General features: G+C 32.9%; 7 protein-coding genes and 1 long non-coding RNA gene across 8 annotated transcripts; 2 read left to right on the forward strand and 6 right to left on the reverse strand.

The window, feature by feature from the left end:
- Window positions 1–34,551: 34,551 nt before the first annotated feature.
- PDE191 (Mitochondrial transcription termination factor family protein) lies at window positions 34,552–36,416 on the forward strand. The gene is made up of 2 exons (XM_039031630.2): window positions 34,552–34,796; window positions 34,994–36,416. The coding sequence occupies exon 2, from the start codon at window positions 34,999–35,001 to the stop codon at window positions 35,983–35,985; it is 987 nt and encodes a 328-aa protein (XP_038887558.1). The 5' UTR covers window positions 34,552–34,796; window positions 34,994–34,998; the 3' UTR covers window positions 35,986–36,416.
- A 449-nt stretch (window positions 36,417–36,865) lies between these two features.
- On the reverse strand, window positions 36,866–39,633 carry LOC120077674 (putative L-type lectin-domain containing receptor kinase S.5). Its single transcript, XM_039031629.2, has 2 exons — window positions 38,289–39,633; window positions 36,866–38,044 (listed from the first exon to the last, which is right to left on the reverse strand). Exons 1-2 carry the CDS (start codon window positions 39,589–39,591, stop codon window positions 37,275–37,277), a joined length of 2,073 nt encoding a protein of 690 aa, XP_038887557.1. The 5' UTR covers window positions 39,592–39,633; the 3' UTR covers window positions 36,866–37,274.
- On the forward strand, window positions 39,053–40,242 carry LOC120077676 (uncharacterized). The gene is made up of 4 exons (XR_016529766.1): window positions 39,053–39,193; window positions 39,300–39,544; window positions 39,619–39,727; window positions 39,836–40,242. It is a non-coding gene; the product is annotated as an uncharacterized LOC120077676 (long non-coding RNA).
- Window positions 40,243–47,748: 7,506 nt separating this feature from the next.
- Window positions 47,749–49,301, reverse strand: LOC120078277 (protein VACUOLELESS GAMETOPHYTES-like). Its single transcript, XM_039032501.2, has 2 exons — window positions 48,965–49,301; window positions 47,749–48,436 (listed from the first exon to the last, which is right to left on the reverse strand). The coding sequence occupies exons 1-2, from the start codon at window positions 49,207–49,209 to the stop codon at window positions 47,962–47,964; spliced, it is 720 nt and encodes a 239-aa protein (XP_038888429.1). The 5' UTR covers window positions 49,210–49,301; the 3' UTR covers window positions 47,749–47,961.
- A 2,945-nt stretch (window positions 49,302–52,246) lies between these two features.
- Window positions 52,247–57,382, reverse strand: FRS5 (FAR1-related sequence 5). The gene is made up of 3 exons (XM_039031863.2): window positions 54,522–57,382; window positions 52,750–53,253; window positions 52,247–52,623 (listed from the first exon to the last, which is right to left on the reverse strand). The coding sequence occupies exons 1-2, from the start codon at window positions 56,718–56,720 to the stop codon at window positions 53,080–53,082; spliced, it is 2,373 nt and encodes a 790-aa protein (XP_038887791.1). The 5' UTR covers window positions 56,721–57,382; the 3' UTR covers window positions 52,247–52,623; window positions 52,750–53,079.
- A 4,041-nt stretch (window positions 57,383–61,423) lies between these two features.
- CSLD4 (cellulose synthase like D4) lies at window positions 61,424–66,780 on the reverse strand. The gene is made up of 6 exons (XM_039032648.2): window positions 66,312–66,780; window positions 65,536–65,922; window positions 64,141–64,945; window positions 62,852–63,597; window positions 62,172–62,680; window positions 61,424–61,884 (listed from the first exon to the last, which is right to left on the reverse strand). Exons 1-6 carry the CDS (start codon window positions 66,770–66,772, stop codon window positions 61,424–61,426), a joined length of 3,369 nt encoding a protein of 1,122 aa, XP_038888576.2. The 5' UTR covers window positions 66,773–66,780.
- A 1,794-nt stretch (window positions 66,781–68,574) lies between these two features.
- LOC120078596 (AT-hook motif nuclear-localized protein 25-like) lies at window positions 68,575–70,936 on the reverse strand. The gene is made up of 2 exons (XM_090314252.1): window positions 70,093–70,936; window positions 68,575–69,031 (listed from the first exon to the last, which is right to left on the reverse strand). The coding sequence occupies exons 1-2, from the start codon at window positions 70,793–70,795 to the stop codon at window positions 69,018–69,020; spliced, it is 717 nt and encodes a 238-aa protein (XP_090170378.1). The 5' UTR covers window positions 70,796–70,936; the 3' UTR covers window positions 68,575–69,017.
- A 17,704-nt stretch (window positions 70,937–88,640) lies between these two features.
- Window positions 88,641–93,765, reverse strand: LOC120078703 (3-hydroxy-3-methylglutaryl-coenzyme A reductase 1-like). The gene is made up of 3 exons (XM_039032999.2): window positions 92,214–93,765; window positions 91,796–92,142; window positions 88,641–89,374 (listed from the first exon to the last, which is right to left on the reverse strand). Exons 1-3 carry the CDS (start codon window positions 93,598–93,600, stop codon window positions 89,129–89,131), a joined length of 1,980 nt encoding a protein of 659 aa, XP_038888927.2. The 5' UTR covers window positions 93,601–93,765; the 3' UTR covers window positions 88,641–89,128.
- Between the last annotated feature and the right edge of the window lie 50,414 nt (window positions 93,766–144,179).

Genomic DNA, 144,179 nt, shown 5'->3' on the forward strand with positions numbered 1-144,179 from the left:
ATTAATTACCCCTTCTATTTCTGTTTCATGCATAAAGACTTGCCACCGCATAACACAACCCTTTGTATAATCTTCACAGTTAGTCTCAAACTCAGTATCATGTATCAGTATCTTGTATCTTGTATCATAATAGCTTAGGTTTACTTTTATCGCATTTTATTTTATTATCGCAACTTTACTTTACTACACGATTTTACTTTACCGCAAATTTAATTTCCTGTACAAACACACACTTTTATTAATTGAAAACCCCCAGTCGCATATATCACAAATGTAACGCATTAACTAAGCAATCCCTGTGTTCGACCTCGAATCACACCGAGAAACATGCGTTGGAATTATACTTGGTTTCAATGTAAGGAAACTTGTGACAACACATAGCATACTACAAGCATTTCATTACTAACGCATACATCTAGAAGTAGTATCGCATAAAGTGTGCATGAGCAACAACACAACGTAAGATTACCTTTTGTGTTACAAGTTTATGGCAACATGGACTTGTATCCTGCATCATCCATGCGTTGTGTGACATAAGATCAATTTTGTGTTGTCAAGTTTATGGTGCCGTTGCCGAGAATTGGTAATGGTTAGTGTTGAGTACGTTTGTAGTATGTGTAGGACAGATCTCTTTGTACTGGCTGTTTATCATGGAGAGCAGTCTGATGGCTTATGAGTACTGGAGTGATCCAGAAATTCTAAGCTAACCTAGAGATCAGGTGTATTTTTCGCGCAAGAGCACATCAGAACCAGATTAAGCACCAGAACTTTAAGACCTATGGTTGTGGAGAATGCAAGGTTTGAGAAATGTGCAACACATTCTCCATACCTGGTGTGATTCCTGAAGGAAGTAGATCATATATCTCCCTGCATACATTTCGGGATGAGACCAGGAGGAGAGCAATGTCCCTGAAGACATTGGGCAGGCAAGCTGGATCGCCTCGGAGGTGTGGATTGCGTTCATTAAAGAAAATTATCTTCCGATTCATATCTCAATTCTATGTTTACATGCTTTCTTAATTCCCGTCTTTATTGCTTTTTAAACTTTTTCATTTATTGCTTCATTTAAATTGCTTTTATGGCTTTATGAATTTATTCTTCATTTAATTTCCTTGTATTTATTTTTGTAGTATCTTTAATTTCGTTAACTTTTCTGTCATAAATGTGTTATTCTTAAACCTGGTGAATGATTGGGTAATAAGAAGAGAATTAATACTGCAAGGTCCTTGTGACTTACGTTGATGAAAAAAATAATAATAATAAAACAATCAACACTCGGTATGCATTGCGATAATGGATGCATCTTGTGCCAACAAGATACACTTTGCGTTCATTCAACCCAAATGCATTGCGTTGAGGGGTGTGTTGTGCTCATATGTGTTCTTTGCCCGTCCTTAGCAAAAATGCACTATGTTGAGGTAGTGTTGCGCTGGTAGAAATACCGTGCAACTGTCCTCCAGAAATGTGTTGAGTTAAGGGGTGTGTTGCGAGGATACATGCGTTGTTGCCCTTCCTCTACAAAGATGCATTTGCATTGATGAATTCATTGCGTTAATTCTTTACCTTGCGCCCATTCGAATAAAACTCCAAAGAAAATTCTCTTTGCAAGCTGAGAAGTTTAATCGCTTCAGCTTCCAAGGACATGATGAATTTGCAGTTGAAAGGACGTACGACTCTGCAATTTCATAAATGTGAGGAGTGCTAGCGGCAGGCTTTTTGAGTAGCTCGAGGACTGCCACCACAGAATCCGTGTTGGGCCTGTCAAGGCCCAACCTATAAAAGCGGGTCTCTTCATCTTAGGTTGTTTACTTGCTTCATTTTTCAAAAAGAAACCCTAAATCGACTCTACATACCAAACCTTTCTTCCTTCCCAGAACCTTAACGATTTCCAGTTTTCTTTCACTCAAGCATCCATGGTAGACCAGACTTCCCAGCCATCTTCTTCACCTTCATCACCTTAGACAATCTAGCTTACCATGCGAGAGGTTTCATTCCTTGTAGCCAGTCGCCGTCTCGCTGCTCAACCACAGACTGTTCCTCAAGTCACCGGAAGACTCAAGCGAAACCCCTTAGCAGCCAGGTCACTTCATTTCAAGAGGGGGCAGAGTTTTGAAAGCACCCCACTCCCAACACCAACACTCTCCTCTGAAAGTGAGAAGAAGAGACAAGATGATAAGGAGGTTTTTGGGAGCATTCTCAGCAACCTGAAGAAAGAAGGAGGATTGCCCGAGGCTAGGGTTGTGAACCAACCACTGCCTACGGAGGAGGTGACGGGGGAGGAGTCAAGGAGAAGTGCTCTGCTCATCATGAATCCTAAGGAAACTACGCAAGCAGAATCCTATGAAGGACCTATCAGAGTCACTTTGGAGGAAGCGGCAACGGAGAAGTAGCTTGAAGAGGCTGAAGAAAAGAAGAAGCAGAAGAAGAGCAAAGAAAAGAAGGCTGGAGAAGATGAGCCACCCCATCTAAGCAAAGTAGAAAAGAAGATCAAAGAGGAGGATGAAGAAGATGAGGAAGCTAGGCTGAAGAAGAAACAAGAAAAGAGTGAGAAGAAAGAATGCAGACGGGAGGAAAGGCGCCTAAAGAAGGAAGAAGAGAGGAGAAAGAGGGTTGCGAGCCCATAGTTGGACGGGGAATCCACCTTCATAAGGGAGGACAAGGGGGAATCAACGCAACTTAGAAAACTAGCGCAACCTGAAACAACGCAAACGGTTGCAACTGAAGAAGGAGAAGAAAGAGATGTTACCTCCTTGATGCGGCGACGCAAGGAGAATGCGCCGCAAGGGTCAACCGTTGACCCTCAAATTTTGATTGACGCATTAGAAGAGCAGAAGAGGAGGAGAAAAGAGGAGGAAGAGAAGCAGGAGAAAATGATGCTAGCAAAACTCATCATCACAGAAGGTAGTCGAAAGAGTAGATTACAAGATGAGGAGGTGCGCCGCAATAATGAAATATCGAGAATCAAGGAAATAAGAAGGCTCGAAGTGGAACAGCGCCTTTTGCTGGCCTCTGAGCAGTTTGAAAAAGAGTTTAAAACACAAGAGAGAGAAGAGGCAGAAGAAGAAAATAAAAAGAAGGCAGAAAAAGAGGAAAAGAAGAAGGAAGAGAAGGAGAAGAAGCGCCAAGCAAACGTGCAGCGCTTAAGAAAGAAAAAAGGAAAAGAACTTGCAGAATGGGAAAAAGAGGAACAACGCAAGGAGCGAGAAAGAAAACAAAGGCAGCAATCCCGCCTTGCGTTGACCAAGAAAAAGGGCAAAGCAGTCGTAAAAAGCAGTAAGCCCGTGTTGGCAAAGGTGCGTCCATCAAGAAAGAAGGAGAACGATGACTTGCTGATGGAGATGGGATTTTTCCCTACGCCAACGCCACTACCACCTTATTACGAGCATGATCATAGAACATGGATGGGGCACATTTTTCCAATGCCCAACCATTGTCATTCCAGAGGTAGTGCGCGACTTCGACCACAGACGGCTACATGGCACCAAAGATGTGGTGACCATAAAAGGGCAAATGGTGTCTTTCAGTGCAAGGGACATCAATGAACTGTACTAGATGAAGGACAACCCAGATGCACCGGGCAAAAAAATCATTGATGATCCCACTAAAGAGCAGATGAAAGATGCGCTGGAAACATTAACGCAACCGAGCACTAAGTGGACGGTTTCTTTAAAAGGCATCAGGACCCTGACGTCCAAGACACTACTCCCTGAGGCAAGGCTTTGGGTCTATTTGGTCAAACGGTGGCTGATCCTAAATTCCCATGACAAAAAAATTTCAAGGGATCGAGTCATGGCCGCATACTGCATTACACGCGGCATTCCAATCGATGTAGGCTAGTTGATTGCAAGACAAATTCAAGGTTTTATGGGGCACATTAGAGGTCAGTATTTCTTTCCGTAGACTGTCTCAAGTTTATGCTTATCAATGGGTGTAGGCATTGAGAAAGAACCCATGCCTGAAGTTCATGGCCTCATAAACATCAAGAATTTTGAGGTTGCTCCTCAAAGATTCCCCACACTGCTCCGAACTCCCACTGAAGAGGCCCATCATTATTTGAATGCGTCGCAAGAGCCCAAGCCTAAGAAACAACGCAGAGATGACAAGGGAAAGGAGAAAATCCAAGACTCAACAACACAAGAATTAGAACCCTTGGATCCTTTACCCTTAATAATTCGCCCTCCAAGCCCTCTCACACAACCTTCTTCTTCCCTTCCTAAACACTTTACCAATCTTCTCCTTCCCCCAATTTCTCCAACCGCATATTTAGTAGCCCCATCATCACCTTCATCATCATCACTGCAACTTCCCCTCCCATGATTTGGGTGAAGGCACTTCTGCCCAACCCCAAAACATCGATGGCGAGGCATCGTAGGCACAACCCACCATTGCTTCCTTAGCTGCTGAGTTAGTAGATATGCAGTCCCTTCTTGCCAAACAACAACAACTCTTCTCCCAACAGCAAGAAATCTTTTCCCAACAACAAGCCTTCTTCGGCTTGAAAATTGATGTGGTAATCGAGCGAGTCGACGATTTACAACGCAGTGCTACCATGATAAGGCAGGTGTTGATCAATATTCAGCACAACACTTATACGATTCACCTACACCAAAGACAGCTAGCAGAGTGCAACAATGAGTACTTCAATTTTTTGACAGCATATCTTTATGGACCCATGGTACATACGCATCTCAGGCAGCATCTGATTTTTGAAGAAACTTCTCAAGTACCACATCTGAACCCTCCTCCAGAACCTCCTTCTCCTCAATAATTTTTACAATTTAATTTTTATTGCGGCCATTCTGTTATCTTTATTTCCTTCATTGTTTAGTTAAATTATTTGATTCTTTGTATAGGCAAAAAGTTTTGTATTGCGTTAATTGTAATTTCTTATATACTTAGTTAATTTTCAATATAACTAAGTAACAATTCTTTCAAGTATGCGATAGCCTCTTCTTTATCATCCTTTGTCAACTTTGCGATATTCTTAATCTTTCATTTTGCGTTATTCATTGTGCTGCCATGATGTATAATATGCATACACTTAGTAACATTTCCCATACTTTGTATTTTCTAACTAACATTTAGTTAATTCGTAGCTTTATCACTGCTTTACCTTTTATCCTTCAAAATTTTGTTCAAACTTTCTTTTTGAAATTTTATCTAAGTGTTTGTCTATTCTGTCCAAACAATTTAATGAGGACCTTACGCATCTCTAAATATAGGGGTGAGGAAGGTCTAAGCAGATGAGATCAAGAGTATGTGGTCATTAAGAAAAATGCGTTTCATCTTCAATATATATATATATATATATATATATACACATATAAACTCCAATATCAGTGCAAGGGAAAACCTAAAAAACATTCCCAACCTGATAAGAGTTAAGTTGTGAAAGGAGCCTAATCGTAGTTGGATGTTCGCATGACACCCGTGGGAGCAAGTCAAAATGAAGGTGGGTTTCCAAGAACAATGCAATATGAAAAGAGAAAAATAAAAGAAACAAGAGACAACTCCTCTGAAATTCATGAGTTAAAATTGAGATTGGCACACAATCGTAGTTGGATGCTCGCATGACACCCGTGGGAACAAGCCAAAACGAAGGGTGTAACCATGACCAACAGTCTCTAATAAATGACGTAAAGTTTGACCACCGCATCTGGACACATCAAGTTGTTTTGACAAGAAGAGGTAAACATTCTTTTTAAAACTAGAAAAGCATTTTTGAGTAGAAATTTGTTGTATAGAAGACTAAAGTAGGGCTTTGTTATGAATTAGCAAGGATAGAAGGAAATTGTGTTGTCATGTAATGTGCCTAAGTGGAGCATTCGAAGCAACCAATCGACGCAAAATTTGAGATAGGAATTGAGCAATATTGCCTTAGTAGAAATATGCTTGAGGAAAAGCATATATCTAAATTTGGGGGTGCGATAACTTGTAGAAATACAAGTTATTTATACTGCTTTATTTAGATATTACACCCAAAAGAAAGGAAAGTTGCGTCAATTGTATAGAAATTAGCTAAGAAATGCGAGAATTAGAAATTGTCGTCAATACACCCACTGACACCATTGCGATGGTAGAAAAGAATATTTCAAGTCTGTTTTGCAGGAAATCAAGTCACCGCATGCGTTCAAGGCTCAGGATAAAAGAAACAACGCATCTACGTTGCATTGTGCCCATCATTCAGGAATGAATAGACGATCAACGCAATGACAGCGCATACGATAATCGATCCAGAGCTTAACTTCAACCGCATGCGGACAAACGATCGAAGATGCAAAAGAGCAACGCAATTGCGGAGGATCCAGACACGTGTACAGCTAACCGTTGTGCATTTCTGACAGAATTGATCGCGTAACAGAAGGAATATTCACTCCACCATTTCCGGAATTGCCATAACAATAAAGTGGGGTCCACACTGCAGAGAGTCAAAGCTCAGCCTATAAATAACCTCTAAAATTCTATGGAAAATATATTTGATACAGGCATATTTTGATACTTGTATACTAAGAGAGAGACTGGTCTGAAGAGCCTGATCGGAGAAGATCCGAGAAGATTTAAGAGACAAGGCCGAGAGGTGAGTCTCAGGAAAAATCCTTTCAATCCCAGCCGTTGAAGCTCTGTACCAAGGTCACTTCTACCGGACGAGCAAGCCTGAGAGGGAAGCTCTTCTGTACATTCATTCCATTCACCGGCAAGAAAATCCATCGTCCAAATCTGTGTCAAGACGTTGACACTCTTCTGTATTTTTTTTTATCTCTTATCATTAGTTGTTTTCACTTCCTTAATCTCTACCATTCATACCATGTATCAGACGCTAAATATTAGTATTGAATGTCATGATCATTTTCATCTCCATCTTTCTGTCTATTTTCGTTCCTCCATGAGCCGCTTTCTCCATGATGTTTTCTTAATCCCCTGGTAAATAGCATGAATCTTACAAGTAAATTAATCTGGGTTAAGGAAATAAATATGTTTAGCTAAAGCATGCTAGACGTCATCTTCACCTGTGAGAGCAGAAGTGAAGATGCCATTCCTCTTGTCAAGAGAAGGTTGGAAGAAAACTAAAGCGATAAGTACTATTAGAGATGGAAGCAACCTTGCGTTCATTACGTTCATTCTTGTTTCACCATAGAGATGTAGGAACACGGCCGATCATCGAGAGGTGTACGTCAAGGGAAAGCAGAACCATAGTTATGTCTTTAACGCAATTAATGAACTTGCGATGTTTATACTAATTACCCCTTCTATTTCTGTTTCATGCATAAAGGCTTGCCACCGCATAACATGACCCTTTGTATAATCTTCACAGTCAGTCTCAAACTCAGTATCATGTATCAGTGTCCTGTATCTTGTATCATAATAGCTTAGGTTTACATTTATCGCATTTTATTTTATTATCGCAACTTTACTTTACCGCACGATTTTACTTTACCGCAAATTTAATTTCATGTACAAACACACACTTTTATTAATTGAAAAACCCCCTGTCGCATATATCACAAACGTAACGCATTAACTAAGCAATCCCTGTGTTCGACCTCGGATCACACTGAGAAACTTGCGTTGGAATTATACGTGGTCTCAATGTAAGGAAACTTATGTGAACGCATAACATATTACAAGCATTTCATTATTAACGCATACATCTAGAAGTATTATCGCATAAAGTCTGAATAAGTATAACACATCATCCACATTCCATTTCCATCTTTCAAGTTGTCAGTGACCTCCCTACGGAAAGCGGATGTATGCGTCACTACCAAGGTGAACGAAGGAAGTAGTTCATAGTAAGTGGGTGAAGGAAATGTGTCAACATATCTTGCGGTCTCCTCCATTAGTCTGAATGGTGAGATTCCTATGTTGCGCCTGCTGATTAGCTTTAAGTGGCCTTTTGCTAGTCGTTTAAACGACGGCTATTCCCACGGAGGGTTGTAACATAGGATTCGGAACAACCCAGGCTTCAATAACATGAATAGGGTTTTATAGTTCCGTCTTGGGTATTGTTTTCTATTTTCATAGTGATACTCATCCATTCTATGAGATTCGAAAGTGGGGGGTCTACACTTACAGAATTTTTAAGTGTTAATAATGTCTGACCAAAAGCGATACCTAAATGACTCGGAATATGAGTTATTCTAGAGGTAGTATTTAGTCAAGAATGTCTTGATGTAGTATCATTGCAAAAGAATAATATTGGGTAAATTATTAAAATTGCTAAAACTTGATTGGATATTTAATTTCAGAATGAAAAGTTCACCAATACAAGTGTTGGCAACAGATAAATTTATTGGGGATAATTATGTGAATTAGAAATCAAATTTGAACACGATACTTGTGATAGACAATTTACGGTTTGTCTTAACTGAGGATTGTCCTCCCATTCCTAGGTCTAACATAAACCGAAATGTTCGGGATATATATGACAGATGGGTTAAGGTTAATGATATAGTCTATGCTTATATCCTCATCATCTTATTTGATGTGTTGACAAAAGAAGCATGAGGATATGAGTACTGCCAAAGAGATTATGGAATCTCTGTGAGGGATGCCATTAAGTACATTTACAATAATCGCATCAAAGTAAGAACCTATGTTTGTGAACATGTCCTGTACATGATGGTCCACTTTCAAATGGCAGCAGTAAACGGTGTTGTCATACATAAGAGAAGTCAAGTTGGTTTTATTCTACAATCTCTTCTGAAGAGTTTTCTGTAATTCTAAACGCATTAATGAATAAAATTTGACTACTCTACTCAATGAGCTACAAGCTTACCAGATAATGTTGAGAACAAAGAGTCTGATGCCAGAAGTAAATGTTACTACTGTTGAGAAGTGAGGAATGTCCTCCAAGCCTGAATTTGCTTCCTCTTCAAAGAGTAAGAGTATTCTTGTGAAGAAAAGCAAAGGGAAAGGGAAGAAGAAGTCTACTGGATTGAAAGACAATGATAGCACTGCAAAGGAAAATGTTTCCACTACAACAATGAAGGGCATTGGAGGAGACACTGCCCTCAATTTCTTGTCGATAAGAGAGCAGAGAAAAGGTAAACAGACTAACTTGACCCTGGGACCATTTACTCAGCTCATCCAGTGGGAGAAGTTGCTACTTGGTTTTAACTGTTAAACCTTGTAAAGAACAAATTGTATATATTTTTATGTTAAATGAAATGTTATTTTCAAAAATTATGTTTGTTCTAGCTGAAGGATCTCATATCTAAGAGTTTCATGAGTGCGTTTGGATCGCTTTGATCTCACCGTGACCGAAATACATATTATACATTCAATACATATAGTTATGCAAACAAATCTTAATTAATGGCATGCTAAGATAAAGATAAAACAAGGGAAAGAGTGGCATACTAGTTGAAGATGTTCTTCACACTTCGACACTCCAAGCAGCGGAACCCTCCAAGCGATCTACCAATGCCCAGCAGTAGCGTCACCAACAGCAGCACGAACAACTGCATGAACACGAACGTCGTAGGGACAACACCACCACTAAAGAGCCCTGGGTATTGTCGGAGTGAAAACCAAAAGGGTGGTCTTTGGTGAATTTGGTAAAGGAAGGAGAAAACACGAATCGTGTAGGAGATAAGCAAGTGGGAGGGAGAAAGGCGCTATCACCTAACAAAAATGCTTATCGTTTAGGAAGAGCTACACAATTGTGTAGTATTTACTGAACGGTGGTTTAGGAAAAGGTACACAATCGTTTAGTAAAATCGGCACACTATGCTTAGAGAAGCTATCTGATCATGTAGGAAACAACGTGCAATTGTTTATGTATGAGTAAGACAATCGTTTAGGCAGAGAGTGTTATCGTATAGTCTCTCAATTTTCTTAAGCGATCGATTAGAATTCTACCAACACGTGCCTGCGATTTCTTTTTGGGTGATCGAACGACGAACGATTCAAAATGAAAAAAAAATTCATTTTAATTCATCGGTTACAATAATCGATGGATCCCAGTAACCCACGTCCGAACGTGAAATTTGGCTTAATTATCATAAAATTAACCAATTAATTAATTAATAAATATAATCATATTATATTTTTAACCTATAGTATTTTCTCCTCTACTTGATATAAATCATATTTATATCTAATTTCCTCCAAATTAATGTATCTCATACATTTAGCCAATTATATCATATATAATTAATAACCAGTCCAATTATATCATATATAATCAAACTTCCTCTTGTCAATTTGAATATTTCAAATTAACCCAAATACTGGTTCTCGACTTTATCCAAGCTACCTAAGGGACCTAATGGACCTGTGGCTCGAAGTTCCAACAGTCCATGAATAATTGACTATCTTTAGCCACGAGATCCACCATCCATTAACTGTCAGGCATTCCACTAAAGATCAACAACTGAACCTTCTTACCACAGATATATTTCTGTGTCCATCGGATATAACCATTCATGAGTACGATGACCCTTCACACATGCTCGTAAGTACAACTGGGCCAAATTACCGTTATGCCCATGTAGTTACATCTCACTCCTTAAGCACCACTGATTCCTCTAATGAACAATACAACATAGTCCAACTATGTGTGCTCTCGGGCTAAGAGAAGGTGTGTGGCGCCACATCGTTCAAGCCCCGGAATCAGCCCTTAAGGGAGCTATCTATCTACTTACCTTTGCCTCGGGGAAGGAGTGAATTCCATCTTGTGTAGTTGAGTTCCCAGCTCCCAAATCAGACGTATCCCCAAAATGGTAGGTTTGAATTGGCGACTTGGCCACTCACACCCATACAAATCAAAGAACCGCCGTCGATGGCAGGAGTTCCCAACTCACTCAGGATTGAGGTCATGTTACCTATGGTCATCCTAGTGAAGTGAAGTCTCTGTCATGAACAGTGTTATATAATGAGACGTTAACACTTCATGGTCAAGTCTTATACAAACTCTTTGTATAGAATGCCCCCACTCACATGTCCCCAACACGAATGATCAGGATCAGACCATCTGTGACAAGTCATAACACTTCTGACCATTCCACAAAGCGGGTTGCATCCGTAGCGTTACCAGGATAAGGTTTCCCTCCTATATCCATATACTACAGACCATTTTGGTTATCACTCAAGACATAATCCACTTGTATGTCACCACATACATGCTTGAGTCAAATACAGATAACCAGGGATTTTATGTTTATTGGTTTGTGGTAAAGCAAATAAAACAAGTAACTGAGCAAAAATACGAGATGTGAAGTAAATATCATATATTAACCACACAAGCGTTTGTACAAACTATTTACAAACTACAGGACACGAGACTTTAGGGCATCAACCCCAACACTAGCAATCTCTGTTGAGAATCAAATTGTTAAAAGCCATTTGTAGATATTCAGATATCTAAATGGCTAGATCAAAATATAGAAAGTTTAAAGATTTCTAGATCTGACTGTTAACAAAGAGTTGTTGAGACAGGTCAGATGCATCTTGCTTAAAGAGTTGAGGGTACCTCAATGTAGTGGAAGGAAAGTGTGCTTCCTGGCCATTATTGCGATTAAGATGAAATCCCCTTATAGTTTTATCAAAAGCCTATTGTATACTAAAATGTTTACAATAATTCTCTTGGCTAAAGTGTTTGAGAATTACCTAGTAGGACTAAGAATACCAGATAACCTAGGGCAAGTGGGAGAAATATCAGGTATAGAGATACCGAATAGTAAAAGATGGGTACGGGATGCCCTAGTTTATTGTATTTCTTTATAAAACTTAGAAACTCGGTCTTATATATCGAATGTATAAGTTACCACTAGAGTTTTAGTCCAAGTGGGAGTTTGTTGGGTTTTATGTCCTAAAACTCGTGGTATGTAAACAATGGAGCTTTTTCTGAAAATTTAATAAATGTGTTATTGAATAGATCTATTCCTTGAATAGAAATCCAATAAACCTAAAAGTCCCTTGACTATTGGATGAGTATTTGAACTTTATATAGAGACATAAAGGTGGATCAGGTTCGAGTAAATAGTAAAAATGATCTATAGTATATGGATAAGATTTGGTACCTTATTCTGGTAACACTATTGGATACGACTTGCTCTATAGTTGTTACAAGGGGTTGTAAAGTGCTACAAACGAAGTGATCCTAATTCATTCATGTTGGACATGAGGAGTGGGGGTGTCCTCGTGCAAAAAAGTTTGTACAAGATCGGACCACGAAATAAGTCACTCTTACTTTATAACGTTGTTTACTGTTTAAGACTGGTTATTTCAAAGCGATGACCTAGGTAACTTGTCCTTAATTCTGAGCTAACTATGAACTCCTGTTTATTTGAGATTGCCCTTAGATTTGCATAGGTGAGGGTTGGCTCAACAGCGCCAGCTCAATATGATTGCCATTTCAAGGGTAAGACTGGATAGATAGCTAGAAACATAGGGTGCAAAAGGTTAGGGATAGTAGAGAGGTTGTTCCCTTAAATACTGATTCTGAGGCTTGAACAAGGAATCCCGCCCTCTCATTTTGCATGAGAGGGACTCGGTTTTGTGATTGGACCACAAAACAATTATTCGTTAGGGGATCAGTGGGGACTTAAGGAACAAGAGGTAATTTTGGGGGTAAAACAGAGATTTGACCCAACCGTTATTACGAACAACCTATGAAGGGTTAACTTACTAATCATGGTTATATCGAATGGACATAATAACAGTGAGGGGAGTTTAACTATGGGCTTTAGTGGAGTGACCTTTTAGTTAACAAATGGGGGTTAGATCGGTCTAATGAGTTTAATTGATTAATCTCGGATCATTAGAGCCCATAATCTGTAGGTCCATGAGGTCCCCCTACTAGCTCGAAAATGGATTAGCTCTAGAGTAGCGTGATAAGTTAATTTGAAATGTTCAAATTAGAATCAAACAGAAATTGGAGAAAATATATTTAAATATATGAAGATGAATTTGTGTAAAAATTAATTTAATATTAGATATTAAATTAATTAGAATTATTTAAATTGTTTAAATAATTATTTATTAATTTTATTAGAAAAATAATTTTTGAAATTAATTTGTAAAATTAATAAATTTTGATTTTAGAAATAAAATATGATTTTAAAATAAAAATGGATTTTGGAAATTGAAAATTACACAAAACTTGAAAATGGGTTTTTCAAAGTTCATCTTCAAGTAGCTTACAAAGAACCCACCTTCTCCTTTGGTTTACTCCAAGCATGAGCTGCATCTTATGCAACACATCTCTTTGCATGATAGTCTTCAATATATTGAAGAGATTGAAGTGAAGAAAGAGGGGAGAACCAACTGAATTTTTGCTGAAAAATTTGGATGAAGAAGGTGTTCTTCAATGGGTTGGTTCAGTGAGTTTTCTCCATATTCCCTTTGATTCCAGCTTATTTTGAGTCCCACAACTCAATCTAGAGCACCAAGAGGATAGTAGGAAAGATCTTGTGGTGGTCTACACAAGGATTCGGAGGATTTTATAGCTGGAAATAGAGAGTTTGTTGGTTTGGCCAAGGTATATGAAACCCATTATACTTTGTTTTTAGCATGTTTCTTTTCAACCAAAATTAATGAATTAGAATGCTTATGGATCCTGATTTCTTCCGCTGTGTGATGGTGTCCCTTGATGACATGTAGAAATGCATGCCATCTTAGTCCTTTTACTTAGAATTATGAAGGTTGTTAGGCAGAATATGAGACAATCATGTTAGGAATTCACGAGAAAAAGAGTTTGCGTCGATTAGCACGATGAATCTCAGCTAACCCGTTATTTTGCATTAATTATGCGTTCAACATTCTATTCTTGTAACTAATGCAAGAAATGAACGCAAACGTGAAAATCGGACCACCGCATAGACGACCACATGCGGAGAAACACTCCATCGCAAAGGCAAACGCATTGATCAATGCATGGATGTTGCGATAATCAGCCATATGCGTCCATCGCATGGGAGTTGCGCTCGTCAAGCGATTGCAGTCATCATGTAGAGTTGCGGTATTAAGTGAATCCGACCATTGAATGATTGCGGCTACGTGACAATGCATTCTAATGGGATCAACGCAAGGTTGGTGGAATGAACACATCAATGCATCTACCTCGAGAAAATAAAAAAATATGATGTTGACATTTCATCTACCACGCCGTTGGTAGCAGAGGTTCAAAAAAGGACTAACGCGCCAAACGTCAGACTCAGAGTAGTCCAATTAATACTGCCGGTGACCCAAGCTCTATAAATAGAAGTCGATGAGCTGAAATTCAAGTTATCCAGAGATTATCCCTCAAATCGGGGATTTAACCCGCGATCCAGACAAACACGCGAGAAGATGGCTGAGAGTTCTTCACCTCCTTCATCCATTCCGAGTGACGACTAAAGCCTTTGACCAGAGCTAGATCTCGAGAGAGTCAGCTCCTCTGCCCATCCATGGCACCACCGACAGCCTTGACGCACATCCACTGGAAGCAAAGTTTTGCATCCAGCCGGTCATTTCTTTTTCCTTTCTTTTCCTATATTGTATTGTATGAAATTTTGAATTAAGGAATTAATACAATCTATTTTCAATGCATTTCTCTGTTCCTTCGACTCCATCTTTTTGCTTAGCATCTTTACTTTCATTGCAACACTTAGTGAGATTGCTTGAGTATTGCATACTTAGTCATGTGGATTAGGGATATGAAGCATGTAGCAACCTACAGAGAGGTGTGCATTGCATGAGTGTGTGAGTAACCTTATTTGCTTAGTGTAACGTTGTGGCAATGCCTGTCTATAGGCTACGCATTGCTTGTCTATAAATAAAGTCAGCAATAACCAACTGCCCGAGAGGGTAAGTGGTTGGTCGCATTAAGCAATGTATGCTTTGTTCACTAGAGATAGGAATAAGCTTAGGTCAGCCAAGTTCGTGCGATTACCTTACTCTATGAGCGCATCATTCATTATTTAGGCATACTTGAGAGAGTAGTCTAAAACCCAAATCTAAGACTCGAGAGAGTGGATTGGAACGTATAGGCAAGAATGGGGATCTTAGAGATAAGCTTTGTTTGTGTCACACAGCGTATGCACCCTACAGATTGGATTTGCATGCGTCTAGGAAGTAAGATAAGGAGTTATGCGGCAGCCACGCTCATGTGGCAAGAGCTAGTGAGCTGGTTATGGACGTCTAGGCAGGCATAGGCTTCTCGACAATATTGCAGATACACCACATACGTCCTAAAGTTAGGTTCACGTGTGTGTAGCATGATTGCATGGATTGTGTTGACTAAGGTTGTCCTTGCGGTCACTCTTAAGGGTTGCAATGAATTCATCTCCGCATTTTATCTATTTTCCCATACATTTATTTCATGTCAAGTGTAGTCGTATCTCTACCTCTCATGCATATTCTCATTGCGTTGTCTGTTAGATAGAAGTAGGAGTAGGATTAACTTAGCAACATCTCCTCCATTCTTTTATTTATACCGCCGCATGCACATCACCGCAAACATATAGTTACAAGTCCCTGTGTTCGACCTCGGATTACCCGAGAAACTTGTGTTGGAATTATACTTGGTACTAGTGCAAGAAAACTTGTGGCAGGACGCATGGTCATCGCATACATTCATTAACGCAATATCATTCCAACGCATGATCATCGACGCATGACTATCAACGCATATCTTAGGAACATGCATCGTATACCGTGTCCACGGGATTTTGGTTGTCGAGTAAAATTGACTTCCAATTTCCCGTCATCATCCCTCCAACATAAACATCATGAAAAAGGGGAAAGTGAGGTGCAGGTCTTACAACCTACCACCCTTAAAAGAATTTCGTCCTCGATATTCCCTCGAACCTACTTCGGTTAAGGGTTACTCCTTTGTAAGCCTTATATTCTTCCCAAATACCACGATTCCGTTGTGCCACTTTGATACTAACTGTCTTAGCACTCACTTAGTGCCACGATTTCTCCTTAGCACTTTACTAAAAGCATCATTTTGCTTTCTAGTACTTTCTCCCTTCCAACAAGAATCTCATCTTCTATTTTCTTCCTTGTTTACTCTCACAACTCCTTTGGTCAACCCTAGTAACCTTCAGGTTTTCTTGATAAGGTTAACGTTATCTGATGTTTGCTGAACATAATCTAGGTCCGAAAGTTTCTTTCCTCTACTAGCTTCATCCTGGCTTCGGGAGTAGCTAGCTACATGGACTTTTGTAAAGGCCTAATGAAAAGTCTTTTGCAACGTGTTCTTACATCCATTCTGGCTTTGAGAGTAAGTTTTACTCCAATGTCAGCTTCTGTCGTTTAGGCTTCTCATGGTTTCTCTATTAACTTACAAGTCAAACTCTAGATTTCCTCTTGTAGGAAAAGGTGTTTCTAACTGCTTGAACTTCTAGTTCAATCCTAACCCTTACCTTTCCAGCTGACTTCTGGAATTCAAAATCTCTTAGGACATATCAAAGAGTTTTGACCTTTGTCAAATGCGTTGAATCCTTAGTTGGGAGCAAACATCTTCCGCTTTAGTTCCCAACATCAAGCCATAGTCAAGAGAGATCCTTACTTTGACCTCTCGTTGTTGTACTACCTACGTGCATTAGGTAACAACAAGTACCATCATACCTTAGGTACTATAACCTAGATACCTTCTCAAAGTCTTTTAGTATAGGGTTAGTCAAGTTATCATGCCCCAAATAACTTCTCGAAATCCTTCAGTATTGGGCTGCTTAGATACCTTCTCTATGTCCTTCAATATCGAGCTATTTACATCATTATAACTCGGATGCCTTCTCTATGTCCTTCAGCATCGAGCTGCTCAAAATGCCTTCTCTATGTCCTTCAGTATCGAGTTAACCATACATTTAAGCAACACATTCATTAATATGTTGTACTAGAAACATGACACTAAGCTTAGCTCATGTATAACTTTCGTACATAACATTGAAATGCCCTTAGGATACCTTCTCTACCTTCAATCTCCTTCTCATATACCCTTCAGAATACCAACGCTATCCTCTAATATAATAAGTTAACGTTACTAAGGCCTTAACAACACCACTAACGCATGCTTTATAACTTAAGAACAAGTTATCTTAAATCATTTTTAAAATTGTCTTTTGACAATGTTAATGTGTGTTAAACATGGGAACCATACATAAGAATTCCCATTCATTAAACATCATGTGTTGGTCCTACTTCCAACATGACGTTAAGTTGCTTGTAATCACATATCAACCCTATCATAAGATTAATTTTGGTAAAACATAAACACTTTACCAACTTAACATAACCAGAAGTCATGCTCGATGAACTTAGCACACAGTCTCCCCTCGACTATTCAGGAGATCACTTAAGTCGGAATGATCCACACCAACTCTCGATTGTCCCCTTAACCCACCTATAAACTTTATGTAACCGGAGAATACCATTTTCCTCCTTCCATACACGGGATTGGTACTTCCAAAGGTGACATATCGAGTCTAAAATGCTCCCTATTTAATATTCCCAGTAAAAGTACCCTTTGCTCTCCCAATTCTGTTGATAGAATCCTGAACGGTGCCTATGGGACCGTGATACCTAGGATCAAACTCACAGCAAATTCGGTGCTCTTTTTAGGTAGCAAGCTCAATAATCCTTGCTTCTTGCATAACACCAGGATTCAACAATTATAAACATGTTGGTTCTGAATAAGTACTTTACTAGTTACAAAATTCGGAAACTCCTCCGTTCCCTATTGGACCCTTGCACCTCCTTTCATCTGAAAAAAAAAAGGTCATTCCACTGCTCAATACTATTTAACTCTACTAAAACCTCACCCTTGGCTTTAGTGGCATCTAGTTATTTTTCCTGTCTAACAATCATCCTTCGTTCTAATTGAGCTACACAACTAACCATGAACATTCCTTTCTCAGCGGGACTTACCTACCTATACTGAGAGTAGTCACCTCCTTCATGGTAACACATACCTGGACGTTGCGTAATTTAGTTAGCATCGAAAATTTTTCTGGCTATACTAGCCAGTAGCTAGCCAGCATGTTCTTTTGCTATTCTAATAACTGAACTAGCTGTAGGTCTCAATCTCTTCCCGCACAAACTTTACTGGTTTGCAACTCCTTGCCCTTCCATATCTGACCATCCAACAAATGGAAGTCTTACATCCTCATCATTTGATTTGACTGTAAATGCCCGGTGGTTTCCTTTACCTACCCACTGCTACTCTTCCCCAGCCAAACTCATCTTACGTGGATGTTTTCCTCCACTAATTGGGTGAGATCTTTCAAATTAGTTGTACACTAACTAGTGTGTATGTTTCTCTTTGCATATGTTTAAGATGGTTAATTCTAACCATGCTTTAACATCTTCTGAAGTCGTGGTACCTGTAGATGTCATTAATTTAAGGCTTTTACCTCTACATGCCTTATTTCAACTTTGGATCCATCTAACTAGACCAAATACTTGTCACCAATCTCTAGGCGGTTCTATAAGATACTCTGTCCTTTAACTGAGAGTCTGATTTCCCCTTGTGGTGCTCGACTCCCCTTCTAGAGTCGTTCCTAAAGGAACTCTTATCAAAGAGCACCTCTGAGCGGAAGCAAGATCGTTCTAAACTCATTGTGACAAAAATACCGCATTCACAATCAATCATACTAGTTATGCATTTCACAATAAATTACGACATGCTTTCAACTATAAACAACAAAGGAACGAGATACATACTAATTGAAGAACTTTTCTTCACCTTTATATCTCGCTCTCGTCAATCCAGCCAATCTCGCTATTGCTGAGATCGTCAAGCCTATCATCAACCAAATCTCGCTGTCGTCTACCACCAAACAGACTTCTCACAAACAAAGCAACAATGGAGGACACAACCACTCGAAAACCTCATTATTCTCAGAGTGAGAATCCAGGAGGTGTGAGCTTTGTTGGATTTAGTAGAGGGAAGGAGGAAGGAATGATCGTTTACCACGACCAAGCAAGTAGGAGATATCGGAAGTCTATCGTATAGACGACTGCTTGATCGTTTAGTAAAAGGTGCACGATTGTGTAGTAAAAGGGGCTTAATCGTTTAGACGATCGTTTAGTAAACTGCTCGGGCGCGCAATCGCATAGAAAAAGCTAGACGATTGTTTACGTAAGACTATGCGATCATTTAGGAAAAGCGCACGTGTACACGATCATTTAGTAAACTTTAAGCTGTCATGTATGCTCTCGTTTGCTAGGCGATGGGCAGTGTACTAATCGGGGAGCGAATATATGATCACTTTGTAAAATGAAAATCATTTTCATTTTATTCTTCAGTTACAAAAACTAATTGCAACCTCCCACTATCTCATTCGGTTACGGAGAAAAAATTGCCAACAATTATCTCATAAAATTGTTTAATTAAAAAATAAATATAATCATATTATATTTATAACCTATGGTTTAATATCACATCATATGCAACATATGAACGATAGTCCTTTTCTCCTCCACTAGATATAAATCATTTTTATATCATTTTCCTCCAATTAATGTATCTCATACATCATGTCAACTATATCATATATAATTGACCGGTTCAATCATATCGTATATAATCGAACTCCCCCTTGTCAATTTGAACACTTCAAACTGACCCAAAAACTGATTCTCAACTTGAATCTATTGAGCTACCAATGGGACCTTATGGATCTATGGCTCGAAGCTCCAACGGTATGTGAATAGCTGACTAAACTCTTTAGCCACGAGATCCACCATCCGTTAACTACCAAGCATTCCACTAAAGATCAACAACTGCACTCTTCTCACCATAGATATATTTCTGTGTCCATCGGATATAACCAATCAACAGTACGATAACCCTTCACAGATGCTCGTAAGTATAGTCGGGCCAATTTACCATTTTGCCCCTGTAGTTACATATAACTCCTTAAGTACCACTAATCCCTCTAATGAACAATACAACATAGTTCTACTATGTGTGGACACCTCTCGGGCCATGAAAAGGTATGTGGCGCCATATTATTCAAGCCCTGAAATCAGCCCTTAAGGGAGCAATCTATCTACTTACCCCTGCTTCGAGGAAGGAGTGAATTCCATCTTGTGTAGCTGAGTTCCCAGCTCCCAAATCAGACGAATCCCCAAAGTGGTAGGTTTGAGTCGCTATCTGGCCATTCGCACCCATGAAAATCAAAGGACCGCCCTCAAAGGAAAAAGTTTCCAACTCACTCAGAATTGAGGTCATGTTACCTATGGTCATCCTAGTGAAGTGAAGTCTCTGTCATGAACGACGTTATATAACGAGACTATAACACTTCGTGGTTCAGTATTATACAAACTCCTTTGTATAGGATGCCTTCGCTCGCATGTCTCCATATGAATGATCAAGATCAAACCATTTGTAGCAAGTCACAACACTTGTAACTATGCTACAAAGCGGGCCTCATCTGTAGCATTACTAGGATAAGGTTTCCCTCTTATATCCATATACTACAGACCATTTTAGTTATCACTTAAGACATGATCTACCTATATGTCTCCACATACATGCTTAAGTTACAACGACAACTAGGGATCTTAGTTTATTGGTTTGTGGTAAATCAAATAAAACATCCAATGTTCCATAGACAATAGTGAAGAAAATATCATATATTATTACATCACAAGCGTTTTTTTAATGCAGTGTTTACAAACTATAGGACCCAACAAGAGTTTAGGGCATCATCCTAAAAAATCTCTCACTTGCCCTAAAGCGAGTGGGGTGTACAAACAACTAGTACAAAACAATAAACTAAGGCACTAAGGGCCAGTAAAAAAATCTCCCACTAACCCTAGTCCAACTGTGGCCGGTCCCGTAGACCCATGCTCTGAAGGTGACCCAAAAAAAATGTAGCCTTGAGAGCCTTCATAAACAAGTCAGCAATGTTATGCTCCGAAGCGATCTTCGTGACTATCACATCTTCCCAATGCACTATCTTACGTCTGAGATGATACTTCCGCTCTATATGTTTGCCGCACTTGTGACTCCTGGGCTCCCTTCGCCACAACACCACTATTGTCACAATAGAAGGTGATGGGCCTAGACATGTCTGGAACAACTTCCAGATCTGCTGGAACTTCCTGAGCCAAACGGCCTCCTTAGCAGCTTCACAAGCCGCTACTACTCGGCCTACATCGTGGAGTCAGCGATGCACCCATGCTTAGTGCTTCACCACACTACTACTCCTCCGTTAAGAGTAAAAACTGACCTTGAAGTGGATTTTTTAGAATACTTATCAGTCGTAAAGTCAGAATCCGTGTATCCAATAAGGATCAAATCTCTAGTTCCATACACGAGCATGTAGTCGCTCATTCTCTGAAGATACTTGAGAATGATCTTGACTACAGTCCAGTGACCCTGTCCTGGGTTAGACTGATACCTACTGACTATTTCGACATCATAGCAGATGTCTGGTCTAGTACAGAGCATCACATACATCAAACTACCAACGGCAGATGCATATGGGACCTGTCTCATCTACTTAACCTCTTGTGGCGTCTTAGGACACATTTCCTTAGACAATGTAACTCCATGTCTGAAAGGCAGTAGGCCCTTTTTGGAGTTCTGCATCGAGTACTTAAGCCACATCTTGTCAATGTACGATGCCTGAGACAACGCTAACACTTTGTTCTTCCGATCTTGAAAGATCCGTATACCAAGAACAAACTGAATCTCTCCCAAATCTTTCATTTGGAATTGGGTCACTAGCTAGTTCTTAACTGCAATCAGTAGTCCTACATCATTCCCCATGAGTAGGATATCGTCTACATACAACACTAGGAAAACTACTAAACTGTTGATGATTTTCTTGTAGACACAAGGCTCATCAACGTTTTGGTCAAAGTCGTACAATTTGATCGCAGTATCAAACCAAATATTCCAAGATCAAGATGCCTGTTTCAGTCCATAAATGGACCGATTCAATTTGCAAACTTTTTCCTCTTGACCTTGGGCTATGAATCCCTCGGGCTACACCATAAATGGTCTCCTCAAGTTTGTCATTCAGAAAGGTAGTTTTGACGTCCATTTTCCAAATCTCATAATCATAATAAGCGGCAATGGATAGGAGGATGCGGATCGACTTTAACATGGAAACAGGCAAGAAAGTCTCTTCATAGTCGACTCCCTCCACCTGGATATAACCTTTTGCCACAAGTCAAGCCTTGAAGGTTTGTACCTTCCCATCGGCACCTCGTTTTCTCTTGTAGATCCATTTGCAACCTATAGGTCTGACCCCATCAGGATGATCTACAAGATCCCACACTGAGTTGAAGTACATCGACTCCATCTTGAGATCCATGGCTTTGAACCATTCATCTCGGTCAATATCCTCCATTGCCTTCTGATAAGACAACGATTCCTCAACATCGCCATCAGTTAGCATAGAAAGGATTTCAGTGAAACCCAGATAGCAAACAGGTGGGTTCACAACCCTCCCACTGCATCAAGGTTCCCTCAACTCTTGAGATGGAACCGACCTACCAAATGAACTATCATCAACAACTCTTGCTGATGAAGTAGACCCTTCAACAACTCTTGTTGAAGTTTCAGTAGTTTCGTTGAAAAGCTCACGTAACACGATCTTGCAATGTGGACTATGCTCCCTAATATGATCCTCCTCTAAGAAGGTAGCGTTTGTAGATACAAACACTCTATTTTCCGTTGGATCATAAAAGTAACCCCCTCGTGTACCTTTGGGGTAGCCTAAAAAGAGGCACAACCTCGATCGTGGTTCCAATATCTTCAGATTAGCCTCAAGCATATGTGTTGGAAAACCCCATATGCGGAAGTGACGTAAACTAGCTTTACACCCATTCCAAAACTCCAGAGGTGTTCTTGCAACACTCTTGAAAGAAACACAGTTGAGTATATATACTGCAGTCTCCACTACAAAACCCCAAAAAAGGTCTGGTAAGGAAGTATAACTCAGCATCGACCGAACCATGTCCAACAAGGTTCTATTTCTCCTCTCTGCTACACCATTCTACTGAGGTGTATCCGGCGTTGAGAGTTGAGAAATGATTTCATGTTCTATCAAATAGTCTTAGAATCCCGAATCCAAGAACTTTCCACCTCGATTCGATCAAAGTGTCTTAATCCATCTATCCAATGTGTTTTCAACTTCGGCCTTGAACTCTCTGAACTTTTCAAAGGATTCAAATTTTCGTTGCATCAAATAAGCATACCCATACATAGAGTAATCATCAGTAAAGGTGATGAAATACTCATAGCCTCCCCTGGCTCGCACATTCATTGAACCATAGAGGTCAGAATGTACTAACTCTAGAGGCTCTTTGGCTCAAAAACCTTTTCCAGAAAAAGGTCTTTTAGTCATCTTGCCCTCAAGGCAAGATTCGCACACCGATAAAGAATTTTCCTCTAACTCACTTAGAAGTCCGTTCTTCACCAATCTCTCAATTCTATTGAGATTGATGTGACCTAATCGAAGGTGCCAAAGTTGGGAATTTTCTTTTGGAGAAACCTTTTGACTTTTATTTTGAGTCACGACCGTTTTAAACATTTCTATGTTATGGAGGGAACTCGTTGCTAATAGCCTTAGCACATACAAGTTATTTTCTAGATATGTTGAACAGATTTCAACTCCATCTTTATGAATAAACACTTTATTCAATTGAAAATTCAGAGTATATTTACATTGTATCAAACACTTTACAGAAATTAAGTTCCTTTTCAACTCAGGAACTACATAAACATTATCTAAAATTAGAAATTTCTTCTGTAAAGTCAACTGGACTCCTCCCACTGCCACAATTGAGACGAAGTGCCCGGTGCCTACTTACATCGTCATCTCACTAGCCTGCAGCTGTCGCCAGGATCTAATCCCCTAAAAAGAAGAACAAACATGATTAGTGGCCTTAGAGTCAATAATCCAAGCAAATCATCATTCTTCACTAAACAAATTTCCAAAACTAATAAATCATAATTACCTTGTTTTGCCTTAGCCTTGGCCGCCTTCTTCTCCTTTAACCAGCGAGGACAACTCCTCTTCCAGTGCCCATCCTGGTTGCAGTGGAAACACTTTCCCTTGTCAACCAGCGTTGGATGCCTACCCCGCTGGGCAACAGGCGGTAGGTTAGTGATAACTTGTAGAAATATAAGTTATTTATGTTGTTTTATTATATATTATGGCAAAAAGAAAGAAAAGTTGTGTCGATAGTATAAGAATTGGCTAAGAAATATGAAAATTATAAAGTATCATCAACACACCTACTAACCCCATTGTGATGGCGAAATAGAATGTCCAAGTCTTTGTTTTGTAAGAAATAGGTTATCGCATCCGTTAATTACTCGAGGACAAAATGTACAACGCATTTACATCGCATGCGCCAATCGATCAAGAACGAAGAAAGATCAACGCAATGACGGCGCATGCGACGATCGATCATGGATTTTGTAAACTCTGAATTCGAATGATTCTATTTTAGGCATACGCACTACGATATATAATGCATGATACAAGTCATACACTTGATGCGATACTACTTCTAAATGTATGCGTTATTAATGGGATGCTTGTAGTATGCTATGCGTTGTCACAAGTTTCCTTGCGCTGAAACCAAGTATATTCCAACGCAAGTTTCTCAGAGTAATCCGAGGTCAAACACAGGGATTGTTGTCATTACTGTGTTACATTCATGGTACATGCGACCGATTTTTACAATTAATGAAAGATTGGTTTATACATGAATTTAAATTGCGATAAAGTAAAATTGTGCAATAAAATAAAGTTGCGATAATAAGATAAAAGTGCATAAAAGTAAACTGAAGCTATTATGATACAAGATATAGGATACTAATACATGATACTAAGTTTGCGACTGACTGTGAAGATTATACAAAGGATCGTGGTATGCGGTGGCAAGTTTTTATGTATGAAACAGAAATAGAAGGGATAATTAGTACAAACATCGCAAGTTAATAATTGCATTAAAGATATAACTAAGGTTCCGCTTTATCTTGGTGTACACCTCTCAGTGATCGGTCGTATTCCCACATCTCTATGGTGAAAATAGGGATGAACATAATGAATGCAAGGTTGCTTCCATCTCTGGACGTACTTCTCGCTTTAGTTAACGCATTCTTCCAACCTTCTTTCGATAGGAGGAATGGCATCTTCACTTCTGCTCTCACAGGTGAAGATGTCGTCTAGCATGCTTTAACTAAATGTATTTATTTCCTTAGCACAGATTAATTTCCTTGCTTAATTCTTACTAATTACCAGGGGATTAAGAAAACATCATGGAGAAAGCGATTTACGGATGAACGGAAATAGACAGAAAGAGGGAGATAGAAATGATCATGACATTCAATACTAAGATTTAGCATATGATACATGGTGTGAATGATAGAGATTAAGAAGATGGATACAATTGATGATAAAGAGATAGAAACAAATACAGAAGAGTGCCAATGTCTTGAAACAGATCTGGACAGTGGATTTGCTTGCCAGCATATGAAATGGATGAAGAGAAGAGCTTCCCTCTCAGGCTTTCTCGTCTGGTAAAAGTGACCTTGGTACAGAGCTTCAACGACGGGGATTGAAAGAATTTTCCCTGAGACTCACCTCCTAGTCTTGTCTCTTAATTCTTCCCGGATCTACTCTGATCAGACTCTTCAAACCAGTCTCTCTTTCAATATACAAATATCAAAATATGCCCGTATCAAGTATATTTTCTCAGTGGAATGGCCGGAGCTATTTATAGGCTCAGCTTTGACTCTCTATAGTATGAACCCCACTTTATTGTTATGGCAGCTCCTGAAATGGTGGAATGAATATTCCTTCTGTTACGAAATCAATCCCACCAGAAATGCACAACGGTCAGCTGTACATGTGTCAGAATCCTCCGCAATTGTGTTGCTCTTTTGCATTTTCGATCGTTTGCCCGCATGTGGTATTGTTTTTTTTATTACCGCATGCGGTTAAGAATGCGTCGTTCGCTTAGCTCTTGATCGATTGTCGCATGCGCCGTCATTGCATTGATTGTCTATTCACTCCTGAATGATGGACGCAATGCGACGTCGATGCGTTGTTTTTATCTTGAGCCTTGAACGCATGCGGTGACTTGATTTCCTGCAAAACAGATTTGAAATATTCTTTTCTACCATCGAAATGGTGTCAGTGGGTGTATTGACAATAATTTATAATTATCGCATTTCTTAGCCAATTTTCATACAATTGACGTAACTTTCCTTTCTTTTGGCCACAATATCTAAATAAAACAGTAAAAATAACTTGTATTTCTACAAGTTATCAGATTCTAGCAATCAACACATTTTCACCGCATGCGGTAATCAAAACAACTACACCGCATGCGGCGATCGATCGAAGATGTGAAGAGCAACGCATTCGCGGGCGATTATGACAAGTGTACAGCTTTCTATTGTACGATTCTGATAGATTGATCGTGGAGCAGAGCGGACGTTTCCACTACGCCATAGCAGGAATTATCATAATTACATAGTGGGACCAGCAATACAAAGAGCCAAGGTCTTGTCTATAAATAGCTTCCTTGAATTCATTGCAAAGGAGGTTGGTCTGAAGAGACTTTACTTAAGAGAACGATGAGACAAGGCTGAAAAGTGAGTCTCTGAGCAAGGAATTCTTCCAATTCCCGAAGTTGAAGGTCTGTGCAAGAGGTCACTTCTACCAGGAAAGCAAGCCTGAGAGGGAAGCTTTCCTCTCCACTTCATCCATATGCCGGCAAGCAAAATGTCTCCGATCGGGATCTGTGTCAAGACATTGACACTCTTTCCGTATTTGTTTCTATTCTTTCAATTCATCTTCTGTATTTATCTTCTTTAATCTCTCATTCACAAATCATGTATCAAACGCTTATCTTTAGATTTAAATGCTATTATCGTCATCATTATCATCTCTCTGATCCTTTCCATACATTTATCATCCATTTTCTCCATCATGTATTCTTAATCCCCTGGGTAAAGAGGAAGAATTAAGTTAATCTTTGTTAAGGTAATCGGCTAAGTTTAGCTAAAGCATGCTCGACGGCATCTTCACCTGTGAGAGCAGAAGTGAAGATGTTATTCCACCTATCGAGAGAAGGTTGGAAGAATACGTTAACTAAAGCGAGAAGTATTTACAAAGATGGAAACAACCTTGCATTCATTACGTTCATCTCTGTTTCACCATAGACATATGGGAACATGGCCAATCACTAAAAGGTGTACGCCAAAGGAAAGCGGAACCTTAGTTGCATCCTTAACGAGATTGACGAACTTGCGATGTTCTTTCTCTCTACTCATTCTCTTTATGCTTCATTTATAAGACTCACCATCGCACTCATTAGATTCTTTTGTACAACTTCACAGCCAGTCCTCACCCTGTATCATAGTAGTTTAGACATTTATTTTATCAACGCATTTTATTTACAACGCAATTTTACTTTCAACGCAATTTACATTTCCACATAAACCAAATTCTTTATTCTTTATGACAATCGATCGCATTTACCACATTAGTATTGCATCTAAACGACAACAATTCCCGTGTTCGACCTTAGGTCATTCTGAGAAACTTGCATTGGAATTATACTTGGTTCCAGCATAAGGAAACTTGTGACATGCACTACATCATCGCATACTATGAGCATATTATCATCAATGCATACACTTAGAACGTAGTATCGCAAAATATCTTTATCGCAAAGCACTTGAGCGCATAGAGTCTATAAGCACTTGAGCGCATACACTTATTCAAGCACTTCAGCGCATAGAGTCTATAGGCTCGGGCCTTCTCATTCACCCATGTCCAATGCTCATAGGCCTCCCAAACATTTCGAGCGGTGTTAGGAGATGGAATAGGAGGACACACCTCTATAAGGACGAACATGAGATCATCAATGATTAATATGGTTGTGATCATGTGTTTCCAACTAGCATAGTTTTCACCAGTCAGTTTATCAATGCTAAGTAGAGCTAATGTGGCGGTTGCCATAATTACGTTGCTGAAAAATGAACAAACTTAATAAGTATATGCAATACGACATTTTAACACCAATTTTAGTTTTAGCAAAATAGTTTCCAAGTACCCTAAGTGAAGAAGACTTCTATTTCGCAATGATGCCCCAGTGAGGCAGGACAAAAGTTACCGGTGGGGTGATCCGATGCCTCTTCACTAGGATAAGACACTCTCAACCATTAGGCAGAAACAACTCTTGTAACTGCACCTAACAGTCACCATTCGTTCCATCCAAAACTATTAACCCTTAACAATTTCGCGTAAGTGTAACCCCTCGATTTCAGCCCTAAAGTTCCGCCCTAATGCACCCACCGTAGGGAAGAAGCAGATTGGGACAAGAGATTAAAACGACCTTATCCTATACAGAAGATCAGATAAAGAAACGTGCAAAACTGTCATCCTATAGGGGACACTCCCAGGGTGCCTCGAGGCGATGCATAGAAACCTTATCCAACCTAACGAGAGAGACCGTGGGATATGCTGTCGGACGTCCTGCTCCACTTACTATGAATATTCTCTCCATCTACCTTGATATTTACCTACCCAAACACCATCCTTTCGGGGGACACTCCTAGGGTGTCACGAGGTCAAGGATAGATCTCAGGTGTGAACATAAAGGGAGAAACGCGAAGAGATTTAAATGAAGTATTAGATATCTCAAGTACCTCCCACTGAATGTTCTACCTAGGAATTCATTAACTTAGACCATCTGGTTACTGATTTTAATCTAAGTCAGTTTAATTTGCTCAAAAACAACTTTTGTCTTTGAAATTAAACAAGTTCAAGTAGTCACATTAAAATCTTTAATGGAATGTCCTCAAATTTGCATGCATGCATCAAATCTATCTAATTCTCCTTTCCAGGTAGGTTCCCAGGTAGGGGTATTCCGTTTCCGTCACCTTAAATACCCCAGCCTAGACAGAACCCGCCTTAGACAATAGGTCCCTTATAGATAGATTTGCTACACTTTTAACCTTTTATTAGTCAATTTAATCCTATTAAACTGATTAAAAGATTAAAGTTGAGGTTACTAATCTTATTAGAACCGTGATCTTAGGTCTATCTCCCCTAAGTTTTAAAACGCTTTTAAAACCATGATTCAAGCCTAAATTCGCATGCATGTCTTTCTTATAGATTTTAGTTCTAATTTCCTTATAACTCTTATAAAAGAAACAACTAAAACCATACACATTGCCATGCACAACTAGATATTTATAACACTTATAAATTTAACCTATGTGCAATGCTTCATGCAATGTCCATTCATTACTATATATAACTTTTATATACTTGTAACGGACCAAACAAACATGCTTTTATACACCCTTATACTATAACACTTATAATATAAAGATGATGCGTGTCTATGTTTTATGCATGAATAAATATAACTCTTATATTATATGATGCATGAGCATGCACTTATGTAATTTAAATCACGCTTCTCTAAATCATAACATTTACAATAAAGAGATGATGCATGACCAATGCATAACCTAAGGTGGGATGTCAACTATATGGCATACCATATGACACATAATTAAACATACATCCTATGTACATTCACAAAGATTAATGGACCAGGATGAACCGCCTCAAAATCGGAAATAAAATTCTTTCTATTACATTTTCCATCGAGCAAACCGGTTCACAGGTGAATTGGGTCTTGACCGCCCTGGCGAAGCTCCCCATCGTTTAGTAAACTGGCCAGGTATCCACGATCGTTTAGTTACAATCGAGTACCATTTACAATGTGATGAAGCATGAAGCACTCGATCGTTTAGTGCACCAGACATTACACATGCAAGTCTAAAGGATCGTTTAGACAACTACATTGTTATGAAGCACGATCATCTAGACGATCACATAACAAGCACTAAGTAACAAATTTACTCCGTGATCGTGTAGTCTACTAAGCGATGAAGCTCGCTGAGTTACACGATCGTCTAGTGCACGCGCGCCAACATTTTCCCGAGTATTTGATACTCAACGATTGCTTACCCCATCATTTACACGACCCAACCGCTTATTCGCTTACCCCATCGTTTACATGACCCGCGCGCGTCAACGATCGCTTACCCCATTCTCTACATACATGCTTAAGTTACAACAAAAACCAGGGATCTTAGTTTATTGGTTTGTGGTAAAGCAAATAAAACATCCAATGTTCCATAGACAATAGTGAAAAAATATCATATATTATTACATCACAAGCGTTTATTCAATATAATGTTTACAAACTACAGAACCCAACGAGAGTTTAAGGCATCATCCCTAACAGTTCCCTGAACCACTGGATTGCTACCCTTTTCTTTTCTAAAATCTGGATTCCTTTCTAACTCGGAACCTCTAGCGGTAGGGTCAAGATCCCCATCTGCTATCTGCGTGCTCTGCCTGCCACTTCCTATTTACATTCTTTACTTACTTAAGTAGTACACATATTAGGGATTCACACTAAGACTCGGACTTATGCATGAACTCTTTTTGTTCCCAAAATCTTATGCTCTGATACCAACTTGTCAAACCCCCTTCCAGACTACCCTTTAAACCTATAAGGAGGTGTGACCGCAACAGTTACCAATCCTCAATGGTACTTACTGCCTACTAACCTGCTTAACCTGACTTAGAACCTTGAAATGCATATATATAAATATACTCAATCATCAAATTAAGAACAAATGACAATCATTAAGCGAGTTATACATTACTCTTCAACAATACAACTTATACACTTTACATAAGCAGAAAACCCAACAAACTCAACTAGTCCCTACAAGATATAATACATGTGTACTACTTATTACAAAATCCTTACATGGACTTCTAACATTTTGGTCTTGAGTGGCAGAGCAACAACAGAGCCTTCTTCCAGGGAGTGACCGCTACCTGGGAGAAAACATTTAAATAGGGTGAGCTAGAAGCCCAGTGAGTGACTAACCTTTGAACATAAACGACATATACATCAATCATGTTTAACAAGGAGATCATGAAATGAAAAGCGTTGCTGAAATTGAGAAATTAGCCAAGCAAATAATTACATAAAACTCTTCTTACTAGAATTTAACAATAACATAGGTGTCATAAGCCTCAACTCTGGGAGACCCATAGGCCTCAGTTTCCACATTAAATATCTTTACAAGAGAGCGACTCCTCTGGTCTGCATTTGTACATAACCTTACTGAACCTCAACCTAGTTGGGGGAGGGACCCTCTGGCCCAACTACCACTATTACCTTAGTTGAAGTGTGTCACTTATGACCATTACAAACCATTAACTATAACTCATTGAACAACTTCATAACACTTGAAGCATAAAACATGATAACGTTTTGTGGATACATTCTGAACCTTAGTTGAGAACGAGCATTCATCGCTCAATCCCCCAATGTCTGTATCATGCCAAGAGACCCATACTTCGGCCTCGGTTACTAAAATATGGCCTAGGAAACCCACACATCGGCCTCTCACTTATGGCCCAAGAGACCCATACTTCGGCCTCTTCTTCCGAACCTTCTATGTGCACGTGGAGTTATTAAGTATCGTCAACACCTTAGGTACTTTCTAGACACCTTCCATGCTTTCAGTGTCTGACTTACTAAAGACATATCATGCTTAACCTCATATCTTTTATAAACCTTCCAGAATGTATCTTTACACTTAGCATTTGTGGAAACTTAGCTATAGTCCTTAGAATGCATGCTTTAACATAGGATACCTTTTATGCAATAAGGCTACCATGTTACCTCGACATGCAATCAACCAAGCACATACTTGAGGAAGTTGCTAAGCAACCTCATGTAGCTTATTTGCTTGAGACCTATGAACTTATCAACAATTATAATGAATGACATAGTTCATCCCTCTTTATAGTCCTTGCTAATACAGAGCCAACTCAACGCATAGCATTCTTCATTAACAAATTTTACTGAAACTTGAATTCATCTATTGGGATGTGGATCCTTTATCCATCACCTTCCTAGTCATACTGACCCTACGTATATGTAGCAAGGATCCCATCATCAACCGTCTCTAAAATCGGCTACCACTTCGAGGTATTAAGCTAAACATGCATTACTAGGAGTCCTTCACCTAGACCTCCCACTTAGCTTGTCTTATAGACCCAACTTTCCCTAGTAGTATACGTTAACCATTCAAAATCTGTCTAGGACAACATACTTCATAAGCATTAGACATTAATTACTTAAGAACATCATGCCCAAACCATAATTATCCATACTCTATAAGTTATTAATCTACCAAGCATTCGTAAACATCAGTAAGGTAAATAGCTAGGTAAATGTTTAAGGTCGGCTATCAATAAGTGACTTTTCATAAAAGCATGACTTGTTAAATCATTCATAAACGTTTGTAAGCATTAGAGTCACTAACAATCTTTGGGAAATCCCTTTAAGATTGATGAGTTTCTCCTACTAAAGTCAACCTTGTGAACACATCAAATTACTTTATTTACTAGTCACGGTTTCCCTTTTTAGACTCGCTTTCAGAATTAAGCTCACATTTATACAATTCGCTTTCAAATCTTCTTAACTTACCTTTGGGCGTTGGGTACCTAGTCGAATTTAAAAGGGCTTAAACTTCAGCGGGTCGCCTCCTTTCTGACGCCCACACCCAACACTTAGTAGGGTCTTTTGGGTGCCAAGCCCATGTTTAGCAAGTAGTTGCCTGTTCGCCTAACAAATTCCAGATTCAGATTCTAATGTCAATAGCTCAAAATCCATAACTCATTTTAAGAAACTTCCTTCTTCAAATATACTTGGAATCGTGTCAACAATGTTACCTCAAAGTTTCAGCATAAAACTCTTCGTGGTTTGATCTGGAGCTTTAAACCTTCCCCAGTGTCCCTAGACCGTGAAGCTCCCTACTTGTTCAACACTTTCTAAGTTTAGCTTCTAAAATATGTAACTCAAACTCCAGACTTTAACTTGCAAAAGTTCCTTCTACAAACTTATTCATAAGGGTGATAACAATATTACCTTAAATTTTCAGCTTGAAATTTCATGTGGTTTGGTCTAGATCTACGTCTTTTCATCGAGTGCCCAGAATGCCCAAAAAAATGAATCTTCGACTCTTCTTTCCTTCTCTGGCCCTCTTTCCGGTGAGATCTCCCTTCCAAAGGCTCGATTTCAGAAACTAAACTCATAAACTTTCCAATGGTACCAAGTTCGTTCGATTTTCTCGAGCAAATCATCCCAAAACAAGCCCTAGAAATTCTCCTCCCTTTTATACTACCGTTCAGTTCTTTACTTGAAATCTCCTTAAGCCACCTCACCCATTAGTGGAGATTAAGGGTCGAGATTAAGCCATCTGTTCAAGTAACTAAAAGAGAAGTCCAAAACTGAGCGTTTAAATCTGAGCATTTCGAGCAACTCGATTATCACTAGGAAGACTCGATGGAAGAAGGTCCTTACTCGATGAAAGTTTCCCCGGCTCTCTGTCAAATACTTGATGGAAGGACTCAATACTCGATGGGAAACTCGGTGTTGGGAGCTCGCTCCTCACTCAACGCTTAATGCTTGGCAGCCTTTACTCTATGGAAGGACTTGATGCTTGATAGTCTTTACTCGATGCTCGACCTTCTCAATTACTTATACTCGACATTCGGCAGCATTTACTCGATGCTCAAACACCCTTCAGCACAACCAACACTTAACCAGAATTTCTCTTTGTGAGGCTAAATCAGTAAGTAACCGAGAGTTAAGTTCCTATACATAAACATTTTTCCCCTTTCAACTTATCCTTCACCTCAAACACACAAATCTAATCTAACTTAAACATTTAACCCAACATTTTTCTTACTTAAACCATAGACATCATGAAAAAGGGGAAAGTGAGGTGCAGGTCTTACAGTCTCCTTCACTTCAATCCATAAATCCCACTTGAGATAGCAACTTGGAGCTGACATGAAAATGCTTGTTGAGTGCTTGCATGGGAGAAGTGAATAAAACTCCTGAATTTCGAGTTTTAATTATAATGGAGCTAAAGAAAAGTTCTTCTGCACTCATCTTTTTCTTCCTCTCAAACCCAGAAAAATAACTTCACAAATTCACTCAAATTCGAGTTCCACTACTCAAATTCAAGGCTGAGTATAGTAGAAAAGATCTCTTGGTAGTTCACTAACAATTTGGAGTTGAATTAATGAGAAGAGCAGCTTGGATTTGGGAGAATTCATCAAAGGTATAGAAACTTGACACCCACTTTTGATTTTCTGAAATAGCATGTTTTATAACTCAAATTAAATGTAATTAGTGTGCTTATTGATTATGTTTGCTTTCGTTGTATACTTATATATTCTATCATGTAATAATACAATAATAATATTTGTAATGGTAACAATAACAAGTAATAGAACCCACGTAAATTGCAAATACAATTAGATTGAACATTCAATTTTTCCATCAGATTATGTTATTTTATTATAAAATTCGAGATAGATCTTACATTTCATTACGATTATATAATACAAATAAACAATAAATAAATGTAAATAAATAAAACTCTCCTAATTACTATTCATTTATTACATTTACAGTTGGTAAACGCTGGTGTTTAATCTGAATTCAAACCGTCAACTAAACAAGCCTATTGATTTGGTTCACTGTTCACTGTCACTCAACTCTCAACTTATCCATTTCGTACAAAATCAAAACAAAACTGCTTCGTCTTGCCGAGCTCAACGCTGATACTCTCTATGTTCTTCTTCCAAGACCCAGAAATCCTGCTTCTGTAATTTCAATTACCTCATATTTTCCTCACAGCTAGAGCTTTGATCGAGCGCAGAGAACAACAAAGACTTCTTGCTTATCCATCTAATTTGAAGGAGGTGAACCCGATATTTTCTTGTGTTTATAATCGCCATTCTGCACTATATTTCTCTTTTTAATTTGAAGGGTTTCTGAATTTAGAGTTTAATTCCAATTTCCTCTCATAATTTTGCATTACTTATTTGTTCTTGTACGGTCTTTTCTGCAAACACTTGGTGGGTTTACGAAAATTCTGTTTGTATGCTGAATCTTTCAGGGTTTATGGAAGTCAGCGCCAGTCGAAATGGTAATTGTATGCTGTGGTTCTTCAGGGATAAAGGTTTTGATGATAGAAGTATTGATAAGATGTTTAAAAGGTGTAGGCGTTTAAAGGATATGCAGAAGGAAAGAGCTTCTGAAAATTGGGAATATTTGGAAAGAATTGGGATTCAAAGGAGGAAACTCCCTTCTATTGTTTCCAAATGCCCTAAGATTTTAGCTCTTGGTCTTCAAGAGAAACTTGTTCCCATGGTTGAGTGCCTTGCAACACTCAGCACTAAGCCTAATGAAATCGCTTCTGCTATTGCTAAATTTCCTGGCATTCTTTCCTATAGTGTTGAAGAGAAGCTATGCCCACTTTTGGCTTTCTTTCAAGCATTGGGTGTCCCTGAAAAGCACCTTGGAAAGATGATTCTACTCAACCCGAGGCTTATTAGTTACAGCATTGAATCGAAGCTCGTTGAAACTGTAGATTTTTTTGCTGGGTTTGGGCTAATGAAGGAGGGGGTGATTGGAAAAGTTCTTGCAAAAAATCCATTTCTCATGGGTTATAGTGTCGATAAAAGGCTCCGCCCGACTTCAGAGTTTCTGAGATCAATCGGTCTAAATGAGATGGATCTTCAAGCAGTTGCATTGAAATTTCCAGACATTTTGTGTAGGGACGTGGACAAAGTTTTGAGACCCAATTTGGATTATCTAAGGAGATGTGGGTTTAAAGATGGAGAAATAGTGTCTTTGGTGACTGGTTATCCTCCTGTTTTAATCAAGAGCATTCAACATTCTTTAGAACCTCGGATCAGATTCTTAGTCGAAATAATGGGAAGAAAACTTGACGAAGTTGCCGAATATCCCGACTTTTTTAAGCATGGTTTGAAGAAAAGACTCGAGTTGCGGCATAGATTGTTGAAAGAGAAGCAAATGGACTTTACCTTGAGTGAATTGTTGGAATGCAATCAAAAGAAGTTTATGATGAAAATGGGTTTGTTATGAGGCTATATCTGGAGTTTTAAGTCCTCACATCCTGAAAGAATGTTGTCTTCTTTCCATCTTCACAAGTTTTGTTGCCTAATTATTAATTTTCCAGATTTCTAGTTCAAGTGAAGAGAATTTGTCCTGCCGAGCAATTCTCTTTAGGCCTGAAGTATTCTCGTCCACCATTCATACTTCATGTTTTAAGCTCTTAATGGTGTCCCTTGTGTTTTAACAATTCGAATGGAGTGGAGTACAGACAAAGTACCCTCTTATTACTCTTCTTTATTTTGTAGGTAGAGATTTGATCCCCTGTTCCTCTCTTGTATTTTTCTTCTTTGATGTTGAGAATATTTGGTGCCAGAATTTGTACTCTTCTTCGAACCATTATTCTTAGTTACAAAGGAAATTTTGCGGTTTTGCTTCTGGGGGAGCATGTTTTGAAATCAAAACATGTTTATTACTTGGAAACTTGGATTTCCAAGTATGAGTTGTGCTTTTATATGCAGTTTATATCGATATTTACATTTTTTTATAATTCACACCTCTCAGACAAGAAATTTCTTGGATCTATGCTCAGACTGTACTCCACAACCATAGAATAAGGATATGACATTATTCATTAGGATGCTTCATTGTTTTCAAGGCGTGCTGATCTCATCCTGACAAATATTAAGTATTTTTTCTTACCATATCATGTATTGTCATTCCCATTTTCTAACTCTTGCATCATTATTTTGAGGTCTTTTGTCGTTGCTAGATTAAACATTCTGTTTCTAATATAAGAGGAAAAAAACGATTGAACATTATTAAAATAACTGTGTAATTTTCAGGATCATATAGAAGATAGTAGTAACTTAAAACTTGGACTTGAATTTTCTATAATATGTAATCTAGGCAGTTCTTAAATGCTCTTTGATTTATAAATAAAACAAAGACATGTCAATTGTATCTGTGAAGCAAAAATAATGGTACATTGGGTAGGGTTGTCTGGCAGCACGGTGAATAGGATGATTTGATGATGATACTCTGTAGGCAAAGAAGAAAAAGAAAAAAAAAAAATTGAAGTTTCATACATACAAGTGCGTTGTGCATTGGGCATTGGGCATTGTGCAGAAGCAACCTGAAGGGCCTCTCAGGATGATTGGGAGATTGAGCCCAGGTGTACATATTCTATCCCCACATATGTCAAAGTGAGAATCATAACAATAATAAACAAATGATATCTTCTACACCAATTTGATGTTGTGCTACATGGTTTTCAGGTAAGTTGCGGAGACCGAAGCAAAGGACTACCTATGGCGAAAACTTCATGGAAGAGAGTTATTCGTGTTTGACAATGAAGTGAGAATAGAACTGGTAGAAGAACTGCTCGTGGGAGGCCACATGAAGACTGGCTTGAATGGAGGTACTTGAGGCGCAAGCAAAGCTCCATTTAAAATCTGGATTATAGCCTGAGTTTGTGGCCTTTCACTTGCTATCGGATGTGAACATGCCAACCCAAGTAGTAGAAGCCTTCTAGCTTCATCAACCACAATATCATTACCCAGCTGGTTATCGACAGCTCTTTCAATGCGTCCTTCGCGGTGTACCTTCCACACCCAATCAATTAGGCTATACTGATTTTGCTCGTCTTCAACAATAGTTCCTGGTCTCCTGCCACAAACGATCTCAAGCACCACTGCCCCGAAACCATATACATCAGATTCAGGAGTAGCCCTTCCTTCATGGAAGCATTCGGGAGCAACATAACCCATTGTGCCTGCAACTCCACCACACTGCAGGTCTGCATAAGAGTTCCTTTCAGGATCCAAGGCTCTAGCAAGGCCGAAATCCCCTAGACGAGCATTGAAGTCAGAATCAAGCAAGATATTGCTTGATTTGATATCTCGGTGCAATACTTTCTGGTCATACTCATTATGCAGGTAATGCAACGCAGATGCAACTCCTACAAGAATTTTATAGCGATGTCTCCAGTTGAGAACATTCTCGTCATCAACGTCATATAGGTGATTCTCAAGGCTTCCATTAGGCATGAAGTCATATACTAATAAAAGCTTCCCTTTCTCATAGCACCATCCTGGACAAATATGCAATACTTATTTTTAGTACATTGGTCTGGAATCATGCAAATGGAAAACTACACAAATATGTTCTCTGTCAATCTCTCTGAGTTGAGTTTTAAGTGAAACTTCTTAATTACCACAACATGTTTATGATATTTACCAGGCATGGTAGAGTTATGTCTTCATTTATAAATTATATATTCAACTTATTCTCTTTCCCCTTGTTTGTTTGGAAGAACAGTGGAGTGGAAGTTTTACCTTCTAAGCGGACAAGGTTTCTGTGGCGAAGACGGTGAATAATGGTGAGCTCATCCAGAAAATCACTTTTGCTCTTAATGCTGTCCCTGGAGAATTTCTTGACGGCAATTTCAAGCCTGGAAACAGAATTTGAAGATGCGGTAATGTCCCTATCCTTGTCCTGAAGAACCCCTTTGTACACAACCCCAAATCCTCCATTTCCTAGAACCATGCTTTCATGGAAGTTATGCGTCGCTCTTTTTAGTTCCTTGTACTTGAACTCTCTGGGCATTCCAGGCAACCTCTTCAGTGTGCCCTGAACATTTGACTCCACATCCCTGTTCTCTCTCCTCTTCTTCCTATAACCAACAAACATCCAAACCCCAACCAGAATTGTGATTGTTAGTATAGGAATTCCAACCCCTGCAAGGATCTTCAACCATGTTAGATCTTTCTTCTCTGGCAGACGTTCCAAATTGAGTGTCCATTCCAAGACACAGTTCAACTGAATTTCTGGGCTTCCTGTAGAAGCAGAAAATCCAATGTATGATTCTTGTTTCACAAAATCTTTCAGGTTTATCGTTTCATTGAGAAGAGGCTTATCAGGTTTTGGATCTTTGTTTATGGACATGTAAACCTGCAAAAGTTTGGCTTTTCCATCGTAATCAACCCATATACTGTGGTTAGTTCCGGTCTTTGGGGATAAAACTATGCCAGCTTTATCCAGAGAAACAGTCTTCGTCGATTTAATGGAGTTGATGTTCAGACCGATATGGTTGTTGTCGGGGTCAAAATCCTGCTTCTCAGTATCGAATTCGATGGCTACAATTTGGTTTCTGTGGTCGCCGTCGGTGGTTATGTTGGTGAGGCCCATCCACTGCCCCCAGCTCTGTTCAGGTACATCAGTGGTTGGAGCTATAAGAAAAGTAAGTCCCTCGCCAGCATTCCATTCTTCCCTTCTGAAAATATTGATGTAAAAGTATGAGCTGAATGAAGCAACAATGTAATTTTTCTCCTTTTTATCAATATCAGCTAGCCATAATTTGAACGGCTCACGGTACATAATGCGGCCAGATGTATTTTGAAGCCTAACAACCTCGTTCTGCGAGTCAGGAGTTAACTGCAGTGCCCCACCATCGATGGAAGAACTTGGTGTGAAGGTGAATTGTTGGTTGTGCTCCCTTTCATTGAATCCAACATAGGTAAAACGATGGTCACGGATCGGTTGGCTGCTCACAGCTCCAAAGTACACCAAAGAAGCCACAATAACAACCAAGGTACTCAAATCTCTCTTACACACAAACATTTTCCTCATCAAATTCATCTGCAACTAACCGAGAATCCTTAACAGGAAAACCGAAAGATACAGATGAATTCCAGGCTTTGTAGATCGGTAATGGGAATACTGAATCCAGATTCGGCTTGTTCCTTTTTCAACTAATCAAAGAAAAAAGCTAAAGGTAAACCCCGTTTGGTTTAAAGTTTAGAGCTTTTTTTCCATGATTATCGCCTTGATATCACCTGAAAAACACACGCCTTTGGTCTTCTGTAATTCTTGGACGCATTAGTTAAATCTGCAAGAAACCGAGTTTTGGGAAAGTTTGGAAATGGTCGAAGGTCAAAACTCAAAAGGGGTTAGTAGAGAGGAAGAGGAGGAGGAGGAGAAGAAGAATAAGGGTCAAAATGTTCATGCTGAAAATGGAGAAAAAGCCATTGATGAGATATCTATGTTGACAAACACAAGCAGCTTCCTAGAGATAGCAGTGTAAATATTGTCTACGTTTAGAATATAAAACTCTTTAGACTTCCGTTGATGAGTTTAGAGATCTGAAGAGAATTGGGCTATGGAATCTTTTCAACTTGAAATGATTATTGTATATATCCACTAGCTTAAGATTGTTTTTTTTCTTTTCCCTCTTCTTTGACAGGTTGGTTGGTCCCACAGGGGAATGGAATTTGAATAATTGTTTGTTTTTCTGAGCTTTCAGATTATGTGGTCATCATAACTTGTTCAAAATATTGAGATTTCATCAATTTCATTGGTTATTATTAATATTATTTTTTTAAAAAAAATAAATACTATTTTGATTCTAAGTTTTGAGTAAGTTCCTCTTTCAGGAAAGGTTATATTTTTACCTTGAATCTTGGATTTAATTGTCATTTAGTCGTTAAGTTTCAATATTTTACCTTTATCTCTAAAGTTTTCATTAATGCTCACTTCTGATCTTTCATGTCATCTTTCGGTCAATTAGTTTTAAACAGTTATGATAATTTTTTTATTAAAAAAATCAATTTCAACAGCAAGGAAAAATGAGTAAAACCCAAATTAATTTAGTTCTTTTAGATTAATTTTTTAATAAATTATTTCAGATTAATCAATAAACACAAAAGACTAAAAGTGAGTATTTTGTCAAAATAAACTTAGCTTAACTAATAAAGTTTGTATTATCAATTTCAAAGTCAGAGGTTTTATTTCTCACATGCAAAGAAAAAATTTGAGTGCTTAGTGAAAAATTAAGGAAGATCAACGTGAAATTTTTGAACCTAAAAAATCAAATGGAAACTATGAGAAAGGATATTTTTTTTCTTTTTTTTTTTTTTGGGCCATATTCTTAATTTCTATGAATAAAAATGTGATTAGATTGATATAAATCATGGAGGTTTAATTATATAGCATTGATAATGATAGATATTAGATATAATAGTCTAAAGTCTATCTTCTGCCCTTATCCTTTTCAAACTCTCTTGAATATTTGTTCTTTAATTTTTGTAATATTAATTTTAGGCTACCCTTTTAAAATTCAATGTATCAAATTTGAATTCCATATGTAGCCATTCAAAATTTTTGTTAAATGCAATACAAAGAATTAGTGATGAGAGCAAACATAAATTTTTGTGTTAAGTCTAACTAAGATTTGAAACGTTCATGTTGAGAAAAATATTGAGGTATCAATTTTACGAAAATGTTTATGAAAATATTGATAAAATATCGACGTCAAGGAATATTATGAAAAAACAATTATAAAAACAAAATTTTCAAATAAATTACTTAAATTATCGAATAAACCTTCTATGCTTTTTAAACAAGTTAAAATGTTTATCATTTATATTATGTTCACATTAAAAATCATTCTTTTGTTTTGTTTTTGTTTTTTTTTTTTAATGTTTTTCATAGATTTGTTACGATGTAATGAAAATATCGTTTCACTTTCTTTTTATTTAATATTTATCGATTCACTTCTTAAGTCGATATTGACCTTATGAAAATATGAAAATGTTGACCTAAGTCTAATATTATGAATCTAGCCATCAAAGCAATATGTTAAATGTACGATATCAAAATTGAAATTAAAAAAAAACGTTAGAATAGAATTAGTCTTACAAATTTTTGGAGGAGACTAGGAAAAAATCAACATTAGGTTTGGTCATAAAAAATTAAAAAAGAAAATGAACACAAACACGTATTTTGTTTAGAGAAATATTGTATCAAATCAAAGTATTTTTCATGGGTGATGAAAAAGAGTTTTAAATTTCATTCTATCTAGAAAACCCATATTTTCTCCCTTTCTTACTCAAAATGGCAAATTTGATAGATTTCAAAGGTATATTTACATGAAATTTCTAAGAAATAACTTGCTAAGCAATCATAATTTAAAAATAAAAAAAAATAAATAAATAAATAAAAACTAAGAAATCAGAGTTTCTCTTTCTTCCTTAAAATGACCATTTTTTTAGGAAACACAAAATTGCAAATTTGATATATTTCAAAGAAATAATTACATGCAACTCTTATTCATTCAGACATTTTCACAGATATAAAAAATGTTAAACTAGTTTTAGTTAATTATATTTTTTTAAAAAAAATTAAATGGGTTTATTACGATATAAAATTATTATAACTTTTAATATAATAATTATGAGAATGGAGGTTCGAACCATCAATTTTAAAAGAAAAAATGCATGTCAATTATTAACTTATTTATTTGGTGTTATAAAAATTATTGATAAGCACTAGGAAAAAAATTTAATTAGTTTTTAGATAATTCTACAAAGAATATTATTTTTTAAAAAAGAAACTCATTAACAACCAATAAATTGCTTTTTTATTTTTTTTTCTTTTGGTTCACATTGCTTTAAGTTAAAGTCTGGATGATTAAGAAAGTTTCTTTATGATTTTAATTTTTAATTTTTGTGGTACAATTTTACCAACTCAAAAGTGTAGTCTATAATTAGCAATACACAACTAATATGTAAAAGAAATAAAAGAGAACAAAAGAAACTTTTGATTACCTTTTTTCTTTTTTTTTTAGAAGAAATTTTTGATTACTTTGAACATTATTCTCTTCATGTTACTTTATATTTTAATTTGTAATTTAATTACCCTTAATTGTATAATATTTCCTTTTTGCGTCTAATTTTGGAGAATATCATTTTGTTTAATCTTATTTTTATAAAAACTAAAAAAAGTGTTATCTTTCACTTTTGGCTAATGATTTATATTTATTTATGAAAAATAATTAACAAAAAATAATCAAATATACATTAAAAAAAGGACACTTTGATATATATACCTTGATTAAAAAAGAGACACTTGAAAATATACATTGATTAAAAGAGACACTTGTAAATCTATATTGATTAGAAAAAAATAGAGACTTGAAAAGTAGACATTGAAATAGTTAGGAAAGAGAGGTGGAAGGATATGGCTTGACTCACGCTACGAACGATAGCACTTATGATAGCTCAATCAAGTAGACGATAGGTAGCAAACGACAGTGGCAAACCACAAACAAAGTTTTCCTTTATGATTTCTTGTATTTGAAATGTACATAGGTAAGGTATTTATACAATATGGAATCTCTAATTTGGGAAGACTAGAGCACCGGCACTGAGGTTGTCACACCACAGGACTGGAGCCGACGACTTATGTTTGACACCAATCTCAGACAGTAGTTGTTGCACCCAAGGCATGAGCGATCGCTCTATATTCAGACTCTATGCTGGACTGGGCGACAACGGATTGTTTCTTGGAGGACCCGAAGACAAAATTACCTCCAAGGAAGATGCAATATGCAGCAACTGATTTTCGATTGTCTATGTTGGCTGCCCAATCGGCATCGGAGAAGACCGAAACAGAGAGGTCAGACCTATGTTGAATATAGAGGCCAAAGTGTCGACTGACATATCTTCAACCTCTCTTTCCTAACTTGAAATGTTAAGGATATTAAGGATGCCAACACATAAAGTCTTGCCTATCTACTAAAAGAATAGGACTTACCAAAGGAATAGGTTGGTTACAAACAAATCTCTGTTATACCTGTTGAAGCAGTAGAACGCTATGTGTCTCACCTTCCCACAGACTTGACACACATGTTTGTTGTTGTTTCTTCCCTTGCCTCAACCTCTGCCATGGCCACCACCACCTCGTTGTCCTCCCCAGTAGATTGATTGCTGCTATTGGACTTGTTGTTTGCCTCAACCTCTGCCATGGCCACCACCACCTCGTTGTCCTCCCCCAATAGACTGATTGCTGCTATTGGACTTGTTGTTTCGGTTGACATGTCTAGTGTTTGTCATATTCACTGATGCATTACTGACTTAGTTGAAGCTTTTAGTTTGACTGATGTTCTAATCTTAGGAGAAGTTCTGACTTAGTTGAAGCTTTTAGTTTGACTGATGTTCTAATCTTAGGAGAAGTTCTGACTGCGTGGCCACGATGGCATTGTATTCTTCATCAAGTCCTAGGAGTACCTGTGAAACAAGAGCTCTTAGTGGCACAGGACTACCAGCTTGCTCGAGATTGTCAACCTTCATTTTCATAGTTCGAAGGTACTCCTCCATTTGAAATGTACATAGGTGAGGTATTTATACAATATGGAATCCCTAATTTGGGAATGCAAAAATAACTCAACAAATACAAATGGTTAAAGATTTGCTTATAACCAACCTATTCCTTTCCTTTGTTAAGTCCTATTCTTTTGGGAGATAGACAAGACTTTATGTGTTGGCATCCTTAATATCCTTAACATAAATATACTAGATTTCAAACAATTAGAAAATTAATTGGTATTCAATTCCTATGGTGCTTAAGGACCTATTTGAAATGACTAAAAAAAAAGACTAATTTAAAAAAATAATAATTATTTAATTTTTTTTTTTTTATAAAAATGATTTAAAATACACTTTGAAAGTATTTCAAAAACTATTTTGAATAGTGGTTAAATACTTCAAATTTTTTTCAAATTGACTTATTTTTAAAATTAAGCACTTGAAAAAGTTAAATCAGATACAACTTAAGTCTTGGTTTTCAATTATAGAATGAATCAATGTCAAAGTAATAATTGATGTCAAAGAAAGACCATCCAATAGGTTCTTTGACATCATAAATTGCACTTATCAATCAATTCGAGTATAACAAGAAATAAAACATCAAAGTTCGAAAGAATCTCGCAAGATTTGAAGCAAAAAAAATTATATATCGTAACGATTCGGAGATGCTATCGTAGGAGATATAAGATCTTAACCAAAATAAATCTCAAATTAAAGCAAAAAAAAAAAAAAAAAAAGTAACCTCAAATCGGAGCTATGGATGTAAGATCTTGGCGAGAAGTTCTTGGCCGGCAAAATGAGAGAGACTAGGAGAAGGGGTAGTATGAGGGGTATTTTAGTAATTTTATTCTAAGATGAAAATGTACATGGATTCCTATCCATCACTAAAAAATCTCTTCTAAAAATCTAGTTTTGATTGATTTCTCCAATATGATTTATTTTTAAAATCATTTTAAAAAATGTATTTTGTGAAGTTGTCGAACATGATCACAAATTTTTCTAAAATGACCGTTTTTCAAATTTAAACACTTCAAAATGCAATCCTAACACACCCTAAATCAGATACATCTTAAGGGGCTGTTTTTCTTAAGGGGCTGTTTGGGACACTGAGATGATATAGAATGTGAAAAGTTTTGATATCTAAGAATCTGATGTTTCGGGAGTTCTGATCGAGTATAATTGAATATGTGTTCAAGCATTGAGATGATATACAATACACGGAAGGAAAATGATGGTGAGATACAAAACATGTTCCGAAAATGGACCTACAAATAATTAAAATCGGTGAGATAGGATAATGGGTCTCCAAACACTAAAATGATATAGGATGTAGGGATATACCATCTCATGTTGGACCCCCAAATAGTCCCTTAGATTATTGAATGAATTTAGTAGATATTTGTTTGGTGGATTTATTTTGAAATTTGTTTTCGATTTTATAATTTGAATAATACAAATTTCGTAAATAGTATTTTATATATTTATAGTGTATTCAAATTTTATTTTGAAATTATTCTTAAAAAGATAAACCTTTATATAATAATGCAAAATAATTATTAAAAGATTATTTTAAAGAACATCAGGCTATGACATTAGAAATTCAAAACTCTACTTGTGTTGAATTTAAAAGAAAATTATACAAAATTTATAACATAAATTTGGTTAATAAATTAAATCATAACATTTAAGTTTTAACTTTTCTCCATTCTCTTAATTAGTTTCAAAGAAATATTTTATTAGTTTTTTTTTTTTATTAACATGTCAAACTATTTTTTTTTTTTTTAAATAGAGGTGGAAATAAAAGACAAAATTAAATCAATTACATTCATTAGGATATTTTAGTTAATAAGACCATAGGCTTTGTGCATGTGATTATGATGTGGAGTGTATACTTCTTTTCACTTTTTTTTTAAAAAAATGTTAAACTTTATACATGTTGGGGGACATTAGAGATTTTTTTTTTTAAAAAAAAAAAAAAAAATTTCCTTATAAATTATTCAAATCTATATTTTAAAGGGGAATTGATTTTTTTTTTTATTTTTTGAAAAAATAAATAAATGAAGTTAAAGTCATAATATACCTCAAAAAAGGCAAATTGATTTAGTAAGAAAATCAACAACAATGAGACAAACCAACCAACTAGCTAACAGCTCAAAAGATAGAACAAAAATTGCTCATTACCCATGATTGAAAAAACTACAAATTCTTTCATGATATAACATTGAAATAATTAACTATCTGTTTTTTTTTTTTTTTTTAATATTTTCTTCAATTTAAAAAAATTGAAAATTTGAAAAAGAAAAAATATAACTCTTGAGCTATTTTGGTCCTAAAAGGAAAAATCTTTGGTTTAGTTTTAAAGAATGTTATAACTCTCGAGTTAAATGGTCAAAATGAGTCTAAGATGTTGGATTCTCCAAATAAATATATTAAATTAAAAAAAAAATGTCAAGCTAAATGTAAATTTTTCTCCATTACTTTGATTGGTCATGCCTCGTGTGACTTTGAAAGGAACATGACTTACTTAAGAATTCATGCATAAAATTCTTATTCAAGTCAGGTTGAAGTAGTTTACAAAAAAATTTCAAGTCAATACTTTCTTTTTTTAGAAATTGATTAAATAATAATAATAATTTTCATACAAAGAAATAAAATATGTGAATATATTTTCAAAATTTATAGAAAAATTTTATTAAATAATAATTTCAACAATAAATTGGTATTGAGGACTAACTTTAAGATTTCTTGAAAATACATGGATTGAAATTGGATAATTGAAAGTACGGAGACTAAAATTAAACAATTTTTAAAATATAGGGACCAAAATTATATTTTAACTTTTTTTTTTTTAGTTCAACCGTATGTTAAAAGGGTGAAGATTTGAACCTCTCACATTTTAGTGGAGAATATAATGTTTCAACTCTTAACTAGTTAAGTTATACTTAAGTTGGCAATGACCCTGACGAACGTAAGAATCTAACCTCTAATCCCGAGCAACTTCCAATAGCATAAGCCCAAATTCTTCCTCTCAATCTCCCTTTACGAAAAGAAAATATGGTTGAAGTTTATGAATAATCAAAGAGAAAGCTAGGAGAATAGGTTCTACATGCTTTAATTTTTCTATAGTACTTGGTCAAGAGTATAATGAAAGGTAGAAAATTTTTCATGGACATATCGATATTTGCATATTTTCATAGTTTTAATGTTGAGATAAGTGTACGAGTCGACATTTTTATATATAAAATGGTTTCAACAATGACATGTGATGGGTAAATCAACATCCATTATATCTAAAAAAATCGACGGAGTATAACTAAAATATAAACAAAATATCATTCATGACAACCTAGTCTTAATAAAAAGAAAATTAAACTTAGAAAAAATGCCTATTTGTTAATTTATTATTTCTAATGTTTTTTTATATTCAATATTTTTTAAAAAATATCCATTGCATCGACATTTTACCGATATTTCTAGCGATTTTTTTCCTTCATAAAATCAAGCTCCCAACATTTCTTTTCACATCAACATTGAGTATGATCTTATCTTGTCAATTCATATGTGTTTTCATTGCCTATGACTTCATGTGGCTTTCAATATATCATTCCAAATTTGAATACAATAATCTTAAGTTCATCAAAGTACACCAGAGTACAAACAACATCAATTCTCTTCATTGAACAAATAAAAGTTGGGAGAGAGAATTTTTAAGTGAAACACATTTATCAAACAATGCAATCAAAACAAAGAAACAATTCTTTTCACCGACAATATATTATAAACATTACACACAGACCAAGCAAGAACCAAGACAAGAACATAAAATTACACATGATTCTGGTTCTGTTTAATTTTTGCCTCCTTTCTACTTTGATATGAGGCTACCAACAACCGCAGCAATCATGGCTGTCGGGTCCCCAAGCATAGCGGAGACAATGCACCGAACGGCATGACCGGCCATCTGAAAGCCTTGCTCAACCTTTCCTCTTTCCCTTTGATTACTTTGTAGTGTCCCCTTAAGGCTTGGAATACTTGTTTGAACCTCAATGACTTTGTTCTTGTCTACTTTTAGGTACATGGCTTGCCAACTCTCTACTAGCAATTCCTTCACACATGACAAATGAAGGTTATAACTCCTGCATTTAGACTTGTAAGACCATCCCTGTCCCCTGCCTCCGCAGCGGTGGCACGGCCCTGAGAGCTTCATACTAAGGTAAAGGTTGCGTTCGCCATCGTCGAGCACTTGAGGGAGGTTTGCACAACAAGGGTGGAGATCAAAACCGCAACGTTTACAATGGTAAACGAACCCTGAAACGTCATTTCGACAAGCGTCACAGTACCTGATGGATGCACCAGAATATATTTAGGTATCATTGTTGAAATTTCAAATTTAATCACTAAAAAAAAAATTGAAACACTCTATTTTCCGACACAAGAGTCAAAAGATAGTATATTTCCCAACGTTGTGGCACATGGGTCGGGAGTGAGAACCATTCAGAAGGTACCTCAACTCATATAAAACTTCCGACGACATCAATAAGCCATTGGGAGAAGAGACAACTCCTGACGTGTATACAGACACGTCAGGAGTACTAGCACTGTCGAGTACATAGACTAAGCATCGTGGGAGACATTGACTCCTAATGTGTATTCAAGCACATCGGGAGTACTAATACTTCCAACACTGTAATACGTTGGGAGTAACTTTAACTCCCGACGAGGTGTATTTCGACGTCGGGAGATAGTCTCTTGACGGGTCAGTCCCGACGAAATATACGACATTGGAAGTTCAATTCCCGAAGTGTTTTTGGGTCTCTACCGACATTTGTCAACATCGAGAGATAGTCATTTTCTTGTAGTAACAGTACCTAGCGGATGCACCGGGCGGGGAAAAGAAGAATTCGAAAGCACATTTCGGGTAGAAAGGGTGAGTGATTTTGGGAGGTGCCATGGCACAAAGCTTGTGCAAGGTGAAGTCACATTGGAAGCATTGGTAATTGAAGCCAATACCAGCTTCATGGCAACCACCACAGTTGAAAGGGATATCAGTATGATTCAGCTTAAGCTTGTGCCATGGATGAATAGGGTGAAACATCTCTTTTTCAATCTTCATTGTTGTTTGCTACCTCTTGATTTGATTGAAAATGGGGAATGCAAGAGGAAGAAGAAGAAGAGAGAGTTATATAAATGGATGAGGATTAGAAGGGTCAGTTTGATTTGTATTTGAATACCAAAAAGAGGGGTTTTTTTTAAAAAAAAAAAAAATCATTTTATTTGGAACTAATCCTGTAAGTACATACTTTGCTTACAACTTACAAGTACAAGAATAACTTGGTTATGTTAGTGCAATTATGAAGGTGAAGAAAGTAGAGTTCAGAGAAGAAGATAAAATTGGTTAGAATCTGATTCCATGGAAGAAGTGTTGGTTTAGTTAATTACTTTTAAAATGTGATATTGATTTATTCCCTTGACCAAACTCAGAGCATTTTATTTTATTTTTATTATTATTTATGTTAATTGTTGGTAGAAATTTGAAGTGGTTTCTTTGGGCAGAGCAAAACATTAGGGATTTTTTCTTCAAGTTTCTTTGGATTTTATTCTTATCTTAGGAAAACCATGAGTTTGAGTTATCTCTTGTAACTGAAATAAAAAGGGAAAAAGAGAAGCTTCATTTAGAAGAACTTTGGCTCAAACTCTTCACTTCATCAATCCTATCCTATTCCACTACTCTCTCTCTCTCTTTATTCTTTTTTTTAAAAATAAATAAATCTAACCACTAATTGGTTTCCTAGGAATAAAAAGAAAAGAAAAGGAATATTCTCATTTTTCTTGAGAAGAAATGAAGAAACCATCTTCTTTAAGAAAAATTAGAATGGATAATAAACAATGAGGAGAAAAATAACTTGATCTACGAAAGTGTTAACTTCATAAGTCGGTATTTCAACTCCACCAACTTCGAGAAACTCCATCTTCCTCTTTCTCTTTCCCTCCCTCTAACATTTCCTAACTTCTATACTACAAAACTACTTCTTAACTCCAATGTATTAACTTTGTACTTTATAACTCAACTCATCGCTCCAAATGATCCATTTTAAACCTTTAACTTCAAAAAATAAAAATAAAAAAGAAAGAAAGAAAAAAACCTACCAATTTTCGAGTTATACATAGAATTTGTTGCAACATAGAATATCATATTACTATGATAATTTGAACTATATCATTACTAAGGAGGCGTTTGACGCGGATAAAAACATAAAATTAAATTGAGTTGGTAATTATTATTAGGAGAGTTACATTGTTTGTGTTTAGTGTACAAAGTTGAGTTGAATTGGTAATTATTATTTGTGTTTAGACGCAAAGTTAAGTTGAGTTGGGATATCTGGTGTTATTTTTGTCAATGAAATTGATTGTCTTTTTTTTTTTTTTTTTTGCTATGGTTGATTTTAATTTTCAACTATACACATATTTTTGTAACTTTTCTAAGATAAAAACAGAAAAACTTCCAATTCTTTTTCATTCTCAAAACATAAGAAATTCTCTACAAAGTATTCATATACATAACACAAAATTTAGAATTCAATCTTTTAAATACTCAAATAGAAGTGATTATTCTATTCAAAAACCCAACTTCATCTTAATTACCGTACAATTAGATCTAAACGAACAACCATAAAAAGAAAATAAAAAAAGAGAAAGGAAGAGCTAAGAAAGAAAAGGGAAAATAAAACTCATACGAGTCAGACAAAGAAAGAAGAGAAAATAAAAAAGATGAACCAGACGGCGAAAGAATAAAGAAGATGAGAGAAGAGGAATAAATGTGAAGAGAACATGAGGGAGAGAGAAACGGCAAAGTAATTGAGGGAGTTGGGAGAATAATGAAAACGCATAAGAAAACGAGTGAGAGTGATAAAATGGTGGATAATTAAATCCACTGTTTTATTTTTATCAGTGGTCATCGAAGTTGGGCAGACGAATGTGGTAGAGGGAGTATGTCGCCGAAATTGGTTGTGCAAAGATAATCGTTGGAGTTAGTAGCTAGAATTGTCGTCGAAGGTGGTTGGTGGAGCCCAAAGTTCTTTGTCAAAGTTAGACATGCAAATGTGGAAGTCGAGTTTTTTTGTACCATGGTTGTCAGAATTGATTGCCATAGTGTCGTCAGAAGTGGTTGTCAAAACTCAGAGTTGGTCGTCAATGTTGACCACTCGAAGTTGGTCGTCAATGTTGACCACTCGAAGTTGGTCATGGGAGTATATCGCTAAAATGTGGTAGCAATAATCACCAATGGAGATTGATGGGTGAAACTATTGAAAACATGGGAGGAAGAGAGTTGGAGTGAGTTGGTAAAATTACTAACTCAACCCCACCAACATTTAAAATTGATTGTCAAACATTGAGTTGATAAAAAATACAAACTCAATCCAACCCTCCATGATCGTCAAACACCCTCTAATTGATTTGGTAAATCTCATGGTCAAGCTATATTAATAATACTAATTTCCCCGATTCAACAACTCTTTTGCCAATTTTGGGGTTTACGAGGATGTACCAATTCGAAGATTTATTGAAACATCAGATCTTGTCTGATGATTAATGGACATCTGGTCCAATGAAACAAGTGGATACACTGTCCCAAATCAGATCGAAGTCCAACAATAAATAAGACTGCCAAATCCATGAATTTATTAATTTAACCATTTTTTTTAAAAAAAAATAATAAATTATTGATTAAATTACAAATTTGGCCAATATAATTTAAAAAAAATTAAAATTTAATCGATGTAGTTTAATAAAACCTCATAAATAATCCCTATAATTTTGATAAATCCTAAAAAATAATTCCCACTGTAGGAACCATTTATGAGGGTTTTACTAAATCAGAAGGACTAAATTCTCAATCTATTCAAACTACGGGGATCAAATTTATATTTAATCTAAATTATTCGATCATGATAATTATAGCTCAATTAGATAAAACTTATATTATCAACTTCGTGGACAGAAGTTCGATCCCCCAACCCCACATACTAAGAAAAAACGGGAAAAAAAAAAATCTGGCCTCCACCAAGACCTAATTCTTTCTGTTTCTTTTTACTTGGTACTTTGGTTACCTGTGCCAATTTCAGAAATCAGACCCAAGAAAAACAAAAAAGTGAAATGTAAAAGATCAATGAAAATGGTATAAAACTACTAGCTTTGCTACCACTGAGCAGCTGGCCAATTACATCTTTCTAAATAGACTACTACTAATTCATCAACATAGCAAAATTAGCACCAAATCTACAAAGAATTTCCTATACATTCAGTTGAAGGGCATCTGGCATTCCTTATTTCCTAGCCAAATCATGCCTGTAAAGGAGAGGGGGAAGAGGGGGGAGTGAAAAAAATATATATATATATATCAGCATTTTTCACCTCAGAAATTGATGTAGAAAAAGATGCTGATCTGAACATGGATCCTGATCTGAAAAGGTTAGCCATCAATAAAATGAACATTGCCACTATCTTCAAACCCAGTTATTTTCTCTCCCTACAAGATCAAAATAAAGAAAATCCAGAATCAACATCTACTATGAAATGAAGAAAAACTCAAATAAAGTAGGATAAAATCATAACAAGCTAAAGTAAGCAAATCGATGCGGAAAGCAACTATTACGTGTGGTTTTCTTTGAGACTTTGGGGACTCAAATCGGTGAACAAGAAGAATAACAAGGCAACTGTATGTTTCTGGCACCACTGCGAGAGTATCATCCTGCAAAAAGGACCCCATTGGATGGCCAGAAAAATCTTGCAGTGAAAATAGAAACGTGGTCATCCAGCTCCTCTTAATTGTTGATACAGATGTAGGAGCATTGAATACTTGACGAAAAACAAATTTACATCCCCATTCCATTACTAATATACTTCTCAATGACACCTAGGTTAAAAATACACAGTATTTGGTATTGAGGTGAGACAAGATTCACTATATACTTCTACTACACCTTCAAATGCTGTCTTTCATACTAATTTTTATGTTCTGCACTTTAATAGATAATTGCAACTTGTGGTCCTCAATGTCTTTCAGCACTGAAAAAAGGTTAGACCGATAAACTTCACACTTCCGATTCGCACACGCCAATTCATTGGTAAGTTCACTGATTTTTTTGTCCAAGTCATCCTGCCAAAAATTTCAAGAGTAAAACAATGTTAGAACAAAATCATGCATGTGGCCACGTGCAAGTGGATGAAAGATGGTCGAGCCAGCACTCAGAATTCAACAATGGAACTCCGATAAATATTCATTATAAAGAAGCATCAAGAATTACAAATACAAAGTGATTATCAGCTTGGTGTTATTACCAGGACAAAGGAAAGGGAAAAAAAAGATGCAAAAAAGAAAACCACATTTGCATGCATTCAGTTCAGTAAGCATAAATTCCGCCAACCTTAACACATTAATGAAATAAAATTGAAGTTATGTGCATGCTATGAAGCACAGATACTCCATGTAAGACAAAGAATCCGTATCAAATACTGAAACTCCCAAACGTGAATCTGACATGCGATTTGACGTATCTGTTTTTACAACGACCTTTTCTTAAAGAAAAAAAATAAGCAACTCATCTAATCTTTCCCAACCCATAACTAAGCAACGTATTTAAAAAGCTCACTACCTCAATCCAAAACTAAATAATAATAATAATAAAAGACCAAACCAATAGAATCATCTAAACTTCATCTTCACGTTTGCATCCCCATAGAGCCCCGCAAAATATAACCCACTTAAGTATCTTCAACAATTCAACGGAGAAGTTCTTCATTTATTTTCATATTTCTCCCTCTAACTTGACATTAACTTGACATTTTATGATTTTTCGTGGATTTAGTGGGTTACATTTAGTATCTTATGTTAAATTTACCTATATCATCAATTTTTTGAAAATAAAAAGATATATCTACAACGTATCAATATCTTAGTTTTTTAGAAGCTAAAGTATTGTTGAATCTTATCGTATCCGTATCACGTACCTATATTCGTGTATGTGGTTCATAGTGTGCATATTTATTACTAACATATAAATCTATCTAAAACAAGGATAAAACACATTATCAAATACCGTAACACAGTCCCAAGAAAAAATAAATTTCACGAGAAAGGATTGCAAAGCACTCAGAAACTCAAAATCTAGCAAGTGCCCACGATATGCAGTGAGAGCTAGAACTTCAAGGTGCAGGTTCTAGTTCAATCATATATCAAACTCTTATGCATATTGCAAGATCCAACCATGAACCAACCATTTAGTTAAAAAGTTGATAAGTTGGAATAAATGTTAAAGCGAGATTGAAAGAAAATCTGATTACGAACTTCATCACTAAACTAAATCTATAACGAATTCCAATCAAATAAAAGACATCCAAGAGATACAAAAGAAAGTGAGCACCTACCTCAGACATGTTTTTACTCAAGCTCACGTCATGATCCTGGCTACTACTGTGATTTGTATAGCTTCTGACATTTACAGGGTCCACTTTAATTCGGCCATTGATTGTTGAAATTTTGCCATCATTCCTTGTCGAATGAGCAACCCTTTTAGCAGCCTCCTGAAGGGCATCTTTGGCCACATTATACATATCCACAGTCTTTGCTCCTTCCTCTATAAATTTAAAAGCCTCATGGCGCAGGGTATTGTATCTCACAGTATGAGATTCAAGATAGTTGTTATAGATATCATTCACATGGTCCTCCAATATCACATTGCTTTTTGCGTTTCTTGTCCATCTTTTCAATATGTAATAAGATGGAAGTGTAAGAACATTGGTCACTCTGAAGACGGCCAAGATATGTCTGCACAGAAGACCTGAGAACTCAAACATCTGGCAACTACAACTTGCTCTCATCTCCAAAACATTAAATTTCACATAGTGAGCTTTATGATCCTCTCCAAATTTGGCCACTTGATAGGTTATAATTTCCCCATCATCATCCACTTTTGATGCCATAAAAGTTAACGTGCCAACTAGCTCCTCTTGGAACCTTGAGAACAGCTTTCTGGTGTAAAGCTCAGAACCCTGCTTTTCCATTGGAGATGGAGTCTTTAGAACAGGGGAAGTGTTCATTGTATCATAATCTGCTTTCACTTCTTTCTCATTCCGACTCTCTAAAGCTTTTTCATACAATTTAAAGAACTGACTCAAATTGGTCGAAGCATTCACATACCCATCAAAATATGAATTCATGCTATCACTTCGCTGTGTAATAGACATTTCAGCAAAAAATGTGTCCCGCAAATACACCGGAACCCACTGCCTCCGAGCAGAGTATATTGTCTGAAGCCACTCATGATCCCTGAGATCATATCTATCAACAAGTGACAGCCAGCAGGACTCAAATTCCTCGATAGAGTCGGTCAAGTTTACACATTTGTGGAAGTCAGCTTCAAAGCCTGGGTGTTTAAGAAACACATGAGACAGCATCTCCTGACATTTCTTGAAAATATGCCATTTGCAGAAACGGTGACGGGTCTCAGGGAAAACTTGTGTAATGGCTGACTGTATTACTGCATCATGATCAGTAGTAATTGACACAGGTGGGCGACCAGACATTGCCAAAAGCCACGTTCTAAATAGCCAATTAAATGAAGCTTCAGATTCATTTATTAGAAAAGCACAACCAAACAACACAGGTTGGCCATGGTGATTCACCCCGGTGAAGGGAGCAAAGGGCAGACGATATCTGTTTGACCTATAGGTAGTGTCAAATGTAACAGTATCACCAAAGTAAGTATAGTTCATCCGAGCTTTTGAATCAGCCCAAAAGACATTTCCCACACACTGATCCTCCTCACCCTGCACAGCATAGAAGAAGTTAGGATTTTCAGAATGCATTTGCCTCAGGTAATCTAAAAGCAGTTGAATATCTCCTTCTAAGCTCCTTTGGCGATTATTTCTCATATAATTTCGACAATCCACCTCTGTAAATCCAACTTTACTGATTCCTCCATACTCCTTTATCAGTGCTGACATAATTCTACGAGGACCCATCCCAGCAGCCTGTAAAGTATCAATTAAGGTCTTTGCTGGACCTGATATTTGCCTATGAGACCGCAAGCAGTGCACCTGGTCAGGAGGAACTAACTCATGATTATGCTCTCTAACAAATCCAGAGACAACCCATTTCCCAGAGTCATGCATCTTTACAGACAAGGATGCTTTGCAACCCACTCTGGTAATGGTTCGAGGACGCTTAATTTCTCTGTCTTTAGTTCGCTTCTCATTCATATTCCTAAAACCCTCTTTGGCACAAACAAATTGCCTTTGTATAATCGCTCCATCGCGCCTAGACCGCCGGGAGGAGCTGACACGAGTACTAAACCCAACACGTCGAGCATATGAATTATAGAAAGCCTTGGCAGCTTCTTCAGACTCAAATTCCATTCCTTCATAAGGTTCAAGATCCAAAAGATCACCCTCAGGAAGATATATCTCACCACTACCAGCGCCACCACCAAGACTGCTGAGAGGAGGGCTATCAACCATTTCCTCATCCTCAATGGAATGATGCACAATACCCATAGAATAGTCATCTCCCTCCCTCCCATTCCCTCCTCCCAATCCAATATCAAATTCAATCACCTCATTATCCATGTGAAACAGTGAATGTTCAATCAGAACTTATTTTGCAAACTCTATACCCTCTTTCCAACCAAGCGAATGAAAGTTCTAACTAGAAGAGATCAGTCACTCAGCAGCAACAAAACAAATACCCCTCAAACCCATTAATCTACCGTAGAACAGGAACATGCGAAGACAGAAAAAGAACATAAACAGCCATCTCATCTCATACTCGAGTGCAATCCGCAGTACTCATTAAATAAAACACAAAAACAACCAAAACCCATGACTCAAAAATCAATTCAGACTTAAAATCTTCAACTATTCCCAGAAACGACTCAATCAACAACCAGATAATCAAAAGCGAAGCATAACCCACTAAAGGGTTCCAGTTCGTGGGTTGAAAACCCTAGAAAATGAATTGAATTTTTCCGGGAACTCGAAAGAAGCGGGGAAATTGGGGGTTTAATCAGGAGCGAAAAGGGAAGAGGGTTGCAGAGAGAAAGAGATGGATAAGCAGAGGTGAAAGATGAAAAATACCGTAAATGAAGTTGAAAATTGGATGATGATCGCAAAGAGAAGGTGAGAAAGCGTGGAGTGTTGGAGGTTGGCGATGGATTCTTCGTATGGAATCGCAGCCTCGAAGGCTTCAAAATTTTGAGAGGTTTTGTTCCAATGGTTCACCGATTACTCTCTCAAATGTTCGCATGCCGTCACCAACGCGAGATTGAATACGGAAATAATTGAACCCATATTTGGATTATGACATTCCACCCAATTGAATGTGTATTTTTTTTTTCTCAAGGTAGAAGATAATATAACTCAACTAGTACAAACTATGCGGTTTTAATTAAGAAAATTATAAAAAAACAAAAGGATCTGGAGTTGGTGGATAGTTTAATTTAAGGTTTTATAGATATCTAAAAATAAAATATGCTTGAAATAAGATGATGACCGTGTTTGATTGTGCATGAGAATGTTATAAAAATTGTGTTTACATTTAATTTATGAAATTAAACATGAAAATTTTATTATAATTGTAATGGATTAATAATTTAAATAATAAAAAATATTCAATATATCAATAAAAAGTTAATTATTCAATAATAATTTCAATTATAAATATTTGAAGATTGAGATAAAAATATGATATATTAATAAAGAATACTAAAAAATATTTTCTAAATATGATATGTTAATAATGAATGAAGTAATAAAAATTAATCACAATAAATAATTAACTTCTTATAAAATAATTAGTGATGATTATATGTTTATAATGAATGATCAAATTAAAATTAGTCTCGATAAATAATTTCTTAATTATTAAAAAAACAATAAAGTAGTAAATTATTATTATTGAAAAAGTAAAGTTTAATACTAATTAAATTTAACTAATCCTAATTTACTGATTAAATATATTTAAAATATTGTTGGCTAATAAATTAATAATTTATGTAAAAAACAATTCTTTTCATTTAATAAATTTTTGTCATAAAAACAAGTTAAGTAACTATTTTAATAGATCATCGTTGATTTATTAAAATAAATATTTATATTATTTTTGTTAAATTAATATTTAATCAATATTAATTAATTATGCATAAAGTGAAATTATAGGTAAAATGAACAACCGATGGAGAGAGGAAAAAAGAAAACTCACATTGTTGGAAGGGAATAAAAAACCCTTGTTTATGGGAAATAAGAATGTCTAGCTTATTCCCAAGCAAATAATTGAAAATTGTGAAACAAATATGGGAATTAGATACCTATACCAATTTTCATGTAGAAAACCTTCAACCAAACAACTCCTAAGGGGTGTTTGTTTTAAGGGTTAGGATTGGATGAGTTAAGGCATCTAAGCCCAACCTTTGTTTGGGGCATAGATTTAAGAAGTCATTATTTTCCCATGGATTTGAATAGTAAACACTATTCAAACCCACGGGTTACATTTTTTTTTCTCTAATTTAATCTACGAAGTACGTCAATCAACCTCCATATACCACCTTCGGCAACCACCACTGGCCAACTCTGGCCGCCACCATCTGGCGACCACCGTCGGTAAACTCCGATCGCCACCTCGGCTATTGCCATCGGCCAACTTCGATGGCGGGCCAACCTTCGGCCGCCACCTCAATGACCGTATTCAACTAACCTCCAACTACTACTAGCCAACTCCGACCACCATCGACCAACCTCTAGCAACCCCCTTCCCCCACACTAGCGAAATTCCAACCATCGACTGCCACCAACCATGAAAAACATTAATAAAAACATTCATAGTATATAACAAACTAGAAAAATTTATATATAAAAACACTAAGAAAAAATTGCATACATGTGTATTTTTTATTTTAATGAGTTTTTATCAAAAGTGTTTAAAAAAATGAATTTTTGAAAGATATTTTTTTCTAAGTCATTCCAAACACACTATTAGCTTGCACTCTAAATACAGACTTCTTAAATCCAGACTTCTAAAACCACTTCAAACACAGTTTTCTTAAATACAGACTAACCTTCCAACCTAATCCTCAGACTTAATATTTTTAGGCAAGATTCCAAACCTATGCGCCAAACGTCACCTATGATTAAACATTAGAGATTGATCGACTATAGTTTGCACTAAATTAGTCCATAATACGTGCGATGTACATGAAATTTATAGTTCAAATATTTTTTTTTACATTGTTTGATTAGGATAGTTGTAGGTATTTGAAAAGAAAAAAAAATCCAAATAGTTGTAATTATTTGAAAAGAAAAGGTAAAATAAGACTTTTAAAATTTTAAAGGCTGAAGAAGTGATTGTCCATTCATACATATCTCTATATTTATATCGTGATTTTTTATATGTATGGTCTACAATACACCCATACACGAAAATATATATTACTTCGACTCAGATAGTTGTAATTAGAAAAGATGTGGATGTCCCTTCAAACATGTTAACACTCTTAGATCGTGATGTTTTATATTTATTGTCTAGATCATACTCATACATAAAAGAAAAAAATACATCACTTCACTGGTAACTACCTCAATCAGAATAATTGTGACGAAAGTTAAACTAAAAATAATGAAAAGTTGTTAGATGTTTATAGATGCTAACTTCGTTATTGTCGTGTAGCCATAGGCTTCAACAACGCATCAATGGAATTTTGTTATAGCGTCACATTATAGGCATGTTGGTTTTGTTTCTTTGTTTTTTTCTTTATTTATCCTAGATATACATGGTCATTACTTTTCTTTTTTTGTTAAAAATACCATTTTAGACATTGTACTCTGAATTTCTTTCCATTTTGATTACAATACTTTTTAATGTCCAACTTTAGTTTGGGTATTTTTAATAATTCATAAAATTATTCCATGCAATTGGTTGATTTTTAATTTTTTTTCTAAGGAAAAAGTGGTCTCTATAGATATTTACTTTACAAACTTTAAAATATATTTACCTGGGATTTTTTTCGTGCATGAAAATTATTATTATTGTTATTTAACTAATTTTGATAGGTTTATTAAAAATTCAACTTATTATTCACAAGAGTGCCTTTTGGTCTATGGAAAATTAGTACTCTTCTTTTGTGTGTGGTTAAGATTATATATATATATATAACAAATATAGCTAAAGTGTGCTGAATAAAACATCCACATCTCAAAACACAAAATAAAATAATTAATGAAATAAAAACACTAAATAAAATAATTAATGAAAAAAAAAACACTTAATAAAATAATTAACATATATCAAACGCTATAACCTTTTCATTTCTCTTGTATCATATGATTGAAACAAATAAAGGGGAAAAAAATCAATAACAGTAAAATTTTACATAAAAAATGTGAATCTTTTGAGTACAAAGGCTAAGGTTTCCTCACAATCTTTAATTATCAAAATGTAACTTAATTGTATATTCACCAAACTCTAAAAAAAAATCCGAAATCTCTCTCTTTTTTATTTTAATTTCCAATATTTTAAGGAAATTGACAATATGTTCTTGTGGATTATTGCTATGATAATTAACTAGGGGAAAAAATAAGCATAAATATAGTAGGAAAATATATTTTTATTCTCTCGATTTTGGTTCTAATTTCAATTTAGTCTCTAAATTTTGAAGCGTTATAATTCTTTTTTACCTTGAGATTTGAATTATGTTTCAATTTGGTCCATATATTTTAAGATTCTTATCTTTAATATCGTTTTTTTTTACTAAATATCCATTTTAGTACTTAGCATTAATATCTATTAATTAATTTAAAGTAATTAATTATTTTACATTATAGCTTTGCTAAAACCGACGAACACCAACGACAACAATCAAAATGCCGGTGGTTAGCATCGATTGAGCCCAGAAATAGAAATAGATGTCGACGATGATCACCCCTAATTTTTTTTATTTGTTCTCCTATACCATATGGTTGAAACAAATAACAAAACAAAGGTTAAGGTTAATCCTTTGATGGAAGTTGGCAATTATTATTACACATGAATAATATATATATTGTAACACATTCTTAAGTTTACACACAATATTTAATTTCCAAAATGTATCTAAATTGTATGTTCTCTTCAACTTCTTCCCTTCTTGTTTGATTCTCAAACATAACCCAATTTGAAGATTTGAAGATTAAAAAAAAACAAAAAAACAAAAAAAACAACACACATATTCACCCAACCCTATTTTTTTTTATAAAAAAAAAAAAAAAACTCTTTTTGTTTGTTATTTAATTTCCAATATATATCAAGGGAATTCAAATCCTCCTCCTCCAACAGCAGCATCAGCAGCACTTGGTTTTGGTGGATTAATTGCTATCCACAACAAAGAAAGTGTAATGGCAATTAAACCTGACCAAACAATCACAATTGTTGGTGTTTTTCCTCTTCTTCCCATTAACCCTTTTGCAAAAGGATACAAATGTGCCAAAACCCAAAAACTAAAGAATGCTCCTCCTATGAACTTGCTCCATTGTGGCACTGTGCTATAGATTGTTCTTGAGAATGCCACAACTATGGCTATTATGTTCATCATAGCAATCACAATTGGAGGAACCATCAAGGATGTCCATTTCACTAGGTATAAATCCGCGTATATATCTTCGATGTCGTCCCCGGCTGATTTCGACGTTAACGTGAAAGAGATCTCAATACCTGCTATCACCTTCAACAAACCCTGGACCACGGCCGCCAAGTGAGCAGATGTGCCTAACATCAAATGTTTATAATATCAATATTGATGACAATCAGTAATAAATTGATGAATGTTCAGTTTTGTCTCTAATAGGTCATCAAGCTATTCTACATTTTCTTCAAAATTCACGAATCTATTAGATACAAAATTGAAAGTTTATAGATATTTTAAAAGTTTAGAGACATACCAGACACAAAATTCACAGTTGAGGTAACTATTAAAAAAAATTTTAAGTCGTCTGAAGAGACGTATTTAAACGGAGATATTAAAGTTGTAATTAGTATAATTATTGATTGGTTACCTGAAATGAGCCAAAACTGTTCATTTCTCCACCATTCTTCCAAGCCAATGCCAGACCACTTGACTTCCAAAATGGCTAAGGAGATTAAGCAAACAGTGATGATGAGAAGGTAGATCAAGAAGGTGACATTGAGTGTCTGGACTATGAACTGGCCGGAGAAAAGTGAGAGCGCGGGGAGGAAACAGTAGACAATGAGGAAGATGGAAGTGAAAGGATAGATACCGACGTTGAGGTAGGCGAGACGCTGCAGAAATTTCAAGCGTCTCGATGCTAGCAACGCATTGTTTCTCGAGAAGAAAATCTCGACGGAACCTGTTGCCCATCGGAGCACTTGGTGGAGACGATCCGTGAGATTGATTGGAGCTGAGCCACGGAAGGCATCGCGCTTGGTGATACAGTAAACAGAGTGCCATCCACGATTGTGCATACGATACCCTGTCACCACGTCCTCTGTCACTGAGCCGTAAATCCATCCTACTCGCTCCCCCCATTCCGTTTTGTCCTCATACCTGCTCGATAGTCAAATTACGAGTTTAGTTTCTAATGTTTGGATTTTCAATAAGTTTGGTCTCAATTCTTAAAACTATCTACTAGGTTCTTAACCTTCCTTTCTAGTTTGTGTCTCATAGGTTCCTCAACTTATAATTTCTAAAAGTTTCAAAGACATGAGTGAATCATACCAACAAGAAATGACCGAGACAGATTCAGCAACGGTTGCAGCATCAAGGGGTGGACGAGGAAGCCGAAGTGCACCAGGAGGACGTCCATACTTGACTGCAGAATGATCAGCAAGAGGACGACCTTGAAACTCGGCGATCGGTATAGAGTCAGCCAACATGGTAGAATTTCCAAAACGCTTAGGAAGTAAATTGACATCAAGGTCAGGATCAAAGTCTGTGGATTGCAAAGGTTGTGTTTCAGACGAGTCGCTTTTATGCTTAATCTTATCAGGTTGTGGCGGGTCGAAGCCGTAGAGGGCAAAACGACGAAACATACAACCCGTTCCGACGTACACCGGACCTTGTACACCATCAAGTGCTCTCATATTGCCATCAAAGAAGACAGTATTGTGATTGGCATAACGATCAGAAGGATCAATACCTTCAAATCTTTGAGGGAATTGAATGTAACAAATATCCTCTCCACCACGGTCCATCATGAAGCACATTCCTTCTTTGATGGCTTTGCAATTATAAATGTAATGATCACAATCAAGGTTGAGAATGAATGGACCATTTGATAACACAGCTGATGCTCTTACAAGGGCATTCATGGCACCTGCCTTTTTGTTGTGATCGTATCCGGGTCGTTTCTCACGAGATACGTATACGAACATCGGAAGACGAATGTCGACATCTGTGAAGTCTATGATCTTCTCATCTGCGCTCCCCATTAATGGGTCGTGGCTCGGAGGCTTCAACATCACCTGTTAAACATCAAGAAAAATAAACATCAATACAAATAACTCTCGAACATCACTCTAAATCATTAAAATTTCACGTCCTATTTGGTAATTTTTTTCTGTTTTTGAAATTTATATTCTTGTTTCATTCCTCACGAATTATTAGTATGGTTTTCACCTTTTTTAAAGAATATCATAATTCTTCATCAAATTGTTCTAGAAACAATAACAAGTTGTAAAAAATACTTTTTGTTAGTATGTAAAATGTAGCTAGATAACAAAATATACAATTTACAAGCTTAATATTAGAAAAAGATTCATTTTCGACCATAAACTTCACATACTGTATCAAATTTAATCTTAAATTTTAAATTACATCAATTTAAATATCAAATTTGACAGATTGTATCGATTTTAGTGACTTAATCAAAGGTGTAAGTTGATATATTTATTAAAGTTTGAAGTTTAAAGTGACGAGTTAAAATGGATACAACGGATCAAATTTAAGTTAAAAGAAATTAGAAATCAAAGAGTTACAAAACATAGTCTAATTTTTTTTTTTTGTACCTGAAGAATTCCTGCATGATCACCTTTAGAATGGTCACTAGAAGGAACAACCCAAGTACCAGGCCAATGAGTTCCATCAGCCATCCATGTTGCTTTTTGAACCTTAATTGGCTCCATAGCATCTGCCCCTGTTTCTTTCATGTGCTTCCACATTTTCATTTCCTCTCTTGCATTGAAAGCATCCGATCGCCTCCTAATCGAGTCCGGAAGCCCGTTTGTTCGAACCTTAAACTCGTCGTACTCTCGCTTGATTTTCCTTCTATCCTTCACAAAATCTGACCTACTTTTGTTCTTTGTTGGATCCACTTTTAAACTAAAATAGCTTTCGGGATTTCTCGGCTCGATATCGTGTTTACGACAAAAAGGTACCCATAAATCTGCAAAACTCGCAGCCTCTGCCATCGCCTCGAACGTCAATAGGGCACCTCCGTCATCAGAGATGTAGCAAGCAAGTTTTTCAACTGGATAATCAGCTGCAAGGATGGATAATATGGTATTGGCAGTTACAAGAACTGGTTCCTTTTCGGGATCTGCTGTGGATACAAACATGTCGACTCCCGGGAGGTCGGAACGGCCGGTGGGATTCGATGGAGATGGTGCATCAAACTTGTCGTAAAGGACTTGAAGGTCGGTACCGCGATTGACGGGACATAGCTTCGGAATTTGATCAAGAATCCAAGAGAAAGCAAACCATATTTCACAAATGATAGACATTAGCCATAGCCATACTGCATCCTCATTTGGATGTTGCACTCTCCAGTGTAAAAAGAAACCCAACACCACAAGTCTTACCAATATCAACAGCCTGCCAAAAGAAAAAAACACTCAAGGTTACTCCTATGATGTTTTCAAGGATTAAAATATGTATGCAAATGTCGATTTTGATATCAAAATTTCAACGTCATAGATATCTTGATAAAACATCAATATCGCAATGAATATTCTTGGTAAAACAAAAAATTGTAAAAATTATTTCAATTAATAGTTAAGACCCCGTTTGGTAACTATTTGGTTTTTTATTTTTTAAAATTAAGTTTATTTTCTCTCAATTTCTTATAGTAGTTCGCATCTGTCTTAAGTAAAAAACTTGAATTCTTAACCAAATTCGATAAACAAAAATAAGTTTTTAAAACTACTATTTCTAGTTTTTAAAATTTGACTTAATTTTTTAAAAATATTGGTAAAAAGCAGACAACAAAGCAAGAAATTTAGAGGAGGAAGAGATGTTTATAGGATTAATTTTCAAAAGCTAAAAACAAAACACCAAATAGTTGCTGAACAGAGTCTAAGGTAATTATTACTATTTTTTCGTAAATAATTATATGGATATATATACTGACATAACGACATATATATTAATTTACGAACATTTCCAAAAACGTAAGTGAAAGAAACCTGTATGGACTAATGATGCTAGCAGGGATTGGAAACGTTCGACTGAGGGGTTTCCATGGCTTGTCCATCGACTCCATCATCCCTTCACGGAATTTGTCATCGTCACCGTTGTCGTAGTCATCGTAATATGCATTGCCAACTCCATAAGTTCCTTTTGACTCAAACAACCATTTGTTGTGATCAAATTCTCCACCTTGGTTTAGCTTCATCATTGACATGTTTTGTGAACCACCTTTAGACCCATCTGGCCCTTGTAACTGTAATGTTCCATTGGAATAGTCATTATAATCATCCTCATAGTCTCCCATCTTGTATGGTTCTTTGCAGCCAGGACAAAGCCCTGTTTCCTTTATTGCATCAAAATGGCACTCCCTACAAATTCTAAACCTAAACAAATCCAACAACATTCAAGATACCACTGTTAAAAGCATGGTTAAAACTCGAAAGCCTAAATTGATAGATAGATTACCGTTATGAAAAATTTAAGGTTAATTACAAATTCGATCCCTGTAATTTGAAAAAGTTAAAATTTAGTCCCTATGGTTTTAAAAGTTATAATTGAGTCTTAATGACTCGATAAAATTTCATAAATAATTCTTACGGTTTGATAAAATCTTCATAAATAGTCTTTAGAGACTAAATTATAATTATAAATTATAGGGACTAAATTATGACTTTCTGTAAACAATAGGAACCAAGTTTTCCATTTAACCTAAATTTAATGTTATATCAATACTTTTAAAAACATGAGCTATTCGAGAATGAAGAATTGAAACCTGCATTCGCAAGGAGTGAAATCTTTGCCTCGCTCATCCTTCATGACCTTACCGTCACAAGCAGGCATGGCACAAGAAGAGCCCTTGGCTCCGGCCATTTGTGGATGAGTCACCTCCGAATCTATCACCCTGTCCATCAAATGTGCTCGTGTCACACTATTGAATCCACCGGTAAACAACGAGTTCGAGACATATTGCTCCTCCGCTTTCGTAGCTACCGACGAATCCATCGGTTGATTATCTGGCGTCGGAGGAATATGCACCGTGTAGTTAATATAATCCCCCGATATCTCTCCTGACATGTCGAGATCTTCTCTCGATAGGCTGACATATCGGCCGCTCGATGTTCTTCGTGCAAATTTTACCGTTTGTCCACTCGAACCCCGATTACTTGTAGAATTTGCAGACCCGCCTGGGCTGCGAATGGCTTTCTTGGATGGTTGGTTAGTTAAACTTGCCATTCTTAATGTTCCCCTTTTAGCTCCAAAATTCCTCTTGAGTTATCAATCAATCAAACTTTCCTTTTGGTCCCTGTCTGTAAAAACTCATCTCTTACCATTTTCACCAACAAAAAAAGAAAAGAAGTTTTTTTTTCAGCTTAGAGAAGAAGAGAACTGGGAAATGTGTTTGAAATTACAAGTTTGTGAAATCAAAGGAAGGGAAGTTGGGATCAACGGTGGAGAATTGTTCCAGGAAGTTAGGAGAGGAATGGTGGACAATTGGGACATACTATTGATCCAACGGTTGATGTATTCTTGGAGAAAGACCAAGTTGATCGAAACCTAAATTTAGGAAGGATCTGTTATGGATTTTAAGGATTCTATTTGTGGAGGATATTATTGAGAATTTTTTAGGTTTTTCAGTGGACGGATAATTCGGTTATTTGGATGAGTTTTTTTTTTTTTTCCTCATAAAAACAACACTTTCTTTTCTAAATTAAGCCTTGTTTCGTAAACCTATTTCCTTCTTATTTTTTAGAATGATTTATATTTCGTTGAATTTTAATCAAATTTTAAAAACAAAAACAAGATTTTAAAAAACTACATTTTTAGTTTTCAAAATTTGACTTAGTTTTTTAAATTTTTGGTAAAAAATAGATAATCAAAAAAGAAAATTGGGGTGAAAATAGTGTCTATAAGCTTATTTTTCAAAAACCAAAAACAAAAAATAAAATGATTACCAAATGAAGTCTAAGATTTTTAATTTTAGTTTTATATTGGTGAGATTATTGTTTATTTTTTTTTATTATTGTATTTGTTAGGTCAAATAAATTAGGAAAGGGAGAGATCTACGATATACTTGGGGATACTTATCAATGTTTATTTGAAATCTTTTAAAGACACGAGAATTATATTCAAAGTGGATAATATATATAAATTTGGGTATAAAACCATCTTAGTTTTTGTATATGTATATATATATAAGTGGTAATCTTGTTCACCTAGTTTACTATGTTTATATCTATATAATACAAACACAAAATATCATTACAAAATAACCTTATGGACATATACATAAATTCATGTCAATTTTGAGCTTCAATTGGCTGAGTTATTGACAAAGAGCCTGTTTGATTGATTTGAGCAATTTTTTTTTTAAAAAAAAAAAAAAAAAAAAAAATTATTTAAACATTTTTTACAAAAAATGATTAAAATACAGTTAAAAAACTATTTTGAGTGGTTACCAAATACTTCAATTTCTTCCAGAAAAAACTGTTTTTCTTCACATATGTTTTAGTAGCTAAATTATTTTTTTCAATTTCATTAATATATTGTCTAAATAGTTTCCATTTAATCACGCTTATGTTTCAATAAATTTTAATTTATTTCATCATTCTTGGTGAATGTTAAAAGGAGCAACAACGAGTAACGAGAAGCGAGTCCGAGATTCTAATCTGTGTACAATGTTCTATTTTGGTAATTTCATGCTTATATAACGTAAGCAACAGGATCATAAACTTAAGTTCTTAGAAAGTGAAAAAAAAAAATCATTTTAAGCCCAAATAGGTTATTGATATGAAGAATTTAACAAAAAGTGGCTTGAGATAAACAATGTCACGACTAAACATAGACATACTCAACATTTCATACACAAGCTCAAACGTAACTCAAATGAACCAAGACAGCACTATTTATCATTTGAAAGGTCAATATTTCGATGGAAAAAAAAGTGTACGTAATTCAGAATTATTTGTATAATAACTAATTTGTAACTTGAGAATAAAAAAAGAAATCATATATTAAACTAGATTGATAGGCTTCAGTTTCAGAAGAACATTAAACTTAATTTGTAAGCACCATTCAAATTTCAAATCTCACAATAATCCTATAAAAAACTTAACATTTACATAACGATATAAATCTAAAGAGAGAAAGAACTCATAAAATGAAAATTAAAAAAAAATAGTGAAAAATATTTGGATAAATCTCCACTAATGAAATGAAGATTAAAGAAAATTCTTCCATTAATTAATCTATTTGAAGATTAAAAAAAAAAGTGAATGAAGAATTTTGGAGAGAATACTCAAAAGACCTTTGAATTTTCTTAGGAAAATATGTTTGATTTTCTTCCTTCTCAAACATGTTGTAATGAAATTTCTTCAAAAGCTTTTTCAATTTGTGATCACAATGTCGTCGGAGGCCTTGACGTGTTGCCATTCCAACGGTAACCATCGTCGGGAAGGTTGAAGCTTCCGATGCCCCCGAGCTACACCCCTCCACCTACCATTAGAGTATTAAATTTTTATCGACATTAAATCAAAATTTCATCGTACACTAAAATTATTTCCCCCATCCCCCCTCCCCCATTTTGGTTCATGTATTATAGGGTAAACTTAAAATCAGTCTCTTTCTTTTCAATAAATCTTGAATTTAGTTCCTACGATTAGTTTATGATTGATTTAACTAAATTTTATGTATCTATAAGCCTTTTCACAAAAAACATTTAAAAAAAATGTATTTTCTTGCATAAAAATTATTATTATTTAATCAATTTCCGTAAAAATCAGCTTTAGATTTTGTAATTTAGTATGAAAACTAAAATTGAATTACTCAAAGTTAAAAGATGTTTTCTTGATACAAAAATTATGTTTAGGGGATATCAAACCTATGCCTAAGGTCATGCCAAGCATTAAACTAAATTCATTTTGATCCAAAATTAAGAGGTTAAAACGGTATTTTAACCTCTATATATAACTATAACTAGGTTAAAAAACGTTTTTGGTCCCTAAACTTTAATGAAAGTAACAATCTAGTCCCTATACTTCTAATTTGATTGGTAAGGATTTAGTCCTTATACTTTCAATTTGGTAACAATTGTCCATACACTTCAATAAAAAAAAAAAAAAACTCTATCAAAATTAGATGTCAAGTTTAATTATTTTATGAGATAGACTTTGTATTTTACAAAATATTGAGTTTAATTAGTTTAATGATGTTTTTAAGCAAGATAACTCATTAAACCTTAATACTAATTCTAGTATAAGAATTAATCGGTACAAATCTTAAAGTAACTAAATTGTTATATAGCAAAATTTAAAATTTAAATTGTTATAAAATTGAAAATCTAGATTAAATTATTATAAACAAAACTTAAGTTTACGGGGGAAAGGTGATTTTTAACCCAAATTAACTCCAAGCAGAACTCATTGATGTGAACAAATTTTATAATCTTTTTACATCTCTGTTATTTTTTTGAAAAAAATGTATATTTTTAAATATTTTATCAATATTTATTTTGATATTTTTGTTAAATTGAAATCTCATAGATTTAAAACTTTTACCTGTAATATCTGAAGCTGGCGACGCCGATGGCTGAGCTTGCAGCGGCAACTCCGCCTCGTCTAGCGGCAGCCGATCATACACCGCATTAGTAAACGACGCCACCATCAATACAACGGGACTCGACGCCGTTAATGGCCCGACGACACTTCCTCCAATGACCTGCCCTTGCCCGCCGGACAAATAAATCGTCAGCCCGCCGGCACCCGGCGGCGCAGGCGGCGGCAACGCTGTACCGGTTAGAGACACAATCTCAAACGTTCCATGAAGCGTCATAACAGTCCCCGACGGCGCCCCCGGCTGGCGCAAGTTGACGTTTGTGACGGCGCCGGTGCCGGCGAGAATGCAAACACCGTGACGACGGCGCGTGGCGTAATTCGAGACTGATTCTACCACATCGAAGCCGGCGGAGACCTCCAGCACGTGCGATCTCAGAGCATTGGGGCTGTCACGTGTTACGATCACCGGCGGTTTTGGCTTGTTCTTGGAGCCGGCAGGGCGACCTCGAGATCGGCGCGTGGATGAACCGCCACTGGTGGGGGTGGTTGAATCGGCCGGATTGAGATTTTTCTGATGATTTTCCGGCGAGTTGTTGGGATCGGCGAGATGGGTTTGTGAGAAATTTTGAAGTTGGAGTTCTGAACCGAGAAATTGATTGGAGTAGCGAGAGGCGCCGCCGTGGACGGCGGAGTTTAAATCGGACATTATTGTCTTCTTCGTTGGTGCTTGAATGAAATCCTTTGCTTGTTTATAACGTTAATAAAATCGAAAAGGATTTTAAGATATTAAAATAAGAAGAATTTGTTCTATCTGTCCAGATGGAACTCGACATGTCTTTTCTTTTTTCAATAAGAAATTTTAGATTCTCAACTAATTTTTAAAATATTTGTAAATATAAATTTGTTAAATTATCAATTTAGTATAAATCTATACTATCTAAAATCTACAAGCGCGTATAGAAACTTTTGATTTTCCTCTTTTTAGATTATGGATATAGGGTCTTAAGGGAAATTTTTTGTTTTTTTTTTTTTTTTTTTTTAAAAAATGGGTCTTTTAAAATATAAAAAATATATATTTAAAAATATTAACACTCTATCGCAAAATTTGGATCCAATCCAAGACAATCGAAGAAAAACCCAATCCATAGTAATGAAATACCAAAAGTATCCCCAGCCCACACAGATAATCAGTCGATTAATTACAATTAATCGAATTACCCATCAACTGGCTTGATCAACACTCATGGCCGAAACTTCTTCTTCATTAAACAGTGCACGATAACTATTTATCGTTTCTATATAGTAAACAATAATACCTGTTTCTATAGTTTCAATATGGTTTGCACTCTATATCTGTTTCTATATAGTAAACACAAATATCTATTTCCGTTTTAATAATATTTATTTAAAAATGTACTTGTATGTCACTATCTACCTTAAGAACTTTATAAAAAATTTTAACATCAATACATCTATTATTGATACATTTGAATTAAGATAGACAGAAATAGCTATATCTTTGTCTATTTCAGATAGATAATGAAGTAAATACTAATATCTATTTCTATAGTTCCTATATTGTTTGCACTTTATATTTCTATATTTGTTTAGTTGAGTGGATCTATTATTGATAACTTTGAATTGAGATAAAAAGAGATAGAATACTATCTCAAATAGACAACGATAGACTTCAATGGTAAACACTAATATATGACTTTGAATTGAGGACAAAATGGTTGCAATTAGGTCCTTTTATTAAATTTAATAAAAGGACATAATTGCAATCATTTTGAAACTACAAGAGTGTGATTGATCAAATTGAAAATTCAGGGGTGGTGTTTGCAATTTTTCTTTCATTTTTTTCTTTTTTCTCGTCTCGTGAAGTTACTTCACGAGACAAACTTACAACGTTATGAAAAAAATAAATACGTCTAGTGAAGATGAATAGATTGTCTCGTGAAGTAATTTCACGAGACAAACTTACAACATTATGAAAAGAAATAAATACGTCTCATTAAGATGAATGGATTATCTCATAAAGTTACTTCATGAGATATCTCGTCTCGTGAAGTAACTTCACGAGACAAATTTACAACATTATAAAAAAATAAATACGTCTCATGAAGATGAATAGATTGTCCCATGAAGTTACTTCATGAGACAAATGATAGACTATCTCGTTTGTTTTGTAATATTGTAAGTTTGTCTTGTGAAGTTACTTCACGAGGCAAAAGACTTATGAACTCAATTTTATGAGACAAACGACTACTTTTCAACATAAAAAAAATAAAAGACTACTTTTCAACATACTTACCTCTTTTGGAACTTCTAATTGAAGATCAATCAAAGATAGAATTCTATATTTGTCTATCTCTGATAGACAAAGATAGATGTTTATCTCTGTCTATATTTATCTATTTGAAATAGACAACAAAGACAGACGTCTGTCTATCTCAGATAGAGCATTATCTCTGACTATCTGAGATAGACAATTAATTATATTGTACATCATCAATCATTGATGCACTTTCGATTGATTAAGATGTTGATCTTGTTCAAAATTTCAAGAATCCGATGTTCCAACCATATAAGCTACTGTATACAACAACTGGCTTTCAAAATAACTTCGCAGTGTTGTATACAACAACTTGTTGGAATTGTGGAGGAAAAGTTCAATAACTTGATTTATGAATTGGGGCATACAATAATAGTTGTTGTCCTCTGAGTTTTCTTTAATGCTTTTTGTTGGTAGGAAAATTAGGGACAGATGGGATTATGCACGCAATCATATGTTAGACATGGCTTAAGCTATGCGTTTACGCCCATGCGTCTGAGGTCATGTGTCGGAATGATAATGCGTTAATCTGGTGTGCAATGACCACGTGTTCCTATCACAAGTTTTCTTACGTTCACGCCAAATATAACGCGAACGCAAGTTTCTCGGGTAATCCGAGGTCGAACACAGAGACTGGTCACTCAATAATGCTTGTGAAGCAATGCGTTTGAGGCGATGAATAAAAATAAAAAGAAGAAGTTTCATGGATATACACACTACTCCTACTCCTAACTAAACAGATAGAGCAATAGGAGACTTGCGATGAGAATTGGTAGATACACAACAACCGTTAACGCATAGTAATGTTTATTATCTTAAATCGCCCGAGTAATCCCAGCTTATCGCACTAACGCATAGCACACCTCTCGGTGGTCAGCCGCATGACTATATCTCTATAGTGCATGGTTGCGTCGAGCATAAGATTGTGCCTATCTCTAGGAACAATGCATACTTTGCTTTAGTGGGTTCCATCTTTTACCTTCTCAGGCAGTTAGACGCGGTTATTTAACTTATAGACAAGCAATGCAACAACCTATAGACAAGCGTTGCTACAGCCTTTCACCAAGAAAAGAGGATTAACTCACTATACTTGCACAACGCACACCTCTCGGTGGGTTGCTACATACGTCCTATCTCTAGGCTATACGATTAAGAATGCGATCACCTTTGATAAATAAACGTTGAAGAAAAACAATGATAGAGATAATGATGATGAAGAAGATGGCATTGAAGGAATCAAGAGATGCATTGATTACAAAATGTCTTAATATCTTAAGCTAAAATATAATACAATACAGAGGTTAGAAGAGAAATGAAGGACTCTGCGTCAAGGCTACCGGTGGTGCTATGGATGAATGGTGGAGATGTCTCTCTCAAGCTCTATCTCCGGCGAAAGCTCCGGTCGTCACTCGGTCTGGTTTGTGGAGGTGAAGAATTCTCACTGAAAAATCTTGCTCACGCTCTCATCTGTGATCACAAACCTTTGCCTTGAGGTAGAAGTTCAAATGTCTTGAAATGAAGGTCCAAGGGGCTATTTATAGAGTTTAAACGCTGACAGGCATCATGATTGTGTTATGGCTCACTGCTGCTTTTGTCGCGGTATGGGCATTGTCACATCGTCTTATCTTGTTGATACTCCCAAGGTATGCGTCCGAGCTTGATTCAGCTGAAGTTATCAACGCTTTCTACCCATCTTGCGATATTCTGTTATGGCTATCACTCTGTGGCTACAATCTCCAAGTGATTACCGCATTCGCTTGATCACCGCAACTTCCATTCGATGGACGCATGCGATAGCCGCATGCATTCGTCTATGCAATAGCTCGGTTTTCAGTGCATGCGTTTGTCTTTGCGTTCGCCTGGCTTCAGCACATGCATTTGATTGCAAGTGCTTATTTCCAACGCATGCGTTTGATTCCTGAGATAGCTACAAAAATAGATACTTTGGCACAGAGTAACGCATAATATTGGATCAGTGAGGATTTAGGTGCTAATCGACGCAAAACTCAATTTTTCACAAATTCTAAGTATTATCACAGTGTTTTCTACTTGTTAGTCCTCATAATTCTAAATAAAAGGCTCATGATAACCGACATTTATACCAGTTATCACTTTTTTTCTTTTTTTTTTCTCTTTAATAAAGCATTAAAGTGAAGAGAATACTGTGAAATTCGAAGAAGAAGGATTGTTCTTTACTTGGCAATGTAATGTGCGACATTACAAGGTAACAAAAGAAGGAGAAGAAGAATTGTACTTGTGTGCTTGATGGAATTGACAAAGAAAAATGAAAACCTCTAAATATGTGGCGAAGAACAATGAAATCGATCAATGAAGAAGAAGAAAATGAATTGAAATCGGAGAATGAATGAAATTGAACGAAATTGTTTTGGAATTGAATGAAAATGAAGAAGATCGAAAATCATCTTAGGAAATCGAGGGTAGTTTTGGATTTTTTAAAAAATATCCATTGATATGATTTTTTGCTATAGTATGTAAATAGTTTGTATTTTTTTTTTCTATTTTTGACAATTTCTAAAAAAGTTTGATATTTTATTTCTACATAATATCTACTTCAGTTAAATAAAGAAAAAATATATATATTTGTTTAAAAATCACATTTTACACTAATAAGACTTTTTTTTTAAAAAAAATGACTAATATCTATTTTGTGAAGGAAAAAGATTAATATATATATTGGTAAAATCATATTATGATTTAAAATCTAAATTTTCGTTATAAATAGCGGAGTTAAATGTTTCTATCAAATATCTTTTCTTTTCTTTTCTTTTTTCTCTCTCTTTTTTTTTTTTTTTTTTTTTTTTAGTATTTCTTCAATCATTATTGCCACATTTTTCCATTTTTTTTATTCTTTAACATTGTAAGTTTTTTTTTCATCTCCTAGACATCACCTACCATTTTTCTACTTGTATCTCTTTTTTTTTTCCCAACATTTTTTGTTTTTTGTATTTTTAGAACTAGAAGTAGCTAGGTATAGAGAAATTGTCGATTTTGACCCAAAAAGTTTTTTGCAATTTAAAAGTAACCTCATTTTTAAAATCTATTTTTTTTAACCTCTTTTCCATCTTTTCAATCTTTAAGTGGAGGGACACACCACGTGAAAATACCATTTTTCCCCTCAATAAATGATCATTCAATTGCCTTGAATATAAAATCACCAAACTTACCTAACTCACATATCTTAACTTAGAAACTTCAATTTTCAGTTTCACATTTTGTTTTCAAGATTGAAATACTTTACATGAGGGTTCTAACTTCAGAGAAATAATCCTTTTTAGAGGGTCTCAAGTTCATAGGAACAATTTCTTTCCTTTTTTAGAGTTCCAAAAGAGACAAGTATATGTTGAAAAATAGTCTTTTATTTGTTTATGTTGAAAAGTAATTGTTTGTCTTGTAAAATTGAGTTTGTAAGTAAGTCTTTTGTCATGTGAAGTAACTTCACAAGACAAACTTATAACATTATAAGACAAACGAGATAGTATGTCGTTTGTCTCGTAAAGTTATAAGTTTTTTTTGTGAAGTTATTTCATGAGACAAAATACAAAAATGAACTCAATTTTACGAGACAAATGACTGACTTTTGTCACTCGTAAAATTGAGTTTATTTCTATCTTTTGTCTTGTGAAGTTACTTCACGAGACAATATATTCATCTTCACGAGCCGTATTTATTTTTTCATAACGTTGTAACTTCATGAGATGTCCCGTGAAGTAAGTTCACAAGACAAAAGACAGAAATGAACTTAACTTTATGAGAGAAAAGAGTCAGTCTTTTGTCTCGTAAAGTCGAGTTCATTTTTGTCTTTTGTCTTGTAAAGTAACTTCACAATAAAAATTTATAACTTTACGAGACAAACGACAAATTATCTCGTTTGTCTCGTAATGTTGTAAGTTTGTCTTGTGAAGTTACTTCACGAGTCAAACAACTTACTTACGTCCTCAACTTTACGAGACAAATGACTACTTTTCAACATAAAAAAATTAAAAAAAAAAAAAAAAACTATTTTTCAATATACCTGCCTCTTTTGGAACTCTAAAAAAGGAAAGAAATTGTTCCTCTAAACTTGGAAACCTTTGGAAATAATTATTCCTTTGAAGTTGGGACACTCACATAAAGTATATCAATCTTGAAAACAAAATGTGAAACTGAATATTGAAGTTTCTAATTTAAGATATATGAGTTAGGTAAGTTGGATGATTTCATATTCAAGACAATTGAATGATCATTTATTGAGAGGCAAAATGATATTTTCATATGGTAGATCCCTCACTTAAAGACTAAAAGATGGAAAGGAGGTGAAATAAAGTAGATTTTAAAAATGGGGTTACTTTTGAATTGGAAAAAGAACTTTTTGGGTCGAAAGGAGGTGAAATAAAGTAGATTTTAAAAATGGGGTTACTTTTGAATTGGAAAAAGAACTTTTTGGGTCAAAATCAGCAATTTCCCCTAGTTATATCACACCTCCATTTATTTTATTTGTTTGAGTTAGATTTTTTTTTGAAATAATATTTTTTTAATAAATAATGACAAAAATAGGGTTGGAGGGAAACAATTTCTAAGAATAGGTGTTTTGGGAAAGTATTGACAAAATTAGTGTAGTGTAATCGTGTATCCGATACACGATTACCATGTGGCATACTCGTGTACCCGGTACACGAGTACCATTTAATCCAGTTAGCTGACCACGTCAGCTGGCTGGTTGACCGGTCAAGCGAACTCGTGTACCCGGTACACGACTCGCTTATATTTTTTCTTTTTTAAAAGAAGTTAATTGTTAAACTTAATTATATAACTTAATTCCTTCTTATGACTTATAATTTTTTTTTAATTGTTAAACTTAATTATTAAACTTAATTCTTTCACTATTAAACTTAATTATATATTTAATCTACAATGAAAACATCTTGCACTCATATTAAAAAAAAATACCATGATATTAAAGAATATTTACAATTAGTTCTTTAATTGGTAACATTCTAGCACCTTTGAAAACGCCGTTCACTGCATTGCTAGTCATCCACCCATAGCGGTACCCACCGTCATGTGACTGTGTCTATTTTTCCAAGTCAATGTCTGAAAAAAATTCAAGACATTCAGGATGCAATTGTTTCAATTCTTTCATGCACCGAATGAACTTACGCCTTTAATGTTGATTTTCGGCCTTGAATACCAAATTTTTTAGTTGCTTCGATTTGTATTTTGTATTGAAATTACTGGCAATATGGAGAAGATAATATCGGTGGTACGCTCTGGGTTCACTCCCAGCAAGAATGCCCTCATGTCTGTCAGAAATCAAGCAAATACCCTCTCTTTGGGTAACATATTCCGCGTTGCCCACAAAAACCATGACCAACTGGATGAATTCTCACCTTCTACAATAGCAAAAGCAAGGGAAAATATATGTCTGTTTGCATCAATAGATAAGGCTGTCAATAATTTCCCTTTATACTTTCTGTAGAGATGAGTTCCATCAATCTGAATCAATGACCTACAATGGATCAATGACTAATCTGTTCGTGTTCCTGGATTATAATGAACAACAACACTCGGCCAATACGGAAGCTCCGAATATGATTTCTCCCAATCGCCAAACACAGCGATTAACGCTTTTCTCTTGGCTTGCCACACCCGTCTATAATTGACATTATCGCCATATTGTTTTTTAATGGCTTCTTGAAGTAAGGCCACAGGTACTCCAGGATCAGCTCTAACCAAATTTTGAATTTCGATACTCATGAAATTTGAATCCAACTGTGAATGATCCTGTGTCAATTCTGAAAACAAACATGAGTGTTCTCCTTGAAGTTTTGTGATTTCGAACATCCCATGAGTTTTTCACCGACATACTCGTAGCCTCCAAGCACAACCGTCACTCCATGATTTACATTTAACATACCAAAGATCATGATTTGATTCCACTACAATAATTTCGTCGTGTTTTGTCACACAATATTTTTTTTACAGCAAGCTGTAAATCTTCTTTGGTATTAAACAACATTCCTTTTTGTATTAAACTACAGTTATCTACTCATATATTCCTTTCTTCCAAAGTAGATCCTAGTTCACACGTTGAATTTGTCATCTCCCAATCTATTTGGGTGAACATTTTCGACGGTACCAACTCAAGATCATGTTCACCACTACTGTCGTTTCCAAATAATTCATCAACTTCAACGTCAGTGTCACTATCTCCATCATTTTTCAGGTTCAAGAATTACTAAATTTTTAGGACGCATCGACATATTTATTATGTTTTTTTCAACGGTTATAGTTGACAAAAAAAATATGTAAATATGTCAATCCAAAAAACTCCAATTTCTAAATTTAACCTATAAGAACTAAATATTATATATTTAAATCAAACCAAATCTAAGATTTATAAATTATATATTTAAATCAGCCCAAACGAATAAACAAATATAAGATCTAAGATTTAAGATCTACAAACATATACATAGATCAGCCCAATAAATACATATAAGATTTCTAAGTTTAAATCAATCCAAACAAATAAAAAAATATAAGATCAGTCCAAAAACATACCTAAATTAAATCAGCCCAAAAACATACATAAACTATACATAAACTAAATCATATTTAAACTATACATATACTAAATCATACATAAACTATACATACATAAACTATATATAAACTAAGTTTAAAATAAACTTAGCCCAAAAACATGCAAAAACATACATATAAATATAGATCAGCCTAATTAGAGAAAGAAATATACCACAGAAACGAGCAAAAATCGGCAACCAAAAAAGTATGAAAATCGGGCAATACGACCGCTACAATGGAGGATTCGGTGAGGATCAAATGAAGGACTAAAAATTGAGCAAAATCAAAATTTTGGAAGATTTCGGTGAAATGGAGACCTCGGTGAGGAAAATCAACTAGATTTTGGAAAGTCAAAAGCAAAATAGAAGAAGAAATCGAAAGCGAAAATTGGTGAGAGGAAGAAATCATTGGTTTCAATAAGGAAGAAGAAGTGGCAGTCTCGGTGAGGAAGAAGAAAGGGTCGTTTCGGTGAGGAAGAAGAAGGGGCGGGTGGAGTTTTTAATGCGAGGAAGTTGTGTACCCGATACACGACTTAGGGTAATCGTGTACCCGGTACACGATTTCCTCAGTCAAACCTGCATGACTGCCACGCTAGACTGGGCGTGCCAGTGGCTAGGTACTCGTGTACCCAGTATACGATTAAGGTGTAATCATGTACCCGGTACACGATTTAAACACCTATTTTTGGGAATACTTTCCCTCCAACCCTATTTTGTCATTATTTATTAAAACAACGTTATTTAAAAAAAAAAAAAAAATCTTTGAGTTATGTTATCTTTTTCAATTTTTTTTCTTTTTCCTTTTAAATTGTGTTTGAGATTGAGATCTAGATTGAATAGTTTTTTTTTTCTTTTTTAATAAAAGGCATTTTGTTAAAAGAAGTGAACTTCTTTTATTAGAAATAAAAACAATCACTTCTATTAGAAATAAAACCTATTTATAAATATTTAAAAATAGATTTTATTTCTAATAAAAGTGATTATTTATATTTTAAAGTTTTCTTACTATAAATGTTAATATTATTAGTTTATTTGTTTTCTTACTATCAAATATTTAAATTAAGAGATAAAAAATTTTATTTGAAAACTTAAAAAAAAAAATTAAGAAATATATTAATTCGAATTTATGTGGAGTAATATGCATTTTTTTTCAAAAATATATATATATATATATAAAGAAAAAATTATTATTAAATATAATACTATTATTTCAACTTGTACATGTACATTTCATTTTCAAGATTATGAAATACGTGCAACACACGTAGTTCCAATTTGTTTAAGAAAAATACTCGATACATTCATCTTTGTAGCTTACCATTTAACAAGATGTCCAACAAAAGTAAAAAATCCATAGTACTTTTATCATATTCTATTTATTTATACTATAAATTTGTCTTTATAAATGTGGATCTCACACTAAATATCATTGACTCCCACTACTTTTAAAAATATACTGACGTGACATATATACGTAGATAATACTCTTCTAGTATAAGAAATTTTCCCAACAAAACTACCATTACATGGTAAAAAATTTTTATTCATGTTTCCATCAATATTTCTGTATTTTTATCGGATTGATATAGAAAAAAAGGTGAATCAATATTTTCATTATATTGTAAAAAAGATTCATGAAATATAAAAATGTAAGCTAAACAATGTCTATGATATAAATAGTAAACATGTTAAATTGTTTAAATATCTTAACTTTCATCTACATATATTTTTATCTTTTAGTTTTTATAGTTTTTTAGAACTATTTATCAATATCGACATTTCTATAAAATTAAGACTTCAAAATTCCTATCAACATCGACATTTTAAATCTCTGACGTATTCAATTATTGTTCTAAATTTTAATTTGAATTTTTCCTAATTCAAAATTTATCATTTTTTTTCAAAACCCGACAAAGAAAAACAATCTGTATTTTATTTACAGACACTCAAACGTCATTTGGACCATAGTAAAAGCTTTAAGAACATTGAGATTAAATTGAAACTGTTATAAAATCATAAAGTGAACCATATTGAAAATTTTTCGATTATTTTCTGAAAGTAGCATTATTATATCTCTTTTAGCTGTATGTATACATATTTTGTTAACTCAAAAGATACGGTGACAACCTTCCACCACTCTAGGCTTTATGACCTAAACGAGCTAGCTCATGGCATATATGTGTGCCATGGCATAGGTGAGTGCTATAAATAAAGTGTCTTGGACGTTTATTTTATTTAAAAATGAGATCTCGTAGACATTATTGGGTGACACAGATATGCTGACATTGAACCTCTTTTTATAGGTAGGAGGTAAAAAAAAAAAAAAAAATTGAAACTTAACATTTACACTATAGATATTAATGGTGTGAAGATCAAATAACATCCATTAATTTTATTCTTCCAAAGTTCATTTGATTATAACAAACTTCCAAGTCCAAAGTACAATGAGAGTACAATCAAATGTGACAAAGGGGTTTGTTGGAGAATGCAATAATCTTAAATCTTATGGTCTTTGAATTGAAAAGAAGTAAACATTTTTGTATCAACAAAGATTTTTTATTATTTTTAAATAAACTTTTAAGTTAAATTGAGAGAGGAGAAAGAATAACATACACATGCATGCATGTGTGGTTGATTTTTTCTTGGAGAAGCTTTTATCACATCACATGTGGTCTATAGAGATTGGGAAAATTTTTCTTGGGCTCTTCATACTTTATTTTATTTTATTATTTTAAAATTTTTACGATACATAATAAGAAAATTGAATTTCTGACTTAAAAATTAATAGTATAAATTTTATGTCAGTTTAGTCATACTCATTTTAATAACGTTTATTTTTTTCAATATTTAGAAGAGATTCATACGTTTGATCTTAAGGTCGATAGTAAACTTTTGACAAGGCTCTCATGTAATACCAATTTTCTTAGATTCCTCAAAGTGTGTGTGTTTTTTTTAATTCAATAACTACAAAAATGAAAGATCAAATCGTTATTGACTTTGTATTTTATTTTATTTGTTCGGGTTTGAGTTCTTTTTATTACTTCAAAGGAAATTGAAATATGATTTTTTTTTTTTACTCTTCTAATTTTGTTTCATTTTTTGCTACATTTTTTAGTTAATTGTTGAGGCAATAGATTGTGATATTTGAAATTGTAGTAGATATTTTATTCTCTAAATTAATGATAAAATAGACATTATTTTCTATCCAACTAAAAATTTGATGTTGGGACCAAATTTTTAGATTTTTTTTGAAGTATTTATAGAACTTATTAAACGTAGCTTTTAACTTCTAAAACTTTTTAAACCAAATTATAATGTGGAAAAATTTAGAAGGCAAAAACTCTATTTAAATCACAATGGCTATGAACTTAACTAAAATTTAATAACTATATTTTAATCACGTCAATGGTTTAGAACAAAATTAATTTTTAAAAGATTAATTTAAAAGTTGTCCTTAAAAAATTAACATAAATAGACACAAATACTAGAGTTTATAACTTAAACTTTTAATTTAACGTCTCAAAAACATATTAAATTATAAAATTAACTCTTATGATTTGAAGAATGTTAGAATTTAATTTTTATTGTTAAAATTTTAGTCCCTATGATTTGATAAAACTCATCTACATGGACTATTTATGAAGATTTTATCAAACTATAAAAATTATTTATGAAGTTTTACCAAACTATATGAACTAAAATTAAACTTCCTCAACTGGATATACGATGTTATTTTTCGTGACCTTTTGTGTCAGTAGTTCCTTGATTTTGGACTTTTTGGAAGTTTGCTTATTTTTTTTAAGGAATAATACATTTTTGGTCCTTAGGTTTTAAAATGTTACACATTTAGTCCTTAGGTTTTGAGTTTTGTTTCAATTTAGTCCCTAAGTTTCAAAATATTATAATTTTATCCTTCAGATTTGAATTTTGTTTCAATTTGGTTCATGAATTTCAAGATTTTACATTCTTAACCTCAATTTTTCATTAAATACTTACTTTCAACCATTGATGTCAATTTCTATTAATTAATTAAAAATAATTAGAAGTGAAATTTAAATTTAATTTTAAAAGTGATAAAAATAGTGAAACTTAATTAATTATAATTCATTTAACGATTGTAGCATTTTGAAACTTAGGGATTAAATTAAAACCAAACTCAAAATTTAAGGACTAAATGTATAACATTTTGAAATCTAGAGATTAAAATAGAAACTAGATCCAAAATCTATGGACTTTAAAAAATATGGAGATGATATTTATAATTTAACAAATAAATTAACTAGAAATATTGAATAAATAAAACATGCTCCCTAGCATTTAATATAATTAATCACCTAATAATTATTTGAAAAATAATTGATTCTTAATTTCTTATTGGTTGGAAATCCAAGGGGGTGAGAGTGAATCACATGGGTATGCAAAATAAGTGAGGTTGGCAACCTCAAAAGAAGAGAACTATAAATCAATATTAAGTTTTGTTCAAATCACCTTTCTGGAGCCACCAAAAGCCATCAAATTCAATTTTTTTTTTTTTCTCATTCTTTTATCATTTAATTCATTTTTTAAGATGTTGATGTCGATGAAAATAATTTAACTTTAATTCTATAAGAATATGGAATTTAGTGAATATTTTATTTAAATTTTTTTTAAATAATTATTTTTAAATATAAGAAAATTAGTCAACTTATTTATAAATATAATAAAATGTAATTTTCCTATATGTCTAATATATGTAATTTTTCATCTTCTTTAGATTGGAAAGAGTGATACACATGATCGGTTCGATCTATTTCTTTATCTCCACATGAATCGTATATTTATAGCAACGGGGATAGAATTTTCTCAATTTCAATGGACTAGGCGTATCGTGTATTCTTTTGAGTAATATATCTGAAAATCCCGATTGTTTCCTTATTAACATCGTTTCGAACACAACGAGTACATTCCAAAATAACTGTTACTCGAGCATCTTTACCATTGGCCATGAACCTCCCTTGGATTTTTTATTCATGCAACTCTTCCATTTTTCGATTCAAAATGAAGAAAAGAAAGAGGTTTATTAATAATAGATAGTGACATACAATGATATTTTACTATATTTAGAACAATTACTCCTTTTAAAAATTATTTAAATTTGGGTAATTGCAATTGGTAGCATTTTTAGAAATAATAACCAAGTGTATAACATCATTTAAAAAAATTGCAAATATAGCCAAGTCTATCAGCGATAGACTTCTATCGTTATCGGCGATAGATTTCTATCGTTGATAGACTCTTACCAGTAATATGGTTTATCACTGATAGATTATTTAAATTTGGCCATATTTATAATTTTTTTTACATTATGTTATATCTACTAATACTTTAGGTCTAATGTCTATATTTGCAAAATTAATAGATAATATTTTATTATTTATTTATAAGCTAAACTATTTATTATTTATATTATATTTACATTTGTGACATTTGATTTTTAATAATATTTCATTAATTTTTTATAGTATAATAAAAATGTTGTTTCAACCTTATGTGGATGGTTATGTGAAAACATCGATAAACATTGAGATGGAGGGATTATAATGACCAAAATTGTAATTAGGTAAAAAAAAATGAATGACTAAAATGGATATTTTAAATTTTTAAAAATCAAACAATTAGGGTATGTTTATTTCACAGGTTTTGTCACAAGTTTTTATAACACATTTAATATCTTTGTTTCTTTTACAAGCTTTCACTTTTTAAAACTTGTAATATTATTAGTGAGGGAATTTTAAAACTCATATGACACGGGTTTTCTTACACCCTCCAAACAAGTGGGATTTTTGTACTTGAGTGATGACAATGCAAATATAACCTAATTAATAAATAAAATAGCATCAATTAATTGTTATCATTAATTTTAGTTAATTTTAAATATAAATATATCGTTTAGACTTAATAAATTTCAATTAATATAATAACAATTAGTATTTTATGTTATCTTAATATTTAATATAAAATTTTGTTATTAATTATTAACATTCCAATTAATTGATATTTATTAAATTTTTTTTTAGTAAAAGAACAATTTAATTAAGTTCGATAAATGTTAATATAAAAATAATTCTTTAATTTTAAGGGTTTAAATAACTAATTAATATAATAATATATTAAATAATATTAAATTTAGTTTATGACTACCTTAATTGTGCTCTTTTTAATTAAGTAATTTTATTTTAATTTCAATATACAAAATTAGTTAATCAAAGATCGATATTTAATTTTTAGATATTCATTATTCTGCCTATCCAAATATATACATCATTTAAATTCCAAGTATTTAATATTTATACCTATAAAATAATATTTGCCATCTAAATAGACCGTTAAAATATTAAAGAAAATATTAATAATTGAAGTTCGAAAATGTGTTAAATAACAATCAAAACGGTGCATGATGTTTTTTCTTTCTTTCTTTATTTATTTTTTGTTAGATATAAGTTTAACATAATTTTTTAAACAAAAATTTGTTTTATATTAAAGCTTGCGAGGTTAAAATAAAAACTTGAAATCATGGAAACCAAATTAGAGATAAAAGATAAAAGGATAAACTCCAAGTTTAGAATTATGTTTAATATATTTTTAAACTTTAAAAAATATTTGTAATGAATAATTTAAATTTATATATTAAAAAAAGACATTGAACTGGTGAAGAATTTTTTAGATATCGTTAGAATTTGAAAATTTATTAGAACACAAAAGTGTAGGTTTAAAAATCTATTTATACTTTGTAAAGTTTATAAATTTGTTAGATCCAATAAATAAATATTGATGGGCTAAAATTATAATTTAATCTAAAAAATAATTTGGATTAGTTTTTTTTTTTTTTTTTTTTTTTGGCTAATAATGAGCCAAACAATATTTTGAACTTAGAAAAGAAAAGGCAAATCAATCATGTATTGTTTTCTGTTTTTTGGTAAGAATAATTTATTATTTTAATTATGCTTCATTGAACCTAACCATAAGATCATAAAAGTTGTAATTATTATTATTAGAAAGCAAAAGCAACCCCCAATGGGTGGTTTCCCCCATCCACTTTTTTTCATCAAAAGTTTGAAATTTTGGACGAAAGAAACAATTTAAATTTATTGGAACGAGAAGAGAAGAATGTGATTTGTAAAAGAGAAAATCTGCATATTGGTATGGTGCTTGCTACACCACTCTGATACTTAAATCAAATAATGAAAGAGTAGATTCAAGTTATCTCATATGAAATCATAATAATGTATTTATAGAGATGGTTTCGTCTCGTTAGGTTCTAGAGTCAATTTGAAATTATTAAATAATCTATTGAGTTGAGGGACGTACCCGATTTCATGTTTGGTTAGGGTCGACCTCGACAAATTGCATGTATTTTTTATGGATTCTCGAGGAAGATCCTATTGAGTATTTGACAAAATATTAGAAGAGTAGTTTGTCCTACATCAGTTAAATTGAAGAATGAGGATAGACTCTAAGCCTATAAAAAGAGTCTTTACTTCTAGTTTCAAGTTGTCCTAGTTAGAATTACTTCAAGTTTAATGTGTTAACTCTAATTAAATTATTTTTGTATTCTCTATTTTGAGAGTGAGAAAAAGATGTGAGTAGTTAAACTTTTAAAAGAGTGCTATAATAATTGGGATTGGGAGAGAGAATTTTCTATACGATTGTAAGAACTTTTTACATAATGGATTTTTTCTGGTCTTTGATTTTTTTTCAAGTTGGGAGTTTTCTTCGTAAATTCTTGCGTATCAGTATTTTATTATTTTCTTTTAATTTCTCTGTTATTTTCTGTTCGTTCGTGCGATAAAAGTGGAGTGTTCTTTTTTTTTTTTTTTCAACAGATCCATGGATGGAAAAAAAATCTCTTTTTGTAGTTGCATATTTCGTTTAGTTTACATATAGAAGTTGATACTTCATGTTTTATTCAATATATTGGCTTTAATGCTTTTGGGTTATGAACTTGATAAATTCATGAGATCAATGCACATGCTCTATTTGATAATTCTTCTAGTAATAAGCAATACTATTATTCATCTTTGAAAAATATTTATTTTTCATACGTAAAAAATAATTAGACTAGATAAATGAACCATAGGTACAAATAAATTATCAAGTTTGATGCTTTGCTAATATTTAAAAATTGAACATTATAATAAAATGTGGATTTGAATGTGTGACTAAAGTCTAATATTCTTTAGAAAATATAAAGATAATTGGTATTGTAAGTGAATACAACTATCTATATTGGTATGATTCAAAAAATAAGAGTTGGACTTCGTATACGTGCAATCGACAATATCATTATATCATTTGTAGAGATATTTGGAACCACGTCTTATTTTTAGCTATGTCTATATTAAATCTTGAATGACGAACAAAAGTTTGTAAGCTTGAATAAATGGATATAGATGATAATTATTGTTTGAGGGAATTTTATTTTTGGCTCATGATTTTAAAAACGAAAATTTCTATAAGTGTAGCTATTTTTAAATTCTAAAAGATGGGGCATTCAAACCATTTTCTCTGAATTTTCCACCTTCTCTAAAAAAAAATATATGTGATAGATTGATAGGATCATAGTTTCCCTCACTTTATTGACATAAAAAGAAATATATATCACATTTACTACTCCTAATTGATATTTCTTCTAGATTATTCAATTACCAATCTAGTATAACATGTCTAGTCAAAATGAGCTTAGCTTAGTGATAATTGATATGACCTTCTACATATATTATATACATCATTCAGTTAAAATGTTCATCTTTTTTTCGATAATGTTTATCTTTACAATAAAACAACCTACTTCTCCAACATTATTTTGCATTTATTTCTTTTGCCCCACCCCTTGACACTATTGTTCTTACTTATTTATTTTGCTAAACCCTAATTCTTTATACAAATTTAGAGTTAGGCCGGTAGATGCATGGTAGAACTCTTGTAGTTATTGCTTTTGATTGTTGGGGGCAATGGTTACTCAAGAACCCATCATCAAATTGGCTTATTGATGAGAGATTAATAAAGCAATCCATATATACGTACGTATATAGAAATATATGTCGGTTATTATTAAGCTAAATTCACTTTGACGATAATAAAAATAGTAGTTAAATTTAAGGTTTAAATATTGTTTTGGTTCATATATATTTTTTTATTTTAATTCATTTTGGTCCATAGACTTTCAACTTTAATTTATTTTGGTAAATGTACTAATTGTGTTCACTTTAGTCTTTGTATTTTTCAACTTTAGTTTATTTAGCCTGTGTAATTTTAAGTTGTGACAATTTTAGTCTCTTGAAAAATGAAAATGAATGGGCTAAATTGATCACAATTTAAGAGAAAGTTTAAAGTACAAGGATCGAAAGAAGCATTTTTAGTAGTATATGGACTAAAATAAACGAAAATTGAAAGTACAAAAAACTAAAATGAACATTATAAAATTACATAGAAACCATAATAACTAAACTTGAAAATACAATGACCATGTATTTAAACGTAAGTTTAAAGTAAATGGTTTCTCAATCATTTAAAAACAAATATCTGAGCAATTAATTCACTAGTTATCTGATATTGTCAAACATCGTAATTTTCAGACGAAAGTGACTTTAGGATTGAAGTAAAAGTGATTTTAACTATTCTAAAATTAATTTAACAACCAATTCCAAAAGATAACATTATACAAGTTTGAAGCTTTTTCCACTATGTAAACACTAACTCCCAACACAAACTGACCATAAAAACTTCAAACATCTGTTTCAGCCATGCATCAAGGATAGAACTTCCTCCACAGTTTAGAAACCCCAACATGGCCAAAACTCAAAAGAGAATAAAGAAAAATACAACTTACGAACAGAAGAAGTTACAAAGAAATTAAAAAAACAGAACAATATTTTGTGTTTCTAAACAGATTATGAACCTGAGAGTGATAATAACATTTGATTCTCCCTTTTCTTCTTCATCTCTCTATTAATCCCTACCCAACAATAACAACAACAAAAAAGAAAGAAAGAAAGAGACCATTGTTTTTACCATTTTTATACATTATATTCCTACCTCACCGTGGACGGCGTAGCACCGGTGAGCTTGGTGGTGGTCGTTACTAAGAGGATGAAACACTGGCTATGTCTCTGCTTGATCTGTTGTATTTCAAGTGGCTTTTGACGAGTTGTCCAGCTGCAAGAGCAGCCATTAGAGAGAGCTCTCCAGCAAGAACAGAGCCAGCTACAATGGTGGCCAAAAGCCTTGCATTTGAGCCTGGAGCTTCTCTGTTAGCGCCTTTAACTCCAAGTAGATTCAGACAAGCGGATTGGGAGGCTAGTTGTGTGCCCCCACCAACTGTACCAACCTGCATAACCAAATCAAATAGATTTAAGGACACTAAGGTCTAAGGAGTAAGGATACGTGTGACATTATATTTACTAAGGTTGGTAGAAGAATCTGACCATACCGTTGGATGTAGAGAGTGAAACTAAAAGTTATGGTTTCATTGTATATCAACGGACATTACGTGATTGTCTCAAATACCCCTTAAGAATTAAAAACTAGAGATCTGATTTAGCATTAGGCGAGAGAAAAGAGTGAGCCTTTCACCGTATAGTTTCTTTTAAGGTTGGTTTGGTAGGTATCTACTTTATAAAACAGTCCAATCCAATTTACGAAAGGAGGTTTTTTTTTCGTAAAAGAAAAGAAAAAAAAAAATTCCCCAAGGAGTTTAAGTGTGAATGTTATTTTGTACTTTTCAAAACTAAAATGAAAAGTTTTAACTATCGCTAATTTAGATTTGTAGTGGTTGATCTAAAACTAGAGATTTAATTTTTTTAAAAAAAGATTGTCTTCATCTAGAGTGGAGATGTTTTTGCATGTGTTTGGAAAGGATCTAAAAAGCAGATCTCTCTCTATTTTTTTTTTTTTTTTTTTTTATATAGAAAAAAGGCCGATCTTAACAATAAAAAATAATGGTATTTTAGGTAATAATTTTTGCATAATTATAATTTTTCAATACTATATAACTGATAATATATTATGCTATGGATGTTTTGTTTGAACTAAAATGAAATTCTCTAAATTTTTCTTAGCTTAATTAGAACTTTAAAATTTAGAATTTAAAGTTTGGAAACTCCAAAAAATACATAAAAAAATGTTATTTTAAATTCTGATTTTTACTATTAGGATCACATGCCAGAAACAAATATAACAAATATATATTAATGGAATCCAAACTAGCTAGAAACCAATTCTGAATTTGATACCAAAGTGTGTCATTTCAGTTTATAAACCTTCAAATATTTTATTTAACATATTCTGCCATTTCTGTTAACTATTTCCAAAAGACTAGACTTGTTTTGAGATCCAAACAGGTAGACATGTATTTATTATGAGAATAGACGTGTGTACATGTACCATTGTTAAATAATTTGCAAAATAAAGAATATTTGGCAACGGCTTTATTTTTACCAAGAAAGAATATTCCAAAAAAGTTTTTACTATTTTCTATCCATATTAAAATAGTCCCTAACTTAAATAGATTATTATAATCAACTGACTATAATAATCATTCATTATACTAACCAAATTAATGCTCCGAACACTCTTTTAACTCCATAAATCTTAACTTCGAATTAAAAAGGTGCTTAAAACCTATATTAAATATATAAACTTTAAACTTTCAATTTTATTAGGGTAATTGACTTTTTCAAAATTATTTAAAATCAACTAATAAGAAATCGTCTATTTTTAGATTTAAAATTGAATTTTAGGTAATAATATGAACCTATGTGAATAATTTTTAAAAAATGTGAAGTAGGATAAGTTAATAATTTATTAGTGAAAATTGAATTTTTTTTTTTAAAAAAGTGACAAAATTGAAAATTTTAAAAACTATTCAATACGTTTTAATTTTGGAGTTTATAAATTTATTAGACACAAAATTAAAATTAAAAATAATTATTAGATATAAAATTGAATGCTAAGTCCGGTCAACCTATATAGAATGACCTAAGTATTTAGAAATCATTCCACACACAAAATGTGAAGATGCAAACAAAAATAAGATCTAAGCCTATAAATGAGCATGTAACCCTTTGTCTTTGTCTTTTTTTTTTCCTTCTTTTTTCTTTGTTTTTTTAATACTTAGAAATCATTTCAAACACCTATGTCATGTACTCCTCAAGATGATTCAAATATTTAAATTTATAAATGGACATTTAAACTTTTTATCACATTTGATAATCATTAGATTTTTAATTTTTAAAAATTAAGTTCATAAGCAATTACTCCTACTAGGGATGAAAGTTGATCCAATTTTATAGGTTTTGGGGTTAATCAAGAACCAAACCAAACTAATTGCTTTTATGAAGAAGAGAACCAAATTTAAGTTCAATAAAAAAACAAAACTAATAGATTGATTTTTATTTGTTTCGGCTTATTATTGGCTTGTTTATCGAATTTTTTTTTATAGTTTTTTTCTTTTCTTCTAAATTTTAATTTATATTTTCGCTTTTGTTTCGAGGGGTCATTTTTGCTCTTTTCAAATTAAAATTGGGGTTTTTTTTATTATTATTTTAATCTTTTTCTAACTAACAAACATATATACACTATAATAGTTGATATTTTCTCTAAATAACTAGTACACATGCATATAATGATTAACTAAATTATAGTTTTTTTATTTGACTAGAAATTCAAGAGTTATGAGTTAAGCCTTTTGTCAGTATGTTATTGTTTTTCTAAACGCAATTGAACAGAAAAAAGGTAAAAGAGAAATCACCTCAATGGAAGGCATGGTAACGGACACATGAAGATCCCTGCCATCATTCACAGCTTCCATCATTGTTATGCAGTAAGAACTTTCCACGTTCTGTGCAGGATCTTGTCCAGTAGCTATGTAAATGGCAGTGACAATATTACTGGCGTGAGCATTAAATCCACCCAAAGCTCCAGCCATGGCGGACCCAGCAAGATTCTTAAGCATATTAAGTTCTACCAAAGCCTCCACGTTCGTTTTCAACACCTTCCTCACCACATCCCCTTTAATTATGGCTTCACAAACCACTGATTTCCCCCTTCCTTCAATCCAGTTCACCGCAGCCGGCTTCTTATCAGAACAGAAATTCCCTAATCACCACAATCAAATGATTTTTCAAACGATTTTGAACGGATTATAATCGAATTCGTTATTAACTTACCAGATATGCCGATCACATCCATGTCAGGGAAATCCTCCTGCAAGAAATCCAGAACGTTCTGCACGCCTTTAGAGACCATGTTCATTCCCATGGCGTCGCCGGTGCTGCAGGAGAATCTCATATAGAGGTTTTTACCAGCAATGGCGCATTTAATGTTTTGCAATCTCGCGAATCGGCTTGATTTATTGAAGACTAGAGCCAGAGTTTCGAAATTTTCAGGTTCTTCAAGAAACATCTTCAGTTGAGCGGCTCTTTTCGCGGAGGCGAATCTCACCACCGGAGCTCTGGTCATTCCATCTCTTAACAAGACGCTGTTGGCTCCTCCCGATAGATGAATCGCTTTACATCCTCTATTTGTACTTGCAACCAAACATCCCTCTGTTGTAGCCATCGGAATTGAAAATTCTCTTCCATCGAGTAGAAGCGGACCTGCAATCCCTACTGGAATCTGGATGTATCCGATTGGCATCTCACAGCACTGCCCTAAAATCGAAGCGTAATCGAAGCCGTCAAGAGGTAAACCGGAGAGAGACTTACTGGTAATCCTTTGAAGCGCCTCACGGCGGATTGCTGCGGCTCTAGCACAGTCTCCGAGTTTCGATTCGAGAGAGTACGATGGAGTAGTCCCAACCACCACGGATTTCACGATTTCCTCATCTTCTTCGTTTAATTTGATCGGAAATGGCGGCGGATCAACGGACTTCGGTACGACCAAAACTGGAGGAGGAACTTGAGGGGGAACAGAACAATCAAGCGCCGCACCACACGGCACTTTCCGCGAATCATCTTTAACAATGGAACGCTCATCATCGTCCTCCGTCGTCCACACATCCCCCGACGGACGGAGAAACAGAGACTGAACGAAATCGATGCCGAAGAATCCGATAAGGTATACAAACGAGGAGACTAAGGCGATGAGAGCAACGATCTCAGATGGAGTAACGAAATGCAGAGGAACAGAGTTCCGGATCTTCTCCCGCCACCGGCTGAGCAGATAATAGACGACGGAGAAGAAGAGCGTGAAGAAGATGGCGTTGGTGATGTACAGAGGGAGGACCAAAGCGTCTGAAGCCTTCGTGGAATCGCCATCGACGGTGTTCCTCGTCGCCTTCGCCTTGGCGGTCGTCGGCTTCGTCGATCGGCAGCGGGCGTCCATAATGATATCGAAGTTGTAGGTCCCAAACGCCGGCGCCGGATCGGACGGTGGTGGCCGGAGAAGGAAATGGCCGCAAGAGGGAGAGAGAAAAAGGAGGCGAAATAGATAGAGATAGAGCAGTAACCGGCGGCGATTCCGGATCAGATAAAAACCAGTTGCCGGCCTGAGCTTAAACGGAGGAGCGATTGTTGTGCAGTATTTATAGGGTTCTTTTTGGTGTGAATTTCCCATTTGAGCTGGGTCTCACTATTATTATTTTTTGATATTATTAATTACTATCTAAGAAAACAAAATATAGAAAAAAATAACTTTTATTATATGTATGTATTACATATAGACATATATTTATTAATTTGGTTGAATTATACAAAATAAATCTTAAACTTTGTAATTTGTATCAAACATACCCTTATATATCCCAAATGAGTTCAAAATTACCCTTATATTAATTTTGAATGGAAATCTTGTGTAAAAAATACACATGAACTTTCAACCGTTAGTTTTTCTCGTCCCTTCTTCAATATAAAATCAATTGTGTGTTAATATACCAAAAACATTTTTTATTTGACTATTTATCATTTTGGTATGTTTTAAGGTAAGATTTTGATTTTGGAATTTTATAAGATTTTGTGGGATTTGATGTTTTAACCTAAAATTTTAGTTCTTATTTTGGTTGCTAGAAAATTGGTCTAAATTAAGAATTGAATAATTAAGAAAAAAATGAGAGTATCTATTGGAAAAAGGATATCTATATAAATTATTTTAAAATTGGTTCTTTTTAACTTAAGAAAACTTCAAACAAACTAATCACCATATTAACGATATGAGCATTTTTCAGCTTTCTTTTTTTAATTTTAAAGTTACTTTTGAAGTGGTGTATATACGATTTCGGTTCATATACTAATGGTGAAAGTATTTTTGAACTTTTTTTTTTTTTTTTTTTAAGTTAAGGGTATTTTGAAAACTTTTAAAAGTTTAGGAGTATCTTTTGAATAAAACTTAATAGTTTTCATCCCAAACTAACAATAAGGGTGTTTTTTTTTTTTTTTTTAACTATTTAATGATATTTTTGAAACTTTTAAAAGTTTAAAGGTATTTTTGCCACAAAATACAAAGTTCAGGGGCATTTTTAAAAAAAAAATAATTCAGCCTTTTAATTTTATGTCTAGTTTCCATTTGGTCTCTAGATAGCCATATATATTGTAGACCCCTAAATCTATTTTACTTATTAATTATATTTAAGTTTTTATGGTTATGAGCTAATGATGTTTATGTAGTTGAATGTTATGCAAAGTATGTTATGATAGTGTATAATGTTTAAAAGAGGAAAATTTCCTAAATATGAGTAATCAAGCTCTTGGGTGAGGTAAGAGAACTAACACTTAGATGGAAATCAAAGGACTAGATGCGATGAAGGCACGTATTACTATGTGGTTAAGGGTCCAAGGGTTATGCGATGGCAATGAGTAATAAGACACGTGTAGAGGTTAATGAAGGTGTTGGTGTGCAGAAGGCCTAAGCAGAAGCGCGTAAGGCAAACAAGTGTATGCGTAGGCTAGCAATGCGGTGATCGAGGGAGTGCAACGTTGTTTGAGTATGCGTTGGCTAGAAGGGATACGGGCATGGATGCAAGCCTATGAGTTAGTAAAAGGCTTAAACACCCAACTTAATCACTCATTAGTGGGCTAAGTGGCCTGATTATAGGCCATAAGTGAGCTTAGTGCGTCAGGTGTCATCTTAAGGATGTTATCTGATCATTCAACCCTTAATATAAAAGTAAGTTAGGAATGAGGAACTGGGTTTGGGCATTCTACTCATGCTAAAGAAAGAGAGTTACTGCCAACCTGAAGCTTGAACAGTGAAGAAGTTAATCTAGGGTTGCCGGAGGGAAATTCTTATGGAATTGAACTAGAAGTTGAAGAGTTCCTCAAGTGCTCGAGATACTCAGGTTATTCAGACAAGTTGTAAAGATTGATAAATTCCAAGCTCAGGGAAAGGAATCAGCGATTGGAATTTTAAGGTAAGTTAGTTAAGATGTCTAGGAATAAGTTCTTAGAAGGAAGTCTCATGAGATAAAATCTGGAATTTAAGTTATTCAAACTGGAAAATTAAATCTGAAATTTTTGGTTGGATGAACAAGTAGGTAGCTACCACCCAAGCATAAGCAAGTAGCCGACCGACTGAGGCTATAGCTTAACAACATATTTTAAGTATTGGAAATTGGTGTTGAATGCATGACCTATAGCTTAACGAAATATTTTATATACATAACTTTGACGTGTTCCAATTAAGGTTTATGCCATGTTTTAACATGAGACTAAGCTTTTCAAGGATTTCCTACAACATGTTTGAGTATGCTATTTTATGATAAAGATTCATGTAAAGTTAAATTTTTTTATGATTTGTATGTAAAACTTATTCCTGGACATTGGTACCGAAGGTATGGTAAGGTACCCCATTACAGTCCTCGCTACTGAAGGTATGGTAAGGTATGAAGGATTCTATTAAGTTCTACGTGCACGTAAGATCTATGTTATCGATGTTGTTGAGATTGAGCATAATGGTTCTCTCTCAACTAAGGATATTAAGGATTGAGCAAAAGGGCTCTTCCACATGCTTAGACAAAGAAGTAGAGGTCCTTTGCAGGAAATGATGATAAATTTTATTTCATGTTTTATATGCCATGTTTTCACTTTTCCAACTTTAATCCCAAACCCCTGTAAATGGAATTGAAATTGCTTTATGAAAAGCACGTTTATATTAATTTTTTTATGAAAGCATGTTTCTTATAGTAGTCACTCATTGGGCATTTTAAGCTCATTCTTTTAAATTTTTTCTCTCTCCAGGTAGCAATCAACGTCTCGAAACCTAGAAGATCTACCAGTCAGTCACTATTCAGGATCTTCCAAGTAAATGTATGTTAGTTGGGTAACTATCTAGCAGTATATACATATATGTGTAATGGTTTGATGATGAAATTTTGATAGGATGTTGAGATTATAAACTACTATTTAGGTTTAATAAGTACTAAAGAGACAGGTTCACAGGAATAGGTTGGACCGTAGTTGTCATAAGAGGGTTGACGACTACTGCCTTCACATCCCTTCTCGATTTAGAGGATAATATGGAAGAGGGTATGACAAGTTGGTATCAGAGCATAAGATTTTGGGAAATTGAGTCATGCATTAGTTTAGGGGCCTTAAGTGATGTTATAAACCTAATAATGTGAATATTATATGAAACATACCTCAAGAAAGTGAAGGACTGACTCGAAAAATGGTTGAAAGGGATCATGACCCTATTCAAGATCTCTTTGTTCGAGGAAATCGAGATAATGTTAGAGAACCAGTGGCACAAGAAGCTACATCTGAGGGAGAATCTGGTACCCCTCAAATTAAAACTGATCCTTAGATAGAGGACATAGTGTTTGATAGGATTGCCTAGAGGTTAGCAGCCAGTGTGGGGTCTGTATAGACAGATCCAGAGAATAAATATGACATTGGCAGGATGAAGGCACTAGGTGCCACTGTATTTAAGGGTACGACTGACCCAGCAGATACAGATGCATGGTTAATTCAAATGGAGAAACGTTTTTAGGTTACTGAATGTCCTAAGGACCGTAAGGTCGAGCTAGTTGTATTTTTATTATAGAAAATAGCAGAATAGTGGTGGAGAATGATGGACTCTAAAGAAGAAAGTCAGAGGTGATGACTTGGGATGAGTTCAAGAGAATTTTTGAAGAAAAATATTATCCCGCTTCTTTTCATGAGGCAAATAGGAACAAGTTCTTAAAACTTGCTCAGGGTAATATGACATTTGTTGATTATGAACAAAAGTATACAGAGTTATCTAGGTATGCTTATACAATTATAGTTGAAGAAAAAAATAGATGTAAATGGTTTGAGAGTGGACTAAGAAAAGAGATTCGAACTTCTATGACCGTTATAGCTAATTGGATGGATTTCTCTCAGCTAGTTGAATCAGCGATGAGAGTTGAGGAAAGCCTAGCAAAGGATAGGCAAGACAAAAAGGTCTTCATAAGTGAGAAACAGAGATTCCCTTCAGGCTATGAAGCACAGACACAAATGCGACTACACAATACGGATACGATCGAATACAGCGATTCATCAATTTCTAAAAAATAAAGATACAGATATGTCTAAGGATGCATCACTTTTTTAATATATATATTTCTAAAAAACGAGGATACTGATACATTGCAGATACTTTTTTTTCTTTAAAAAAATTCTAGGATATAGATAAATTTAGCATACAAGTTAATAACAATAGCACAAATAGAATACAAACACTGAAATATAATTAAAAAAAAAAACAACATCTAAGATATTGAAGTACAATAGTTAATAAAATATAATAGAAAAGACTCATATTGCAAAGAAGAAGAAAGAGATTAGAGAGAGAACTATGAAAATAAAGAAGAACATATTGTTAAAGATATCTAAATGGTTTATATTTTTGTAGACTTTGTGGGGACTCAAATGTGAAGATGAAAATTAGATAATTCTAGTCTAGGGTTTGGTCCGTTATTTTTTTCTTTTAGTTTTGGACTCAAATAGTGAGCTTTTTAAATAGGTTACCTAATTTTAGATTGAGAAAGATTAGATGAGTTACTTGTCTTTTTTTTAAAAAAAAAAAAAAATACGCATCGAAATAAATACGTCAAATCGTATGTCAGATACATAGCTGAAAAATATCTGAAAGTATAGATACGTCAAATCGCGTGTCAGATACATATCTGAAAAGTATCTGGAAGTATCGGTATCTGATACGTGTCTGATACTGATTCTTTACCTCACATGAAGTATCTGTGCTTTATAGACTCTAGGAGTCTCAGGAAGGAGAGATTTAAGCCTCATTTCAGTAGGCAAGCAACTTCTTAAGGTAGTACAACAGGAATCCAATAGAAGAGGAGTAGGCGAAGATATAGTCAAATAATTGGGGCGTACAGTAAAGTCTGTCACTAGTTCAGTTAGGAAACCCCAGTGTGCAAACTGTGGTAAGCACCATTCAGGACAGTGTTACGAGGGGCATAATGTTTGTTACCAGTGCGGATAGTTCGAGCATTACCGGAGAGAGTGTCTTTAGTTAGTTTCAAGGGTAGAGGTTGAGCAAAAAACAGTATCCCAGATCGTGAGTCAGCCTAAGGCAGGTGCAACAAGGGATGAGGGCACCAATGATGCAAAACAGAATAGCGTAGCAGGACGACCATGTCAGTAAGGTAAGGTTTAAGCTATGACCCAACAAAAGGCTGAAGATGCACCAGATGCTATTACTGGTACGGTATCTATTCATGATAGGCCTGCTCATGTGTTATTTGATTCATGGGAGACTCATTATTTCCAACATGTTTGCATCGAATATTGATAGTATGTTAGAAACTATGCCTGAAGAGTTAATTATTTCCACCCCTGTTGGTGACATGTTGATAGTTAATAATTATTATAGAAATTATGTGATTTTAATAGAGGGACGGAGCATGGTGATTGATTTAATTCCCTTAGAATCGTTAGAGTTTGATGTTATTCTAGGGATGGATTTCTTGTTTAACTGTCATGCATCTGTTGATGGTCATAAGAAGGAAGTGGCATTCAGATTATCAGGCAAAGCAGAAATAATGTTTGCAAAAGGAAGAAAATGCTTCCTACTTGTATAATTTCAAAGGCAAAGGCCATGAAGCTATTGAGTAAGGGATACACAACGTACTTGCCTCACAAGCGAAAAAGTTAGGATTAGAGGATGTTCTTGTGGTGCAGGAGCTTATTGGTATGTTCTTTGAGGAATTATCAAGATTACCACTTGAGAGAGAGGTGGAATTTACTATAGATCTGATCCCAAGAACAACACCTATTTTTCAGGTACCCTACAAAATGACACCTGTTGAGTTGAAAGAATTGAAAACTCAGTTGCAGGAATTAGTAGATAAGAGCTTTTATCAGGCCAAATGTATCACCTTGGGGAATACCAATTCTATTTGTGAAAAAGAAGATGGCACACTCAAGTTGTGCATTGACTACAGGAAGTTGAACAAGGTGACTATACAGAATATGTATCTATTGCCTCGTATTGATGATCTGTTTGATTAGTTGAAAGGACCATCAGTGTTCTCCAAAATCGATTTGAGATCAGGTTATCATCAGTTGAAGGTCAGAGAGTCAGATGTCCCTAAGACAACCTTCAAGACTAGGTATGGGCATATAAGTTTCAAGTTATGCCATTTGGCTTAACTACCTGCGGTGTTTATGGATCTAATGAATAGGATATTTCATCCATATTAAACCAGTTTGTAATTGTATTTATAGATGATATCCTGATTTACTTAGATAGTAGGGAAAAACATGCAGAGCATCTGAGGATGGTACTGCAGACACTACGTGAAAAGTAGTTTTATCCCAAGTTCAGTAAATGTGAATTTTGGCTCAACTAGGTAGTATTCTTAGGGCATGTGGTGTCAGCAGCAAGAGTTAGCGTTGAGCAATTGAAGGAATTCATATTGAAGAGATCCCTGAGCGGAAGCAGATCATCCAAATTCTATTAATTATTGAAAACATGATTTACAGTAAACATACAAGATATGCATTCAAAATAAATTATAGCATGCTTGAAACAAGAAAAAAGGTTCAAGATACATTACCCTTGAAGAAACTTTCTCTTCACGTATCCCTCGAACATTCACGAGCCTCGAGCAAAAACGACAACTCTTAAAGATTTTCTTCAAGAACTTCTCAAACCAAACAGAGTAGATACTACCACAATGAACCTTTGGTATTCCCAGCGTGAGAACTCTGGGAATGGTGGGCTCTGACTATTTTGGTTATGAGGGATAGTTTGGGTGGAGGAAGTAGACTAAGAGAAGGCATATAACTTTTCTGCAAACTCAATCGTTCAGCCAATGCCAATGTTAGTCGTTCCTTGAGGAAGAAGATAAAACAAATTTTCTTTTATTCCTCTTGCCATAAAATCGATTACCACCCACTAAGGTGGTTGAAGATAAAATAGAGGAAGTTATGATTCAAAATAATAAAATAATATAAATAAATATGATAACTAACTTATCATATTATATTTATGTTAAACTATATGTTATATCAAATATAACATATAACCTATAGTTTTAATATTGTATCATATACAATATAAATTATAGTTTCTTTTCTCTATTTTATGGCATTTAATAGAAATCATATTTATATTAAATTTAACAACTATGAATCACATTCATAGAAAATATATTTGAATCTCATTCAAATATTTATTTCTTCATATGACAATTATATCATATATAATTGAAATAATTTAATTATATCATATATAATTAAATATTTCTTATTAATTTAAACAATTCAAAATCAACCAAAAAACTAATTCTCAACTAAATCCTTTTGAGCTACCAATGGAACCTTATGAACCTATAGCTTGAAGCTCCAACGGTACATGAATAATTAATTAAACTCTTTAATTACATTATCTACCATCCGTTAACTGTCAGGTGCTCCATTAAAGACCGACAGTTGCACTCTTCACACTACAAATATATTTCTATGTCCATTGGATATAACCAATCAACAGTATGATGACCCTTCACAAATTGCTCGTAAGTACAATTGGGCCAAATTACCCTTTTTTCCCTATAGTTACATCCAACTTCTTAAGTACCACTGATTCCTCTAATGAACAATAGATCATAGTCCTACTATGACCAAGTCCCTTTTGGGCCATGAGACGATGTGGTGCCACATTGTTCAAGACCCACAATCAACCCTTAAGGGAGCAATTTATCTACTTGCCCTTGCATCGAGGAAGAAGTGAATTCCGTCTTGTGTAGCTGTATTCTTAGCTCCCTTGTCAGAAGAATCCCCAAAATGGTAGGCTTGTTAAGTTGGCAATCTGGCCACTTTCACCCATGCGAATCAAAGGACCGACTTCATGAGCAGGAGTTCATAACTCATGCAGGATTCAGGTCATGTCACCTATGGTCATCCTTGTGAAATGTAAGTTTCTATTATTAACGACAATATATAAAGAGACTAATTATTTCGTGGTCCGGTCTTATACAAACTCTTTATATAGGATACCCACACTTGCATGTCACCACATGAATGATCAGGATCAAATCATTTGTAGCACTTTATAACACTTGTAACACCTACAAAGCGGGTCGTATTCGTAGTGTCACAAGGATAAGGTATCGAACGTTATCCATCTACTACAAATTGTTTAGTTATTATTTAAACAAGATCCACTTGTATGTCTCTACATACTTGTTTAAATTACATGAAATAATCTTGGATCTTAGTTTATTAGATTGAGTATATGCTTATAAAATAACATTTATTTTATTAACAACAATATAATTATACAGAGTTTACAAACTACGAAATTACAAGGAGATTTAGGACACCATTCCCAACAGATTCCGAGAAGACAGAAGCCATAGTTAAATGAGAACGATCCACCTCAGTAACAGAGGTACATAGTTGCTTTAGTTTGGCAGGTTACTACAAGAGATTTGTAGAGGGTTTTTCAAAGATAATTCCCTCATTAACCAGTCTAACTAGAAAAGATGCGAATTTTGAATGGACGGATAGTTGTGAATAGAGTTTTCAGGAGCTTAAGAAAGATCGGTGTCTGCACCAATCTAACCCTTTCAATTCCAGGGAAGGAGTTCGAGATTTACTGTGATCCATCCAGACAAGGATTAGGATGTGTGTTGATGCATGATGGAAAAGTAGTTTCTTATGCATTTAGACAGTTGAAGAAGCATGAGAGTAACTACCCTAAGAATAGATTATGTGTTAAGACAGGATGGAGCCTTAATGATGGAGCATAGGTTATGTGTTCATAATGACGAGGCATTGAAGAATACAGTTTTAGAGGAGGCTCACAGTTTAGCATATGTTATGCATCCAGGTAGTACCAAGATGTATATGACTTTGAAGAAATCTTACTGGTGGTCTGGAATGAAGAAAGATATAGCAGGATATGTAGACAGATGTTTGATCTGTCAGCAAGTAAAGCCAAAACATCATAGGCTTGCAGGTTTACTTAACCCATCTCCAATACCTGAATAGAAATGGGAACATGTCATTATGGATTTTCTTTTTGGTCTACCTAAGACTTCCAGTGGTTATGATGGTATTTAGGTAATTGTATACAGAATGACTAAGACGATAAAGTTTTTTCCAGTTAGAGCCACTTCTACCCTTAATCAGCTGGCCAAGACACATGTTGACAGAGTTGTAAGTCAGTATAGGGCTTCAGTATCGATTGTATCAGACAGGGATCCATGGTTCACCTTGAAGTTCTGGCCCAGTTTATAGAAGACATTTGGTACTAAGCTACATTTTAGTACAATATTTCATCCACAGACAGATGGACATTCAGAACGAATGATTTCAACATTAGAAGACATGTTAAGGGCTTGTGTATTGCAATTTAAAGGCAGTTGGGATACACATTTGCTGTTAGTGGAGTTTGCCTATAATAATAACTATCATTCTAGTATCATAATGGCTCCATACGAAGCTTTATATGGAAAACCTTGTATCCCGTCTGTTGGAATGAAGTAGGAGAAAGGAAACTAGTAGGGCCAGAATTAGTACAGATAACTTCAGACAATGTTAAGCTAATAAGAGAAAATCTGAAGTGAAGGAACTCTTATCAAAGAGTACCTCTGAGCAGAAGCAAGATCGTTCCAAACTCATTGTGATAGAAATACCGTATTCATAATCAAACAGACTAATTATGCATTTAACAATAAATTATAGCATGCTTTGAAACTTAAACAACAGAAGGATGAGAGACATACCAGTTGAAGAACTATTCTTCGCTTTGAACTCTCGCTCTCGCCAATCTAGTCAATCTCGTTATCGCTGAGATTATCAAGCCTATCGTCCACCAAATCTCGCTGTTGTCTACCCCCAAACGGACTCCTCATGAACAAGACAATAATAGAGGACACAACCACTTGGAAACCTCGGTATTCTCGAAGTGAGTATCCAGAAGGTTTGAGCTCTATTGGATTTGGTAGAGGGAAGGAGGTAGGAACGCTTGTTTACCACGACTAAGCAAGTGGGAGATATCTGAAGTCTATCGTATAGACGACTGTTTGATCATTTAATAAAAGGTATACGATCATGTAATAAACTAGGGCTGATCGTTTAGATGATTGTTTAATAAAACCCTCGGGTGCGAGATCTCTTAGAAAAATCTAGATGATCGTTTAGGAAAAGCACCCGTGCACACGATCGTTTAGTAAACTTTGAGTTGTCGTTTATGCTCTCGTTTGTTAGGCGATTGGCAGTGTTCCAATCGGTGAGGGATTATTTGATTGTTTGCAAAATGAAAACCATTTTCATTTTATCCTTCAGTTACAAAAACTGAATATAACCTCTCACTATCTCATTTAGTTATGGAGAAAAAACTGCCAACAATTATCTCATAATTGTTTAATTAAAAAATTAATATAATCATATTACATCTATAACCTATGGTTTAATATCACATCATATGCAACATATGAACCATAGTCCTTTTCTCCTCCACTAGATATAAATCATATTTGTATCATTTTCCTCCAATTAATGTATCTCATACATCATGTCAACTATATTATATATAATTGACCAATTCAATCATATAATTTATAATTGAACTCCTTCTCATCAATTTGAACACTTCAAACTGATCCAAATACTGATTCTCAACTTGAATTCATTGAATTACCAAGGGGACCTTATAGACCTATGGCTTGAAACTCCAACAGTACGTGAATAGCTGACTAAACTCTTTAATCACGAGATCCACCATCCGTTAACTGTCAAGCATTCCACTAAAGATCGACAGCTGCACTCTTCTCACCACAGATATATTTCTGTGTCCATCAGATATATCCAATCAACAGTACAATAACCCTTCACAGATGCTCGTAAGTATAGTTGAGCCAATTTTACCGTTTTACCCCTGTAGTTAAATCTAACTTTTTAAGGACCATTAATCTCTCTAATAAACAATACAACGTAGTCGTACTATGTGAGGACACCTCTCAGGCCATGAAAAGGTGTGTGGCGCCACATTGTTTAAGCCTCAGAATCAGCCTTTAAGGGAGCAATCTATCTACTTACCCCTTCTTCAGGGAATGAGTGAATTTCATCTCGTGTACCTGAGTTCCTAGCTCCCAAATAAGATGAATCTCCAAAGTGGTAGGTTTGAGTCGGTTATCTGGTCACTCACACCCATGCAAATCAAAGGACTACCCTCGAAGGCAGGAGTTCTGAACTCACTCAGGATTGAGGTCATGTTACTTATGGTCATTCTAGTGAATTGAAGTCTATGTCATGAACGGTGTTATATAACGAGACTATAACACTTCATGGTTCGGTCTTATACAAACTTCTTTGTATAGGACCCCTCGGCTCGCATGTCTCCACATGAATGATTAGGATTAGACCATCTATAGCAAGTCACAACACTTGTAACTATTCTACAAAGCGAGCCACATCCGTAGCATTACCAGGATAAGGTTTCTCACCTATATCCATATACTATAGACCATTGTGGTTATCACTTAAGACATCATCCACCTGTATGTCACCACATACATGCTTAAGTTACAATGACAACTAGAGATCTTAGTTTTTGGTTTGTGGTAAAGCAAATAAAACATTTAATGTTTCAAAGACGAAAGTGAAGAAAATCATATATTATTACATCACAAGCGTTTGTTCAATATAGTGTTTACAAACTACAAGACCCAACGAGATTTTAGGGCATCATCCTCAATATGAAGATGGCTCGAGACAGACAAAAGAGCTATGCAGATAAGAGAAGAAGAGAATTAGAGTTTGAGATCAGAGATTGAGTGTTTCTATGACTATCTCCGTAGAAGGGGATACTTAGATTTGGTAGGAATGGGAAGTTGAGCCCAAGGTAGATAGGACCTTATGAAATAATTGAACGGGTCGGGCTAGCAACTTACAGCTTAGCCTTACCTACTGAGTTATCCAAGATACATGATGTTATCTATATTGAGGAAGTTTGTTCCAGATCCTACTTATATTCTCCAATATCAGCCAGTACAGTTGAAGAAAAATTTATCGTACGAAGAAGAACCAGTTCAGATTTTTTTAAAAAAAATATAAAAGTGGTACTAGAAAAATTTTCACTATTTTACCATATGCTAACCATATATATTAACATAATTCCCTTTAAAAAAAAAAAAAAAAAAATCTATTTTAAGAATTTGGGTTTCATTAAGGTTGAAGGGCATATTTAGTTTCTTTTAGGAGTGTTTGGGATGCAGGTTCAAAATCAAAAGTCTAAAAATCAAATGCCTAAAGACTTATTTGATGGGTTCTAAAGTCTTGGAATTACAAATGCCTGTGTATGGGTGTAGGGTTTGGAAGCCTAAGATTCTAAAGCCTGTGTTTGGGGTGCATGGATGAGTTTGGATAGTCTGATTTTTTCCCCTGATTTTAGTGGTTGTTTTTTAAACGGTATAGCCTCTAGTGTATTTTGCATAATTTTTTATGATAATTTTGAAAGAAAATTTTAATATATTCATTTTAAAATAAAATTTATATTAGCTTTGTCGTTTGTAATCCTATATTAATTCATTCGGTTCATTAATTTCCATGACAATAATGTATCAATGACAATAATTTAGTTATTTTTATATAAAAGGATAGTTTTTACTAACAAAGTAAAAAACAAAAAACAAAAAACTTTGAAATTAAGTTTTATAACAAGTTCAAGTTTCCTTTAATTTCTATTTTATGTTTTTTTAAATAATAAATTTATCTTTTAGTAACAAAGTAGTAAAGTTTGAAATTTAGTATGCTAACACATTTATAACAAAGATAGTTTTGCTTTAAATCCTTAAATTATCTCTTTTTTTATACTCATGAAATGAATTTTACCTTTGAGCTTTGTATTTAATAACATTCTTAATAGAGGTGTTCAAAAAATCCCGATCAATTTAACCCAATCGATAAGATTTGGGTTGGGTTATCAACTCTTTTGGGTTGGGTTGGGTTCAAATATATGAAAATATTATGGGTTGGGTTGGTTCATGAGTTTACCTAAAATAACCTAAACCAATCGAACTTATTATCAATTTTAAAAAGTATGATTTTTTTTGCTTATAATACAATTATATATATACATATATTTATTTTAATTTTATTAAATTTAATGAATTTTTTTGTATAATTTATTCTCAAACAACTCTTAAAAAGAATTTTTTAACACTTTGGAAAGAAAAAAATATAATATAAATTGAAATTAAGTTGTTAATCTTAATTCAATATATAGAAATAAATAAATAAAATTTTTGCATATTAACATTTTACATATTTTAAGAACAAAGATTTAAATAAAGGACTTGAGTAAACCGACCCAGCCCAAATATTTCATGGTTGGATTGGGTTGGGTCTAAAAAGTTTTTCTACCTAATCGAATCCAACCCACAAACACTCCTAATTCTTAATCCATCAGTCAATTCTTTTTTTCTATTTTTTCCTCTTGGGAGAATGAAGAAGAAAAAGAAAATGAGAAATTGAAGGGAAAAAATGGAGAAAGGAGGAAAGAAAAAAAAAATATCGGTAATCACCAGTGGATTGTAGGTGTGCAATGATCGATGAAGAGAATTTGATGACCCATGAGCAACACGATTGATGCAATACTTCAGTCTTTAAAGCTCCTAATGAAAGAGTCAATTTCTTGTATTTTACTCGGTGAAAATGAGGAAAATGAGGAGAGAGTCGAAGAAGAAAAAGAAAAAGAGAAAAATACAACAACAAAACCCTAATGACCAATAGTGGGCAGTGGGCGACAAAGAACATCTAACTATCCATGACTAGCATAATCGACATAATGGTTCAGTGAGGAAGACCTTAGGATATGGGAGATTTTTTTTGTGTGTGTGAAAATAAAGAATGGGAAAAGAATGAAAAATCCAAGGGAAAAAGAGGAAGAAAGAGAGATGGAGGAAAAAAAATTGCCATGGCCAATGGTCACAAGCGACCTGTCGACAACAATTGTCGATTATCACCGACAACCATGCATCGGCCGAAGATTATCACAATGGTCAATTGACAATGGCATGATAATCGGTCGATTGTTGACGATTAAGACGATCGGTCGATCGCTGAGGGTCATGACGTTGGGTTTTTTTACCATCACTACGGTCAGTCATTAACATTCATGATATTCGATTGTTAGTGATCACACCGGTTGGTTGTTGACGATCAAGATGATCGCCCGTCGATGGTGAAGATAGTCAACGGTTAAGATGATCAATCGTTAACGGTCACAATGGTTGGTTGTCGATAATCAAGACGATCACCCACCAACGGTGAAGACGGTCAACAGTCGTTGACGATTAAGACGATCGATCAGTTACTGATTGTCAGGACAATTGGTCGTTGACCGTCATTACGTCAGTTGTTAACAGTCACAACAGTTGATCGTTAACAGTCACAACGATCGATTGTTAACAGCCATGACGATTGGTCATTAATGATCTCAACACTCGATTGCCAACAATCAAGTCGGTCGCCTGTCGATAGTGTCGGTCAAGTAATCGGTCGTCGATAGTAAATTACAAAGTTGGCTCACCTTTCTTGCCAATGGTCATTGACGACCACTAATAAGAGGTAGGCAACGATAAATTTTTTTTCACATACCTATAGTATTCATTAAAAGATATATTCCAAACCCATGTGTTTGGTTTCATAATCTCAAAAATTCTATTCCAAGTATCCAAACATGGAATTAGCTTCAAATGTCAAACCCCATAATTCTTGAATACATGAGTCAAACACCTCCTTAATGTAAACTTCGAAACTTCGGATAAATTTATTATGTCCTAGATTTTGAGTATTTTCATTTTTATATTTAAAATTTGAGTTTTGTTCCAAAACATATCTCTAAACTTTGAAATCTTCAAAATAGATCAATTGTAAAAAATGCCATGTTAATTTGCATAAATCGCGAAGTTTTATCTTATTTTAATGGGAAAAATAATTCTTCAACAGTATTTCCGGAAAATTTTGAAAATAAAATCACCAATTAACTCAACCTATGTGTTAATTAACAATAAAAAAAAAAATTATGTAGTAACCTGAGATCTGTAATTCAAATTTTCATTGTAAAATAAATATAAAACGTACTCCGAAATTAGTAATATTTTCTATGCCCCATACCACAAGAGTTTTGATAAGTGTCTATTTGTTTTTATTTATTTATTTTTATTTTTTGTTTTATAGATTTATGAATTTTTAAGTTATACATCTATTAATGAGATACAAACATCTTTTTCCATTTAAAGAAAAGACAATTTACTTTTTAGACACAATAATTGAAAGGTTTGATTTTTATTAGGACCCCCAAAAAAAAAAAAATCAATGGTTTAAGTAAGTGATTTGAATTTCAATTTTGTGTTTAACGGGTTCATGATTTTAAAGTGTGAGACAAATCATGATCTTTTTTTCCGACAATATATGAGATGAAAAATCAAACTTCAAATGTCGTGGTCATTAGTATAAGTTCATGTCAGAGCTATTCTCATATTGACAAATTTATCATAAATTTAAAAGGCACAAACTTAAAAGATTATAATAAATTATATAATCACCTATTCTCGAAACTAGAAATTTTGGACAACATTCATAATATATACATATACCACAAGCTGATAAAGTATTTTTTTTTAAAAAAGAAAAAACTTGAGTCCAACTTAGGATGCAACCATCTCTTGTGTAATATCATCGAAATATCACCAACATCGAGGTATCAATAAGAAATCAAGTAGTAACATCGTTTTTATAGAAAACCGATGAAAAATCGGTGATATATCGAAAATATCGACAATAACATATACAAATACCATGCACTCGAACTTGAGTCTCGTTTGGGTTGTTGTGCAGATTTGACAACATCCCATAACAGTGTATCATGTGGTTATCTTTTTTTAAAAAATATTTTTTTAATTTTATTTTTAGTGGATAAGAAAAATGGTCGCTTTAGAAAATTTGTAGCATTAGATTGGGTGCTAGGCTACATCTAATCATTGATTTTTTTTTTTTTTAACTAAAGAAAGTTTTTACTAAAAAAAACCAGTATAGAAATTTCCCATTTCTCTTTTAGCAGTTATTTGATGTTTTTATTATTATTTTTTTAAAAAATAATCGATTAAAAATAAATTCAAATATCATAATCTTCTTAAATTATTTGTCATTGGCAAGTAAGAATGCTGGACAAATCACTTATAATATGGTGCATATTATTTGTTAAAGTAAACAAAGATAATATTTTATAATGTGATCTTGGAATTTTTTTGTAGAACTTCTAATTTCTTTTTTGCAAAAGATTTTTGTAAGAACCTTTTCTTTATAGTGTCCTATTTCTTAAAATCCTAAATGATTTTAATTTTAAAGTTTTATTTCTTGATAATGTTCTATTGTTTAAAATTTTAAATGATTCTTTTTAGACATTAAATTGAAACAAAAATAAATATTTGTGAATTTCTTTTTTAAATTCCATTTGATAACTATATAATTCTTTTAAAAGAAAATTAAACTTATAAACATTATCAGGCTTATTTTGTTTTAATTTTTAATAATATTTTAAAAATCATGTCACATTATAAAAATAAAAAAAATAATTTTTTAATCTTGTTTTTGGAATTTAACTAACAACCCAAATATTAATTTGAAAAAATATAGAAGCTCATTGTAAATAAATCATAAGTAAATAAACATGATTTCTTTTCTTTTCTTTTCTAAAAAAAATTATGTAGTTATGAAGTGAGACATTAGTTTTAGATTTTTTAAATAAAATTTATAAATACTATTTCTATCTAAAGAGGAAAATTGCTATTTTTAAACTAAAAAGTTTTTACCTTAAAATTACTTTTTCTAAAATCTTTTGTACTTTTTTAGATTTTAAATGAAGGGTCCCATTTTATCCCTCATTTAATGTTTTCAATACTATATTTATCTAACACAATTTTAAGTCCTAATCTTAAGTTTAAAATTGGAAGGAACTTCATTTTTCCATTAAGCTGGCTTTAAAAAAAATATTTTGTCTAATTTCTACTTCAAAATTGGATAGATTTTTTTTAAATATATATACAAACTCTAATGTTAGAATCAAGGATTTTGGAAGCATTGATCCAATATCTTTTACTTGAAAATTTATTGGTAAGAATTAAAGCCTTTAAACTAATTTAAGTTTAACGGAAAAAAAAAAATGAATCGGCTAAAAAAACAAATCAGACTCGGATAAATAAAATTAAACTAACTTAATTTTGAGGAAAAAATGGAGATGACTTAAAAAAACCTAAGGGAAGTACCTGGAAATTAGACCGATTTTTTTTTTTTTTTAATTTTACTTTTTAAAAAATAATTTTAAGGTTATAATCAAAGGCTTCTGAATCCCTTGATTGTAACATTACAATTTATAATTTAAAAAAAAAAAAGTGTTTAGCGGAAAGTTTCTTGGTTTTTCTCATAAGGATTCTTACGAAAAGTATCAAGAAATTTCAATTCTAATTAAATTTACGGAGGTTTCTTTATTTATCCATGATTGTTTATCAAAGTATTGAAAACTTGAAAAAAAAAAAAAAAACAATATTTTTGAACTTGGTCGTGAATTCAAATATTTTCGTAAGAGGATGAAATTTAATTTAAATAACAACAAGAATCTAAGCACAATTTTCATAATGTATGTTTGTTGAATTATGTTCGATTTAGTGGACTATAAATTTATCATCATAATAAGTTATTTTTTTGAAAAAAGAAAAATAAAATTTCATTCTTAATATAATAGATGTGAGATTACAAATTTTATCTCTATGGTTTAGAAAAAAGTTGGATTTTACTCCACGTTGTTTTAAAAATTAGAATTTTATCCTTATAGTTTCAAAAAATATCATAAATAGTTCATTTGACATAAAAATTCTTTGAATAGAGTTTTGTCATTCCATAGAAAGTAAGAGGTTGTTTGAGAGGTTATAATGTAATCAAATGAGTATTCAGGTTACTGAGAATCGGAGAAATGTTGGAATATGTAAATACATTGAGGGTGACATGAAGATGGGATCGTGAAGTGTGAAAGCGATGAAAGAAAAAAGGTTGGATTGAAAACTGTGGAAACGGAATGAGTTTGGTATTATAAAACGGACTCAAAACGTTCAATCCAAATATGGATTTTTTATTATATTCTATTTCAAACCTATCTCATTCTAACCATACAAACAAATCCTTAAATTCAAATCTTTAAATAATAATAAGGTTAAATTCTATCGTTTTTCAAATTATAGGAAGTAAATTTGTGGTGTAATTTAAAAGTATTTAAAATATTACCCTCTATGAATATGATATATAAAATTCGAAAAAGAGGCCAGGAAATTTTTCATTATTAGGGAACACACGTGTAAAACGTGTAAGTTAAGACGACTTCAATAACCATTTTTTTCAATTGATTTTTTATTTTTATTTTTATTATTATTATTTTTTTTGTGATTTTCCCTTACTAATATAAGAAAATTAAGTGGGAATTGCAAAACCCAACCCAAAATTATATAGCCTTAAAATTTTTAATCAGTCAATCCCTTTTTAAATTGAAAATGTTTAAATTTAGATCATATTTGGATTAATTAGAGGAAAAAAATATATTCTTTTATTAAAATAGTTTTTAATTAAACTTTTTTTTATAAAAAATTGTTAAGTTATTTTGACTTGTTGTCAAAAACTTTAATTTTGAAAATTTTCTTTATCAATCTTTGATTTTTTTTTGATTTTTTTCTAATTTTCAATTTCACTTTTCATTGTCTTGTCTTGTTCGACACATTCTTCTTCCTTTTATTTCTTCTTCTCTTTCTATCTTTTTTTCTTTTTTAATTTTCTTTCATTTATCCGATTTTTGTTTCTTTTTTTTTCCATAAGAATTATGAGGTTGAAATTTGTATCCAAGACTTGAGAGTATCCATTTCATAAGTGGCTTAACACCAACAAGCCAATCATCAAATTTGAATATAACGAAACATTAAATATAAAAAGCAATGAAAACTAATTTGAAAGAAACTACTTTTTTTTAGTCCACAAATTTGCACCACCTTTAGAAATACTTCTTAAAAGTTCGAAATAAGAAACGTGAATAGTTATTAAACAAGTTTATTACTAAAAAAAAAAAGAAGAGAAATGTGAACGATATCAAATAGACCAATAATTTTTTTTTTCTTTTTTATAAGACTTTAGGAGTATGATGTCTATTAGAAATAAACATGAAAAAATGGCATAGATGACCCAAAATGAAGGACATGAATTGAAATATTTGTATATTTGTGTATCGTAATATTTGTGTATTGATAATAACAATTATTAGTGATATTAGTGACAGAAGTTAAATAGATATAAGTCATATTCATGTATTAGTGATATTGAATTTAGGTAGATACCAGTGGTAGAAGTTTATTAGTGATAAAAGTCTATTATTGATAATCACGATAAAAGTTTCTCAATAATAGCTACTAATAGCTTTGAACGTTAATCTTTCAAAATTGATAATCACTAATGAAAGTCTATCATTGATAATCACTGCTATTAGTGATAGCCACTGATTGAAGCTATCAATGATAGCCATAGCCATCAGTGATATCTATATATTAATGATATGACTTAGGTTTATATTAATAAAATGAATGATATTAATGATTGGTGATATGACTTAGGTAAATATTTACTTATAGACCTCTTATTAATAAACTTCTATCATTTATAGCCTTAAATGTTAATCTTTGAAAGATGACAGTTTCATTTCAAAAGTTGGTAACTACTTATAAAAGTTTATCATTGATATCTACTGATAGCCTTAGGTATTAATATTTCAAGTTGGATTCCAATTGATCAAAGTATATCAATGATAACCATTGAAAATTGATAGCAAATTGAAAGGTGATATTTCAAGCATTACTATTTTAAGATTGTATTAATATTTCTCAAATTGAAAGTTATCACTGAGAACAACTATCAATAATAGTAACTATTTTAAGGTTGTATTAATATTTCTCAAATTGAAAGTTATCACTGAGAACAACTATCAATAATAGTAACTAATAGTAGCTATTAGTGGCTATCAATGATAGATGTTATTAGTTGTTATTATTGATAGTTGCTATCAATGATAGTTTTTAATTTGAGAAAATCGAAAGAAGAAGTGTGAAATGATGGGTTACGTTTGGGCTTTTTAGTTATTTACTTATATAGCTATCACTGATAACTGTTATCAGTGATATCTGATGCTAATTTTAGTCATTTACCTATATAGCTATCACTGATTGTTATTTGTGCAACCAGTCCTAGTATTATCCCATAAAAAAATTCTAATAGTCACATTGATGATTTTTCGTCTTCTCTATTTAAGAAAAAAAAAACTGATGTAAAGAATTTGGGTTGAATTGTAATAGTGTTTCATGTTTGATTGAAACAACATTTTGTACATTTTACAATTTATATAGATTTAAATGCAACAATGTAAGTTTAAAATATTGTGATGATATTGAAACTTAAAAAATGTGGTTGTAACGATTAGTTACTTATCGATGGTATTCGAGTAGAACCTCTCTTAGTGGTTCAAGGATAAATCAAAAGAAGCTGGTGGGCATGCAGCAACCCAACTTGAGGAGTGAAGCATGAATAAACTAAGATCACATTCGAATAAGAGAAATCTTAAGGATATGAAAGTATAATTAAGAATGGTTTAAAAGAATTGAAAGTTACAACTTATACCAACAAGGTGCAAATGTTTAAAAGAATTGAAAGTTACAACTTATACCAACAAGGTGTTTTCGACGGCTCAATCATAAGAACTTCAAACTTAAGCGTGCTTAGCTTGGAGCAATCCTATGAGATGATGTTACCATGTCCAGAGGATGCAGTAGAATACGGAGTGCATCAAGTGCCGAATTCAGATTCCGAATCCTGGACCTAGGACGTTATCTCTTTCTTTTACACCATGTATATTTTACCCACAAATCACATCTCTTTGTTTTATAGGTACCTTTTGTGTTTTGTTCCCTTCTATTTTTAATTAATTTTACATTTTTTTTTTTTTTTTTTTTTTTTTTTTTTTTTTTTTTGTCTAAAGCTTCTATCAATTCCTATTGCGTCTCCATATTCTCTTATATCTATTGTGTACCGTTCCCTTTTTTTCTTTATCTTTTTCTCTTTCATTAATAAAGGTTTATTAAAGTAATATATATATATATATATATATATATATATATATCAGGTTCTATTTCATCTTTCACTCAAGAACATTTAAAATTATAAATGAAAATATGTTACTTCATATTTATCTCTTTTATTACCTTTAAACTTTATGTCCAATATATACTATTTAAAATTTTAAAAAATTTATATTCTTTCAATCGTTTATACTTTACCCTACAAAAATTATGTTTTAAAAATTTTAAACTTGTCTAATACATTTTATATTCATTATAACTTAACCAAATTATATATATTATATTTAACCACGTGCACGCACCTACCTTCAAATAAGGAATAATAAAAATCTGTTTAACATATGTGTTTAGGCTACTTCCCATCATTAAGCAGCAAACGTTGACAACAAAGACTTGTTAAAATTAATATCATATGTTTACGAATGTAATGAGGACTTAGAAGCTCTTTCTTAAACATTTATAAATAATAAGAAACACACCAAAATTCATAATAAAATTTTTAAATTAATGAATTAGCCAAAGTTGTGTAGGGTTTTTGGAGATGCACTAACTCTATAAACAAACACACAAATGTTTGTCTACTTTTTTAATGATAGCTTATTATTATTATTATTATTATTTATATTCATTCGATCAAGATGTACATAGTTCAACTAGCATAAAATATTCATTCTCGAAAATCTTTCCCTAATCGCTGTCTCTGACAAAAAATGATGTAGTGGAAGTCGAATTCTGATGCTTCATGTTCTGTTGAGCAAGGGAAAGAGGGCTGGGTTGGCTTATCTGAGACTTCTTGGATAACCCGATCTCTAGTAGTTGTGAGTTGGAAAAAAAAACAAGGATTTAATTCATTCATTTTTTTGAAGCTCAAGTGCCTGCGATGATCGAAAACTGACGTTTATTGTGGAGTCTGATGCTTTAGACCTTATAAATTTCCTTAATTCTAAGGAGTCTAATCTTACTGAATTAGGTATTGTTGATGAAATCCTTTTTGTTGTATTCCTCTACAAATGTTGACATTTTCATTTCTCGCCTAAAGAGGAGAATAAAGTTGGGCATTCTATTACAACTTTGCATCATCTATCTTAAAGGTTCTTTAGTGTGGAAGGATAATTTTTTAATTGTATCATCTCCATCATTCATGGTGAGTTAGAGTCGCAGAAAAAAAAAGAAGTTGGTATAGAATATATATTATATCAATCTCAAAAAATCAAAATTTAGATTCCTCTATTCCATATATGATGAAAAATAGGAAAATTATTTTCAATGACAAAACTGTTGAAAATATTTAAAAATATAGTAAAATATCATAGTTTATCTTAGACACAGATACTAGTGTATGTCTATCGCAGATAGACAGTGAAATTTTACTATATCACGTAAATATTTTGGTTCATTTTATTATATTTAAAAATAACCCTTAAAATATTTCCTCCTAAATACGAATGAAAAGAAAAAAAATAATTTAAATATTGGTCATTCAAACATATATTTTTTTTCGTGGTGTCATCTAATACGTTTTGTCAGCTTCTTCTTCATTAAAATAATAATAATAATAATAAATAAAGTTTTACTTGAAATATACTTCAAAAAATAATTTCGTTTTACTTGCAATGTACTCGTTTGTGTATATATATAATCGAGAGAAATGAAATAGAAAATACAAAAATTAGCTCAAGGCCCGTAGATAGCTCAATGATTATTCAAAGGGAAAAAAAAAGTAAGAAATTAATTCATTAATTTATCTTATACAAAAAAATAATTATATCTAAAAGGGGGGAAATGAAACGTGGTCAAAGTTTAATAAATAACAATGGATATATGTATATTAATTAATGTAGGTATGTATTCTTAATGGACATCAACTAAGTATTTAAAAAATAATAAAAATAAATTCATTAATTGTTTTTAATTTATGTTTATATGAGTATATTTATTTTTATGAAATTATTTTAAATGTCAAAACTGTTGAAAATATATACAAATAATAGTAAAATATTATAGTTTATCTCCATGATAGACTATTATCTATGTCTATAGTAGTTTATCGCGATTTATTGTAGATAAATTGTGAAAGTTTGCTATATTTGTAAATATTTTAGTTCTTTTTTTTTCTTTTTTTTCTTAAGTTCAACAACATCACACATGAAAATTTGAACTTCTAATTATTTGGTCGTGGATCATGCCTTAACCCACTAAAGATAAATTGTTGTTTGAAAATAGGACTATAAATTAGATAAAGATATCAGATTTCCTAAACCAAAAAAAAAAAAAAAAAAATTCAAACCTAAAAAAAAAAAAAAGTAATATATTTATTTTCATGACATATTAGTAAAATTATAATTTGATTACTAAGGATATAATGGTCTAGGAATGTATTCTCTATCAAGGTTATTGACAAATTGCTTTCTTTCAATTTAGGATTATATTTCACAAATGTAATAAAATATTGAAACTAAATATATTAAAATTACACAAATTGTTGATAGCTTATAGCTTTTTTTAATATAAACAAAATACCCACCATATTATGTGCAAATCAGCATTATTATTTTTAAAATTTTGAAGTTGAAAATAAGATTAAAAAAGTCTATACATAAAAATAAATATTTAAAAATCCACACCAATATTTATTTTAGTGTATAATTGTGGAAGCAACCCTCACAATATATATCAATAATTTATGAACCATGTGAATCTTGCCAAAGAGATTCTATCAAGAGATTTTATTAATAAATAAATAGTATATGTGGTAATTTTTTTAATAGAAAACATATTATAATAGTTTAACAATAATTAGAGAACCTTAATTTAATTAAGTTAAGTTTAGACCGATAAGATGAATTAAAATTTTTTTTGGTGGATTTTGTCGGGACTAACTTTCTCATAACAAATTTAGTATCTATTAACCTTTTTTCAATAATGATTAAAAAAGATATTCATATTGTGTCTTATTTTGAATGAAAAATTTTATCATCATTTTACTAATTAAAACAATCAACATCAAATTAAAACTAAGAATTAGTTTTAAGATTTATTGAAAGTATAGGGATTAAATTTGGACATTATTGAAAGTACGAATACAAAAATGGTAATTTAACCAATAAGAAGCTGTAACCGGAAGGAAAGAGAAAAAACCTAAAATTTTCAAGTTGTATTCTTTTGAATTTTCGATTTCATCAAACTACATACACTTAGATATATGTTGTAATCTTAACTTTATATTGTAACATTTAACCTCAAATTTTATCATATTAAAAATGTATAAAAAAATCAACAAGCACGGTGGCTTCAACATTTTAATAATATGAATTGGAGATTAAAAGAAGGATTATCTGACACACAATGTAACGTGTTATATACAATGTTACAGCAAATTCAAGGACAAGTAGTAAAATATAAATAAAACAACTAAAAACAGAACAAAATGTTTGGTAACTCAGTTTGATGCAATATCACCTACGTCTGTGGGGTAGTATGTCCAGTAAAGATAATTATATATATATATATAAAGTTAAATGATTACAACGTTGTTTTTATTCGTAAATAAGCAGAAATTACAGTAACACACAAATAACCTAACTTAGTGAATGATCGCTTAGGCTTCCGTTAAATATGAGACTCATTCTCAATGAAACTTAGACTCTCCCTAAGTGCTCTCTTTCAACAAGAACTTCTAATTTTCCACCTTCAAATTATAACAACTCCACTTAAAAATCTATTATCAAGTAGCGAAAAAAAGCTTCAAGATGATCTAGAGAGACACCTCCAAGATCACAATGTTTCTTGCTTCACAATCACTAACTAAAATTGACACATTTGTTAGATACGACAAACACACAAGACAATCGACACAACAATTATTCAAAAGCGGTAATTTTAAAAGAAGTACAGTAACCTCTTAAATAAGCATAATACATGGTAAAGGAAAAACAGACCCATACCATAATCTGGTGAGGCTAAAGAAAGAAAAAAAATCCTTCAAGATAAACCCCCATAATTTTTCCAATAAAGAAAAATATATTCATACTATAATAACATTTATACAAATATTTTATAAAAAAAAACATTTGTACAAAACACCCTGAAGGACAATAATTCGAAGGACAATGTGACAAACATCTACAAGACGACTTATACAATATCCTTAAAAAATATTACCAACGCTAAATCTCTCACAGAGAGAATAAATTTTATCTGATAATGTTGGATTAAAAAATAATAATAATAATAATAAAGTTTTGGGGAAAATAATAATGAAAGGAAGAAAGGCATGAAAAACGTGGAAACTGCGTGAAAATAATTGTGGGGCCCACACGTGAGGAAGGGAATGGGCAAGTAGCCAGAAAAAAAAAAAGCCAAAACAAAACTTCTTTCTTTTTCTCTCCACATAAATTGCATTCCTATTTGATTTTTTTTTTTTTAATTATGAAAATGATGCTGACTCTTTTTACTTCTAAATTTCTTATTTATTAGGATCCTTTTAAGTATAAAAAATATTTTAAAAAATATTATTTATTTATCTAATCTTTAACAATATTTTAAAAAATGAAGCCAACTTTTAAAAATTTTAAAAAGTAATTTTTACAATTTTTTTTAAAATTTGACTAAGAATTAGAAAAGACGTTCGGAAAAAAAATTGAGAAAAAACAAATTTATTTTTAAAAAAAAAAAGTTACCATACGGATCTTAAAAACACAAATTAGTTAAATTTTTTGTTGGTTTAATTAATAAGTTTTGTTTGCTTAAATTTTATTTAACGATATTTTCAATCTAGATTTTTATTACAGGTTTAACAAAATTGTGCGGTGGAGAATTAATGCCGGAAAAACTCTGAAAAATAAGCAAAAACAATAATTGAGAAATTATAAGAAAAGGAAAAAAAAACACACACACATAGAGATGTCACGGGACGGGACGAGGTCGGGGATGTCATTCCTATTCCCATTCTTACTTCCTATTTCATTTCCCATCTCCGTGAAATTTCTCACGGGGATCGAGGCAGGGATTCCCTACGAGAAATTTTTTTCCGTTACTTTTTTTTTAAATGTCAATTAATTTAAATCACTAATGTAAGCAAATTTTAATTAAATAATTAAATTTATCACTAAATTATTTATTATGATTAGTTTTATATGACTATTTGAATTTAAAGATAAATTACTCAAATTTTCTCCCAAAAAAGCTAATTAATTTTTTAGTAGAAAGAAATAAATATAAATTAAATTATTCACATACATAATTTAAATATAAACATTCAATTTTAAATATATTCATTATCTTTCCCAATAAATAATCAAATTTGAAATTTAAATGTAATATTTATATAATAATAATAACAACATAACATTAGATAACTAGACTAAATAAATATGTAAAAGCTAATCGAGGCGGGGACGGGGAACGGGGCGGGGATCGAGTTCCCCGTCCCTGTCCCCGTTTAGCTTACGAGGAATTTTTTCTCCACTCCCTCCTTCATTCCTTGCGGGCCCCATCCCTGTGGGGAAATTGGACATCTACACACACAAAATAATTGACATAGAAAACTCTTAAATTAGAGAAAATTAATCACGACCGATAAAAAAATACATTATCACACAAAATTCAAATTTTTTAAACCACCTTACATCCTTTTCTCACTCTCAAACTAGATAATATATAAAAAAATAATAATAATTGAGATATTACAACGAAACTTTAAGTTATGAGTTCTTTATATATATATATATATATAGGGAGAGACCATCACATCTTTATACATTTTTTAGAATATTACTATTAAAATATTTTGTCAAAAATTAACAATTAAACCATCAATTTTTAAAATAATAACTGATTTTCTTTGTTTATTGAATCATGTTCAAATTGACAATTGAGATTTTGTATGATAAGATATAAACAAAAATGCATTAAAATTTACCATCTAGATTCATAATTAAACAACTTTCAAATTTGTTATAAAGAGCTCCACTTACCTTTATTTCTCTCTTCCAAAAATAATTGATTGGAAGTAGCCCTACAATGCACTTGTTATTTTCTTGATCATTAGAAACATGCCAAAAGTTTCTATTTTTTTTTTCTTATGAAGGTGATAGTTATGTTATACTTCAAACTTTATTTTATAACTAAATATATGTTTTATAGTTCTTAATGTTTGTAACATGCATTTCAAAAAAAAGAAAAAAAAAAAGTTAATATATAGTGTGTTTTTGCATATTGTTTAAAAAGTTTCAACTTAATCCTTATTTTTCTAACATTTTTCACTTTAATCCTTCACTATTAGTAAATATCAAAATTAAATTGATTTATAATCAAACTTACATGTTGCACGACATAATACTTAATGGATTGATATAAGTTAAAGTGAGAATAGGTTGCAATATAATTAGGCTTGCTGGAAATCATAAGAGTGTGGAAATAAGTTAGGAATCGAGGGCGGAATGGAAATGAGATCATGAATCAAACGGTAGAAAAGAGGGTTGGGTTGAAAATCGTGGGAATGAGATGAGTTTGATATTACGAATTGGATCCAAAACGCTCAATCCAAACATGGTTTTGGATAACATTACGTTACAAACTCATTTCATTATGGGCCCCAAACAACCTCTTAACGCTTGATTGGTTATACGATAAAATAGTGTAGCTTCAATAAATTTTCGAATATTAAACATGTTTTTAAAAGTAATTGTGGAGTTCATTTGTATTAAAAAAAAAAGTATTTATAAGTGTAAATAAAGGGAGTATAAAGAACTAGAAAATTTTTCATAACTTCTATTAAAACATATAGGAGAGACATAGTATTTTGGAATGTTTCACCCTATTTTAAAGGTAAAAATACTTTTGGTTCCAAAATTTTATGAAAGTAATAATTTAGTTAATAAATTTTAATGGGTAACAATTTTAGTCCCTGTATTCTTAAATTTATAACAATTTAGTCCCTAAATTTTAATAAGTAGCAATTTAGTCCTTATATTTAGAAATTTATAATAATTTAGTCTATAATGTGAAAAATCTCATCAAAATTAAGTGGATTTTTTTTATTATGTAACAACTTAGTCTTTAAACGTGTAAAAAATCTATTAAATTTTAATAGTACTTTTTAAAAAATCTATTAAATCTTAATAGTACTTTTTTCATGATGGAGACTAAGTTAGTATAAATTGTAAAGTATAAAGACATAATTGTTATTTATTAAGGTTTAAGGAGTGCTAAAAAAAAAGTAAAATGACTAAATTGTTACAAATTTAAAAGTAATATAAATTTGATTTTTATCAAGTAAAAGTGAACTAAATCGTTTCTTTCATAAAAATTTCAAGAACGTACCAAATGTGTTTTTTAATTACTTATATATTATAAATTATTTTAACTTTTTTTAAAAATATTTTTAATTGATATTTCAAGTGTAATCACATTTAATTAACACGTCACCATATCCATGCCAAAACGTCATGGTCCATACAACATTTCGTTAATTTATTTTTGCAAAATCACAGACTTTCATTTTTTTTTTTGTTTGAAATTTTCATCCTTCAAATTGACAATAGTTCCAAATTCTAGGGGTCAAAATATAAATTTTTTTTGTACGTTTTTTCTTTAAAAAAAGTTAAAACTAATTAATTTTATGGAGAAATCAACTTTTACCCTATCTTCTAAAAAAAAAAAAAACAACTTTTACTCTTAAATTTATCAAGTTATATCATATTTTACTCAAAAATTTTAATTTCATCAAATCCATTGCAATATTAATTTTTAACCTTAATTTTTTGAGAAGATAAATTTTTGTTTGAAAGTTCATTAAAAATGTATTTTCATAAGCTTTCCACAAATTACAAAACATATGAATGGTACAAAATTGATGAGATTTTAAAGATTAAAAAAATTAAATCTAAGTTTTTGTTAACTTTTGCCTTTAAAACTTTGCATTAATACAACTTAAATTTGTTCAAAATTTTTTAATATAAAAAAATGGGTAAAAAATTTGATATTATTGAAATTAGTAAATTTATCGAAATTATTACATTATTTTTACAAAAATTAGTAGATATACAATGAGGTAAATTGAATAAATAGTAGAAATTGCAACTCTAGATACCGTATCTCGTCTGGTCTATTTTTATTTATTTTTAATTTTTCTTTTTAATCATTATCGTATGCTAAAAGCATAAAGATGAACAAAAATAATAAATTAGAAATTTAGAAACTTAATTCTCTCTCCATATTTCGCGTATTCTCTCTCTCTTTCCTTCTCTCCATACCGTCTCTCCCACACTCTGCATCATACTTTTTTCTAAATAAAGTTCTTAATATAACTAAAAGGAAAAAAATCTAGTACTACCGTAATATTAATTTCTCCTTTGACATGTCATTAAATGATTTATTAATTTATTATTTAATTATTTTGTGGATCTCATATAAGTTTTAAAGAACTTTTTGTAGATTTGACAAATTAAAATTTAAGTATTAGGTGCATAACCCAAACTTATTATTTTTGCAAAAATGTCAAAAAGACAAGCCTGGCCCACGAAATGTCAAAAAAGTTTGGATACACCTGATATATATGATACACCCTTGTTATATTACTGATATACGCTTAGTACACTTGATATCCTTGATACACTTCCTGATACACTACTGATATACATTTGATAGACTATTGATAGATTATTGATAGATACTTGATATACTATTGATACATAGTTGAAAATGGCTTATTTTAAGTGTTTGAAATTGGAAGGCATTTACGTAAATAAAGACTTGTGGCAATTTTGTCATTAAATAGATCCTCTTTGATTAGGGCTATTTTATGTTGGAAAGGAAAGGGTTGCCATACAGAGAGGAGAGAGGGAGAGAGATAGAAGAGAGAAAGCAGTACACGTACCACGACATTTTCTCCTACCAACTTTGCGTTGCCGGCAATCAGCTTCACCAAATCCTCATCGTCGCTGCCTTCGCCTAGAATCGTTCGGTTCGACCTCTCCTTATTGGAGCTCGCAAAGGGAGCTTACCAAAATGAAAATTGAAATCGGCGAGCGAGGTGGTTGGCAATCGACGGATGAACAACGGTACAACGAAGCAAGTAATGGTGATTGGCCAATCTTGGAGATGGAACGTGAGAGTGAGAGAGAAGAAGATAGAACATGAAGATGAGAGAGAAGAATGAGATGGAATCTGTGATGATGAAAAGTTGCCACATCTACAAATAGAAAAAGTATGTGACATGCTTGCAAATCCATAAACTCAAAATGCCACCCAATACAAATTTTCAACCTTAAATGCTACTATTGCGACAAATAATGAATTGAGGTAGTATAAAATTTTTTCCATATTACCATAGGACTAGAAATTATCTTCTCACCTTGACTGCATCTACATGTCAATTAAGTTATGCTTACTTTAACGTATAAACTCTACCAAAAGTTACTTTTCTCCCTATAAATTTTTCTTCAATTTGAAATCTCTACAATGACATATGTTTCTAGTTCTCTCCTTTATTACGTTCCACTTTCTCAAAGGTTTGAACTCTCACCCCTTTTCAACCTGGTTTTTTAATCTCCTTCCATATCAAATTCCCAACGAATTGATATTGAGTAGAATAAATTACCTTTATATTGGCATAGTAGATTTTTGTTTTCACAGTGAGCTTTAGGCGAGAGGCAATTAATTTGCAAGATTTTTAACTCTATCTACTGCCGTATTTTATTTATTTATTTATTATTATTATTTTCAATTTCTATAATAGATTTAAATTGGATATCAATTACACATGTCAATTAGTTATTGTGATTAAATTGTTGAATCTTTTTAATTCAAGCATTTCCTTCCATTGCAATTGTTAATTTCTATACATCTTTCTTTAAACATGAAATTAGTCTATTTTTACCTTATTGTTATTATTATTATATTTAGTATAAATATTAATTTTCATTTAATTCCAACATGTCTAGAAGTTTAGGAGTAAATTAATATTTGGATTTAAGGTGAATGTTTTCATTAAAATTTCATAAATACATGAAATGGCTAAACCAAACTGATTTTATAACTTAACCAAATAAAAAGAATAGAATTTGAGAATTAGCATGGTTCTTAATTTCTTGAATTAATTCATGAAAATTCCCCTAGAAATAAAAGTATGTCTTCTTTTTAACTAAATTTGAGGAAAAGTAGTGTGTTTTTTTTTTTTTGGAATTTTACTTTGAATATACGAATTTTCTCACCAAACACCGACGATTGATATTAAAAAAGTCAATGGTTTGATTTTTTAATATTCTCAAGCTGAGAAAATAATTTTGGAAATTCAAAATAAATTTCTATTTTCTTGAATGATTTTTATTTCACTCATAATTATTAATTTATGTTATATATCTAAAATGTGTGTTAATAAACATGTAATATAAAAAACAATGCAAAATAATATCTTGGGGACCTTTATTAATTTTTTTAATTGAATAGGCAAATACAAAATTTAGTGATTGTTTTTACGGGTGGTGTAGGGTGCTTATCACACCCCTTCCAAATTACCCTCATAATCCGAGAAGCGATGTGAAGATAGTAGTTGTCAATCCTTTTATGACAACAACTGCTCGACATACTCTTGAAAACCTGTGTCCTTAGCACCTATTGAACCTGATTAGCAGTTTATAATTCTTTAAAGCTTAACACACAATCTTAATAACAACTCAAAGCATATAGGCTACTATCAATCAAAATACCAACTCCAACAGAAATAACAGTTCTAGTAAGCCAAGTCTATTACAATAACAATTCGACACAAGTTCTACCTGTTTCTCATGACATGAATATAAGGTTTAAATTTAACAGGACACGATGAGCCACCTAAGTCTCAATTTCTCTGAGGTTCTGAGAAGTGACTGACTGGCAGAATTGCTAGACCTCGGAACGTCGACCGGTACCTAGAGAGAAAAACATTAGAAAGAATGAGCTGAAAATACCCAGTGAGTGACTTCTTTAAAGAAAACATGCTTTCATAACTCAAAGTATAAATAGATTTAAAATGAAACATTTACATTTACATACCAGGGTTTAAAAAGAACGATTAGGAATAAAGAAATCATAGCATGAAAATCCTGGTTTAAAACTCATCAACATATCCTATAAAATTTTTCTACTCCTTTACCTGAACATGTGGGAGAGCCCTTTTGCCCAATCCCTACTAACCTTAGTTGAGGGAGATCCCTTTTGCTCGATCTCATAACATCGATAACATAAGTCTTACATGCATGTAGAACTGAGTAGAATCTTGTTCACTTTACCATATCTTCGGTAGCAAGGATCGTCATATAATTAGGTACCTTACCATACCTTTAGCATCAAAGCTTAGAAGTAGATTTTACATATCAACATATATGTTAACATCATAAAATAGCATACTTGTAAAACTTACAGGAATTAGTAAATAGCTCACTTCAACGCTAAGTCATGGCATAAAATTCAAGTGGAATGCATGAAAATTTCATATAAAAACGACCTTTTAAAATATCAATCATGCATAAAAACTCGATTTCCATTATTGAAAGCATGCATTGAAACATCAAGGTAAAAACAACTATGCGTTGAAAATTCATAAATAAAACACTTAGCAAATATTTTGAAAATTGGTCACTCAGTGTCTTAAGTTACTTATCCAAGGGATCTATAAGTTTCTTCTATTTATGTATGCCCTGAAGTAAGGAAAGGTCCCTTGGTCAAAATAATTAGCTCCCTTTCAAGCTTAACGAATAAATTTAACTTCATTGCTCACTAATTCATCGCATCATGACTAAGTTCAACACATTCTAACTCGTCTCACTGCATCAGCTATCCTTAGCCATTTTACCTTATAATTTGGCTGAAAATTGAAAATCCTTCCTCAGGGTGCTCGGATAGGTACTGGAACACCTTCTTAGCCTATGCGATGAACGTCTACTATGCAATGTACTCAAAGCGCCTTAGCTGTGAACACTTGTCTATGCTCACATGTGTCAACACACATAATTGATTGGTCAGCTACTTGCTTGTTCTTCGTATGCAATTGTCTGCTTATTCATCCACAATACCATTTCAAATTCAATTTTCCAGATTCCATAACTCTAATTTCATCATTTAACCTAGCTAAACTTCCAACATCTTAATGAATTCGCTCATAAATATCTTAACTCCACTTAACTTAGAACTTGAGAATTACTCCCTTTAAGTCGATTAGAAACCTCAAACTCTCCCTTAAGCTTGCTTGAGAGTTCTTCACTCTTTTCGAGTTTCAGATGACAGCAACATTTCATTTCCTTGGTTGTAAGAAATTTTTGGCAAACCTATTCCCTTCTTCACAAGATTTATTTATACTTAGGCTTGCATGAGCATCCAGCTTAATTAAACACCACCTGACATGCTAATCTTCTAATTGACGTTTTTAAGACTGCCACCTGCCTTGCTTACAAGTTAATTGAGTTGAACTCCCCAGTTTAACTTTGTCACATTGCTTACTGTCACTTAGGCCTTTTCCTGGTCAGGTTATACTTTTACTCATCGTCACATCCTCTGGACGACACCTTTGATGCATTGATCCACTGCCGCCTTGTTTGTCAACTTAGCCCTCACCATTGGCATACAAGGTTGGTCACATACCTCCCTCATATCTACATAGCTATACTTAGCCATAATGTCCCCTTCTTGGACTTCTGGCCGCATAGTTTAACAAAACTAGCCACATGGCGCATCATAGCTCCAACACATGAAATCTTCTACTTTTTGTTAACTTCTTTCCACTTCACTCGAGAGCTTGACATTCTACACTTAGCATATTTTTCTGTCCTCTTCCAATTTGCCACACGACTAACTTCCCATTGTTTAAATTCTGAAACACCCTATGTGTCGATTGTTCTTATGACCTGAGAGTATATTTTTCCTAACACTTAGGAGATTTTCCTCTTTTAAACATTACAACCACATCATTTATTAAATGTACTTGGCTTACTCTTGCATTAATGTTAATACACATCATAAACGCATAATTGAGAGAACTTAAACATAATTAACTAGTAAAACAAGTTTAGGATTCTACAATTCTAATACCTTTCCCACACACAAATGACTCCCGAACTCAAATATGAATTTACGTAGACCAATGCATATATTAATTTTCTTAAATTAGGTGACTAGTTACATCTTTAATATGATTGGTGGCAATTCCAAAACTCTTTAATTTTACGAGACCTTTGAAAGAGAACATCATGCCTCTGCGTCGCAATCATGTTGCAACGACAACATTTAATGAAGTTTAGAGTTCAATTTGATAAAAATGATATACTGTGGACATTTATTAATTCGATAAAAAATATGAAATTTGGTGACAATTTTTTTTTAAAATTTTGTAGGACAATAATATTTTCTCTATACACAAATGACTCTTGAACTCAGATATGAATTTACATTATATTCCAACTTATATTTGGATGTGGATATATTATGCTATTTTTAAAACATTTTTCCAATTTTGTTTAAGGAATAATGATTCCAAAACTCTTTAATTTTAATCGACCTTTAAAAGAGGACGTCACCAACTCCATGTCGCAATCATGTTGCAACAACAACAATATTTAATTAAGGCTAGAGTTCAATGTGATATAAAAGTCATAGTTTATGATGAAATTAATACAATGTTAGAGAAATTTTTTTTTTGAATTTCTCCCTAAATTATTATCCTACTTTATATTATATTCCAACTTATATTTGGATGTGGATATATTATGCTATTTTTAAAACATTTTCCCATTTTTGTTTATAATTTGAGATTTGAGGTTGATTTAGCAAAATATTTATACGTTGTGGTCAACTATGTTGGTGTCTTGGCGATTCCTTTGACGACAAAATCAATATAATAATGCAATCGTTGTCAAAAAAATATATAATTAATTTCTATTAAATAAATTATCATTACATTCAAAACTCTTTCATTTTCTTAGTTTTATCTTTTCAATTTATAGACTTTTCCTTTTCTGAATATTGCAACAGATTGGAAAAAATATTTTTTGGTTCTCGATTTTAAGTTTTGTCTTTATTTGATCCTTAAGTTTCAAAATATTACATCTTTACTCTTTAAATTATGAGTTGAATTTCAATTTAGTCCCTCTATTTCTAAATATTACAATTTTAACCTTTAAGTTTTGAGCCTGATTTCAATTTAGTACCTAGATTTCAAAATGTTACAAATTTTACCTTTGAGATTTGTATCAATTTTGGTCCACGAGTTTCATGATTTATACATTTAATTAACATCTATTTTTCATTAAATACTCATTTCAGTTTTCAATATTGTATTAATTTAATGTCTACGGATTAATATATAAAATAAAAAAGAATTATACTTTATTAATTTTCATTATTTTCCATCTCTATTAAAAATTAATTTTATAATTTTATTTCATAATTATATTAAATAAATTAATAGACATTAACACTTAAGACTAAAGTGATTATTTAGTAAAAAATTCGACGTGGTATATCTCAAAATTTATGAGACAAATTGAAACAAAACTCAAATTTTAATGATAAAATTGTAATATTTTGAAACTTAAGAACCAAATAGAAATTAGGTAAAAAAAAATGGTAACGACCTACATATATTATACTTTGTGTCCTTATCATTAATTATTATATATATATATATAATTGTGCGTCAACAAGTTGGCTTATACCCAAATTATTAATAATTAGTTGGTTGCGCCATAAGAACTTTGTATTCAAGGCGTGGGTTTTAATATATAACACAAATCTTTTTTTCTTCATTTAAAACAAGAAATTTAGATTTGTATATATTGGAAATCAACTTAGGCATATTGTTTTTTTTTCCTAAAAAATGATTTAAACCTATCTATATATAAATTATCAACAAGTAATAACAAAATATATTATTGTGGTAATCTTTTTAGACTCCATTTGATAACTATTTAATTTTTTTTAGGTTTTTGAATATTTAGCATATTTTCTCTCAATTTTTCATGATGATTTCTTTTTTTTTTTTTCTTTAAAATACAAAAGTTGAATTTTTAACCAAAATCAAGATACAAGAGTTTTTTTTGAAAACTGTGGTATTTGATAGTATAGGGTTCCAACTCAAAATGTTGTCTCAAGTTAGTGTCTCTTGTGAGTTCATCATTTTTTATCGGATTTCAAATTCTTTTTATTGGACCAAACACTTATTTGGACTTTCTCTGATACCATATTTGATAGTACGAGCTTTCAACTCAAAGCCAATTAACGAAGTGAGGAGCAATCTATCCTTCTTATAAGGAGTGTGAGGTCCCTTGATTCCAACATGAAATTCTCAATACATGATAAAAAGTAGGTAACAAATCAATAAATTTAGAGATAAAAAAATATTTATAGGCATACTTTTAAAAAATAAAAAACTACGAATTAAATGATGATCAAACGAGACCTTAACTATTCACCAACTTAATAATTAAAATATAAGTTGAGTACAACTTTAAGTTGAGTTCCTAAAAGTTGTAGTTTTGTGCTATAATACAAAATTTTAAAATTTCTAATGCATCTTAATGTCCTCTAATTTTATCCTTTCTTTTCACAAACCAAAATAAATTTTGAAAACTAAAAAATGTCAATTTATTTTCGTTTTTATATTTTAACTAAGTATTCAAATGTTTCAAAAAGTGAAAATCATCGTAAAGACATTGGGACAAAACATAAAAATTTAAAAAATGTAAAATTAAAAACAAATCAATTACCAAAGGGAGCTTAAATAAATCATTGAGTCGATTTCTAACACTTAAACTATAGGAACTAAATCGTAACTTGCTAAATTATATGACCAAATTTATAATTTAAACTAATTAAAATTACATATTAACCTAGATGTATAAATTCGACTTCTTAATATACTTCAAATCAACCATACAAAGTTTCACTTATAAATAAAATATTCTCATGAATTATAAAATAAAAGTTAAATACTATTTTGGTTCCTATATTTTTAGAATTAATTTATTTTGGTCTATATACTTTCAAAATGTTCATTTTCGTCCATGTATTTTCAACTTTAGGTTCATTTGGTTCTTGAACCTTCGAAAAGTGATCATTTTGATATTTTAAAAATGAAATGGAAATGAAAATGAAGGGACCAAAATTACCACTTGTACAAGAATCAAAATGAACTAAAGTTGAAAATATAAATATCAAAATGAATATTTTAAAAATATGGTGACCCAAATGAATTGAAACCATAAGTACGGAAATCAAAGTAGTATTTAAATCTAAAATAAAAATCGAGTAAATTTAATATTTTAAATTTCTTTCTTTATTCATTAGTTCCAAGTGTTTTTAAAATATATTAACTTTTTTTTTTAAAATAAACGTGGGAAAGGAATACATTATAATGTTGGAATCTTTTATTAATTCTTACTCTTCAGTTTTCAAAGGCATATTTGTCTCTCACAAAGATTTTGGACAATAATACTTTTCTTTGTTGCCATTTTAATAATTAAAAAATAGTTGCAAAATATTCAAGTCGTCTTGCGATTTCTTATCTTTTTCTTTTATAATTATATGATTTTATTTATTAAAATATTTAATTTAGTTTTTAAATTCAAACAAATGCATGACATTCCAACTACGAAGTTTTTGTTAAAAGATATATGTCTTAAGATAGCTAATTTGTTCGCTTACAATAATATCATATAACTATTTTTTAGATATGTATATATATATATAAATAAAGTGAGATATTCGAATATTTTAATTTTTTAATTAAAGATATATATCTTAATTGGTTAAACTAGGACGATCATATTTAATTGCACCACGTGCATAAGATGAAAATAAAATATAAAATGACTTTCCTCATAAGTTTCTTATTATTTAAGGAAAAGAATTGAACAAAAGTTTATGTTTTATTTGTTTAAAATTAAATGTATATATGATGTTAGCATATGACATAAGTCCTAATAATATTTGTCTACTCATTAAAAATATTATGATATTACCTTTGTCAAAAAAAAAAAAAAAAAAATTAATAATAATAACTTGAAAAGTTTTCATGGATAGAAAAAATGTCAAACTATTTACAGAAATAGCAAAAAAAAAAAAAAAATAAATAAAAACATTGATAGACACTCATAGACTTCTATTAGTATTTATTACATAGTATCAATGATAAACTTCTATTAGTTTGATAGACACGGATAAACTTCTATCAGCTTCTTTTAATCTCTATATAAAAAGATTAAATTTTACTATTTTGTATAAATAGTTTTTCTTATTTTTAAATCTCCCTTTTAATTATTATTATTATTTTTTTTTAAAAAAAGTAGTCTTTAGGATTGAAGGGTGTGTTTCTATTTACTCATTAAACTTCAAAAGTTGACACTTTAGCCTAAGGTTGTTTAATCATTGGTTGACTTAAGAAAAATTTAATTTAAGGTGTGTTTAGTTTAACTTTGTAAATATTTAATTTTGAAAAAAAAAATGAAACCTTCAACTACTCAAAATAATTTTACTTTTAAAACGTTTTCCAATGTATTTTAAACAATTTTTATAAAAAGAGTTTAAATAAAAATGAATTTTTTAAAAGAACATATTTTTCGTTAGTTAATCCAAACACATCCTTAATAGTTTAACTTATTGATTTGTTTTTTTTTTCTTCTCCCTATTTTTTGTTGGGTTTTTTTGTCAGCAAGAGGAGGAAAAGATTAAAAAAAAAAAATTGGAGAAAAATGACAAGATAAAAAAGAGGGAGAAATAAATGTCACTAAATAAAATTTAGCCAACCAGTTAACTACCAAATCCTTTGGTTAGTCTATTAATGATCTAAGTATTATAAATATAATAATTATGTAGTTGTCGCCAACATAAGTGTAGCTCAATTGACATAGTGTTTGTACTATCGACCCTGAGGTCAGAGGTTCGTTTCCATCTTTTTTTTGGCTAATTTAGGACTTTGCATTCTTTATTGTCTTGTTATGAAATTAAAGGAAAATCTTTTACAACTATTAGCTTTGTATTAAGGACTTTAGGTCCCAAAGAACCATAATTCTTGGAAAATAAGTGCACTTATATCTTTACTAGTACACTACATGTCGTAGCATAAATATAATATTCCTCCAACAAAAGATATTGGAGTAGAGTTGAACATGCAAGAAACTTATCTAACCCGTTATATGGATTTATTTTATTTTCATAAATCTAATTGTGATCTAGTTGATTATGAAGATGCAAGAAACTTATCTAACCTGTTAAAATTAGATCTTAAAAAAGTTACTTAGTACATAGAGAAGATTTTTTTTATATCATGACAACTTATGAAGCATATCATAACAACTACTTTAAATCATGTTAAAATCTCGATGATGTACGAGGCTAGCCAATAGTGTTCTTATATGAAGATGATAAAGCATAAAGTACCAACATCACTATTCAACGAATTTTCTTCAAAAGACGACTTGGGAGACTTATTAATGAGGGTGTTACCTGTAACAACATTTGAGAAGTTAAACACACAACACTTCTATGTAACAACCAAGAGTAGTATCAAGTGATATTTTCATGAAGGGGAGTAAATATTAAACTATTTTCCCCTAATTATGGTTTTATCCCACTGGGTTGTTTTTAATAAGACAGTTATTAAAGTATATGAATGATGTACTCTTTTTCCTTCACTAACTTTTTTCCATTGGATTCTTCCTAGTAAGGTTTTAACGAGCATATATTCTATATACTATGAACATCTAAGAGGAAGTATTATAAATATAATAATTATGTAGATGTCCATGCATAACATCCATAGGTTAAAACTCATCCATTAACCTCTCGAATTAATCCCCATAGAGGTTGTAGAGATCATTTGAAAACACACTAGAATTAAGCATAATACATATGTTATCTACTTTTTTCTCTTCATTTCTCTTTTATGTTCTTATGTTTGTTCTTCTATCCTCTCTATTTTATAACATTAAGAATTTTTTTAAGTAATATTCTTCAAAGTTTAGGACTAAACTGTTAATTTTGAAACTTATATACCAAAATGGAAATTTATTAGCCTTAATTCTTCATTTAAAAACAAGAGTGGTATGAGAATTCAACGGCTTTATATATAGTTTTCTTTTTTGTTTTTTAATTTCAATTATTTTCATAAATAAAAACGTGATAGAATTATGATGAATATATTTTTTTAATAAAATTATACTACGCTCAAAATATCAATTGATTTTAGTCATTAATTAAATATTTTTTTAAAGGAAAAATTACACCTTTAGCTTCCTATGTTTAAGTTTGGTTGAATTTGATACTTCAACTTTAATTCAAAGGTTTGGAAAAATTATCCTCATTTTTTTATTTCAATTATTTTATAAATAAAAATTAGATGAAAATTCAACAAATAAATTTTAAAGATTTTACTAAGTCAAAAATATCGATTAATATTAGTCGTTAATTTCACATATCTATTTATGATGTAATAATGTAGTTTGTTTGGGTTGTTGTTTGTATGAATTTTTTGTTCTATAAAGGATTAAATTATTTTTTTTGTCTAAATCTTGACACCAAACTTAGCATTAAAGACACGTCCCCACACAAGAAAAATAAATATAAAGTCACCCTCCATAAATAGTAATTTCGAAGAAGTGTGATTGAATACCTATAAATGACTGCTATATTAGTCCGTAATTAAAATGACATTATAATGAAACTTGTAAAATTAGAGATGTCTACGCAGCGGACGTGGTTAGAAATGATTTCTCCCTGTCCATGTTTCTCATTTTATCTCCCATTTCCGTTAAATTTTTTATAGGGATTGGGGTGGAGATTCTCTACAGAAAATTTGTAGGGATTGAGTTCCATGCCGAAAATATTTCCTCGTTTGATATTTTTTTGGAAAAATCAGTTAACATAAATTACTATTATGAAAATTTTTTAATTAAATGGTTAATATATGATTAGTTCCACATGGATAATTAGAATTTAAAGAGAAAGTACTCAAAATTTTCAAGTTAAAAGAAATGATTATCTATCAAATTTTTCATATACATAATATAAGTTTATTAGAATTCAAACATATCATCTTTTTTTACATTAATTCAAATATGTTCATTATTTTGACCATTAAACAAAAAAATCTTGAAAATTAATATAATATTTATATAATAAAAATAAATAATATAATATTAAATTATTATAATAAATATAAAAAAAAAGTTTAACGGGATGGGGACGAGAAATGCATCCCTCATTTCTGTCCCGTTTAATTTGTGGAGAATTTTATTTTTCCACTCCCTCCATTCTCCAATCCTCATGGACCCATTCGTATGGGAAAATGGACATCTTTAAGTAAAATGTTGAAAATAAAAAGAAAAAAAAAAGATAATAGTAAATAAATAAAGTAAAATTAAGAGAGGCGAAAAGTTTGGAAAATATTAATAAATTTTAGCAAGAAAAAAATTGTGCAAATCATTTTCCGTTCAATAAAAAAAAATATATTTTTTGTGCATCACAGGTTGTAATTATTTTCGTAAAGTGCACTAATTATCCAGTTAGTATTTGCCACACAGCAACATTTGTTTCTTTTTTTCAAAAATATTTTTTAACTTCTTTTTATTGAATAATTAAAGAGAAGACATGAAAATGTCAAATTCCACTCAAATATTACTTGTTAAAAATATGTTTGTTTTTAAATATAGAAAAAATAATCAAAATATTTACAAGATATAGCAAAATTTTAGAAGTCTATCAGTGTTTATCAGCATCTATCATTGATAGTTTTAAAATTTTGTTATATTTTATAAATATTTTCAACAGTTTTACCATTTGAAATAATTTTCTTTAAAAAATTAGTGGGATGATTATTAATTGAATTATTGTTATAAAAGATGAGTTCCATCTTGAACGTTAATTAGTGATAAAATTAATTGCTTAATGCAATAATTATTTTTAATGAGTTTTAACTAGGTTTTTCAATGGATAAAAAGTAAACTATTAATTTTTTGTTGAATTTTAATTTGTACTTCAATCTTTAAATATTCAACTTTAGTCTATCGACTTTAATAATAATAAAAGAAAAAACTTCGATATTCTAAAAAATGCAAGCGATGGCAAAATTTTAAATCCATACCTTTTATCCAAGTAGACACTTAAAATTTGCCCATATGATTGGATTTTGTAGAATAATTGGATGGGCTACCTCTGGATTGTTGATACTAAAATTTAGACAATGAAAATGCACTTGATCTTTTACGAGATACTAACAATAAATTTATTTGAAGGACAAAGAATGTAGCTTGTAAAGAGAAAATCTGCACATCGATGCGGTGCTTGCTATATGCACCCCGATGCTTAAGTTAGAGAGTGGAAGATTGTGGAAGATAGAGAGTTTGAGAGTAGGATTCTAGTTACTCCGTATGAAGTTATAATGATGTATTTATAAAGGTGATTGGCTTAGGTTGTTCCATTAGGGTTTCAAATTACTTTAGGATAATTGAGTAACCTACAGAGTCGAGCAACACATTCGGTTTCATGTTTGACTAGGACTAGCCTCACCAAGCATCTCCTCTTAGGCCCTTTTTGGTCCTAGGTGATGCTTTTGGTCGCAGCATGCGTGAGACATGCTCTATTAACTATTTTGTTAAGATCGACGTTGACCTCAGCAATAAATTTGGGTTTGACACAAATTAACTCTCTACCCTAGGTCTGGTGTTATTTTTTACTCAAACTTCGTTATTTTTTTTTTAGCTTTATTGCTTTTATTTTTGTTTTATATCGATTATACCATTTCATCAAAAAAAAAAAAAAAAAATATTTCTAACCGGTTAGAAATACGGTTAGAAATATGGTGAGAAGATTAATGATTGAATTAGTGTTATTAATGTCGAGTTCCATTCCAATAAATAACAAAGTAGATTATTAAACTTATTCCCAAAGCTTTGTCATTTAGTGGTAAAAACCTCAATTTAATAAAAAACAAATCGAATACAAACCTTTTTTTTTTTTTGGTTAAAATATATTATTATTTCTAAACTTTGAAATTCGTACAATTTTTTCTGTAAAAAAAAGTTTTTTTTAAAGTTAATTTTTGTGAAAATTGACTAAATAATTATTATTATTTTGATGCAAAAAAAATATATGTTGCGAATATGTTCTTAATTTTATAACAAAAACATATGCAATAGATATCAAAAAATGGAAAGATTTAACAATAAACTAACAATTTAGGTACTAAACTTAAGATTTATTGAAAGTAGAGAAACTAAAATTAGACATTTAAACATACATGGACTCCTGTCATATGAAAGCGAAACTCTAACCACTAAGTTAAGTAGATCATTTATCATTCTAAAGAAAAACAAATCAGGTGGATTCACGTCAAATAATAGCTTGACTCATTATTGTCGAGATGGATTCACAAAGTAGGAACAGGTGGCAGAGGTAAGCAGGAAAGCTACAACATGATTCGCACGATCTATACCAAACAAAGGAATTGATTAAAAAAAACCATTCCTACCTGTCAACAACCTCCTTTGCACGGTTGGAAATCAATCATTGTGTGGCTCTAGGCACATCCTGGGCTGACAACACTTTAGTTAATGAATTCCTTATTTTACAAGATAAGGTTTATTACTCCGAAGTAATTCTTTAATTTAAAGTTGATCATTGTGTGATATTTTGAATCCTCATTACTAATGGAATCGAAATGATCTCAGAATTGATCAGAAGATGGAATAAACTCCAAAGTACAATGACCAAAATGATATTTTTATCTTTTTTTAAGTTGAGTAATTTTGGAATGATGAATAGAACTATCAATAAAATTAATAATTAGTGTATTATCTATCAATGAGTTTGAACTAGTAAAAGTTGAATAATCTAAGTACAACTCATTGGATCTAATATGGTGAAAGATTAATATAGAGAAAATGTATGTTAGCGTTACAACTATATTAGATAGAAATATTCTACCTTCATTAATTGTTTATCTCAACAAAGTCAAGTGTATTTAATAAAGATTAGATCTTTCTTTACTAAATTTGTTTTAAGAAAAATCCAACATTACAGTTATTTGCTTTGGTTTTCAGTTTGGTGTCACATTTCATTTTGATATTCTTTTCATTGAACAAAAAAATGATCATCTTTTTCCTTTTTTATTTGACTTGATGGTACAATTTTTTTAGCATAATAGTTGTGGAAGTGAGAGAGGGATCTTCTGTCAAAAAAAAAATATTTTAAATTATTTTTAATAATTTATTTAATTGTCAGTTGATTAATTGAAAGATGATGTAGCATAGTTGGGGTGACACTTTTAAATGACGTAGCAACTTCTATCAATTTATATATTAATTCAAGTTTACGTGACATTTTTCTAATTTTATTTTTCTCTTCATCATGCTTTCTCCCTCGTCTTCTCCATTCATCTTCTTCATTTTCTTCTCGACCAATAATCATAGAGAAAATCTAATGCATAAGACATTTAAATATATTTGCAGAAGATACTCTCAAAACTGAGGCATATCACATCAAACAACATATCATAAACTTAATAAATCGTCAAGGGGAAGAGAGTATACTGGAGATCCAAATTAATTTAAACGATAGATATCAAACAAACATTTCTTTGAACTTTATCTTTTGTTTCGAAAATATCTCTATCATTTCAAGAGTTAAAATATTACCTTTAGACAATTGTAAATATGACGTTTCATAATTATCAAAGTAAAAAACTCGTTTGAAGTTAAAACATGACTCGTCTAATTGTGATATTCTTTTAGCCAATCTAATCTAATGTCCTAGTCACTACCATATTGATATTCTAAAGGAACACAACAACAATAGTAATTTTGAGGCAGTTATGAAATACCAAAGATTTGTCATTTTGAAACAACAACAAAATTTGAGGATATTTTTTCTATAATTTAGTCTATTATCCATGCTTGGATTGTTTGTGCTAGTTTATTGGAATCAGTTTTCTAAAGTAAATTAATGCAATGGGAGCATTTTATCCCTTACACTACCTACAATAGGATGTACTAGATTATTATAACTTTTTTTTTTAGTACAAGTAATTAGTCTAATTAAACAACAATAATTAAGTCTATAAACTATTTTGTACCAATATGAATGTAGCTAATTGACATACTTTATTTCTCACCACATTATTATACCTTAGTATTGATATGTAATTTCGTGTGTGCGTACGTGAATGTACACAAGTGCTTTTTTAGAATAACAATTGTGGAATAGGGATCTTACATTCAACCTCAAGAATGAAGTGCATGACAATTACTCTTGACCTAAACTAACATAATTTTAAAGGTTTTCTATATTAATAGTCTAATTAAATAGACCAAAATTACCAGAATGTCTCAAATCCACCATTTTTTTTTCATGAGTGGCCTAATGGGTTACAATACTACATCAAAAACATATCCAAAAGTCCACGACCCTCGTTAATTTCTAACCGTTTTAAATACAAAATACAAAATATGGAAAAATCTAGAAATTTTGTCTATTAAATTGGTTTTCTCCAAAATTGTTCCTTTTTCTCAATGGTTGCTGATCTATTTATGAAGGCTCTCATGGCTGAAGTATTTGAGGGTTACCTGGAGAATTTGGGTCTATGGGGTATGCGTCATCTTGTCTAGGGCAAGTGAAAGTATTATTGGGGTATAGAGTATGTCCTAGTTTATTGTATTGCGTACTTTACTATTATATTTGTATTGTACCCCATTAGCTTTAGGACAAGTATGAGATTGTTGGAATTAGTGCCCTAAATCTCATGGGTCTCGTAGTTTATATTTTGTAACACGAATTATTTATTTAATAAAATAAGAAAATTTTTATTCAACATTTAGATTGCATTAACTCAATCCTATAAATTAAGATCCAAGGTTATTTAATGTAGCTTGAACAGTATGTGGTAGACATACAAGTGGATCGTGTTTAAGTAATAACCTAGAAGGTCTGCAATATATGAATAAGGTTAGGTGCTTTATCCTAGTGACACTGCAAATACGACCCATTTTGTAAATGTTAAAAGAGTTGTAAGTGTTATAAACGATTCAAATAGTTCATGTGAAAATATGTAAGTGGGAGTATCCTGTACAATGAGTTTGTATAAGACCAGACTACGAAATAATTAATCTTTCTTCGTAACACCGTTAACTGAAAAGATTAACAGTTCATAGGATGACTATTGGTAACTCAATCTCCATTTTAAGTGAGTTATGGACACTTGTCTATGAGGATAGTCCTTTGATTCATATGGATAAGAGTGGCCCATGACGCCGACTCAATACATCTACCATTTTGGGGATTTGTCTAAGTAGGAAGCTGGGAACATAGCTACACAAGATGAAGTTCACTTCTTCCTGCCTTTAGGAAAAGTAGATAAATTACTCCCTGAAGTGCTGAGTCCGAGTCTTGAACAAGAGATCCCTCCCTCTCATTGGCTTGAGAGAGATTTGTTTATAGTAGGACCATAAGCAGGTTGTTTATTAGAGGATTAATGGAACTTAAGGAGGAAGACGTAACTACGTGCAGTTGTGGGTCACTATCTTTAGTGGAGTGACCCGCAGTTAATGAATGTTGATTAAATGAATTAAAGAGTTTACTTAATTTAATATCATATCATTAGAGCTTATAATCTGTAAGTCCACTAGGTTCCCCTGCTAGCTCACTAAGGATAAAAGAATGATCGGTTTATTTTTAAAATAATTTGAATTGTTCAAATTATTTAAGAAAATTTTATATTAATAAGAATTAATATAAAGTATGATGTATAATAATACATTATAGAATATAGTTAATTATAAATATAATTTATAATTAAAACTATAAAAAGCTGAGTAAAATTAATATGAATGAGATTCATATTAAATCTATAGGTTAGGAAAAATATGCATTTTTATATGATTTAAATGCATAAGTAATAAATATGTGATATTTATACATTAATTAATTAATTAATTATTGTTGTTTATTTATTTATTATATTAATATATATTATAATTTAAATTTAAAAGAATGGATGAAATAGGTACTGAGAAGTTACGGAAGAGTTAGTAGGGAGTTAAGGTAACTCTCCCACCCTTTGAGTTATAATTGTAAAAAGGTTGAGCACATACAAAACAGATACATATTTTTTTAACCCTTTAGACTCTCTCTCTCAACTGAATGCCATATAGGAAAACAGTGAAATAATTTTTCTCTACATCTTTCTTCCCTTTTTCAGATCCCACAATCCCATTGATCCTCTCTAAGAATATTTGGTATCACACCCCCTCTTAAACTACTCTCTTAGCCTGGGTAAGGACATGACTACGACAGTTATCAATTCTTTTATGACATTTACTGCCTACTAACTCTAGTGAAAATAATCTGATACCAACATGCAATCTCGTACACAGCAGCTGCCTCTATGGCCAAAATGAACATTAACTATTAAACACAAAACATTTACAGAGATTACATTACAAGTCTCATAAGTCTCGACACCCAAAATCTTAGTCCCTACATGAACAACTATAACATGTGTACAATATTTACAGTAACCACCTAGCTGACGGGTTACAATAACTCTTGTCTTTGAGTGACAGAGCAGATGCAGAGCTACCTTCTGAGGATTTGACCGCTACCTGGGGAAAATGAAAACATTTGAAAAACGGGGTGAGCTTGCTAGCCCAGTAAGTGACTTAAGAGTGAAAACTGATTCTCAGGCATATGTCTCAATAAAGAGACCATACTGAAATATAAATCTTTACAGTAACCTTGTACTGAAATATAAACATTTTCCAAGCATAAAACATGTAAAGTTGTTTTCATCATAAAACATTAAACTGTTACTTAGTCGAGAATAACCCTGTTATGGTTAAATCTCAATGTCAATTGCTTGGTCAAGAGAGAACCCTTTTGCTCAATCTCTAACTTTAACTACCTACGTGCACGTGATTATAAGTACCGTCATATCTTAGGTACTACTGCTCAGATACCTTCTCAATGTCCCTCAGTATCGAGCTTAAAGTATACTAGTCATACTATGACTTTCTCTTTAAAACATGTAAAACAGAACGCATAGAAATATCTTTAAAGGCTCTAACGCATGCTTTGTGTATTTAAACACATAAATAGTTTTTCAATAAACTTTCATACATGGCATGCATTTGAAACATAACTCATAGTTTGCTTGGAAAACTATTTTGGAAAACTAGCTAGCATGAGAATAATCTTTCTTAAAATATGGTTTCTTTAAAAACAACGTAAATACTTAGTCATTCACAACTTTTAGGATTACTTCTCAAAGGTTGATATGCTTATAACACTGGTGTCAATCCTGTGGACACAAAAGCATATATTTAGCTACTAGCATTTATCTCCCTTTTGAGACTAACTCTCAAATAAGCTTTGCGTTTAGCCTTCCCCTAGAAGACTTTCACTCAACGCATACCTTGTTGTAGGTCTAGTACTTAGAAATTTACTTGAGAATTTGGCTCTTGCTATGCGTCCAACCACACCTCACAAACTCATCCCACTTGTGTAACAAACACTTGCTCTAAGTGTTTCTTCTCCTGCACATGGTCATCCACAAAGGCTGCTTATGCGTCCAAGACTTCAACGCAAGCCTTCCTCAGCCCACACAGCAGGTCCAACGCATAGGAGTGCTCAGTTCTTAGTCTGTCCGAGCGTCTACTTTGAGCTGCCAACTTACTCAACCCAAGCAGCTGCCTGCTTGTTCATAAAATTCTAGATTTAAGTTACGGAATTAATAACTCAACTTCTAGAGTTTATCTCAAGAAATTTTCTTCTACAAACTTGTTTAGAATTGTCTCAGGAAGCCATTAAAATTTTAGTTTCAAACTCTTCGTGGTTCGTTCTAGAGCCTCAATTCTTCATCAATGGTCCGGATTCACCTGTGAACTGAACCTCTGGTCACTTTTTCCCCTTTTCGGCTTTATTTCAGTGAGAACTTCTTCTGAGCATCACCTATGAAACTAAACTCTCAGAGCTTTCCAGCAACACTAAGATCTCTCAATTTTCATGGAGGAATTGTTCAAACTGAGCTTTTGAAATTCAACCTCATTTTTTATACTGCTTTCCACCGCTTACCATTAAATCCTAGCATGACACCTTCAGCTTAAATGGAGTTAAATTCGGTGCTTAGGACAGTTGTTGCCCCTTAGTCGGTGGTTAAGACTGATCAATTCATGCTTCAATCATTTAGCTCAGTGCCCATCGCATAGCTCTCGTTGTCGCTCATCGTGTATCTCTCGTCGTCGCTCATCGCGTAGCGCTGACCCCATCGTCTAGCGCATCACGCCCATCGTCTAGTGCATCGTCTAGCGTTTATGCTTATCGTGTAGCGCCATCGCCTATCATGTAGCGCTATCGTCTAGCACATCGTTTAGCGCCGCTGTAGCTACACGATCGTCCGAGCGCTTAACACTCCAACACCCAGCATCTACGCTCGCGCACACCTAATTATGCCGCATGCATGCTAACCTTCAAAACTTGGTTGCCGCATGCCTTGTCCAACGCATGGCTTTTCTTCACTCGGCCACATTTGGCTTCCTTAAATGCCCAACTAACCTCTCGAATGAGTAAGGCCAACGCCCTTGACTCAACTCCAACGCCTAGCACAAGGCCAACACATGGGCAAACACTTAGCCAATTTTCTAGCTTCACCCGAGAGTCAAGCTTCTAAACTTGAACTTTTCTTCTAATAATTTACCATTTTTTCTACAATTAAATATTAATTCTCACATTAACCTACTCACCATACTGGTCTCAGTAGGGAACATACACAAGTAGAGAAATTAGGGTTCGGGGTTTATAGTTGGGTAACCTTTTGCTGGTGTTTGCATTCTATTTGTGATGAAGGAGGTTTGCACATAAATAAGTTTTGGGAATTCGTGAAGAATTGTTTATCCAAACTATATTTTCTTGATCTTTTAAACAACATATTTAATCTACTTAAATCTATGAATCAATTTTGTTTTTCTTTTTTTTTTCCAAGTCCAATTCAAAGATAAAAGTGATAGAACACTTCTGCATTAGGATTCAATTCCTCCAAGCTTGTGAATCACAATGTAAAGAAACTAATACAGATGCCCCCCACAATATTAATCTCTCAATAGGCTTCTAAGCCACTCGGCCTTTTGTCCTTCTAATTTTAGAGCAATAAATTCAGACTCCTGAATCATGCTATACATGTTTGGTTAACTTATTTCCATGAAATAGCTTCTCCCTTAATATAAACACACATCCACTAGTAGAGCTTACTTCGTCATTATGTACTACCCATTTTGCATCACAATATCTCTCTAAAATTATTGTAATACAAACAAAAATTCATTGTACCTCTAAGGAACATCAGTAAATGACGAAAAGCTATAATGGTCTTTATCAGGATTATGAGTATATCTGCTCAATCTACTTACAATATATGCAACATCAAGTTTGGTATACTTCATAAAAATAAAAAAAAATAAAAAAAACATAACATTACCAATAATTTTTACATATTCAGATTGAGAGACACTTTCACCGTTATTCTTCTTAAGAA

This window comes from Benincasa hispida, chromosome 5 (genome assembly GCF_027475165.1).
Source record: "Benincasa hispida cultivar pf3 chromosome 5, pf3_genome.v1.1, whole genome shotgun sequence".
NCBI classification, from domain to species: Eukaryota; Viridiplantae; Streptophyta; class Magnoliopsida; order Cucurbitales; family Cucurbitaceae; genus Benincasa; species Benincasa hispida.

Excerpts from the sequence above, each read along its gene's own strand:
- FRS5 (XM_039031863.2), bottom strand. The coding sequence starts at position 56,720 with ATGGATAATGAGGTGATTGAATTTGATATTGGATTGGGAGGAGGGAAT. Across the intron at positions 53,254-54,521 it reads TGAGTAAAAACATGTCTGAG|GATGACTTGGACAAAAAAAT; the intron begins GTAGGTGCTCAC and ends AATTTTTGGCAG.
- CSLD4 (XM_039032648.2), bottom strand. The coding sequence starts at position 66,772 with ATGGCAAGTTTAACTAACCAACCATCCAAGAAAGCCATTCGCAGCCCA. Across the intron at positions 65,923-66,311 it reads TTCACTCCTTGCGAATGCAG|GTTTAGAATTTGTAGGGAGT; the intron begins GTTTCAATTCTT and ends GGATTTGTTTAG. Across the intron at positions 62,681-62,851 it reads GTCTCGGTCATTTCTTGTTG|GTATGAGGACAAAACGGAAT; the intron begins GTATGATTCACT and ends ACTATCGAGCAG.
- LOC120077674 (XM_039031629.2), bottom strand. The coding sequence starts at position 39,591 with ATGAATTTGATGAGGAAAATGTTTGTGTGTAAGAGAGATTTGAGTACC. Across the intron at positions 38,045-38,288 it reads AAACCTTGTCCGCTTAGAAG|GATGGTGCTATGAGAAAGGG; the intron begins GTAAAACTTCCA and ends ATATTTGTCCAG.
- LOC120078277 (XM_039032501.2), bottom strand. The coding sequence starts at position 49,209 with ATGAAGATTGAAAAAGAGATGTTTCACCCTATTCATCCATGGCACAAG. Across the intron at positions 48,437-48,964 it reads CCGCCCGGTGCATCCGCTAG|GTACTGTGACGCTTGTCGAA; the intron begins GTACTGTTACTA and ends TGCATCCATCAG.
- PDE191 (XM_039031630.2), top strand. The coding sequence starts at position 34,999 with ATGGAAGTCAGCGCCAGTCGAAATGGTAATTGTATGCTGTGGTTCTTC.
- LOC120078703 (XM_039032999.2), bottom strand. The coding sequence starts at position 93,600 with ATGGGAAATTCACACCAAAAAGAACCCTATAAATACTGCACAACAATC. Across the intron at positions 92,143-92,213 it reads GGATGTGATCGGCATATCTG|GGAATTTCTGTTCTGATAAG; the intron begins GTAAGTTAATAA and ends TGTGGTGATTAG. Across the intron at positions 89,375-91,795 it reads TTACCATGCCTTCCATTGAG|GTTGGTACAGTTGGTGGGGG; the intron begins GTGATTTCTCTT and ends TTGGTTATGCAG.
- LOC120078596 (XM_090314252.1), bottom strand. The coding sequence starts at position 70,795 with ATGTCCGATTTAAACTCCGCCGTCCACGGCGGCGCCTCTCGCTACTCC.